This window comes from Conger conger, chromosome 1 (genome assembly GCF_963514075.1).
Source record: "Conger conger chromosome 1, fConCon1.1, whole genome shotgun sequence".
Classification (NCBI taxonomy): Eukaryota; Metazoa; Chordata; class Actinopteri; order Anguilliformes; family Congridae; genus Conger; species Conger conger.
Window position 1 is genome coordinate 70,520,090 of NC_083760.1, and position 112,764 is coordinate 70,632,853.

Sequence of the window (112,764 nt, forward strand, 5' to 3'; positions counted from 1 at the left end):
CAGGTTTACAGGTAGATTGTGATGAGATGGTGACTTGTAGGTAAACATTGAGCCCATTGTTAGGATTTACTTTCTGTAAGATTGCCAACGTTGACATTTTTTGCCGTTGTGGTGTGTTGGGACTATTCCCCAATAGAAGAAATTATTTTAAAATACTGAAGAGCACACATTCTGACAGCTTGTCTCCGGAGGATCCACTGTATCTCTTCCGCTGTATGACAGACGGTATGTCAGAAAGTCTGCATTTGAGTGGCACATGATATTTTGTGTGATTTTCTTTTTCTCTCCTTTCAAAGTGCCTGTGCCTGCTCTCCCTGCAGCTAGAAGAGGTGTCATAACACTTTGTTTGAAAGAGTTGATTTAGCAGTTTATTAGCAGTTCTTTCACTTTGTATTCATCTATGCTACACAGATACATGAAGTCACAGTACAGGCACTGCATACAGACACTGGCTGACTAGTCCTGGCCTGTAAATTAAGATGTGTTCGCTGCAGTATGTAACAGTATGTTACCATAAGTCCCTGAAAACAAGCTAACTTTGTAGTAGAAATAAAACATTAGATAAAGTCTCATGAAACATGAAATCAGTTACATAACTACATGAAATACTCAAAAATGTTAATACACATGCCACCATTTTATCTACATTGAAAGACCCACACATCTTAGTATAAAGGTATAAATAAGGTAGGTAAATAAATAGTGTACATTTATTTGCTTTAATTTTATTTATTTGTTTCAGTTTTATAACTCATTAAGAATGCTATATGTTTATATGTACTACCTTGAAACCATATCATATTGATTTGCAACATTATTTGTTGTGAAAATAATTTATTGGCCAATTTGCATCTGTTCATTCGTGCAAAATTGCTTGGCTAGGGCTATAAAAACAACCAATAGCTCACTTCATTATTTTCATCAAATGACTTGTTTTGTGTTTGACTCTGCTGTCAGGTCCTATGTCCTTAGCCAGTTCCCAACACAGCTGTTTTCTGCACAGAAAATGACATTGCTGCATGTAAATGTTTGCCCAATTGCCCTGCAGTCATGAGGTTATACTGGTTGACAAGTTTGCTCTGCAAAAGCCTTTCAGTACGAGCTAAATTAAGTCTTCTTCTGGGTCATGTAATTATCAATGTTCATTGAGTCTGTTTTTCTCAGACTGATGAGAGCTCTCATTATTTAAACCCAAAACTTCATTCAAAATGTAAAGGAAGATTAGCTGTCCCCAGATTAGTACAGCATTCCAATTATATTGTGAAATATTCAGGGCCTAGTTTAAGTTGGTTTATATATTCATTACTCCGAGGAGTGCTTCTGTGGCTGTTCATTTCAGAGGGCTCGATCTAATAAAAATGTTATTTGTGACAGATAATTACTTTCATCAATAAAATTGAGCATGTCATCCTCCGGCTGAACCAAAATCATAAAAGTATTTTATGTGGGTTTTGTTATTGACAGTACTGATGATGTACAAAACATCCAAGTTGTTTTAATTAAGACAAAAGAATGGCCATAGGGGATAACAGGCTGCAAACTCGCTGTGGATAGGATTGAATAGGAAATACAGTATACAGTATAAATATATAAGAAGGAATACTTATTCATGTAGATTGTATGAACTAAAATGTAAAAAAATGGAAAATGATTAATTCCAACTTTTTAAAATTAAAAAGAATAAAGTATTTTAAAATTACACCTTTGGATGAACGCAAGGTTTTAATGTAAACCCATTACATCTTTGGACCTGTTGGATGGTTGAGCTGGATTTGGAAAGATCAGTCCACAGGTGCAGAACTACGTCCCCTTTATGGCTGTTCGGGGACCGTTAAGATGGCCGACTCAGTTCTCCAGACCTGGACAACTCCAACAACAGCCAGGCTTACACGGCCCATTAGCCCGTTCGGAGACGGTGGCTGTCAGTGAAACAGTGTAGCTGCCGATTGCCACTGAGCTCATTCTGAGTGATTTAAGCACGGCTATAATGTGTGTTTCACTTAACCGAAGGTAATATTTAGTGCTATTTCTCCCCATCTAGTGCTCTCCAGAGAGCGAAAATAGATCCTCTCTACGACGCCCTCACTGTCTGCAGCGAAGGAATTTATTCCGTGGAGTGGCAATCCATTTGTGAGAGGCTGCAGTCCGTATGAGCGCCTCTCAGCGCAGATTAAAAGCCACCGCCTGTCATACAGGCCCCTTTTCTCAATCGCTCTTACACTACAGTCAAAAATATGTGATGTAAACTTGATGTTTATGCTATCTGTGAAAATGAAAAAGAGATATTGTCAGTTGTATGCAGTTAGCATATAGGCTAGCAGTAATAATTTCTCTGAGAGGATCCTATTTATCAGATAATGACACTGAATTTAGAGCATGTACCTCAAATGGGTGATGTAGTCTGTTTCATGTTGTTAATCTGTAGTATTGGCCATTTATTAGCTTCCATTTTGAAATGACTGGTGTTTGGAGATATCTGAAAACATTGTTTGAAGTCTGGTCATTCTTCTTTTTACGCACGTATCCACGCATGCATGCACTCATTCGGGTCACCCCTTTAGGCAGGCCTAAAGTGTATAATCACTGTCTAAGTAATGCTGTACTCGATGTAAGTTAGCCCCGAGCGTGGCAGGGCTAAAGTGTATGCTCAGTATACTCACCGTAAGTTAGCCGCGAGCGAGTGACATCACTTCCTGGTGTGCTAACTAAGCTGTGCCACTGCACAAGTTCAATGAGCCAGAACATATCGGCTGTTTGGGGTAAATGCTCAAAAAACAAACAAATAAACACTCAATCCGATATTTTACAGACCAGACGTTTTCCACTCGCGATGGGCGCTGCTTGTTGTGTAACCTAGCCTCTAACCAGATTCACCAAGCTGCACTCCCTCACTCTCTCTTTCGCTCGCTCATTCTCCCCCATCTGTCCGTCTCTGCAAACCCATCCTGACGCGTTAGAATAAAGACGTGTAGTGTGTTTCTGCTGAGCCCTGAGCCCCAGTGCTCAATCTCAGTTTCTCATCAAAGGCGAAGCACTGATGGATGCCTAGTAGCACTGTGGAGGATGACAAAAAATAGATGAGCAAATTAAATCTCTGCACTTTTTTTCCCCACTTAAAAAAAAAAAAAAAGAATGAAGTTATCTGCATTTCATCCGTCCCTCGCCACTGTTTTTGAGACTGCTCGATAAGCAGGGAAGGGGAAGATGCCTAGAATGGCAGGATTTAGACAGGGTCTTCGGAAACGTCAGAGTAATGTCAAAACCATGCTGCTGTTTGCCAGCGAGCCTCTTTCAGACCAAGCTCACAGTTCATTAACTAAGCAATTAACTCTGTTGACTTAAGCGATTAGCAGAGGCGAGATGAAGTGATGTTTACACACCTCCCATTCGTGGGCTAATCTATTATTCATGGAGGGCCGGGTGCAGAAAGTGCCTCTTCCTCTTCCTTTTTAAAAGTGCCCTTTCGCTTCCTCTTCATTTCACTCCTCTCACTGTCCCCTTTTCTTCCGCCACTTTCTCTCCCAGCTGCTTTGCTTTCTCTCTTTCTCCATCTCCCTTTCATCTTTCCCAGTTCCCCCATTCTCCTAATTTCTATCCCAGTTCCTCTCTGTCTCAGTCGCTCCCTCTCTCCCTCTCTCACTTCCCTGTGTGAGTGTAGGGCTCTTGTTGTGGGACTTGAAGGAAGGCCCCTGGGATGTCCTCCATTTGTTAATGGGCTGACATCAAAGTCCACCTCCCTGCCTCTCCTGGCTTTGCCATTGATTTACACCGTTGCCCACTGTCACTTCAAAGATCTTACTAGTAACCTCCCAGCTTTGTTTCCGTCTGTGAATCACAGTGATTCATTCCACTGCCTGGATCCAGTCTGGTGAGAAGAAAATAACATGCGTACTGTACATCTTTGTAGCTTTGTTTTGTCAGAAAATGTGATGAACATCTTTGTGTTTTCTATTCTATTATTTATTAAGCTTTATTTTGTATGTTGGGAAAATGTGATTTAAGTCATAGTGCCTAGTGTTACACACAGCATTTAACAAAGTACTGATCTGAAGAAGTGGTAGCAGACTGCATGGGATTTGAATGTAATTACCGAGGGTATGGAGAGCTCAAAGCAGAACTCACCCCCTGCTGTTCTCTTCATTGATTCATACAGCCGTCACCGCCCGGGGGAGGGTGGGCTCTGGAAAACCAAGCAAACCGCTCGGAGTGCACTCTAAGTGCACTTGGAATTCAAAGGATATTTGAATTTTATTTTAAAATAACAATTTTAGGTTTTGTTGAGCTACAGTTTTACGAAATGCCATAATATTTACTTGATTGCCTTCCCAATAAAACTGTCACCAAATTTATTTGTGACCGTAGAACACTGGCAGACTCTAAAATGAGCAGGTCTATTATCTGATGCAGAATCCTAACTGTGTCTTATTTACCCTGGTGGTGTGCTGGGGAATATTGGGGGAAACTATTGGATGTCTGTGAGCAAGTAAAATGTTTGCTCAGTGACTGTGTCTGCGTGTCTCACGCTCTCCTCTCTCACTCTCACTCTCTGTCTCACTCTTTCTCACTCTCTCACTCTCTCTTTCTCTCTCTCTCTCCAGAACTCCAGCGCAGACCACCGCATACGACTGGACCTCGGCCTGTGGGACAAATTCAGTGAACTGGCCACCAAGTGCATTATCAAAATTGTGGAATTTGCTAAGAGAGTGCCTGGCTTCACTGGGCTGACCATTGCTGACCAAATCACGCTCCTCAAGGCTGCCTGTTTGGACATTCTGGTAGGTGCTGTTTCTGGTGTTGACGTTCACATGCATGAGACGCACGTGCATTTGCACACGTGACTGCGTGGGTGCACTTGCGCGTATGGGCATGACCATATGTATGTGCATTCCTCTGATGTCCTTGAAAGCAAGACCTCCCACAGAAATGACACCTCTTCTGGTTGAGTCCGTATTGAGCAGCGCTACAGAGTTATTTCTCACGTGTACATCAGGGTTCTTCTGCAACCCTTTTCCCCAGAGACACAGTTTTTTTCCAGTGTCAATTGGTCTTAATTAAAGTTCTTCATCTTTCATTGAAATTGAGATTTTTGTTTAATTAAGACTTTGAGAAGGATGAGAAGATATGAAGAGGCAGAGACGGACAGACGGAAGCAGGGCGTGATCTCTGAGCACAGTTTACTGGGGATGCAGCTGGAGAGGCTGTGATTTGATTAACGGGGGCTTGGGGGGTGGCGGCAGATTTCTGAGCTGTGAAATCGGCAACCATCTTCAGCTATCAGGGCTTTGCAGAGCTTTCATATCAGGTGAATTAATAACTAATGACTGTACAATATTTTTGTCACAGTTTATCATGTTTTCCTTGACCTAAATCTCTGTTCATAGACAGAGGCAGTAGACGTAGAAATGTGTGTGGTGTGATAATAAAAATAAGCACAAGTGTAACAGAGCTTGTTGAATGTCCTTGCATTCTGTGGTGATAGTTTGGACATGGATATCTTTGAAAGAGCTACTTTCTGGCTTCAGAAAATGGACTGGCCATGGGCTTGGGTGTGAGCCCAGGCTATGTCATTAGCCAGCTAAGAGAGTGAGACAATCACAGCTGGACACAGTTGACTTGGATCCACCACAGGAAAGCTGGGTTCAAATCAGAGTTGTGCTACAGCAGCACTATATCCCAGTTGCCCACAAGCTGCTGGTTATTGCTGCTCAGAGATAAGGCTGTAATTAGAGCTCGTGTGGAAGATAGTCACTGGCTAGAGGGTGCATGCTTTGCCTCAGAAGCCTGAACAAGTGCTCCTTCACAAAGTTACACTTTGCTGAAGACGAGGAGTTCTGTATGCGTATGTGTCACTTGCCATTGAACAGTCATGACTCATGAGAATGGGTTCATGTAGTGTCTCCAAGTAATTTATCCTAAGCCTTGGCCTGACTCTTGGGTAGACATTAGTCCTTAGTCTCAATTCCTTTAAATGCAGTCATCATGGTTTTTTCCCCATTTATTTACAAACAAATCAGTCTGCAGTGAAAGATTATCATCTGCATGTGGCTCTTGTACTTCAGTACTTTTAACATTTGGCCATTGCTCGTAAGCATTTCTTTTGCATTATTTGTATTAATCTACTGCAGACATTCCTGAGTTTAATATTATTTGAATGCTAATGAAACAGTTATAACAGAGGTCAGTTGTTACACCTTGAGTTTCACATAGCCTGCTTCTCTGGAGAAAACATGCTACTGCTGGAGTTCCTGCTACAACTTGCCCATTATTTTCACAGGTCATTATTTTATGCCTGTACTATGAGTATTATTTTGATTTAAAGTTTTAAGAAGGATAAAAGTTTCAACGGAATAGTGTCCTGTCCTGTAATGCATAATTGAAAAAATATATTAAAATTCAAACTGCGCTCCAGAAAGGTTGCCTGCTGTCTGAACAGGAAGTTTAGGCGAGGCTTTGATGATCTCTTCTGTTCTTCAAGGACAAGGTGAAAAGTAAATCAGTCTAGACACACTTCATCTTTAAACTTCTTTACAGCAGTATACTGGGAAGGTACACTGGCAAACTCATCTCTGCCTCCTCTTCTGCAGTTTTTACTCATCCTTGTTCATTTTCAGTTCATTTTTGCAATCAAGTAACCCTTTGGAAAGGCTCAGATAATTTAATACAAGGTCCATTGGAAAAATTAACATGCTTCACATTTTTTCATTTTCAGTGTGTCCTTAAATGTAATTTTGTGACCAGTATTCATGTGTGTATAAAAAATTCAAGCTCTTTTACACATGCAGAAGGTTGGTCTATTTCCAATGCATGCCCAATGACTAGTTTCACCATAATTTTTCCACACACATTATTGGCTACCTGGCTTAGTATTACAGGTATGGGTGGTGATTGGGTAATAGAGCATGTTGGAAGATCAGAACAGGGGGCACACTGTAAAAGACCGCAACTGCATTACAGGTTCTATTGCTACTGGTTTGCTGCAAATGACCGTATCTGTATCTGCCCATCCTCACGCTTAACCAGTTAAGCGCAGGAGGTGAACAGCACATGACCCTGGAGTTCCAGCTCAGAGAATGCTCCAACCTTCCTGGAGAAGGCAGATATCTCATTCCTTTTTCAAAAAAACAAAAAAAAAAAGTCTTTTTTGACAATTGACTGGCGCTCCTCCTGCATTGTCCTTTTGAACATCCGTCTGAGGCCTGAAAGGAGGCATCAAACAGGCAGTCTTTGTGGGCCTGGCCTGTGTGAGTCACAGCCAGCATGTTTTATTCCGTTTCATCCTGCTGTCGCTGCTGCCATTCAGTGTCAACAGCGTCCTCCCCAATCCCCATCAAAGCCTGCCTTCTCAGCACTCCCACTGCAGTCTGTTCAAAGCCGTCCCAGGGTGTGGTGTGTGTTGTACACACACCTATTAAAAAAAGAAAACAATATATATTGTTGTATTATAAAAATATGTAATATACATACATATTTTTTTCTCTATTTCTTTTTAAAACTGTGAAGTATTTTCCCCAGCCCCGTGTGTATGCATGTTTAATTTTGAATCTGAGTTGTGAAGGGGAGTGAGAATTGAGCTGTCTGCTGCAGTAGATTAGTGCGTGACATGCTGCCAGGCCAGACTGGCTGTTGGGAGCCCCTGCTGCACCAATGCAGTGCTGCTGGGACCAGCGTTTGACCCTGAAAGGCGTGTGACATTGGGCCCTCTGCGACACTGTTCAAACACAGAAAGAGACATCTCACCAGCAGCCTGGTTACTGCACCGTGACGCGGGGGAAACCGAGCCGTGTGGGTCAGAACCTCACAGCCTCAGACTGGGAGTGTGGATCAGAACCTCTCAGCAGGATTCAGACTGGGAGTGTGGGTCAGAACCTCTCAGCCTCAGACAGCGAGTGTGGGTCAGAACCTCTCAGCAGGGTTCAGACTGTGAGTGTGGGTCAGAACCTCTCAGCCTCAGACTGTGAGTGTGTGTCAGAACCTCAGCCTCAGACTGCGAGTGTGGGTCAGAACCTCTCAGCAGGGTTCAGACTGCGAGTGTGGATCAGAACCTCTCAGCCTCAGACAGCGAGTGTGGATCAGAACCTCTCAGCAGGGTTCAGACTGTGAGTGTGGGTCAGAACCTCACAGCAGGGTTCAGACTGTGAGTGTGGATCAGAACCTCTCAGCAGGGTTCAGACTGTGAGTGTGGATCAGAACCTCTCAGCAGGGTTCAGACTGTGAGTGTGGATCAGAACCTCTCAGCAGGGTTCAGACTGCGAGTGTGGATCAGAACCTCTCAGCAGGGTTCAGACTGCGAGTGTGGGTCAGAACCTCTCAGCAGGGTTCAGACTGTGAATGTGGGTCAGAACCTCTCAGCAGGGTTCAGACTGGGAGTGTGGGTCAGAACCTCTCAGCAGGGTTCAGACTGTGAGTGTGGGTCAGAACCTCTCAGCAGGGTTCAGACTGTGAGTGTGGGTCAGAACCTCTCAGCCTCAGGCAGCGAGTGTGGGTCAGAACCTCTCACCAGGGTTCAGACTGTGAGTGTGGATCAGAACCTCTCAGCAGGGTTCAGACTGCGAGTGTGGATCAGAACCTCTCAGCAGGGTTCAGACTGCGAGTGTGGATCAGAACCTCTCAGCCTCAGACAGCGAGTGTGGGTCAGAACCTCTCAGCAGGGTTCAGACTGAGTGTGGATCAGAACCTCACAGCAGGGTTCAGACTGTGAGTGTGGATCAGAACCTCTCAGCAGGGTTCAGGGTCCACATGGTGAATGAGGCTCTAGACACCCTGCTCAGCACTCTGTTCTACTGTGTGTGTCTCCAGAGAATTAGTACTATTCACACTGATTCAGCATGTGACCCAATGTCTCCGCATCACCTCAGCTGTTCTTTTTGTGTCATTAACATGTAATGGCTCGTTAATAATGCATGCTCAAATTGAATACACATATTCATTGTGAAAGTCTAAATCCATGAGAAGTGGAGGAAGCTCACTGGTTATGCTCTCTGCGGAATGGGGCGTATGTGGGGTTTCCCCCTCCAGTCTGGGAGTTTAGTTCATATTCATGAAAATATGTTTTCTGATCTTTTAATGACAGTGGTTATTATGAGGAATGAATATTTGGGACAACACGGTTTGTATTCAGTGCACGCATTTGGTAGTTTGTTAGTGAGAGTGCCAAAAGAGAATTTGGAAGTGCTCGCAGGACATGAACTGGGCTGTTCCACTGCCAGCGTCTAGAGAGGAGCAGAGCCCTTTCATTATTTCTGCGGGAAACTGGCAGGGTCAGGGTTTCTCTCAATTGACAGCTGTCCACCATTTTAATGAATTGTTGAAGCTTGGTTGGAAAATAAAATTGTATGGAAAATATGTTGGATGCAATTTATCATTCCAATGAAAGTCAAGGGGTTACGGAGTTCCTACAGCAGACCTAGGTTTGGGGAATGCTGTTGCCCTTTGATTGTGTCTCGTGGGGAAATGTTACTGTACTTCCAGGTTAGAATAGAAAACCAAAATGAGTCTACTGAACAAAAAGAACAATAACACCAATTTAAACTGTTACATTTGTATATAAAAAAAGTTGTACTATAATTACTAAAATTTCTGAAAAAGATAGCACATTGTGCCTTTAAAGACTTGGGCCCCTTGATCATTGTCTAACTCAAATATTTTACATTTCTAAACGTATTCCTTTTTGGTGCTTTAACTTGGTTGTGTCCCATATTGTGATAATTAAGCAAAAAGTGCCCTCTGCCATTTGCAGGTATGTGGTGGTGTTTCTGAGAACTTCTAAGAATAATATAGATGCAATTAGACACCATAAGTGCATCATTTTTCAAAAATACTGCACATTGTGTGCGTTACTTTGAAATACATTTTCCATATTAAAAAAGGATGCAAAGTAAGAATGGCAGATAACTGGAAACCATTTTGTTCACAGGAACTGCTTACATTCTCATATATAAATGTTGGTTTGCTAGAATATTTGTTAAATGATGTGATATTGTCTCCTCCCTTATTTATGTGTTGCTAATCCTGCAGTGCTATGGTATGCCCAGCACTGCAATTCAGAATAAACTATCTCTATATTTTCCCTCAACATTTTATTGTTAAAGAATAATCCGGATTATCCTGAGCATTCAAAATGGGTTCAATAAATACTGTATATTTGAAACCATTATTTAATCCTTTTTGTCAGATTATACCAACTGCATGCATATTCATAGCCCTTTGTATTGAGATCGCATGGGCAAAAACTGCAAGGTATGCAGTCTGTATTTAATGGATGTAAGCAAATTCACAGCAGAAGTTCTGGTCTGTGTTTTTTGATTGGCGGACACTTTGAAGACTTTGGATCCCCCTTGTCTGTGTAGATTCTGCGGATCTGTACCAGGTACACCCCTGACCAGGACACCATGACCTTCTCCGACGGCCTGACCCTCAACCGCACGCAGATGCACAACGCCGGCTTCGGACCGCTCACCGACCTGGTCTTCACCTTCGCCAATCAGCTGCTCCCGCTGGAGATGGACGACACGGAGAGTGGCCTCCTCAGCGCCATCTGCCTCATTTCAGGAGGTAGTGCACCCTCCTGCGTTAGCCGTTAGCCCGCGGCGCATTTCCACTGTCATCCAGCCAGGACCAGCCTCCAGGATGTTCCTGTCTGAAGCCTGGTGCCACAGACTCATTAGGAGAAAGAATCGCAATTATCACTGTAGGTCACTATGTAAAGGCACTGGACCCAAAGATGTGTGCAAATGTATCATTCCCTGCTAGATTAATCCAGAGAAATATCAGTGGTTAATATGCTACGAAAATAAAGTTTTCATTAGCTGGAGTGAGATTCCTTCAAATGGTAGGATCATGTTGATTATGTGTGCACACACTGCCATCATCTGGCCATGTAGGTTATGACAGTCCCAAATCCATGGAAAAAAATCTTCTATCATATCTATACTGATTCATTGCATACTGGAACACAATGAATTCAGAAAGTACCCTGTATTTAGTGATGTTTTAGGTGTTTATGTTTTTCTTTATAGTCTGTGTTGCAAAGCAACCTCAATTTTGTGTGTCTCTACCTGCAACCTGGTTAAAAAGATATAGGTTCCATATGGCTCTTATTCAGCAGTAGTGTTTCCTGTGGGAGGGAGCTCTTTAGCTGGGTTTTCCTCTCCTGCTCTCAGATCGACAGGACCTGGAGGAGGCCTCGAAGGTGGACAAGCTGCAGGAGCCCCTACTGGAGGCTCTGAAGATCTACATACGTAAGCGCCGGCCCAGCAAGCCACACATGTTCCCCAAAATCCTCATGAAGATCACAGACCTGCGCAGCATCAGCGCTAAAGGTGAGCGCTCTCCTGTTCATCTGCACGGCTCACCAAACACCATGAGCCAGAGAATAAAGAAACATCAGATTGTTTGTCATTGACTCACTTATTTTATTATATCCAGCTGTGGAAGTCTATGGCGTTAGTTGTGGTTTTTATTATTTGGTGGTTATGGGTTTTTTTGGGTTGGTAGGTAGTGTTTTTTTAGTTTGTGGTTACGGTTTTTAGTTGGTAGTTTGGGATTTTGTTGTTGGTAGGTTGTCTTTTTAGTTGGTTTTTTGGTTTGTAGTTATGACGTTTGGAGTTTTTCAGGTGGTTGCTAGGGTTTTTTTTACTGGTTCCCCAGCCCACATTGCTGAGCCAAGTGTGAGCTACAACAGCTGGGAAGGCTCTTGGAAGCAGTGACAGCTGTGATCAATAAGTATACTATAAGTATAGTCTATTTAAAGCTGTAAATACCTGCAGTGGCCTGAAATACTGATGAACGCAGTTGATTACCCAATAGGTGCATTTTATTATACCATCTTGGTGAGTTTGAGGGATATTGGGGTAAGCTTCATATGCCTCTCTTTGGCTGTCCATGTAGCGACTGCTATGAGAGGATAATGAAGGCACATTTCTGAGGAGTGTGTCTGAAGTCTTGCAGTGCAATAATAATTCAGACTAAATTTAAGTTCTGAACCTTCATACTTTATCACTTTTACCCTCTCATAAGCTTCTTCAAGACTGCATCTACTTTTCAACAGGAACTTTCAGAACCTGGAGTCTCTGCTTTTATGTAGTGAAAGAACAGGCTTTCAGTAGGATTTCTTCCTGTAATACTGACGCCTTGAAGTTTCCAGTAGTAAAATAAAAGAACTCCCTTGGAGATCATTCCAGAGTTAACTATCTGGCAATATCCAGTTTTTCCCACAGTAGTTTGGCAGACATTAGAGCTTTTATTGTTAAATATTCTCTGAATTATTAGCCTCTCTTTGTTGATTACCTATTGATGGGAAAAAAAGTTTTTAATCAACGTATTGCTTTAGTGCTTCAACATCACTGCTGTAGTCTCATGGACCTGTGTGAACCAGGCAGCGGTAGGCGGTTAGGATCTAGACCAGGGCTGTTCACACAGAGGTCCATAAGACACACGACCAGGCCGCGGTAGGCGGTTAGGATCTAGACCAGGGCTGTTCACACAGAGGCCCATGAGACATGCCCAGGCAGCGGTAGGCGGTTAGGATCTAGACCAGGGCTGTTCACACAGAGGTCCATGAGACCCACGACCAGGCAGCAGTAGGCGGTTAGGATCTAGACCAGGGCTGTTCACACAGAGGTCCATAAGACACACGACCAGGCTGCGGTAGGTGGTTAGGATCTAGACCAGGGCTGTTCACACAGAGGTCCATAAGACACACGACCAGGCCGCGGTAGGCGGTTAGGATCTAGACCAGGGCTGTTCACACAGAGGCCCATGAGACATGCCCAGACAGCGGTAGGCGGTTAGGATCTAGACCAGGGCTGTTCACACAGAGGTCCATGAGACCCACGACCAGGCAGCAGTAGGCGGTTAGGATCTAGACCAGGGCTGTTCACACAGAGGTCCATAAGACACACGAACAGGCCGCGGTAGGCGGTTAGGATCTAGACCAGGGCTGTTCACACAGAGGTCCATGAGACCCACGACCAGGCAGCGGTAGGCGGTTAGGATCTAGACCAGGGCTGTTCACACAGAGGTCCATAAGACATGCCCAGGCAGCGGTAGGCGGTTAGGATCTAGACCAGGGCTGTTCACACAGAGGTCCATAAGACACATGACCAGGCCACGGTAGGTGGTTAAGATCTAGACCAGGCCTGTTCACACAGAGGTCCATGAGACCCACGACCAGGCAGCAGTAGGCGGTGTGTGACAGTGTGTGGTGTTACCCCCCAGGTGCGGAGCGTGTCATCACGTTAAAGCTGGAGATCCCGGGCTCCATGCCACCGCTGATCCAGGAGATGCTGGAGAACTCAGAGGGGCAGGAGGGCCAGGAGGAGGGGCAGGAGGGCCAGGGGTCGGAGGCAGGCAGCCCGAAGAAGGCCAGCAGCAGCAAAGCCCCCAAACCCTCGCCCTCGTCCCCCGAGTCCACAGACACCACCGCCCCACCCGCCGAGGAGCCGTAGGGCCGGCCAGTCCGCCCCCGCAGAACCCAGACATTCCTTTGCACAATACAGGGGGAGGGCAGGGCAGCGAGCGCGCTCTCTCTCTTTCTCTCTCTCTCTCTCGCGCTCTCTCTCTTTTTTAATGACACTAAGGCCTAAAAGGACCAGTGCTTTGTGTATAACTGTTATTGAGCTCTTAATGTTACCGTCTCCAGCTGGAGGGTGTGTGCGTGATAAATCAGGACACCCCATCCAGCCGTGCGTCTACACGAAGCCGAACTCCTTCAGGTCTCCATTGTGTACATTTCTTACATGCATGATGGGCAGAGCTTGGTAAGTGGATCAGTGCCCTCTCTCATCAGCATACATTGTACATACCATTGTATGGTTAAACTTCTGTTTCTATGATGTATGTTGTGGTGCTTTTTTCGTCGTCTTAAATATGATCCCGTTTAAGGCAATACTTCAAGGTAAAACTGGCTTATCAAAAGTCTTTAAAATGGATATATGGAATGTTCTTGCATATAGTTAGTGAGGAAGTCTATTTTATATTTGTTGCTATATTTAAAGTTGTGGTTTTTTTTATTTTTAAAGTCGGCATTCCCATACTGCTACGCCCTGAAGTGGGACCGCTTTTGGCTTTGGCGATATCCGCCAGCTCTGTTTCCGCCTTAACATCGACAGTTCTTCTGACCGAAGACTCTCGCTCATCTCCAGTCGGGCCGGTGAATTGCATACATTTGGGGGTCATGTTCAAAAGTGCTGCATGGCCGCCGTCACATTTCCTGTGTGGAAAGTGTAAGTGTAATCTGACAGTGAGATTAGGACCACTGCAGTACAAAATGCACCATGAACATACAGAACCAACCACAATGCGGATCACCAAGTGATTATCAGTGACTATCCAGCTTTAAATATACAGGTTTTATTTGTTTAATCGGGCTCATAATGATTATTAAAGATGAAAATAGAGATAAAATAAGGGCAGAGATACACTGACGGTTTGGTTGATTGATCAGCATGTCGATTAATTCATCCTGTGGTCACCTCTCTAAAGCACACAGACTATTTACTGCCATTGGGGTCACTACAGATTGTTATTATAAGGTATTATTATAAGGTATCAAAGCACTTATTGAACCCCGATGTATTAGTCATTATTGTACTTTGAAGTTTTGGAAGAACTCAGTGTTACAGCTGGACTAATCACTAGGTTCACTTTACTAAAACATGGTCAAAGTTTTACAGGATCAGTTGGTTTTGTATGTCATGAGCAGTAAGGCTCAGGCGGTCGCTAGTCTAGTGTTTCAGGTCATGTAGGTAATCGTGGACTTACAGGACAACTAAGCAATAGCTGATATGCATGGGGTCCATGTTGGACATTAGACATTATTTCAAAAAAAAAAACAAAAAAAAATACATCCGATTGTCATTAAATGTGAAAAAATAATATTGTTCAGAGATTGCGTTAAGATGTTTATTTCTTCTTCAGAACAGTGAAATTGTAAATATCCTACAAATATATAGACATATTTTTCCATCAAAACAATGCTGTTAAGCCACAAGGCTCTAGATAACAAGGTATCGCCTGAAAAGGTTGTCATACACAATTTGTTGTCTCATTGTCCTGAAAACATTGCACTTTCATTTCCTGTCAGACGAGCTCCAGAATACCTCAGTAACCATGTAATGGACAAGAATGGAGGAAAACAATTAGATTTCAAATTTCAATATTTGAATTAATGTAGTATTGAGAATGTAAAGGAAGAAAAGGACAACACACAGCTTTAATGTCTTCTTTTGAAACTGTGTTTCACACATACTGTAATGTTGCAGTCTCAAAAAAGCGGGATTAGTATCCAGTTAGGAGAGACTAAAGGAAAGAATGTCTACACTATGTTGTGTAAGTGAAGAAAAAGGAAAGTTGGAAAAGCTGAAGACTTAAACACTTGATGAATGTCATTTCATTACTGTAACTTTGCTACTAGAAAATAATGCAATTGTCTCATCATACTGTTTATTCCCAAATTTCCAGAATCCCTTGTTCAGACAAGTTCAATCACCAGCTGTTGGTGCGAATCACACACCATTGTGTCAGTTGGCGTTTTCACATAGTCCAACCGCACCTCACAGTGTTTGACTACTGTGTCTGCCAGATAGGAAATATGTACAGGAGACAAAATCAGTAGCAACCATATTGTTGTAGCACTGCTAATAGATTGTACATTTGAAGTCATTATCATAAGTTACAGCAAGTCTAGAATAAAGAAAATAAGAAAAAAAAGCAAAAGATATCTACTGCAAAAGATTTTTAACTCATAATCCCATTGCTTTCTTGGTGACTAAGCTTGTTTCCATGGGAACTTGGCTGTAATCTAACGTTCTACTATCCGTTCTCTATTTTCATTGGGTCTTGTCTGTTCAAGAACAATCTTTTCTTACATGTTCATATATTGTTTACCTTTACCATTGAATCCCCTGGAAAAATAATAAAATATATTTATTTTAAAATAAACATGTAGAGTTATTTGAAATTCATGATGTGAATAAAGTGTTTGTGTGTTCATATTGTTTCTGTCTACAGCTAGTCAAAATGAGCAGGTAAGAGCCCATCACCTCAATAATGTTGCTGCTATTGCTATTGCTGCTAGTACACTGAATAACCCAGGAGATTAATTTCTTATGAAAAATCACTGAAGTGCTACAATTTACGAGGATGTTGCCACAGTAGGGAAAGACACAGTGTGTAAGGTGTATCTCTGAAGAACATGTATTGTAGCAACGGAAGCTGACATATGCAGTGTATGCGTGGTAACTGTTTCCTTGTTCCAGAAAAGGGTTGATGTTTTTCAAGCTTCCTTTTTCTATAATGATATCATACACTTATACACTTGTGAATTCATGTGAAGTCTATTCATATTGCAGTTGACCACTAGATGGCAGTGGTTCACAGGGAAATTAGCGTTAGCGTTGGTATTCACATACTGTAGCTTAACCCTTTAAGATGTACAATCACAAAGGTGGTTTGATTGTTATTAACTGAACATTTTAATACTGATGCAACAATCACGACTAGGTCATTGAAAGCACTGGAGGGCTAGGACACAATGTTGAAAAAAACATTCCAAAAAACTATATATGATCATTTAAAAAGTAAATATATGATCATTTAAAAAGTCCAGACAGAAATACGGAATATATGTGACTCTTGATCTCTTCGCAAATCACGGTCCGGATTAAGCAGAATTAATCGACCGTTCTGATTACTCTACGTTTGCTTAATACGGATATTCTTTTTTTAAATGACTTAACAGACAGTGACATCTGAAGCTTCATGTCCATTAAATCCCCAGGACACCGCCGACTGAATTTTGACCATTAATGTTTTATCGTAGTCGCAGATACCAAACTCTTTATTTTCCATGCATTGAGCAGCACATTGATGTATGTCTCTATTTGTGTGCACAATAGAACATCATACGCCAGTTCAGTCAGGCATTCAATTGACATGCTGTGGGAGAAAATTGTAAGAACTATATTGTGCCCATGAAGCTACACCCATTATCTACAATGACCATTTCCATGTCGGTTGTGTCTCTCATTGAGAGGTTGGGTGTATTTGCTGAGGCGTTTACATAGATGGAAAAAGCAGAGAAGAGGGAAGAGCAAGACCTTGAAAGAGGGGATTGCCATTGATGGCATCTTGAAAAGGCTTCAAGAATATCGGCACACAGCTGAATTAAATCTAGTCATTACATCCACTGATGAGCTTTACCTGCCTCACTGATTCAGAGGAGTCTGGGGAACTGAAATGTGGATCCCTAACCGACTGGACAGCACAATCCCAAACCCTGGATGATGAAATAGCCATTTCTGCATCGCCCTATGGATCTACCGGCCACAGTCAGCCCTGGCATGGTCGAGATTTGATCCCAGACAGTGGGGCTCATTCATGCGCCACACCATGGTGCCATAACTGAATGAGCCACCTGCAGTAATAGCCCACTTATATAGACTTGTCAATGAAAGGCAAGGCCACGGTGTTTCTGGCCTCATGCTGAGATTGCTGCTATTGTGATACTCCCGTTTCAGGTTCGTGGCATTACATACCATTGCACATTATTCTGTACTTTCAGCGGGAAAAATATTTTGCCACCTTTTGGGGACAATGTTGAAACACAAAGAATATCCTGTGAGTATCCAGAATACATGTGATAATGTCAAACATCCAGAATATCCTCTACCTTAGAGACAGCACAGTTCCTTCGAATAGAATAACAATGTGAATGCTAACAGCCTGACTTCCTGCCCATGGGCTGTGGGTAATTGGTGCTATAAAGCTTTCGGGTGCATTACTTCTGTAAGCCGCTGCCTGTTTTTGGTCCAGGAGAACTTGACATTTGCGAACAGAAATTATGGGAGCCACGAACACAAAATTGAAAAGGTTTAAGTGGGGACAATCTGCTCTTGAAATGACAGGCAGTAATTGGAGCAACAACATCCTGAGAGTGTACAAGAGGTTTCACCTTCACCCCCTATCATAACATCATTTACCTACTCAGAACATTATCTTGGCAACATGCATCATTTACAATACATCTTAATATCCATATCACTGGATATTTATTAAGGAAATCCCACTGTGTCTTGATTCAACACTGTTAAACACTTGGCCATGGCAATGAACTTCTGAAAAGTACATAGAAGGACCAATTTTATTGAACCAAAAATACATTCACAACGACAACAAAAAAACACAATACAGGAGCATGCTGAACAGCACTAACCAGCAATTAAAATTAATTGAAAAACCAATTTGTCTCAATGAAGTAGTATTCACATCAAGTCCGTATCATCAGTTTGCTGGAGTGGCACTAATTGAGGAAATAACTTCACTTTCATTTACATTTTCATTTTAAATGTCTTTTCACAGATATTTGTGATTTGTTTTTGAGCTCAGTTGGATGGGAAGATGAAACAAAGCACCCTGGTTTTCTAGTGCCAGGTTTGGGAAACAGTTTTGTGTTGCTAAATGAAAATATATAATTAGTCCCCCCTCCCCATCCTTCAGCCCACATGAAATAGCACTGGAGAAAATCTTCTGGAAAAAAATCCAATCCATACAAAGTGTTTAGTAAGCATTTGCAAACCATTATTTGTAAAGGTCTTCATTTATTTTAATTACATTTATCAGTGCTTGAGCTTGAGTCAAAATTATTTCCCTTGGATCTAATGCTGACTCAACTCCTCTATAAATAAAACAAATTAAAAGTGCTTACTGACATGTAATTGTAAAATCGTATAGTTTTATATGATATTTATCGGAGAAATGTTCCGTTATGCAGTAAATTCTTATGAGTAAAACCAAAGATCTATTAATTATAACAAAATGGTAAGCTAACAAAGCATTATCGTTTAATGGCCAACCCTTTAGGACAGCACTACTGAACTTCACGTCCTGCGGGCTGCAGTGTCTGCAGGTACACCACCTGATTTCAGTAATTATTTTACCAGCTTGGTTCAGATGAGCTAATTCCTGAAATCAGGTGGTGTAGTGCACAGTTGAAGCAAATACCTGCAGACACTGTGGCCCACAGTGGCCCAAGACATGGAGTTCAGTAGCACTGCATTAGGAGTGTAATGTTTCTGTATTTGTTCTGTATGTTTTCATGTTTATTCTTGTTTATGATTCATTTCCCATAGTACCTGGTTTATGTTTTCCCATTACAGTTCTCTATTGTCCTCCCCTGTTATGTCTACGTCTGAATGTTTATCAGTCTAGTCACTCCCCTGTCTGCGTGCCCCACTATTTGGGTGGTTACGGTAGTTTTTCGGGGTTCAACATTTTTTCTAAAACTCGCGATTCTTACTTCCTGCTTTTTCTTCATAGTTAAATGTTGTAAAGCACGATTCTTACTAACTACTACTAATCTAGGTTTTGTACAGTACTAATCCGATTAATACACTTACTGTCTGTCTAACTAACTAACTAACAATCACTTTTATTGGGTAGTTTAGAAATATTCACGAAACTAACTCACTAACGCTATCTCTTAGTATTTCTGCACTGTTCTATAACTCCGCCTCCCTATGCTATCCCTGATTACTCGTTTAACTTCAGCGAAGTGTTCGCACCTGTCTCTAACTATCACTACGTCTTCTAACTATGCAAATGTCTACTCCCTAATCCGGAGCTGTATGTTTAGCATGTTTTGTTTCGTGCATCCAGTCCGCGTTTTCGTCTCCCTCCCGTTATTATGTTATTACCCTATTGTGTTTCCCCACCTGTTGTCCATTTGTTTAGCCCACCTTTTCCTCTGCCCCTCCTAGATTGTCACCTTCCCTCTTGTATTTAAACCTCAGTCTCAGTATGCTTCGTTGTCAGAACGTTGATCTTGATAAGTGCCGATTGTTTGTAAGCCTTGTTATAGTGATTCTTGAAAGACACCCCTTTGCCTTGACTTCGACTTTGCTTTTGCCCTACTGTACCTTCGCCCTGTGATTTTCTGGATTTTGACCTCTCGCTTGTTTTTTTGACTATTCTTTTGCTTTTCGTTTTTGGCTGTGTTTGGATCTCTTGGCTTGTGACTACTGGACATTAAAACTACTCTTTTGGATTATCCTGTGGTCTGCGTCTGGGTTCCCTGTATCGGACATAACAGTACGTTCTGACCACGATGAACCCAGCAGACCAGTCCCAGCTGCAGTCCGTGCTGGGGAACCACGGAGCTGCATTGGGACACCAGCAGCAGCAGTTGGACTCGTTTGCCCAACAGCTGCGGGCAGTATCTGACTGTTTGGCTAACCTGACCGTGGCCCTCCAGACTGCCAAACCCAATTTCGGCACTCCACCCCTCAGCGCTGCGGCTGCTCCCACTGCACCACCTGCTCCAGTGCGTGAACCTCGGCTTCCACCTCCCGAGAAGTACGCCGGAGAACCGGGAGAATGCCGGGCTTTCATCACACAGTGTCAGCTCATCTTCCAGCTGCAGCCGTCTACTTTCCCCTCTGAGCAATCCCGAGTGGCCTACATCATCACGCAACTCACGGGACGCGCCAAGAAGTGGGGAACGTCTGCCTGGGAGGCTGGATTACCCTGCGCCCAGACCTCAGGGCTATTCATGGAGGAGATGAAGCGGATTTTCGACCGGTCAAGGCATGGTCGCGAAACAGCGCGCGAGATTCTGCACATGCGTCAGGGAGAACGCAGTGTGTCGGATTTTGCCATTGATTTTCAGACCATGGCGACATCTTGTGGCTGGGCTAGCCAAGCCCTGTATGACACCTTCCTGAACGGCCAGGCTGAATGAGTCAAGGATGAATTGCTGACCCGGGAACTACCTGGCGATTTGGAGGGGCTCATCGCGTTGGCCATCAGGGTGGACTCTCGCCTACGCGATCGCCGCCGTTTCCAGAGTCCAGTCCGTCCTGTCCGGTCTCGAGGGGAGATTCCCAGAGCCTAGTCTGTTCCCTCACCCCGGGTGGAACGCCCTACCAACACCGCCGAGACTGAACCCATGAGGGTGGATCGTGCCAGACTGCCCCGTGAGGAGAAGGAACGGAGGATGAGGGGTCGGTTATGCCTCTACTGCGGCCAGGAGGGACACTTCGTCTCAACCTGCCCGGGAAAAGCCAACGCCCACTAGTCACTGGAGGAGCACTAGTGGGCGTAACTGCTGTTGAAGTCTCCTCCAAGAACCGCACCTGTTTTCCTGTCACCATCTCCTGGGAGGGGCAGACGAGGAAGATCTCCGCCCTCATTGACTCCGGAGCCGAAGCTAGTTTTCTGGACCGCGGGGTGGCCACCAGGTGGGGCATTCCACTTACCCAGATGCCACAGTCCCTGGTAGCCAACTCACTCAGCGGCCAGAGACTGGCCAGCATCACCCACAAGAGTATTCCCCTTAAGATGCTGATCTCCGGCAACCATCAAGAGGAGCTGGTGCTCCACATCATAGATTCCCCACATTCCCCCATCGTCCTGGGCCATCCCTGGCTCGGGAAACACAACCCTGAGGTGGACTGGGAGAGGCATGAGATTTTGGGCTGGAGCCCATTCTGTTCTGCTCATTGCCTTCGCCAGGCCCACACCCCTGTCTCGAGAAGGGTTCCTGAGAAGGTTCCGGATCTGGAAGGGATCCCAACCGAGTACCTGGACCTTGGAGAGGTCTTCTGTAAGTCCCGAGCCACATCGCTACCTCCGCACCGACCCTATGATTGTGCCATCAACCTTCTGCCAGGAACCACCCCGTCCAGAGGACGGCTGTTCTCCTTGTCCCGCCCTGAGACTGAGACCATGGAGAAATACCTCAGGGAGTCTCTAGCTGCAGGCATCATTCGCCCGTCATCATCTCCTGCTGGAGCAGGATTCTTCTTTGTGGGCAAGAAGGATGGATCCTTACGCCCATGCATTGACTATCGAGCCTTGAACGACATCACTGTCAAGAATCGCTACCCTCTCCCCCTCATGGCCTCAGCATTCGAACAGCTACAGGAGGCTACCATCTTCACCAAGCTGGACCTACGCAATGCTTACCATCTGGTGCGTATCCGTGAGGGGGATGAGTGGAAGACAGCCTTTAACACCCCTACAGGCCATTGGGAGTATTTGGTGATGCCGTTCGGTCTTACTAATGCGCCTGCCGTCTTCCAGAACCTGATCAACGATGTGCTGGGAGACATGATTAACAAGTTTGTTTTTGTTTACCTAGATGACATCCTGATTCACTCCAAGTCCAGGGAGGAACACATCCAACACGTTCGTCAGGTTCTCCAGCGCCTGCTAGAGAACCGTCTGTTTGTTAAACCGGAGAAATGCGTCTTCCACGTCTCCACCACCTCGTTCCTGGGATACATCATTTCGACCAGCAACATCCGCATGGACCCCAAGAAGGTCACAGCAGTGGTCGAGTGGCCTCAACCCACTGGTCGCAAGGACCTGCAACGCTTCCTGGGGTTTGCTAACTTTTACCGCCGATTTATCCGGAACTACAGCACCACTGCTGCTCCTCTTACTGCCCTCACGTCCAGCAGGTGTATTTTCCAGTGGAACGAGAAGGCCAATCAGGCGTTTAAGAGTCTGAAGGACCGATTCACCACAGCCCCTATCCTGATCCATCCTGACCCAACCAGGCAATTCATCGTTGAGGTGGATGCCTTGAATATCGGGGTAGGGGCGGTCCTGTCACAACGTTCCAGCAAGGACAACAAGGTTCACCCCTGTGCGTTCTTCTCTCGCCGCCTATCTACCACTGAGGAGAACTACGACATCGGCAACCGTGAACTCCTGGCGGTGAAACTAGCCTTGGAGGAGTGGAGGCACTGGCTGGAGGGAGCTCAGGTCCCCTTCTTGGTATGGACCGACCACAAGAACCTGGAATACCTGCAAACTGCCAAGAGGCTCAACTCTCGCCAGGCCCGATGGGCATTATTCTTCTCAAGGTTTAATTTCACCCTTGCCTACCGTCCAGGATCTAAAAACGTCAAGCCCGATGTCCTATCCAGACGATTCAAACCCTCCAGCAAGGAGGAGAGGCCGGACACCATCCTTCCCACGAACTGCTTCATCAACGCGGTACAGTTAGAGATCGAGGACATTGTCCGCACGGCCCAGAATGGTGAAGCAGGCCCGAGTAACTGTCCGGTTGACCGCCTATATGTTCCTCCGGCAGCCAGGATGCAGGTGTTACAATGGGGACACTCCTCTCTCCTCTCATGCCACCCTGGGATCTCATGTACCACTACTTTCATCCAAAGAAGATTCTGGTGGTCAGGCCTCAAGAAGGATGTGCTGGAATTTGTTTCTGCCTGCTCGGTCTGTGCCCGAGGTAAACCATCTCACTCACCCCCATCAGGTCTGTTACAACCCCTTCCCATTCCTCACCGCCCTTGGTCTCACATAGCACTATATTTTGTCACTGGGTTGCCCCCCTCCAACACTTTCACCACCATACTCACTATAGTAGATAGGTTCTCCAAAGCTGTGCATTTTGTTCCCCTCACTAAACTCCCCTCAGCCAAAGAGACAGCCAACTTACTTACCCAACATGTCATCCGTCTTCACGGCATTCCCTCCAACATTGTCACCGATAGAGGTCCCCAATTCACGGCACGTTTTTGGAAAGCTTTCTGTACACTCATTGGTTCTTCATCCAGTTTATCTTCAGGTTTTCACCCTCAGACCAACGGTCAGACCGAGCGGGCCAACCAGGTGATCGAGACGGTGCTTAGGTGCCTTTGTGAGCGTAACGCTGCCTCGTGGAGTGAGATGCTGCCCTGGGCCGAATACGCCATTAACTCCCACACCTCCTCTGCTTCTAAGTTTTCTCCTTTTCAGTGCTGCCTAGGTTATCAACCCCCGTTGTTCCCTGCCCAAGAGGAGGAGGTGGGAGTCCCGTCGGCTGAAGCCTTCATCCGGCGCTGCATCAGGACCTGGAAAGCTACCCGCATCAACCTGCAGCGCGCCAGTACCCGGATGAAGGCAACAGCCGACCGGCATCGGTCCAAGGCACCCACCTACCGTATTGGACAAAAGGTTTTCCTGACCACCAGAGACATCCCTCTACGCGTCGAGACACGTAAGCTGGCGCCCAGATACATTGGTCCCTTTCCCATCACCAAGATCCTCAGTCCCACAGCAGTGCGACTCAGACTTCCATCCACCATGCGCCGGATTCACCCTACATTCCACGTTTCCAGAATCAAGCCGGCTGTTACCCATCCTCTCTGTCCCACCCCTGAACCCCCCCCTCCCCCCCGACTCATCGATGGAGGCAAAGCCTACACCGTTCAGCGACTCATGGACGTTCGCCGTCGGGGTAGGGGCCTTCAGTACCTGGTCGACTGGGAGGGCTATGGCCCCGAGGACAGAAGCTGGATTCCATCCAGATTTATTCTGGACAAGGACTTATTGAGAGACTTTCACCGCACTCACCCGGTGCCACCTGTTAAAACGCCAAGAGGCGTTTCTTAGGGGGGGGGGGGGGGGGGGGTACTGTAATGTTTCTGTATTTGTTCTGTATGTTTTCATGTTTATTCTTGTTTATGATTCATTTCCCATAGTGCCTGGTTTATGTTTTCCCATTACAGTTCTCTATTGTCCTCCCCTGTTATGTCTACGTCTGAATGTTTATCAGTCGAGTCACTCCCCTGTCTGCGTGCCCCACTATTCGGGTGGTTACGGTAGTTTTTCGGGGTTCAACATTTTTTCTAAAACTCGCGATTCTTACTTCCTGCTTTTTCTTGATAGTTAAATGTTGTAAAGCACGATTCTTACTAACTACTACTAATCTAGGTTTTGTACAGTACTAATCCGATTAATACACTTACTGTCTGTCTAACTAACTAACTAACAATCACTTTTATTGGGTAGTTTAGAAATATTCACGAAACTAACTCACTAACGCTATCTCTTAGTATTTCTGCACTGTTCTATAACTCCGCCTCCCTATGCTATCCCTGATTACTCGTTTAACTTCAGCGAAGTGTTCGCACCTGTCTCTAACTATCACTACGTCTTCTAACTATGCAAATGTCTACTCCCTAATCCGGAGCCGTATGTTTTGCATGTTTTGTTTCATGCATCCAGTCCGCGTTTTCGTCTCCCTCCCGTTATTATGTTATTACCCTATTGTGTTTCCCCACCTGTTGTCCATTTGTTTAGCCCACCTTTTCCTCTGCCCCGCCTAGATTGTCACCTTCCCTCTTGTATTTAAACCTCAGTCTCAGTATGCTTCGTTGTCAGAACGTTGATCTTGATAAGTGCCGATTGTTTGTAAGCCTTGTTATAGTGATTCTTGAAAGACACCCCTTTGCCTTGACTTCGACTTTGCTTTTGCCCTACTGTACCTTCGCCCTGTGATTTTCTGGATTTTGACCTCTCGCTTGTTTTTTCGACTATTCTTTTGCTTTTCGTTTTTGGCTGTGTTTGGATCTCTTGGCTTGTGACTACTGGACATTAAAACTACTATTTTGGATTATCCTGTGGTCTGCGTCTGGGTTCCCTGGATCGGACATAACAAGGAGGACCTTAAAAGTCCACTGATCTTCCTACAGGATCCCACAGACTACTGTACCTGGATCATCACCTACAGGATCCCACAGACTACTGTACCTGGATCATCACCTACAGGATCCCACAGACTACTGTACCTGGATCATCACCTACAGGATCCCACAGACCACTGTACCTGGATCATCACCTACAGGATCCCACAGACCACTGTACCTGGATCATCACCTACAGGATCCCACAGCCTACTGTACCTGGATCATCACCTACAGGATCCCACAGACTACTGTACCTGGATCATCACCTACAGACTACCCAGAGTACAGTCTGAAAAGGTGTGCTCCCCAAAAAATAGGGAGGGATTCTGCTGTTCTGCCAGTGGTAGACAAGTCATTCCACCACTGAGGAATCAGAACCGAGAGCCGGCGTGAACGCATAGCTCGACGACCTACTGCTCATAATTAGGAGACCACAAGATGACCAGAGCTGGCAGACCAGTAAGAGTGGCCTTACTGGGGTGTAGGGAGCAATTAAAGTGTGCATATACACTGGGGCAGTTCCCTCAGCAGCCTGGAATGCCTTGAAGTGGATGTATGCAGCAATAGGCAGCCAGTGGAGGGAGATGAAAAGCAGGGTGACATGAGCCGACCTGGGTTTACTGGTGGTCAGGCGGGTTGCAGCATTCTTGGCACAAGCTGGGAGCAAACCATTCGGGAGATGTCGAATGCCTGGTCTAGGAGCTGGGTGGCTTTCTCACCCAGGAGATGATGGATACAGTATATATTATGGAGGAAGAACCTTCAGGTTCTGGCAGTAGGTATATGAGGAGTAGGGGTGAAATAGTAATCAATGGTCACCCCAAAATCCTTAGCTGTGTGGGAGGAGGATCCTACAAAGTCCTCAACAGTCAGTGAGTGGTCAATAGTCAGCGAAGACTTAGTAGGCAAGCCAAGGACTGGGGTAGGAGGCGTGAGCTTGGGACACAGTCAAAATAAGATGAGAGAGAAGACAAAGGTAGTGAAGGTAGTGGCAGCATTATTGACAGAAACACTCAACAGATGGTAGGGAGAAGAGGATAACGGAGGACAGGATGGAAGTAGACAGGTGGTGTAGGTTGCACAGACAGGTGATGGAGGGAAAAGACATTGAGGGAAATTGACAGCAATAAGGAAAAGTTATTGGGGAAACATGGGGAAACTTTCTACTTTCTATTCTATGGCATATATTGCAACCAAAACTCAGAGGTTGTAGATTCAATTCTGTGTGGTGGGGGTGGAGTGTACTGTCATTTTTCCCTTGAGCAAGGTAAATATTCAGATCCAGCTGTATAAATTGAGTATATGTAAAAGTGGAATGTGACCTGTGAGAATATGAGTAAATCTTATAAAAAAGATTTAAGGTCAAACTCTTTCAAAGGCCAAGGGGAGACAAGGTATTTAGCCTGTCAATCCAAAAGGGTTCTCTTTGCAATAGTCTCTTTTCTATGTCCCCCCTGAGAAGCATGTTGACCTTCTCATGTTGACATTCTCAATGCCAATGTAAAGAGCTAATGGAATGTCCACCTTTGGCAAGGTGAGCAGCTACAGGGTTTTTTTTAGCTCACCTGTCCTGATATTCCTCTGATACTCACAAATTATTCTCCTGCCCATCTTCACATAGTTTTAATGAGTCGTTTGGTACTTTTCAGGGAACTTGTATCTCCTTTGTCTCAGGAATCATCCCTGGAAACAAGCAAACTGGAGAAAACACCTCGACTGTATTTCTCTCATAGGTAAAGCACTGTTTATCCTGTAAATGAAATTATTTATTGTGCTTACCAAAGTCACAGAGTACCTATAACCCAATATATGCTCTGGACATATTATGAGAACATACAAATGAAAGACTGTTGGACAGATAAAGGCTTTTACAAGTAACTTACTGTACATGCAGAATTTTGAACTTCTATAAACAGCATGTTCAATGTCAAACTCTTTATTTTGGATTATTGATAGATCTAGCCAAATAATTGATCATGGGCACATGATCTCCAGCTTTATCAATTGTTCCAGTGAGTGTTGATAGTTGACAGTGACAGTGATGAGAGCAGATACAGAATGAGGAACATGTATAATACATGAAGGCTTCATAAATCACAAAGACAAGTCTAGATCTAATTCCTGACAAGATTGCATTTGCTTCATATACTACATGTATTTACTTGTGCACCTCTTCTTGTTCCCATCTTTTTTTAGATAGCGTTTTTTAATATTCACTTTGAATGTGCTTTTTTTTTTGCTATCTCAGCAACGTCCTGATGTGTAATAATGCTTAGCTTGCAGGATTTGGTCAAGTAGAATTTCTTGCTTGAACAATCAAAAGAAAGCCTTTGAGAATTGTTTTCATCTTCTGCAGTGTCAAGACCTCCTATCTCTGAAATTTGAGAAATATGATATCATCCTTTTCACACTCTTCACTCTTATCACAGCAGCGTCAAGATTTTTATGAATGAATGTCACAATTATCATTATAATATTATGAGAATTAACATCATAATTCAATTGATTGTTAGAATTATACATTGCATTTAATGATTTTTATGTCTACATACAGTAAAAACATTGATTTCATATTATGAAGCCTATGTCAGTTCCTCATCATTAAACTAAGAAGACATTTTCTATACTTAGTAACTCAAGTCTAAGACATTTGTTTCCAGAAATGTCCTGTTGAACTGTTAATTTAGTCATTTATCGGCCTCATAATTGTGCTGTGGCTATTCATTTACTCATTCAATTTATTAAAGGGGCAGTTAGCACAAAAATAAAATGAAGGTATGTTTCTGTAATAGATTTCTTGAGACGGGTGCGTGGGGGTTGGACCCAAAATGCACGACTCAGAAACAATAGTAATATAAAGACCCCTCAGGGCTTTATTCGGGACGAATCCCAGGAGAGTAGTCAACACAAGCAAAGTCCATACACGTAGATCCAGCCAAACAAAACGTAAACAAACAAAAAGCACGGTGCCGAGGGAAGAGGCAAACTCGTAGTCGGTAAACGTGCAGGGAGGTCCGGTAGCAGGAGAGCTGTCAGCGGGGCTGAAGTACAGGCGGACGGCAGGCAGAGGCGTAGTCGTGGGCGAAGCGGAAGTCGAAACCATGAAACAATCAGCGGGGCAAAAGTACAAAAACGGTAGGCGGGGACGTAGTCGAGAAACAAAACGAAGGTCACAAAACAGAAATCAATAGTCGATGGTCAGTAAACAGGCGTGGATCGTAACGTGTAATCAAACAGTAAATAATGCTCAAGAGTTGCGTGAAAAAACAGAGGCAGACAATTTCGCAGTGAACAGTTGCGCGACTGGGCTATAAATGCAGGTGTAGACAGGTGTAGACAATTAGTTAGAGCGTAGCAAGGAAATGGAAAACAGGTGCGATGGATGACAAGTTTAACAAGGAGATTAGTAATCGTTAGTAATAAACCTATCCTGCCCTAGCATTAGTAAATTAGTAAATGACATGCACGAGAAACGTAAGGTAACATGAACACATGATTAGTCTTGTTAGTTTCTACCCAATCCTGATCTAGCGTTAGTAGTTTTAGTAAATAGACAAATAGAACATTAGGGGAGTGAAGGACAGAACGAGAGAGAGAGAGAGAGAGAGAGAGAGAGAGAGAGAGAGAGAGAGAGAGAGAGAGAGAGAGAGAGAGAGAGAGAGAGAGAGAGAGAGAGAGAGAGAGAGAGAGAGAGAGAGAGAGAAAAGGCGGAACGCAAGGTTTGCGGAAAAACATGTAAAAGTGTATGCATGACAACGACCAGTTAACGTAACAATAAACATGCATCGAAACATAACACAAAGCGAAACTAAGACGATAATCACTCAACATAACCAGGTAATAAAATCGTACGATAACATAACTAGACATGACAAGAAAATAAATCGTAACGAGACATAACTAAACATGACAAGAAAATAAATCGTAACGAAACATAACTAAACAACATGACGAACCTAGACAACATAATACATGATAAAACACTACGTGACTAAGACAACATGAATAAACATAAATCAACATAAAACATGGTGAGACAGACCTGAAACGTGACATTTCTGCCCATCCACGTATTTGCTGTAGTTGACCTAGGTAAAGTGCACCATACGGGTCCTTCATCCTGTGGTTTCAAAGCGGCAAAATGTACTCAGACAATTCAACTGTCAGGTCTCTTTCCAAATATAATCCAACGGTTAAGCATCTACAGAGGGTATTTTCTACAAGATTCCACCGAACTAGTTTACTTCTACTGACCTAGTTTACTTTTAAGCGTGGAGCAGGTAGACTAGTATGAAACTTGTGTCGTGCTAACAGGACGTGTGACATTTTGTCGTTTTAATATAACAACTTGTTTGTTATATTGAACTTTCCATATTCAATGGTTAATATCCCAACCATGAACTTAACAATAATTCAATAATATTAATGGGTGAAATTTATATCATAGAAATTACACCAGTTAATACCCCAACCATGAAATTCAAAGCTTCTATACTTCAATAAAGTATATTGCAAAAACAAAGGAGCTGTGCTACCCAAGGTCTAACATTCCTCATACTCTTACTTCACATCAACACAATGTGAACACTCAGTTCTGTCCAACAAATGCTCCCCATTCTCACCCAGAATGTTCCCTCGCTCCCTTTTTTGTTACTATTTTTAAGCCACCTAAATATTATATGAATGAAACCAGTCCATAAATCACTCATTTAATATAAATAATGTATACAACAGAGTGACAATGCTACTATAATCAGCAGAGCAGATTTTATGAAATGTCCTTTAACAGTGATATACACATTTATAGCTCCCCCCCCTCCCCCCCCCTTAGTCATTTATTGAAATTGGGGTGGGTGAAATGTAAAAATAAAGGCAGTCACATACAATTGAATCTTAAGAAATTCAACTGACTGTATGCAAAATTCCCTTTCCTATCATGTGTTTTGTTCACTCATGAGATGACTGAGTTCAACCATAATGAAATTCCTCTGGCTCTGGCAGTGTGCCCGCCATTCATTTCCTTAACCTTCTCTGTCCCAGATTTCTGCTCCCATAAGTGTCCGGACTGATGAAACCAGCATCTCTGAGACATGGTGAGTAGCTCTGAATTTTCCGCTTGCAAAATTAATTCCCATCATTCTGCTTTCAAACCATGCAATGGAACAGAATCCATCCTGAGTTTGAAGGTACAAACTCAATTAGGAAACAGAAAGGCAACAAATTAAAACATATTTTTCTCATATCCAAAGATAGATATTACCCAGGTTTGCTCTTTCTGCATTCAGCAAAATCTGCAGGTACAAAATAAGAAAATAAAGCTGAACAGCAGCCATTTTAAATGCTTTGTGTTTAACTGATTACATGCATACAATACCTAAGTTTTTAACATTTCCAATATATATCTTCTGTGAATCTTGAATTTCTAATAATAAGAATAAGAATAAGATTATTATTATTATAATTTTAACCAACTCTGTTGTTTTCTCTGCTAGACCCCCACCAGTCCAGCTTTAGACCTGGTCACTCAAGGGATACTGCACTCCTCTCCATCAGTCATGTCAGCCTCCCTCTCTAGACCTCTCTGCTGCCTTAACCACTGGATCACTCCATCCTCCTGTCCTCCCTGTCAGCAGCAGGGATCTGCGGCACAGCCCTAAACTGCATTGAGTCAAATGGTAAATGAATGGTTGGCATTTATATAGCGCCTTTATCCAAAGCGCTGTACAATTGATGCTTCTCATTCACCCTTTCATACACACACTCACACACCGACGGCGATTGGCTGCCATGCGAGGCGCCGACCAGCTCGTCAGGAGCATTTGGGGGTTAGGTGTCTTGCTCAGGGACACTTCGACACAGCCCGGGTGGGGGATCGAACCGGCAACCCTCCGACTGCCAGACGACTGCTCTTACTGCCATGTCACCCCTTGTCCTACCTATTTGGTTGCTCCTTCTGGGTTGCCTGGGCTGGTACAGTGGTACAGAGGGATCAGTCATTAGTCCCCTTCTTTTCCCTCTTCACACTAAATCCCTTGGCCCTGTTATTACTGCTCATAGTTTGTCTTATCACTGCTATGTTGATGACACCCAACTCTTTTTCTCTTTCTCACCATCTGACGTGCAGGTTTCAGCCCACATTTCCGCTTTCCCGAGTGAGCTGGATGGACAACCACCAACTAAAGTGCAACCCAGGTAAAACAGAAATAATCTTAATTTCAGCTCTAACCTCTCCCCTTCTTGATTTCTTTATTCTCCTTGGGGACACCTTGGTGATGCCAACCTCCTGTGCAAGGAATCACGGAGTGGGGATGGATAACAGACTGTCCCTCTCTGAAAGAATTGCGATGGTGACCTGGACAGGTAGATTCTTCTTGTACAACATCCTGAGAATCCGCCCCTCTTTAATCACCTACTCGACTCAGCTCCTGGTCCAAGCAATGTTACTGTCCTGCCTGGACTACTGCAACTCTCTTCTGGCTGGCCTTCTGGCATCTAAAATCTACAATCAGACTTTCCACCGCTGAAAAGTTGTGAAATTCAAATCAGGATATTTTATCAATCAAAGAAGTGCTATTACTGAGGATTTCACTCAGATTTCACTCAAGCAGAAGGAAACCAACAAAAAGATGAAATTATGTCTGCAATATTTACGTATATAACGTATAGACAACACTCCTGAACTAACACTAATCTGACAATCTGGCGCCCACTGAATAGAACTAAAGAACCAGGAAGGGTTGGGCAATTTGAGATCTTGAGAATTGGACACTGTTCTGGAAAAATGTAATTGACTTTATTGTGCTTTTATCATTCATAGTTTTTAAGTGTGTGCTGCATACTATGAACATATCAATTCATATCACATTCAACTCACTGTGATGTAGTTAAATATATCAATAAACTAACAAATATCAAAGTTCGACAGACGTACACCAAACAGAGCATATAGTGCTATGGGCTTTGCCCACCTTCAGTAACAAAATGAAGTACATTTTAAAACTGACTGAGAATTCCCATTTGTTGATTTGAGTTATAGACAAGCTAGTGATGCTGAATGCAATGCTTGGTTAAATAAATAAATTATAATGTAAGGACAGGATAGATCTTTGATTTAAAGACTCCTCATAGCTACTACAGTGGGAACCAGACTTTACATATAGACTGCCAGCAAGCAACCGACCATGCCTCCAAACCCCATGCCATGAAACTGGTCGTCATTGCTGCTTGTGTCACATTTATACCACATTTTGGCTCTGAAGTTGAAACGGCAGCATGTGAGTCTGCCTGAGCATTGGCTGGGGCAGTATTGACAGGCTCAGTAGAATTGTTCCCATGACATCGTTCAGTCCCAACAGCAGTGAGAATGGGGGATTTTTGTCATTGTGAATGTCTGAATACTGGACCTGGCTGACAGCTGTTATTATGCTACCAAGAAGTTACTGCCAGTGTTTTGCACCGGAGGCAGTCTATAACTGCTTGTCAGGACTCCCTGTTCTCCAAGCACCATATTTGAAAGTTGAGTCGATATGTTAAATATAGCCTAAGCAGGCCATATTTTCAGTGATGAACCGCCCTCACCAGTAGGACCATCTGATCATAACACTTGGGTGGCATGTTAGGCAGCCATCTAATAAAATATTGAATGCTTAACATTTCACAGAGTCACATATTTTGGCAGATTATATTTTCCCATTGTGCTATCATTATTTCACCATTTTCCATATATTAATTTTATATCAGAACACACATGCCAATTATGGATAAGTTGTGTCAGGAAAAATAGCCATTTATGAAACGTTATTACTGCTATTCTGCTGCCGTTTTGACAATTTAATTTTCTCCTAATGGTCCTGAAATACTACTGCTTTTTTTTTAAATGTCTTTATTTATTTGGCAAATGCTAATCAAGCATGACTTATAATTTCATTATGGCTAGATACATTAAAGTCAGTGTACAAATCCAAAACCAAAAATGCACAGAGCAAGTCAGTTGTTTTATTTAAAGATCTTCAGTGGTTTACTCAACATTTGGATGAAAGGAGTGAAGCTAAAACTCTTTCTCAATGAACATTTCTAACTAAGTGTACTTCATAACATTTTGGGGATTTTTTAAAAAGTTATTGTACATTGTTTATTTTGTCCATTAATTGCTTTGTATTTGTGTTGCAAATTACAAAAGTTCTGTACAGCATACATACACCCAGGAAGCAATTTATTAGGTTGACCTGTACACCAGCTTGTTAATGCAAATATTGAATCAGCCAATCATGTGGCAGCATCTAAATGCATAAAAGCATGCAGACGTGGTCAAGAGGTTCAGATATTGTTCAGACCAAATGATAGAATGGGTAAGGAATGTAATCTAAGTCACTTTGACTGTGGAATGACTGTTGGTGCCAGAGAGGGTGGTTTGAGTATCTCAGAAACTGCTGATCTCTTGTGATTTTCACGCTCAACAGTCTCCAGTGAAAAACTAAAAACATCCAGTGAGCAGCAGTTCTGTGTGCAAAAACACGCTGTTAATGAGAGAGGTCAGAGGAGAATGGCCAGACTGGTTGAAGCTGACAGGAAGGTGACAGCAATGCAAATAACCATGCATTACAACAGTGGTATGCAGAAGAAAGTTTCTGAACACACAACACAAACATGAAACATGAAACATCTAAGTAGATAGGCTACAGCAGCAGAATAAGTAAAAATAAATAACTATAATAAATACCCGATAAAGTGCTCAAAACACCTCTACCCTTACTGGAACTTACTTTACAGACAGAACTTTCTGGAAGTCTGCTGATCTGGCCTGTGGTCAGTCGAGCCACAGACCTAGTACAGTAAATACAACCAATATGGCACAACAATGTGGACACCGCACACAGGAAGTAAGAAAGGAGCATTATGACAGAGCGAACAGGACGAAGAGTCATATCTAGGCCCAGTCAGAACAGAACCTTTTTTTTCCCAGGAGGACCGTCTATGCATAATGGCCTTTAAAATAGTCTGAATCATCAAGCACAGAAACACATGATGTTCAGATATCTTTTATCGCTACAGAAACACACTTTTGATATTATGGTTGAAAAGGTCATAAAAGTATTTACCGCAAGTTTGTTTTCACACAAGCTTCATACAGTCATAAACCTCCCCTCATATATGTGATTAGAGTGTGTACATAAAAATTCAAATTTAAAACCCAGCCTGAACAATAAAATATTCCTCCAGGATCAATATAGAGCTCTGCATTTTCTGAGATTAAAGACGTGAGCTGTTCTGGGAAGATGCATTAAAACCATATTGCCACTTAGTATTTAGCCAGTATGAATAAACTGGTAATATTGTTAGTGTGAGTGATGTCAGTGCCTTGGATGAGGACATAAACCAAGCAAATAAATAATAATGGTTATGAATCATGGCAATCAGGGTGACAGGAGACTAATGATAGCTGAGTCAGGTAAATTAATGACAGTCGTATGCAAAGATTTGGGCAGCCCTGGTTTAAAAGCCTGTTACAATTAATATCTTGGTGAACAGAAGCAAACCTGTTCTCCATATGGTAAAAGTAAAACACGACTCATTTCTTCAAATTTGAAAGCAAGATTACTTTTTATTTACATTTTTTGCAGTTTCAAAAGTTTGGAACCCTATCAGGCAGTACTTTGTATCGGGCCATTCCAAAACCTTCATCCGTCTTTGACTTCAACTTTTCCATTTATCTTCCATTTTCTAATAATGTTTCTGACAGTGGAAATAGGGAGTTTGAAACATTGAGAGAGTTTTTTGTAGCCTTCTCCTTCTTGGTGGAAATGAACCATCTTCATTCTGAAATCCTTGGACAACTGTTTAGAGGAACCCATGGTTGTTAACACCAGACAGAATAGTCACTGCAGTTGGATACTTTAAAAGGCATGGAGTTACTTCAGAATAAAAAGTTCAGCCCTGGAATTATATTCACCTCACTTATCGAAGACATAAGGAGTAAATCACCTGGGTCTGGGCCTTTTAAAAAAAAGTAACACATAGAATATTTAGAATACTCCAAAAGGGTTCCTAAACTAAAATAAATAAAATAAAATGCCTTTAAAAGGTCTCATCTTTAACATCTCAGGTTTCTGTTCACTAAGATTTTAATTGTAAGAGGCTTTTTGACCAGGGGCGGCCAAATTTTAGAATACGTCAAATCTTCCCTTGTGGATGTTGAATTAGTGTAGTATTTTGCTTTCATTTAAAAACCACTTCAAAACTTGCTATAAATCTGGGGATTACTGTCAGTTTTAAATCGGAGGCCTTTGTAAAGGAAACCGCTTTTCAGGTTCATTCGTTTCCATGTTAGATCATATTGATTGCTTCAGTCATGCTGGGTCTTCAACCATTGTGGTGTTCCCCAATCAATAGTCATTATGTCTGGAATAAAAGTGCCCTTTTCAAAGCTCTCTGCTTGCATAAACATATCATACAGCTCTCACTGTGACAGCCTTTTAACTCTGCATGAGCTTTGTCTATAGATAACAACATCATCAGGCCTGAAGAGTGGTGTCTAGTCATTAGAACATTAGAACAAACAGTGCACACATACATTACTAATCAATAAACTATACATTTTTAAAGATGAGCTATTTTACCAATATAAGAGAGATATTCAACATGCTAATTACAGCACAGTAAATGAAAAGAGGAACACTCTTTTCATCATCAAATGCTACATCACACACTGAAGACATATCTGATCATGAAATTCAGTGGCTGGACAGCAAAGCCATTGACTGTATTCAGTTACATACATACATGTCTTGGACCATACATATCTTATTCCTTTAAATTCAAGCGTCTTTGATTTTTTGTTTCATCATTGGGAGGGGGGGATTTCTCAGTGGAGTTGAGGAAGAGTGCCATTACATGACTCCCCAAGAATCCCCACTCACTCTGAACACAGATTAATCTTGTCTGGCCTGTCTGGGCAGAATTCCCTACAGCACTTGATGAATGGTGTTTATATAAGGCATTCCCTATAGTCTGTTGTTGTGCTTTAATTAAGAGAAAAACATACACAGTTCTCCAACACCATGCAAGCCTCTGCTGTACCAATAATAGCAACCATTCCATGGGATTTCCTTCCGCAACAGAGAGCTCTCTCTAGTGATGAAAGGCTTTTAACCGATTAGCTGGTGGGTCTGCCTTTACCTCTATAAATCACTGATTTAGTTACTCATTTTTTAAAGCCCTGTATCTAGACTGACATGCTTATATTTTACAGACAAATGACTATGTATATTTCAATTAAGATACTATGCTTAAGTGCTGAAAAAGGCATGTGATAGCATTGCTAACAAATAATTACCCCCCCCCCCAAACACCCTTGCATAGAGCTGATTTCTAGAGAGACGGTGGACTTTTTGTTTTTCAGAACAAATTATCACTTTAGAATCTTTCAACAAATATGTGAGTCGAATGCTCTTAACATTATACTGGTGATGGAACAATCACTACTGGTAATTGAAAGCAATAGAGTTATAGAACACTGAATTTAAAAAAATAAAAACACATACCATTTACATGGGTTAAAGATTATTTTTAGGTGTACAGGAAGAAAGTATAATCATCATTAATAATCTTTATCCAAGAATTGGACCTCAAGATTCTGTGCAAATAACTGTTTTTGTTCTATTGTAATGAACATTAAACAAAAGGACTTGATTAACTGAATGCATAACTGAACTGTGTTCTGCTTCTATTATTTCCCCAGTGCTAAAGCTTCGTAATCCTGTATCCTGTTACACTCAGTGTACACATAATTGGTATCCAATGTGTACATTGTATCTCCAATTAGCCTAGGCTTTCCAAATGTATCTTAAAGATTCAGCATGAAGTCTCATCCCAGCAATCCTGAGTTTTTGATTTGTTAGCTTGATGTAGTTAGAAGCCTTATTGGAAAGATTGTGACATGCAGTAGCACTTGGTGAGCTGAAAAGGCAGAAATGCCGGAAAACCTCCCTTAAAACTGGTCATTATTTTCAATTAATTCACAAAAAGTAAATGCCATCAGATATAGCAATGGTTCTGAAATATGTTGCAGTGGGTAGCACCATTTCCTCACAGCAGGAAGGTTGTGGGTTCGAGCCCCGTCCGGGCCTTTCTGTGTGGAGTTAACATGTTCTACCTGTGTCCAAGTGGGTTTCCTTCCACAGTTCAAAGACATGCAGGTTAGGTTAATTGGAGAGTCTAATTTGCCCCTTGGTGTACTCCTGCCGTTACCCTTGACCAGGGCACTGGCCTCAGAACTGGAGTTGGTCCCTGGGTGCTGTTAATTTGATCAGTTAACACATTATTATCTCTCTTTGTGTCATTGTTTGCAATATAGCACATCAACAGTCAAAATTAAGACATATAACTAAAAACAGTTTGAGAAGTCTTGATCTAAATGTACAGTACTATCAGAAGAAGTTTACCAAGCATATTTATTATTGAAATTAATGAATAAAGGCTCATCTCAATCCTGCACAGGTGCACATTTTTATTTTCTTTCAAAATGCTTGCTGCTCAAAGCCAGTCACTGAATATACACTTTTCACTCAGCTGATCTCCAAGTACTCCCAGGAAATACCACAAACTGTTCAAATATCACAAACAAACTATTTTGTCTATACTTTTGCTCTTTCCTTCCAATAGTCTGACGTCTTATTTTCCTTTTATACGGGTACCAAGAGCATATATATTATTGTAATTCCAACAGGCTCTCCTATGACTAATGAATAAACTGAATGGAATTATTCATGGATTGACTCACTGAATCTTTACAATATGTAGTCAATGATGAACGTACAGTATGTATATTTGCCCTGTACATACAGTGAGAGAGCAGTAGTCTCTATATTTTAGTTGCCATGATGAGTGAGATTTACCACATTTCTGCTCTACATGCTTTGGAATTTGCCAAAGTCAATATAGCACAATAGGTTACCATGAATCCTTTGAGAATGGGATGTCCATATGCATTCCCCAAGGGCAAAAATATCTGAAGCAATAATTGATTCATTATTCATGTTATATGAGCACTTGCAGATAGAAATGAGGGAGCCAGTGAACAACGAAGAGCAGCTACCCATTACCATCTCCTTTATCCATTTTCATCCTGCATGTAGCCTATGTGTTTCACATTACACTGCTGTGCAAAGTCTAACTGAGAATGCTAGTCTTTGTGCAGTTATCTTCAGAATGGAGGTATCATGGCCATAGTCTGCTGCTAGATCACAAGATCAGTTTCTCATTAATACTACTTCATATATTTCTATTTTCTATTTTGTCAGAGGTTTGACATAGTGGTTTGCACACTATGCACCACCAATGAGCTATCCAAAGTTGCTTTCAGTCACGATCAATATGCCTGCTCGGACAAGGATGTGAAAGAAATAAAACATACACAATAACATAAATTACATTAAATCTGAATAAACAATATTAACAATTGCATTACAGAAGAGAAAACAAATGATAGAATTACACTGAACAGACAAACTGATTAATTACAAATGGTGCCACGACAAAATGGCAAAAGAGAAAACGGTAATAATGAAAACGAATAACAGAAAGGATAATAACGTAAACATGAAGAAATTGCAATAAAATGCTTTTCAATTAACGTAAAAACAGGAAAAATATATTGAAATGAATGACCAAAATGACAAGATAATGTTCAACAGCAACAACAATCATCATCATCATCATGTTGTGGAATTAGGTAGCTTGATTAACCAGTCTTATGAATGAACATTACATTTCCAAAGTGCCAGATGCCACAAAAATAAAGCAGCCTGAAAATATGATGAGTATGGAGATCATGGAGCAGAGCTGTCAGAATGTACTGTCCCTCACGGGACACCAGAACAATTGGGAAATATCCACGGCTCCGGGCTAAGTACTTCATACCATACTGTGGTTCTCTTTCTTCAGAGATAGTTTGTTATTATCGCGAAATAGACATAATTAAATCGCATTATTAAATACACGCCCTATTAAGGACTATTTGAACCACCGCGTATTATTCTGGAAAGCATGGGGCATTGCAATCCGCATTGCCGAAGGAAGCTGTCCATGCCATTCCTTTTTTTACTGTACACAAGGAAGGGGGCGATGTGTGTTAGTGTGTGATGTGACAACAGCGGAGCCTACATTAGGTCCAACTCCTGCAGGACTGTAAAGTAGTCACATCATTTAGACGCCCGCCGTCGAGGATACATCCAAGACGAGACTACGGACTCCTCCCTCGCTTTTCTTATAACAGCTGGAGGATCTGCAGATCGGTTGCTGTAAAAATCAGTGGCCGGGAGAATATCATCTCAACACGACTGATTCTGAATAAATTCGTTTACGATGACAACATTGGTTAAAGAACGTTCAGAGACTGGTTTTATTGCTGGTAAGTGAACTTATCGCCTGTTGCTCACTTGTTGGTTTTAATCTAATGTGTTGATAAAGTCGTTAGGTAGAGTCGTTATGAAAGTCTCAAAACGATGTTCTGCATGAAACAGTTTTCCAGTTGTTTCTGTTAATGTTAATACTGAAACAAACTGCAGTATTTCACAAATACGAATGATTATGAAAGACACGCAGACTAATTACATTCAGCGTTTTAACATGCTTTACGTTGTAACATGCTTAGATTCGAAATGCTCAGCATTAATGAACATCGTTTTCTTTGCATCCCCAGCACGCGCTGTTTTATGAAGTAGGCCATTATTATTAATATTATTATTATCATGATTAATATTAGCAGTGGTAGTAGTAGCAGCAGCAGTAGTAGGCTAGTAGTAGTCGCCTAGTATATTTCACATGCAGTTTACATGACGTTGGTGAAATGGGAAAACTATGCAAAAGATTTCTCTAGTGTCACACAAGCTGCCATGAAATAATTCGGGGATGATAATCTGTCCCTTCTTCAATGAATAACAACAGCTGCTCTGGTTAGGAAACACCAGAGCGCAGAGAGCAGCGAATAGCAAGAGAAAACAGCGCGGTCTTCGGGTCCTTCTTATTTGTTTTTTGTCATTTGGTGAAAAAAAGAAAATAAAAAAGAATCAACACAAATCTGAATTATAATTGGGATTTTGAAGTTTTCTTGGTGTGGTTATCACATCATCTTGAAACCCGCAACGTATATAAATCCTATAAAATGCAGAGGATGCATTTTTCAGTGTATTAATGATCGGCTACAAGTACTGTACCCAACAACCTGAGAGCGTTTTAGATTGTATTAAAAAAAAACTTTAAGGTTAGTGGAATGTGAAATGGGCGGTGTATTTGTATCCTGAAATGAGCAACCTGCCTTGCATATATTTACAAGGCTGCTGTCATGTCAACAAAAACATTTTCAGGGAGCACCCTCATTAGGGTATAAGAATTACAAGACACCTTTCAGAGATGTCACGTGGTTGAAAAAGACAATTGTACAAAATGATCTTTTTGGGCATTTTTGACATGCTATATTTTCATCATTGTACAGTTTTTTACCTCTTACTATAATTTCCTGTAAGGCTTGCTGTATACCATGGAATTACAGCTTGCTAGTTAAGCACTATATTAATTCCATTCAAAAGAGCAATACGGTTGCCTTGAAATTATTCACAATTCCTAATTATTATACTGTACATGGCCTGAATTGTACTATTTCAGATAAAAAATGAACTGAAAGGTTTTGGAGTAAAATATTTGTTTTTCTCAGGAGAAAAGATTACCAGTGTATAAAAGGGGCAAGGACAGCAAATACATGCATTTTAAAGTAAATATGAAGTCCTGTTCCTATGTTATTGATGGAATTTTTTATGTTTTCATAAGCTTACATGAGTACATAATGTAAGCTTATGTATTCTTAAGCAGAGAATGCAGATTCGGTTTGGTGTCATCACATTAGAAATTGTGATGTTTGCCTCATGCTGTTAGGGGGCTGTGTGTGGATAGGCCCCAGGATATGCGCAGCAGCGACCCCTCTGGTCAATCGGCCACCCACAGTGTGCCTGCACAGGCTACACAGCAACGGTGCTCTTCTCAGATCAGATGTTGCTGCATTATGGCGATCCCCTGCTGCGTGTTTTTATTTTTTTGGCAACCCAATTTTACAATTAGCACACTCTCACGCTATGAAAGCAGTGTCATTAAATGCAGTTATACTAGATGCAAATAACTTGTATGCAAAGCAAAACATTTGGTCGCATTTGTCTGAATATTCGAGCCGCTGTTTAGCTTCAGGAAATTGATACCAGCCAGCTTGGAATGAGCGTCCATCTGTAACTTTGGGTTGGCTGAGGCCTTTCTAGCAATACGAAGCAACAGACCAGTCAGTGTATTCACTCACCCCCTTTGCTTTCATTATCTTCAGCCGTTTCCACTACCTCATCACAATTATCCTGGTGGCTAGCATCGCCATCATCCTGGTAGCTAGCATCACCATCATCCTGGTAGCTAGCATCACCATCATCCTGGTAGCTAGCAGAAGCATCAGTTGGGGGATTTGTTTCCAAAATGACTTCAAACAATGTAGCTAGCAATTTCTACTTCAACAAAAAAAAGTGTAGCACTCGTCCTGATATTGCAGCTGCTGCAGACCCGCAAACCTGTCCTGATGCATTATGGAACATGCAGTTTTAATACAGTTGGAGCATACAACTGTAGACTACTAATGCCTGCAGTTGCTTTATTTTATTTTTAGTTGTACTAATTTGTGTAGTTAATTAATTATGGCAAATTGCCATTTGTGAAAAAGCTTTCTTCTTCTTTTTTTTCCACTGATGGGGTGGCAGGCACCCCTCCCCACCACAATGAGCGCACAGCCCTGCATATTGGCCTTTCCAGATTGAGAGAAAATAGTCATTTAGTTTTTGTAATTGTTTTTCTCTAAATTCAGAATGCTCAATTATGCTCACCCTGCAATTGCAACCCCCGTCGTCAATTTGGGAGAATGCAGACAAGCATGTGCCCTCTTTTGAAGTAGAGGATGTCAGGTGCTGCTACTTTTAACACTGCAGTTCACAAGTCATGTTGGGCCAGACATGATTGAAAGGAAGACATGCTGCTCAACAGGCAAACCTGCGGGCACCTAATTGAACAGCAGTGAGTCATACACACTTTCATTTTTGCCAGGCCAATAAGTGCTTTGACTGCAAGAGTGGCCACTGCAAGATGGGTTTTAGATGATAAAACTGCAGTTAAATCACATAATCTTTTAGAGGAATACAGAGAGCATCTGAATAATAACAGTCCTGCAATGTTTTTGAAGCAGAATGTGGAATAATTGTATCAGTACACAAAATTCGCCTTTGTGTTTCAAGGCCTAATTTCCTTCAGCCAGGACCTAGGCTCCAGTTATGTAATGGTTTGCACTAGCACATATTCTTACCACAGTGCAGCTTTTTGTTGGTATTACATATCAACTGACAACTGCATGTTTTTCTTTCTGTAAAACATGCTCCATTGGTATGCATCTGGTTGAACAAAGCCAGGGGCTATGAGCAGATAAAAGTATCAGTGGCTGCTTTCCTTTCTGAAATGAAAAGAACAACAAATGGATTCTCATCAGTCCCTGGGCATCAGTGCTCAGCCAGCAGACATCAGCCAGCCATGTGGCCGGTCATTCCACCCTGCAGAAAGGGTGCCTCCCCAGCAGAAGACCAGCTGGCCCCTCTACAGTCTCCAGCATCCAAACAGACAAACATAACAACTTTAAATCATAAATATGATAAGCAAATATCAGATAATCTTTGTGTTTCCGCAAACTACATACTGCATCTTTTCTAATATTCTTCTATGTCTATTTAGATAATTAGTAAATAAATGTTACAAATTGTGATGTATTAAGTTTTTTGGTGATTTCAAAAATTGTTATTCACTGTTAATTTAGTATTTGGTGCTTTGAGGAAACCCCTGATGGCCTGATCCATCACTGAGGTACTAGCTGGGCACAGGGAGATAGAGAAATTCTGGATTGCACTGGCACTTATTTATATGCGGAGCAGGGAAGGGAGTGAGAGAGCCAATCGTGATGAATAAACAAAAAGTCTTCGGCCGTCACCCTCACAGAATCAGGTCTAAAAATAAAAAGCGAAAATAAGAAAGGCAAAAAAAAAAAAAAAAAAAAAAACTTCAGCTTTTCAGCTCTCTCTCACTTGTCTCTCTGTTCCCTTGCGGTTTCCCTGTCTCAGCCACCTACTGCGGAAAAGAGCACACATTTTAACAGCCTGGACTAATTCAAAATGTCATCCAGGGGTGTGCCAGTAGGCATGGTCCTCGGATTTCCCGGCTTCCTTCCCGCAAACCGCGCCCTTGCCACAATAATATTTATATAGCCACACCTACTATAATGTGTAATGTTTTTTCAAATGGAAATTGTGCCCTATTGACTCGTTTTATCTTAGTTTTTGCAGATCACAGTGCAGTTGCCAAAGCATGAAATATTAGCTATTGTGTTTAGCACTACTTACTCATCATAAGTCAGCATTTATTCACATATAGCTAGTCCTCTGGCAAGGAAATGCCCCAGACTCTCTCAGTTTCCCAATCCTGGGGACTTTATGTCTTGCAGCATCACTTTAGCCTTTTCCGAACAAACTAATTTGTATGTATCAGACAAAACCAAGCTCATTTGCATATAATACATCTAGTGCATAACAGTAATGAATGTAGATCAAGCTCATTTTCAATGAGACAGTTGATAGGCTGCCAACTAAAATCTAGCCAATGTTATAAAGTGCTGGCTGTACCATCAATGATTATTTCATTGGCATTTCAATTGGTCCCACTCACCTTGGCTCGGTGATTAAATTACAATGGTATGTTCGTTTGGAGACTGAAAGACAAGTTATCAAAGAAAAATAGGTGAAGAATAATCTCAAAGGAATGAGTTGGAAGTGCTGAACAACATTTGCATTCTATCCATCCTTGTGCTGTTTAAATTCCTTGCTTGGCGGTATAACGGCAGTGTGTTGCCACAAACTCTTATTTGTTTTTTTCCCCATTATCAACCATTGCCCATGTATGAGTGTTAGGATTAACTAGTTAATGTTTTAAGTGCTTGACCCCATGAGGTATGATGTGCCTTGGAACCATGAAAACCAGTTGTATAATGCAGAGTGGACTCAATCAAAATTTATGAAAAGCCACATTGCATCACAGGAAGCTATCTGAATTGTTTTTTTTTGCCAAGGGCAGTTGCTATTCTGGGACATTGTAAAATTGCATTTCTTGTCAAAGTCCATTGTGAAATTTGTTGAAATTAAATTTGCCTGCCTAATGACACAATCCTCAGAAGAGTCGTATTAAGGAAACTGATTTTGTTTTATTTTTGTTCAGCTATGATTGTACAACACACAGAGAGGTACAGCATTAGTATCTGTATTTTTTGCAGTATCTGTTTCTTCTACCTTAAAGTCCAATTGGCCACACTATAGGCAGCTTGTACAGACAATTCAATTATGTTTCAGTCTTGGATTAGTTAAGATGACTTCTTAAATTTGGCCTATGCTGATGCCTTTTACACATATTAGCTCTTCAGAGATGGTACAGTGTGCATTAGGTCTCAAATGCATTAGGCAGATGGCAGCACTGATTTCTGAGCAGTGATTATCTATTTTGAAGAAGGCTGTGGGTCTGAGAGTAGCCCTTCACTCAGGAACTTGTTATTGACTGACGGCAGAGGGGTTATCAGCTGGTGGTGTGTGAACACCTTAAACCAGGGTACCCATAGTTCTTGAAAATGTGGGGAACTTACCCAAAAAAATAATAATACTTTTAACATAAAATAAATATTTTGCATAGCTTTATTCTTGATCTTCATCTTTACAGCTTCACATCAGCTGTCTACTAGTTTTCTCGACCAACAGCAATTACTGTATATCCTATGGTGGCTGGTTCATGTTCTCAAAACACTGCATATAGATCAAGTTACATATACGCATGTCTGTGTATAGATGGCATGTATTCTGTTCCTGGATTCCCCAAATCATGAAGTAGCATTTCTGGGTTCTTCCCTGTTCCTAAGGACAGCAGCAGCTCCATTCTCCCTAGGTCCTGCTGGAAGGTCATGTAGGCGCCACTAGAGGGGAATCTTACCAATATTATTATGTTTAATATGTTGTCCTTCATCATCATTTCAGTATAAATGAAATTGTATTATCATTTATAATATCATTATCATTTATATCCTCATATTATCATAAAGTCAAAAGGAATAAGAAGACATTTCAGTCTGCAACTTCCTGTTCAGCTTACTGGAGCTAATTGCATTTATTTCTCCTGCTCAATCACGCAAAACCATGCCCTGCAGTCTGGGAAAATAAGGCAGAATAATGGATGCAGTCCATCTTATGTAAAATGTTACAAAGCATTACTGTTTACCAGGTTTTGTATTTGAGACAGCGACCCACAGGGTATTTGTTATGGCTTTTTTTTTCATGGTCTATTTTTATGCTTTTTAAAATTTTTGTTATTTATTTAAGCTGGTAATACTTCATTGTAATACTACAGTTCCCATAATGCACTGAATAGCCCTTATTGCTGGAGAGGATATGCAACACTGGTTGGGGGAGTGTAAGGCAATAAAGCAAATAATATAGCAATTTACAGTCACGATGAACACATGATTTCATGACACATACTCTATTGAGAAGTGCAATGGGATGTTTTAATGAGCACGGTGAGTCAGGACACCAGTTTAATGTCCCATCCAAAGGACAGCACGTTTTACGACACAGTGCTCCTACGGGCCCTCCCACACATCATTCAGCAAAAACTTTTCTGCTTTTTCAGGTCTCTCATGTAAGAATGAACCAAGCCCACATCTGCTTAGCTTCAGCAGCTTTCCATGAGATAGGAACAGGGTGGTATTGTTGCTGCTCATTGCAGTGCTCATTGTTTGTGCATCCAGGACAACTACACACATCCAATCAGACTGCATTGCACCAAGTTTCTCTGGATTAGTGAAACAGCTTCAGAGCACACTATCATGAAAAATGCATACAGTGATAATGGAATTAGTAATAGCCTACTCTCAGACATAGTATGACTTCCTGGTGTGTCCAGTTCTCTAATGATTCCACAGTAGTCAATTCAAAGTGCATAGTCGTGACTAGAGTGAGGGCTACCTACTGTACACTTACTCTCCTTCCGAAAAACAAAACAGGTTCTTGGATTAATCTTATAATTCTGGGCTGCCATTGACATTACCTTCAAATCATTGATATACAATAATTATATAAGCAATAATTATTTGATCCCTTGCTGATTTTGTAGGTTTGCCCACTTACAAAGAATGGAACTGTGTAGAATTTTAATCATAGGTACATTTTAACATTGAGAGACAGAATATCACAAAATAATCCACAATAATAACATCATATAAATTTTATAAATTTATTATTGTATTTTTGCATGAAATAAGTATTTGATCCCCTACCAATCAGCAATAATTCTGGCTCCCACAGACTAGTTAGTCTTCCATTAAGATGCACTCCTAATCTCAACTCATTACCCAAAACACCTGTGTCAACTTGTTACATCGTTATGTAGCTGTATAAAAGACACCTGTCCACGCAATCAATCAGATTCCAACGTTTCCACCATGGCCAAGACAAAGGAGCTGTCTAAGGACATCAGGGACAAAATTGTAGACCTGCACAAGGCTGGGATGGGCTACAAGAAAATAAGCAAGCAGCTTGGTGAGAAGTTAACAACTGTTGGAGCAATTATTAGAAAATGGAAGAAACACAAAGTCACCGCCAATCTCCCTCGGTCTGGGGCTCCACGCAAGATCTCGCCTCGTGGGATATCAATGATCATGAGAATGGTCAGGGATCAGCCCAGTACTACACAGGAGGAGCTTGTTAATGACCTGAAGGCAGTTGGGACCACAGTCACGAAGAGAACCATCAGTAACACACTACACCGTGAAGGATTAAAATCCTGCTGCGCGTGTAAGGTTCCTCTGCTGGAGAAGGCACATGTACAGGCCCATCTGAAGTTTGCCAAAGAACACCTGGATGATCCAGAGGAGGCTTGGGAGAAGGTGATGTGGTCAGATGAGACCAAAATAGAGCTATTTGGCATCAACTCGACTCACCGTGTTTGGAGGAAGAGAAATGCTGAGAACACCTTCCCCACTGTGAAGCATGGAGGTGGAAACCTTATGCATTGGGGGTGTTTCTCAGCTAAGGGGACAGGACGACTTCACTGTATCAAGGGTGAATGGGGCGATGTACCAGGAAATTTTGGGCGACAACCTCCTTCCCTCAGTGAGAGCACTGAAAATGGGTTGTGGATGGGTCTTCCAACATGACAATGACCTAAAACATATGGCTAAGGCAACAAAGGAGTGGCTCAGAAATAAGCATATTAAGGTCCTGGAGTGGCCTAGACAGTCTCCAGACCTAAATCCCATCGAAAATCTGTGGAGGAAGCTGAAGCTTCGAGTTGCCAAGTGACAGCCTCGGAACCTTAAGGATTTGGAGAGGATCTGCAAAGAGGAGTGGAACAAAATCCCTCCCAAGATCTGTGCAAACCTGGTGAAAAACTACAACAAACGTCTGACCTCTGTGCTTGCCAACAAAGGTTTCTCCACCAAGTATTAAGTCCTATTGTTCTATGGATCAAATACTTATTTCATGTGAAAATATGATATTAAATTTATACAATTTATATGATGTTATTGTGGATTATTTTGTGATATTCTGTCTCTCAATGTTAAAATGTACCTATGATTAAAATTCTACACAGTTCCATTCTTTGTAAGTGGGCAAACCTACAAAATCAGCAAGGGATCAAATAATTATTGCTCCCACTGTAATTGCAAAAATTCAAATTCCAACCTGAAAATTACTGTTTCAATGGAACAACACAATAACAAAAATCAAACATTCATTTAATAAAAAATCATGGTAATGGCAATAATGGTTCCATAATTATTGGCACCCCTGGGTTTAGTACTTGGTGCTTCCACCTCTGGCATTAATAACAATATGGAGTATTTTCCTGTTAAGGAACACATTTGGAGGGATTTTGGACCATTCCTCTATGCAGATCCTTGCAAGATCCTTTCTTGAGTCAAAATGGATGTCTTGGTCAGATACAGCATCGGCATTTTTGCATTGAAACAGAGATGAATAAAAGGAGAGGCATTCAATTTAGTGGTGGGTCAGTTATATTTTGGGGCATTGGTTAGAATCTGTGGTATAATGAATTCCACCAAGTGTCAGGAAATTTTGCCTGGCAATCTGGTTGCCTCTACCACAAGGCTGAGACTTGGCTGTAGGTTGACTTCAGCAAGACAATGACCCAAAGCATACCTAAAAATCTACATATAAATGATACTATGACAACAAAATCTATGTTCTGCAGGCGTTGGACCTGAATCAAATCAAAAACCTGTGGGCTGAACTGAAGAGGGCAGCTCATATGTGCAAACACAAGAATGTGAAGGATCTTACAAGGATCTGTATAGAGGAATGGTCAAAAATCCCTATAAATGTGTCACTTAACCTTTCAAGCATGAGTGCAAACGTTTTAGGCAGGTGTGAAAAAATGCTGTAAAATAAGAATGCTTTCAAAAAGAGAAATGTTAATATTTAATATTTTTATCAATTAACAAAATGCATGAACAGACGAGGTTAATGAACAGAAGAAAAATGTAAACAAAACTTGCCTAAAAATCAGCCTAAAACTTTTCCACAGTACTGTATGGAAAGGTTCTGTACTGTATATATATATATATATATAAACAGTCAGGGGTGCCAATAATTCTGGAGCCCACTGTATGCTCTGTAAGTCTTAAACCCTATTTTTCACTGCGTATTGTGCAATGCATTTCATTACCTGTGAAAGCCTTTGAAGGAGATGGAAACCTTTCAGCTCATTTTACCTCTGTTGGAAATTTCTATTGCAGCAAAAAATGAAAGAACAGATGGCAATGCCTCAAATACCTCAATCTTTAGTAACATTTGCTTTGTACTGAGGTAAAATGGATCCCATTATTTTCTACCGATTCATATGTTGAGCCAAAACAACAGAAATCACGTCACTGTCCACATTCCTGACGCCTGCACTTTAGTAGAGCCTATTCACAACAAAAGCATTTCAGGGTAAGAGCCTAAGAAAACCTGCAACACTGCAAGCCAAACAGACAAAGTAAAACATGAAATAGAATTTCCGTTCTTTTCCCCTTTCGTCTGTTGCTTTTCATTCACATGGTGAACAGCAGCTAAGCATGTGCTAGTGTTGTGCACACTTTACAGCACAGTTAAGTGTTTATGTCAATGCAATACAGAGCAGAGCAGATTTTGCAGGGAATTTTGCATTTTGATTATATATACATTTATTTTTTATTTTATTAAACTTGCATTTACAGTATAAGGCTATTAATCAATGTTTTAAGTGAAATGTTTGGATTTGCTGAAAGCCTCAAAAGACGGAATTAAATTGATCAGCCCTAACGCTAACATCAGCTTGCTCTCCATCAAGGTATCAGCACAGGTCTCTGACAACATGCTACAGCCCTGTATAATGCACTGTATGTCAAGCATGTGCTCACCACTGGGCAGATTGAGGTTTGATTCTTAACCAATCTTAGAGTAGTGCATTTTAAAGTGTATTGGCATATTAAAGTGAGAGGCAATATACTTAATTTGCACTTTTCTGAAGCATGCTTTATTTCCAACATGGCCATGTGCCATATTTAATACCACATACCATTCTTTCAACATAGCTTGTTATTTAAATGTATTATTTAAGTTACTGCAAAAAAGGTAATAATGTTTTATGCAAATTTTTTAAAGGTATCCATAACACAGAAATAGCGCAAAATAGTTGGCGGGCCTGTTGCCATTGTCATAGACCTGTGAAATGGCATTGAGATTGGTTTTGAAACAGGTGAGATATTGAGCTTCAGAATGTGCTAACCGTGCTCACTATAATATATTTCTCAAAGGTAGTCTCATATCCAGAATTTGAATTGTAACATTCCCAATCCCATTTGGAATGAATGTGCACTGAGTGTGTTTTACTGTGTTCCAGGCAGTGTGGAGGCCTACTTGATGAGTGTATTTGAGCTGAAACCCGGATCGACTGGCCCGCAGCATGGGGAGTGAGTGAGTGCCGGGGCGTCTCGGGTGGGTCTCGAGACGGCCGCTGGCGGGATTATGCTGACCGGGCAGTATGACTGTGCTGGACCTGTGGCTGACCCGCTCTGTCCCCATGTGCCTGCTGCTCCAAAGCCTGGTCCTCATGGCCGTGTGCTTTCACCCCGCCAGCATGTGCCCCAAGGGCTGCACCTGCGTCCACGGCGACGGCCTCAACGTCACCTGCGGCCACGCCCAGCTGAAAGAGATCCCGCTGGACCTGCCCCCGGACACCGCCCTGCTCTGGCTCGACCACAACCAGATCACCTCCATCCCCGACCAGGTCTTCAAGGAGCTGCACCTCCTGCGGGAGCTCAACCTGTCCCACAACGCCATCGGGACTCTGGGCGAAAACGCTTTCAGGGGCCTGGAGAGCAACCTGCTTGTGCTGGACCTGTCGTACAACAGGATCACCACCGTGCAGAAGGACGTGTTCGCGCTGCTCAAGGCCCACGTCAACATGGACAACAACCCGTGGCACTGTGACTGCACTCTGCAGCAGGTGCTCAAGGGCATGGCCTACAACCACGAGTCCGCCAGCCGGCTGCTGTGCAAGAGCTCCGAGCTGCACGAGCACGGTCCGCCCCGGCCTTTCCTCGCCATCGACGCCGACCTCTGCAACCTGGCCAAGCGCACCACCGACTACGCCATGCTGGTCACCATGTTCGGCTGGTTCACCATGGTCATCTCCTACGTGGTGTACTACGTGCGGCAGAACCAGGAGGACGCTCGCAGGCACCTGGAGTACCTGAAATCCCTCCCCAGTAAACAGAAGAAGCCAGATGAGGGGGATGACATCAGTACTGTGGTATGACATGGACTAAGGGATAGAAGAATGCCTCGTGACGATTGGTATGATGTCTCATATCCGTCCTTTCCCATAGGATCATGTGACTTCATAGGCTGAGGCTAGATTCATAAAAATTTAGTCTTTAAGTAGACTCAATTAAGTGCAAGAGCGAGTTTCTATCTTCGCTAACAGTTCAGTGAACTCAAAAATGCAATGCTTGAAGTTAAAGTCAAATATTGATATATTTCAGGCTTAAGGTTCAGGACACAAATGTTTTCCCAAATCCAAATAACTCATACTTTCAAGTTTATTGTGCCATCTGACAAGTTCTTGTAAAATTCTGGTAAAGAATATGTCATTTGTTAAAGGATTATATCGAGCTCCACTACTATCACTTAAAGGCACAGGGATAACTAAAGCTCTAATGCTTCGAATTCAGTTTCAGAGAAATGAAAATAAACCTTAAAAAATCATATTTGACTTCCTTTAAATGACTTTCCTTTAAAAAAATAACATAAAGAATATTAGGCAAGTTATGGCTTATTTTAGAAAGGCATGGTGTTCTGGGCATTGAGCAGATTGCTGTCCATTCATGAACTCATCTCTTCAGATCAAGGGTAGAGAAGGGAAATGCAACCAAAGGCCAGCATTTCCGCCCACTTAAATCAGTGTTGTCCATTCTTGGATGTCAACTATCTTAACCTTCTTCAAATGTCTTTATGTAAAATAGCAGAAAGCAAATAGAAACCTAGTGGCAGAGCAGTTGTATGTATGCTACATGGGAAATAAGGCTTTTATCTGTAAAAATTGTCACCAAATGAATGAATGCGATGCTTTTATTAGCTACATCTGCATTTACAAAAACAATTTAGTTTTAGACTTGAGCAAATATTCACACTAACAATACTATCTTTTATAAACCTAACCATATCAATTATTTGAAAAAGAATTCTCCATAATGTAGAATAGCCAACTGTGCCTCTCACGTTGCCCCTGTGCTAGGTGCACCCTGCACAAGGAAGTCGCAGCTACAGCGTGAACACTCGCCCACAACCCGTGACTACTTTCCACACTGCAGGCCATGAAGTGAACACATGCTCTAGTGGCAAGGTCTTTATTGGTCACTGTCCTTCATAATCTGGTACATACACAGTTTATAGTCTTTCTCTCTCTCACACACACACACACACACGCACACACATACCCCAGGCCGGATCAGTGGGTGCATTGAGCTCTGCTGGGAGGAACTACAGCGGTAGCCCGAGCAGTCTTGGCTGACGTAAACCCACCCTACCCCTGTGTTTCTGCGGCTGACTCACAGTCATAGATGGCCAGTATAAAATGTCCCAGCTGTTTCAGCTTGTGGCAAGTGCCTTCACAGACAGAGCCACTCAGGACCCCTACATAGTACACCTTATTGTCACTATGTCCTCTGTAATCATTCATTACAAAATGAATAGTCACTAAATACCATGGTATCTTATACCATATTAGTACAATTACGGTATAGCATGTAGCATGTGTACACTACATTCTCAGCCTGCCCCACCTAGCAAATATGCAATGCCCATTAAGTGCCCTTCAGTATTTAGCAAGTCGGCAATACAGTCATCCACTAGCAGACTGTTAAAACAGGAGAGGATCAGTTGTTAAAAGAATACAAAAAAGGTAAATGGTCCTCCTGCTTGCAGACTGTTGTAGGGCCTATTTGCATCATGCTGATCCACTGACAGTGCTGATGGTTGTCTGGGGCACCAGGGGCAGATGGCTCTCTTTCTGATATGAAAGCTGGAATGGGAAAAGCTCAAATAATTCTGTAGAACTGGAATAGAATAAATAAATAAATAAATACTGCAGAGAAGTAGAGAAGAGACTTTGCAGTATGTTCTCCTGCACTCCTGCAGGGACCATCACGATATGGTGTACAGAACCGAGACAGACACATGGGCTGTGTCTGAAACTGCTTACTTGCCTACTGGTACAAGTTGTATACAGTACAACTCATACTCAATAGTAAGCTAGTAAGTGTTTCATATACAGCCAATACATAGCTTAATGCTGTATATTATTGTCATCAGTTCAGTTATCTAATGTTAAACATCTTCCACAAAGGAGCAAATATAACAATATAAAAACATTACTGGAACTAATAAAATGTCAATTCGATGTGATTCTTGCCAGCTATGAGTAACTGAAATGTAAGTAAGGCAAAAAACAAAACGAAAAAAAAACAACATTAAATGCATTAAATATGTACAGTAATAATTATTTAATCATTAGTTCTCATCTGTAGCTGCCACCCACACGGAACATATGAGGCTGCTGTGTGAAATCAGGCCTCAGCTGTTCCAGCAGAAACTCACCCGTATTATACATTTTTAATGGCCGAGAACAATGGCATGTTCGCTGGAATATAGACATCAAAAACATAATACTAGCTTTGCACACTCAGTTTATGTTTTCATATTTTCAACCCCTGCTCAAGACTAAACAGAGAAACTCAGGTTTAGGTTTTATGTGATATTTCCTCCTGTCTATCTGGTAATAGTTTTGTGTCATCCATCATACTTTGTGAGATGCGTGACGGTCAGAAACGGAAAAAACCTCGTAACTGTCTTTCCTATGTCAATGAAATGGGCAGCGTGCCCATTGTACCATGGATCGTTTGTTTGATGTTGTTCAAATCATTTGAGTTGTCATTAAATAGCGTGGCCACAATTATAGACCCTGCAGGCAGAGATGTCAGAAATTAGCCAAACATAGAAGAATCCCGAAGAAGCCAGCCAAGATTACAAACTCAAACCTTAACAACGGATAGTTTCAGCTAATTTCGGTGAGCGAAAGCTTATTAAATTCGACACGGTTGTTTCAGTCTTTAAATGTACAAAGTGTTAATATGGGAGCTATTGTTCTTAAAAAGAAAATGAGGTGCATGCCCTGGTGAGAAGTTATAGATTTTAACTGTGACCTTGCTGTAAAAACAGCAGTTTCTCTCGGCAGTAACACATAACACAAGCGGCTGGTCAATTCCAGTAGCTTTTCCAGTAGCGCAAGATGCTCCTTCTCTGTGTGCAATATGAAAAAGTGATAGAGACCATTTAATTAATTTATCTAAAATTTTACATTATTCACTCCCAAAAGCATGAATGAAGACCACAAAATGCAATTATTAAGCAAGTCTGTGATAAAAGGTTACTTTGAATCCATTAATATCCTACCATTTATCAGATTGAGAAATATAGCTGATGTATTTGAAATGGATATGTAAATAAGAAGGCAGTTGTACAATACCTGATATTTAAATGCCCTTTAAAACTCTGCATTTGGATGTACAACTATAGGTCCTCTCTCTGTTGCGTTTTCATTTTCATATAGTCATGAAGTAATCAAACTCTCTTTTCAATGCATGAACCACAAAAGAAGCACAATGTAGCCAAGAGCTGTGGTCCAAGTGCCTGAAAACTGGCCTTTCACATGAACCTAGTGTCTTTGGTTTGACAGCTGTCAATTCATAGCCTCATGAATTCAATATTTTATTTTCACTTGGAATGAATGTTTTCGGTTTCCTGCTTGGTTAGTGTGTATGTATCACCAGAACAATAATTTCTACAGTGCTTTAGGGAAATAGTAGCCCATACCGTGATACAGAAATAATCACTTCACAACGAGGGATCAGAACTGATGAAGAAATTCATTTTGCTGAATCCAATAATTCAGTTGAATGGGGGCATTCATTGCATTGTGGATGAATCTGCCCACAGTTCAGCCTGAGTGTAATGTACTGTGGACATGCCCATCTGGCTGTTGTTCAGCCAGGAGTGTCAGGGGCAGGGGTAAACACAGGGAAGAAATGTGGCTGTTCATATCTCTTCCCGTGCTCTTCTTTTCACTGTAATTAATACATCTGTGTTAATTTTTCATTTTATTTTATATTTAGGAAACATTTATTTCTTTAAGACCCCAACACTGATTAAATACAGTAGGCATGTTGCGAAGCAAAGAAAATAAAGAGAAACCTCTTTTACTTTGAGTGTCTGATCCTTATTTAATGCAAATGTAATAGTCAATTATTGGACACAACCACAATGCAAATTCCCATGTAAGGCTGCATGAATGTTTCAACATCACAAGGTTATTGTAATTTATAAGATACATGGATAGGGCTAATGTAGTATGTTGAAATACCCAACTGAAAAGAGCTATGCATTGTTCTGAAAATGTTATAGATCATTTTGCTTTCTGCTGTTAAGATATACAGCAGGGGTTTGATAAAAGCACTAATGCTGTCACACATGAGTGGTCCTGTCTGTCTTAGAGCAATTACCTTCATTTTTACTCCACAGCGTTTATTCAGCTGCTGCCGCATTCCGTCTGAATCAAGATCGAAAGATCAAATGTCTGTTATGATTTTTGCATTTGAATTATGCATATAACCAGAAGACTAAATTAGATCTCAAATTGAATCTATTTAAAGCCAGCTCAGGTACTGGTCCTACTAAATGATCCGTCCATTGTTCAAAGTAAGCTATATATAGTTGTGCTGAGAATAGGAAGACCATTTAAAGAAACTTTGTTGGAATGGAGTGATAAACCTCCATGACAGTGGGTATTTTGCTGAGGTTAATGGCTTTATGATAAAGGAGACCGTGGCAGCAAAGGCGTTTTGTCACAGTTGGAGCTCCTGACTGTGAGGTATTTCACTGTGGAACTGGAAGGGAAAAAACCCCCACATTTTTACATTGTTGCTAAAAATGTACACCATTCAACATCTGAGAGACCAGGGAATTCTATTAAATGAAACAGGAAATTGATCATTTGCAAGGTTTGGAAGCAGGGAAGAGTATGAAATGCTGATGAGCCCAGAACAATTATTCCCTTTACTGAAAGCTGTGGCACATACAGTAGTAATTAAAACTTGAATTGACAATTATTACTAAAGAAGGAGTTTTATTTCAATTTACCCTCGAATAAAAGAGGATCATTTTTTTTCATCAAGTAAGGATTTGCTAATAGTGAGGCTCTCTCGTATGATGCTGACGATGAAAATCTAATGAGTTAATGAGGCAAAGAACAGAAGACTCTCTTGGTTGATCTGTAATTATTTAGTCTCAATATTAACTTAGTGGAGGCACGGATGGTGCAGTGGGTAGCACTGCTACCCCACAGCAAGGAGGTCCTGGGTTCGAATCCCCGTCGGCCGGGGCCTCTCTGTGCGGAGTTTGCATGTTCTCCGCGTGTCTGCGTGGGTTTCCTCCGGGTACTCCGGTTTCCTCCCACAGTCCAAAGACATGCAGGTTAGGCTGATTGGAGAGTCTAAATTGTCCGTAGGTATGAGTGTGTGTGCCCTGCGATGGACTGGCGACCTGCCCAGGGTGTATTCCTGCCTTTCGCTCAATGTATGCTGGGATAGGCTCCAGCCCCCCTGCGACCCTGTTCAGGATAAGCGGGTTAGGATAGTGAATCAATTAATATTAACTTAATGACAGAGGTGCTAGGGCAAGTCTACATGGCATTAGACTTTGATTAAAAAGGGGCACGTGGTTATACCATGAACTGCACAGATAAATAGAATATATGTACACCTACCAATGTCAAATATACCCATGGCATTACCCAGTGGTAGTTATTGGGTGGCTTGGGAAGATGTAGATCCCTGCATCTCAAAATAGTCTTACTTCCTTCTGTTTAAAGAAAGTGAGAGAACTAACAAGAGCTTATGATCGAAATGAATTAAATGCAGGGAGTGCAGGTATAGCATTATGTAGAACCTCTGCCCATTTTATGTTTTACCTTTCGTGAAGGTCAGTCTAAAAATTTAAACAATGTTGTACAATGTCCATAGAAAATAAATAATATGGTTTTATTCAATATTTTCCCCCCATTATGCAATGTGAAAATGGAGATTATAGTATACAACACCGAGACCTCAAATTATGCTTGGTGTGATTTGTTTATTTTAAATATTTAAAATGAGCAAAATTCATCACATATCTCAGCCATCTCTGTAAGAGTTCAGAGTAGAATTGACAGACAGGGTTGCCCTGGAATGCTTGACATGCTTGAGCGGAAATTGAGGTGAAAAATGTAACAGTAGTAAATTAGTTGGCTTGCCGCTCCAATGACAGTCATTTCCACAGAAATAATGGAATACTAAATATGAAATGAAAGGTATAACTGCAGAGATATGAAGTTAAATGAAGTGAGATGAGGAGATGTTCTTTAACCCTTGGCCTACTAAGGGGAAGCATGGTTAAAGATGTCTATTACATTTACTGTATCTTTGGTGATCTCTGTAAATATTTCTTCTTTAGCTGCCTGCATTCACAAGCTTATATGGCTCTTTATTTGGTTGGATAGAAATTATAGTCTCAGCCAGTATCGGTGTATAAGATAGACTCCCTTAGCTTCCTTATATTTCACTGACCTTAACATTGGCTCAGTCTTTCCCCGTGCTACTGCTTCTCAGGTGATCTATTGCGCTGCTGTCTCTGCTCATTATTGAATTGAATATTAATAAAAGATGATAGAGATTAATATTGAATAGAGCAAAATGCACCGCAGTCATGACAAATAATGAATTCACCAGCAGACCTGAATCTGAGTCAGATATTCTAAAGCTTTTAATTATGAAATAGCTATCGATTCTATGGCTATTTATGTTGAAATCAAAATATTTTAATATTTCTGTATTGCAAGATATATCAGGCTTCAAAACACCTTGAAATGCTTCTGAGTACAGTATTACATAATAGCTGTAAATAGTAAAATAAACCATTTGAGAAATGATTTGAGGATGAACAGAAGTAATTTTCATAATTACTAATAATCTCATGTGGATGTTCACTCTTTAGTGATTAAGCAAAATTATTTTATGGACAACCTTGAACTCGAAATTACCAAGTAACATGAAATGTGTGAATAATTAGTCATGATTAATTAATGCCAACATATAAGAAGATTGAATATGTTATACATGTGTTGAAATTATAATAATAATTATACTTCACAACAGTGTATTTAAATGATATACTTAAACATAATTAAAAGAAAGAAGAATTTGCACTTTAAAATATGTGAAATGTTATGACTGCACGTATTGTGAAGTGCAAATTCTTCTAACTTCTATATTGTCAGCATATTCAACATCCATAGGGAACAGTGACACTACATTTTAAATATTGCTTTGAAAAGTTATAAACTGAAGGTGAAAACTGAAACTCCAGAAGGTGTAATAAAAAACGACTAATGACACAGCAAATTATCATGCGCTCTCACCTTGATATACAGCATGCATGTCTTATACTACAAACTACCAGCTTGTAATACCCAGTAATATTAATCATTAATGGATATCTGGGACACTTGAAGAAAACATACTTTCATTTAGTGGAAAAAGCCCCTGAAATAGACTGCCAGTAAAAGCTGTGGTCTAAGGTGCTGGCATATCTCCACCAGGCAGCTGGAGGAAGCTCAGCGGCGGTGGTTAAGGAAAGCATCACAGAGACCAGCTCCCATTTGAAGAAAGGCCACTCTGTTAATTACATTCGCACTAGCATTTGACAGTACAGCCCTCTGAACACGGATAATTGGACTGCTTGCATCTTCTGTAGGCTTCATAATTTCTCTTTGGTTTAGTGTATCAAGCCAATTTTATGCACATTCAAATTCTGTGATGAATTGCAGCCCTCTAAAGTAACAGGTCAGTTTAAAATTCTCTAGCTCAATCATCTTAATTAGAAATACATGTTTTTAATTGATACTTCAACACATCATTCACTGATACTTGAATAGATGAGTGGTAGTTCCAGGGGCAAAACAAAAAACACTGTAAAACACTGTAAAACAACTACTGCTTTAAGAGGTTTCTCAGTTATAAATATTTATTGCATCACCAAATGTGGAGTGTTGAATGGAAGCAGCTTATTCATAACTCATAAGCAAATTCATTTCTGACTAATTTTTTCTCTGACCCAAACAAAATGATAAAAAGAAAAGCTGTATACAAGGTACAGTTCAGTTCCAGTCATGGATATTGTACATATCCATATGTACTGTATATAATACATAAAAGTAGCTTACTTTGTGCAACACAGCATAAAACACAAACACTATAATTTCATATAAATACATCTCAGCAAGGAAGCAATAAATCACTATAAAGTGCTGAAAGGTTATCCTGAGATTTCTGTACATGCTTTCTCCATCACCCAGAAAAAGCTGGTCTTAGGTCCAGGAGTTCAGGACATTGCAGATCCCATGGCAAAACGGGCAAAAGACAACAATAGCCAACTCTACCAAGGACAAACCTCAATACTACAGAACCCAGCAGCATACTGTATGTGCACACCAGCAGTAAGATAACTGAACACATAAGAGAGAAGAAACACACATGACTTGAGTCTCTTGAGTATTTGATACAGGTAGCTTAGTGGCCAGGCTGAGCAGACTGCAGGATGGCTATAAAATAAAACAGAAACAAATGAGCAAAATAATTGAAAATATGATAATGTCATTTAACAGTATGTTTTTGTTAAAGCATGGAGTACACACACCATGAGCCAAGGCCAGGCACACACAGCAGCCCCTGCAGACAGGCGGTGCTGTGAGAGTAATCGTCCACAGCATCTGAGTAAGACCACCACAGTCTGCGGAAATACCACTTCACAAGCTGTGCGCTGCTTTCATTACACTGCCCTGACCTTAAAAGCTCATTTTCCATTGTCAAAAAGGCAAAGTAATGAACTTTTAATAGATAATTACCAGATTTAAATTCACTCTCAGAGTCAGGCCAATTTCTGTGGGGGAAAGCATTTTATTCAAGACCAAAAGCTGGAGGTCAACTTTAGCTTCTCCGCCAATTTAATTAGATGTGATGAGTTGGAGATATCAAAGTTGGGTAAAATTTTACCCAGAATATGGCTGATATGTTCCTGTGTCCAGCCCTGGATCTGTTGGCCACGTGTCTCACCACACAGAAAGGATAAAGTGCACTGATTATAGTACCTTCCTGGTACCTGATGTAGATAAGGACCTAATTAAGCTCAGGGTGGTGTAGTGGAGGTACCCAGAAGACATCCCTTAGGCATCACGGCTCTGGAGTTAGACCCAGTCTGAAATGGGTCAGCGTTGGAGGCCTCGTGTTCTCAGGGAAGCTGAGAGTCAGTTGAACCACCACACCCACCACCTAGATAGTGAATTCCTATAATCAAATGCAAAGCTGTAATTAGCCTCCATATTATATTATACATGTAGCTACAACTATATAAAGGGGAATTTTACTAATATCCAACATCAATGAGGTCCTTTGTGCCTATTCGGCATTATTCTATTTTGCAGAATTATTATGAAGAAGCTGAAATGAAGAAATTTCTCTATGCATCTTCCTCTTCAGTTTACAGAAACTATGAGCTCCCAAAATTGCAGCCAGCGAGATCGTGATGAAAAGAAAATAACAGATTGCATACACTTTATGCAAAGTTGAAATATATGCTGTTACTACAATACGAAGAATGTGTTAATGTGTCAAGCTCAATAACACATGTCGAGGCCATGACTCACCCTCTGAACCTGCTACAGAGCACGATGTCCATTTAGAACAACCCTTAAATGACTCATCATCTAGGTGCCATGAAAGATGGAGGTGATGTACTGTGTAATGTGTAATGTTTGATAGCCTCTGTATATTTACCAGAGTTTGAAAAAAAAAAAAAGGATTTTCAGGTAGAATTATCCTTCAGAAGAATAAAGACTCGACTACACCTAAAGAGGATCTTAAAAGAGCCTGAGTGTGTGCACCTGGGAGAGGGGGAATGAAACATAATTTTGCTGTTTTTCACGCACCAGGGCACCACAAGCAAGAGCTCTTTACCTCTGAGTTATCTTTGGTGACAAGTGTTACATGACTTACTGGCATCAGGTTTCAAAATATTTTCCTTAGCACAGTAAATGACTTACAAGCTTAATGCTGTGTTGTACTGTAGTATCCACTTTCTTCTAGGACCTCTTCAATAATGGTCTGTAACACATGAGCAGATATTTCTTAGCACAGTCAAATGACACATTAAATAATTAATGTGACAAATATTATACAAACAGCAATGTTGGTGCTACCTTTTAACAAACATTTTTTGAGCATTTCAATCACCTTAGAATCATGTTATTGTATTACTTTATCATGAAAATGCAGCAATAGGTTACTATTACAACAAACAGTAAACGTACCTGCATTTGTTCATATGTGACTCCATCTTGATGGCACATACGGCTCATACTACCTGTGAACATGGCCCATCTGTTAGAGAGGAATTTACCCACTGCTGGGAGACAGAGCCAGAGATACCTCTCCCACTGTGCTAAGAATCAGCCTCGTTCATTAGCACAGGGGGAATTAACAACTATCTATTTTAAGAAAGGTACGGGAATGTTACCATGTATGGAAGAATTAAAGGCTGGAGAATTCATTAGTATTATTCAACTGAAGCTACTCTGAATCAAAATGTCACCCCATCAATGATCAAAGCTGATAAATCCATTGTTAATATTGGGCTCAGATCATACTGTAATATAATTTGCAGCCCTCTACTGAGGGAAATAAAGTATTTGGAACATTAACTGAATCCAATTAAATATCTAATATCTTCTGGTTTTTAGACAAAACTGTACCTTGATCCTCAGTGCCAAGTTGTTTCCCACCAAAAGACTGGACCAGGGGAAACCAATCTGTACTACTGGAGCCTGGTTCAATCACTTCTGGAGAGCCCTGCAAGAGCTTCACATACAGAAGGACATTCTTCACCTTCATGGTTGAACCAGTACATCCATACACCTCCGTAACAGAGCCACTGAAGGTCTCATTATCTCTTTTTCACCTTCTGCACCAGATTTACATATTGGATACTGGACACAGTGCTTTCAGAACACAGAGAGGCCATGTTCTCTAACAAACATAGGCAGACCTTTTCTAGCTGGCTGTCTTGAATATGGCAGGTGGAGCAGCGCCTTTATCCCTCCTTAATGAGGAGGATGAAACGGTCTGTGTTCATTCGTGCAGTTACACAGTAATAGACAGAGAGGCACACAAGTCCACTGACTTGCTTTTCAGGAAGAAGGGACATACATAATTCACTCCAATTTTTATACCACTACTGAACCTCTGGAGATTCATAAAAACAGGATGTATATTATCAATGCTTAAGCTATTGGAAATGATAAATTACTCTACCTTCTACACGTAGACAAATGCAACCACCCTTTTCCTCCAAATGAGCATAGTTTCGTTTTTTATAACCAGACATGCATGCATTCGGTCTCATAAGGCTTATTTCTAGTAATCATTATTTGAAATGGATATTTCCTCCCACATTAACCTACCTTCTTGAGCTCTTCCTTCAGGTTGTAGGGACTGCTCCGGTAGTGGAACAGTGATTTCTTGAATCTCTCGACGGCCCGCCGTTTGAAGTTGTGCTGAAGAGCAGGAGGAAGCTAAAGAAATGCCCATAATTGTTAAGCACAAATGTACAGCATGGACAATTAGCACGGTATTAAAATATTCATAAACATAAAGTAGTCCTTGTGTGTAAAATATTTGTACAATAATCAAGACTGTTCTCCAAAGGTGGTGTGCAGGAATTGAAGCACTTCAGGAGTAGTTGTGAACTCTAACAGCTCAATAAGGTGTCATTTGAAATGCATTAAGAGCCATTAAATGCAGCCATTCACTAGGAGGAATAGACATCGCCTGACCTGACTGATGAAAATGATTTTGTGCAGCAGAACTAGCAGTCTCTGGATGGGGTCGTCAATTTGACGGACTTTCCTCTGAGACACACAGATTCCTGCTGATGCTGTTGAGAAAAACAGTGAACCATGCAAATAATATGTTCTCCACCCATCTTACAGTCCAAGCCGTTCAATTGCTAAGCATGTCTGGACAGATGAAGGCATTTGGATCACAAATTGCTTGCCTCTAGTATAAAGGCACCCTGATGCTGCTTGTACTTAAAGGAATACACCAACATTTCGGGAAATATAATTTTTTTACCGACTTGCCCTGACTTAGACGGGATGTTCGATTTCATTTTGTGCATTCACTGGCTCAGTTTCTATGTTAGCATAACGTGTAAGCTAAGCATGAAGACTTGAAGCTTATAGGAGTCAATAGCCTACCTCCTTCAAGGTGAAGAAATACACCTTACAGCAACTCTGAAGTCTTATTTACCCAATGTATCAAGTGTATTTGAAATACATGTGCAGGAAAAACATTGTAAAAATGAGAGACGTTGTTAGACGGTTGGAAGTATAACCGCTGAACACACATGTATCCTTCAGTCTTCCGCTGGTTGAGCACAGTGGTCCGCAGACCTACTCAAGGTAGAGCTAGATCCAGCACTCGGTGAATGTTAAAAATGTAGCATGTTTAGAGATTTGTACAGGGATTTCTATGTATTTTTTTCCTGAACGTGTATTTCAAATACACATGATACCTCATGGAAATAAGACCGCTTCGGAGTTGCTGTAAGGTGTATTTATTCACTTTGAAGGAGGTAGGCTACTGACTCCAATAGGCTTGATGTCTTTATGCTAAGCTAACACGTTATGCTAATATGGCAACCGAGCCAGTGAATGCAAAAAAATCTCAATGAAATCGAACATCCCGTCTAAGCCTGGGCAAGTTGGGGAAAAAGCTATATTTCCCAAAATGTTGGTGTATTCCTTTAAGCCCTATATCCTCCATAGGAGATCTGAAAAAGTATTAATATCATTAAAGAGTCAATAGCCTTTCCCCATTGCTTGAAGAGCAATAGAGTAATCAACACAAGTCTGGTCTGGTCTTCAAGGCTGAGCACTATAATAGGTGCTGCTAACACAGTCCCCTGGTTACTATGGCTGTAATAATACAGAAATGACCTCTCACTGTCTGCCAGCTGTCTCCTGAGCTCACTGCCTTACTGTTTGGGGAGAGGAGCTGGACTAAAGAGAGGAGAAACACTAGTTAATATTACCAGGACTCCAGGCCAAAGAGTAAAATTAAATGTTCAGAATGATATGATTTACCTGGTCGAGGTTTCAGTTTTGGGGCAGCAAATTCTCCACTGAAACACAGAAGTTATTTATACATATAGGATACACTAATCACTGCAACTTACACAAGAACACATTATGAACACACTTGAACTCACCTAGCAAGGTTTGGTTCCTCGGTTACGGAAGCACTGACGCTGCGCTTTATAGACCCTTTGAAGAGCAAAACATAGAACCAGTAAGATTTACTTCTAAATGAGAAGTAAAAACAGAAAACAGATCCTGTACAGACTTACGTGTAACAAATATAGTGGTTGGTACAACCAAAAGGAATGATATTTCACAGTAATACTTAATCTTCCTTAGTCTTCATGAAAATGCTGACCTTCGGGACCAAATCCAACCAGTAGAAAATACTATATGATGAAATATTCTAGTACATTTCATATTTTTAATCTATTTCAAGAAGTAATGAAAAACAATATATATTAATTTATTTCTGGTTTAAGGTATTAGTTCTGTAAAACCATATTGCTGCACTAACAGAAATGACATAAAATACATTGAGACTGAAACTTTAATACCAGCGATGATTCATTGACACTTTGAGAAGTCATTTTAAGACAATAATGTAAGAGTGGTAAGGAAGGCTGGAGGGGCCTTCTCGTCTAGCATAGGGCCTGTAGCTCACAAGTAAACCATAAACCATCTGCAGCCAGCACTCACAACCTCTTTATTACTGCTATTTTAACCACAGAGACATTCCACCATTACATCACCTCATGAATCCTGACCTCATGCCCTCCATTTCAGTAACCCAACATGGTTCATGTTTCAACCATTAATCCCAGAGACTCTTTGTGTTTGTACAGTACCACGGGTTCTCTCCCGATGAGCTTGTGGAGGATGAATTTGATACTGGGTAGAGGCGTCTGGTTGTGGTGAAGATGCTAGACTAATAACAACAGTGTGGGGCACTGCCTAGCTCTCAGCATGGTACTTCATATCAGCTGCTGCACAAGCCTATTCAGTTTTATATAAATAGATGCTACAAACGCAGAGTGAAATAATTCATTAAGTACTTATTAAGCCCTATGTTTGGGAACAAGATTTAATATGTGATACAAATGCTTTAAAAGTCATTTTTAAAACTATTCTGAGTTGAAAGCATCCTCATTAATATGGAAATCCTGAGGCTACATTGTGTAGGAGGATGTCAAGATAATATTTTTGGCAATATTTTGCATAATGAAATTAGTCTGCCCAAATAAAACGTGTTTGCACTATTCTGAGTAACAGGGAATAATTAATGTCCAATTAAAGACCCTGAGTGGGTGTGTGTGTGTCTGGATGTTGCTCTAGCTGTGAATCACATTCACCTCGTGACACGGGGGAAGGCTGAGGGAACCTCGAGATCACAGCTCCTCTCCTCCGCCAAGGATACCCCACCCAGCTCCCACTGACAGGCTTTCACACAACATGCCCATTTCACATGATTCAACTCAAATCTAATTCCTCCTCTGCACTGAAGAGCCTGCTGAGAGCCCAGTCTTTTCTTCCTGCAGCCCAGCTATTGAGACACCCTCCCCTCTGTGCTGCAACCTAGCCTGACTTCACAAAGCCTGCTGGCCTTAAATTACCCCCGCCATTACAGTACATCAGGAGAGATGTATGCACAGGACAGGCGGAAAATTATTTTTCAAGAGCATTTGAAGGTTCAGCTCAGTACAGCAGCAGCACTGGTTCTGCCCCATTGTCATTTTTCTTCCTAATATCAGTGCTGTGCAAGTCTGACTGTGCAAGTCAAGGGCACTGCAATGAGGAGAATAGAGGGATAACTGGATGGATGGATAACTGGGTGGATGGGTAGATGAATGGATAAATGGGTGGATGGGTGGACGGATGGATAACTGGGTGGATGGACACATGGATGGATAACTGGGTGGATGGGTGGGTAACTGGGTGGATGGATAGATGGATGAGTTCACTAATAAACTCCCGAAATGCAAATATAAAGATTTGGTTAAGAACACTTACTAACAGATACGTTGTTACAAGGACTGGAGGTAGAGGTTTTATCAGAGGCATCCTGCTCTTCCTCAGAACCAATTTCTATGAGAAGAAACAGAGGGGTTACTACACAGATACACTCAAATAAACAAATGATGAAAACAGGGTAGGCTGGGTTTAATCAACTGTTCTCCAGTTTGACAGCTAATGACAGATAATGACAGCACACAAAACAGAATATTTTCATTTAATTCCATTTTTAAACTCTTTCATAGGAGTTATTTGTTCCAAGACTAGAAGGGGAACAAAATCAGATTTTAGTTCAGCTTGTAACGCAGACAGCCGTATCTGGTAAGTAACCCATTTTCCCTGGAAACTTGCCTCAATTCCAAACTTAACTCATTTGAATATGTTTTTCATGAAATCACTGACAGACTTTGGAGCTGTTAAGGATGGAAGAATATAAATAAACAAAAGGCACATTGTTCTTTCGAAATCGTTCTTTACTTTTATGTTCAGTTTGGGCAGCTTGTTAGTGGCGAACTGTCATTTTGCAAGGCGAGATGGCTGTCATCACAGGGACCAAAAAGAAAAACAGACTGAGGTGTCATTTTGGCGCAGCAGCAACACAGTAATTCGCTCCAGGCAAAAATTCACACCGATTTTAATTCCTGCTTTTATCTTCGTTTACCTCCAGATCCCAGCCTGCAGCAGTCTCTCTATAATAACAGAAAGCTTCTCAAAGAAGAATTTTAATTAGTGCCACACTGGCTGCCAGCTCCGCACAGAAAGGGAAGATCCATGCATTCTGTTTTTCATTTAAGAAAAGAGCCGTGTAGAAAATACTTGAAGAGGTATTACAGGGAAAAGCAAAGAAAACATAAAAAAACATTGATTTGGTTGCATCGCTGTCTGAGATGTGTAACATATCAAGTGTATGGCCACTTTAACTACTCCAACAGCTTGGAGTTGTGTCATATCTTACTTGACCCCTGCAAAAATGGCAGGAAGTGTCACTCCTAATGCACTCAACTCTGAGCAATAAAATCACAACACAATATACATTGAGATGAGCAAGTCCAAGTTCCCACTTGGTAGGGAAGACTTCCTAAGGGCAGGAGCTACCATGTTCTGACAATCTCGGTTCTGTTTAAGAACAAATGAATTGGACTTATAAGAACACACTGGCAGCAACAGACTATTCAGCCAATCTAGACTCATTATATGAACAACCAATGACTTGGCTCCGCATTAGCCCTGCGGAAAGTGCCGGAGAAGAGCCCCTACCTTGGCTGGGGCCGTGCTCCCCTGTGGCAGCAGTATTAGGCAGGGAGGGGCTGCCGGAGGTGCTAATGGAGCCCCTCTTCACTGCCGCTGCTTCACCGCTGCTCAAACTGTGATCGTTCATGCAAAAGGCCTGCGGAACAAGCAGGTATTTCTGTAAGTGTGTACGCACCTTCAAAATAATTTAAGCCTCTTACAGAAAGATTAGTTTACTATTCAGGGGGTAATATCTCACTTTTTGGAACTACTGAAGCAAAATTTATTCGAATGCCTTTAGGTAAACACATTAGACCAGCATGTGAGAATCAGTGAATCAGTTAAAAAACGGTGATGCCTATTTTTCACAGGGGGTGAATGAAACAGTCAAAAGTGTCACAGAGCAGCTGATGGGAGGTCGAGAGCTATTGTAAAAGCTTTGGATCTTTATGGGATACTACTCTCTCTGCACTGAATCCTGCTGTGGTTACTGGTTTAATTGCTATTAGAGCTATTATCACTTACATACACTCAGTGATCACTTCATTAGGTAGACCTGTACACCAGCTTGTTAATAAAAATATTGAATCAGCCAATCTGTGGCCGCAACTAAATGCATAAAAGCATGCAGACATGGTCAAGACGTTCAGCTGTTTTTCAGACCAAATGTAAGAATGGGTAAGAAATGTGATCCAAACTTTGACCGTGGAATGAATGTTGGTGCCAGACAGGGTGAATATCTCAGGAACTGCTAATCTCCTGGGATTTTTACACACACCAGTCTCTAGAGTTTGCAAAGAATGGTGTGGAAAATGATGAGAGAGGTCAGTGGAGAAGGGCCTGAGAAGACTGGTTGAGGCTGACAGGAAGGTGACAGTAATGCAAATAACCACACATAAAGCCTCTTAAGTGGATAGGCTACAGCAGCAGAAGACAAATGAGTCGAAGAAATAAGTCAAATAAATACCTAATATAGTGCTCACTGAGTGCACATGGCAGAGACTCTTATACAGAATAATTTATAATGGAGATATGACGTAATATTTTAAATTGACCGACTAGACTGCCACATATACTGCTGCTTTATCAAATTTTTAGTTCACTCACCTGTGAGTGCGATGACTGGCAGTGGGCCTGTGCACCTCTGTTGGTTTCCAGGAAATACTTCTGCGCCCGCTTCCTGTCTCTCTCCAGCTTCCTCTCCAGAGCATGCTGGGAAGCACACAGAGCGTCCATGAACTTCATCATGATGTCAGAGATCCTGGCGCTGACCTCCACGATATCAGGGCGTGCGTCCGAGTCAGGGGTCAAGCACCTGCAACAGCCCCAAGGGAAAAAAACCAGCTTACATCTCATCCTGCAAACATTGGGAAAAGAATTACACAGCCTTGATACTGTCAATGCCTCCAGTGTGAGGTTGTTTCAGAACAGGCTGAATTCACATGTAATCTCGGTGTCTCAAAAGAACCTCCTGAAAAGCACAATGAAAGTGGCGACTTTGAATGCTTATTTAAAGCCGGGAACTTCTAGAGTTTGTAGCGTTTGTCTACTGATCTAGTGGAGCATGAAATGGAAACGGGGAGAAGTGTCTTCACACTCTCGCAGAGAGGGATTTAGCCATCTGTGTCAGGCAACGCAGCGTGCGCTAACATATTCATGCTACACTGACGTCTCTCAGCTCTGAATATAAATAAAGACCAATGGTGAAAAAAAAAATGCAGGAAAACTGCATCACAAGGCATTTCCAGCTCCGTGGCAGAGACATGTTTCTGGCTTTTCATTATCTTGGACAAACATTGTCAGATGTTCGGCGTGAACCGAATGCATAGCTGATGCGTGCATGATCCGTGAGCGGTATATTTAAACAAATCCGCTTGTTCGACCTCTTAGGCGCGGCTCTACAGAGGCGCATATTGAGAAATGAAGGGAGGCGCACTGAATGCATTACCATTTAATGATGCCCGTCACTCTCTCGGAGAAGAGCGCTGGAGCCACTGGCTCATAGACACCCTCCACAATCTAGCAGAGAGAGGCAAACAGAGATATTTCCACATAAACAGCACACTGTACATTCTGCTTTCCACCACCTCACGGATAATGTGATATAATACAAGGACCTCCAGGCCCCAGTGGCAGAGCATTGCTAGGCAGCGGGTGGACAGTAATGTGGACTGAGACATATTAGGGCAATTATGGTTTTTTAGCCAAGCCTGTGGGCTCAAATGCTTTCCAGTAATGTCTGGAGGAAAGTATATAATTGCAGTGAAATCCGAAGGTTACTGCAAAAGAAGAATTATGTAATATGTCTCTCAGCTGGCGAAAGAGACAGTAGAGAGAGAGTGTCTGTGTTTGTGTGTGTGTGTGTGTGTGTGTTCCTGTGTGTATGCGAGAGAGAGAAAGAAGGTTTGAATGCACACCATGCTTCTGACATTAATGGTATTGTATGTGTGCGTCTCTGTAAAAGAGCCAGCATGCATTTGCTGGAGTGTGCGTTTGTGTGTGTGTGTGTGTGTATGTCAGTAAAAGACTTGGTAATACAAGCCTTTGTGCATTTGTTTGAGTGTGCTTTGTGTGTGTGTGTATGTCGGTAAAAGATTTGGTAATACAAGCCTTTGTGCGTTTGTTTGAGTGTGCGTTTGTGCATGTGTGTGTGTATGTCGGTAAAAGATTTGGTAATACAAGCCTTTGTGCGTTTGTTTGAGTGTGCGTTTGTGTGTGTGTATGTCGGTAAAAGATTTGGTAATACAAGCCTTTGTGCGTTTGTTTGAGCGTGCGTTTGTGTGGCTGACCTTGGTAGCCAGGGACAGCATGTTGCCGCTGTAGAAGGGGGGGCGGAGAGCGGCCATCTGATAGAGGATGCACCCTGCGGCCCACACATCAGCCTTCTCCCCGTACGGCTCGCTCTTCACTATTTCTGGGCTAAGACAGAGAGCACAGGGACACCGAGTTAACGCCCGCTCACCTCAGACCCCAACGCCCCTCTCTGTTTCAAACCGCTCGCCCCGTTTCTGGTCTCACTGACCGCCGTTGTGAAATAGCGTCTCGGAGCGTATCTTGTGCTTGCTACATACTGCATGTCACACCAACCTTACTGTGATGTGCACAGTAAACAAACAATGACGACATGATGAATTAACCAAATGTAATAGTAACATAATAATACATAGCAGGTGTGTACGAACGCAGCACACGACAAGTCATGCTGAATGTTTTTGAATGACAAACACAACAGGATATAACCAGGCTAAAGACCACTTTGCAGTCATTGGCTACATGGCTACATTTTAAAAACATTTATGTGCAGTATGAGATATTAACACATTAAAAAGGACAGTGCAGTTTATGATGTTAGTATGTTTAAAAGGACAGTGCAGTTTATGATGTTAGTATGTTTAAAAGGACAGTGCAGTTTATGATGTTGGCATGTTTAAAAGTACCTGCTGCAGATACAGAATAATAGTTATTACCACTGTCTTTAATAAACCAGAGCCTGCATCCCCCAGCTTTCATTGCAGTGCTATAATACTGTGTGAATGTGTGGGTCCTCTTCACTCCTCAGGTCTGCAGGAGCCCTGCTGGTAACCCAGCCTACAGGTACTATACAAGACCATCTGGAGCACAGCCAAGTAAATGCCCAGGTTCAGCTCACCCAACATGGCCGTTTGTACCGCTTACATGAAAGAGTAGCCGATTTAAATGTAGGAAGACAAACATGACAAAAAATCCTGCATACAAACAGAAGCAAATTAACAAGAAAGGCTACACATGCTAATCCTTTGAAATGAACTACAAAGCAGTCCCACGGGCACTGGCGGTATTGACAACAACTGCCAGCGGTAAATTACTCTGCACAAACATACTTATTTCAAATGGGACAGCACATCTGGAGAAACTGGGGAGTTCCCACAATCCTCTCTGTTCCACTCAATTCTGTGTCTCTGAGGATGGGAGCAGCAGATATAGGAAGCAGATGGCTAGTATAGCATACTGATTGCCTGAATGCCAGTCTGACTGAAAGTGAATAAAATTTAATAAAAAGAGTAAATATTGACTGATTTTGGATGCATTTGCATCCACATGAATGGAAAGGCGCAATACAGATCTGTACATTCCACCAGCAGGTGCATTCAGCCTGCTCCTCTAGGTTAGAGGCTTTTACTCCCTTTCACTGCGTGAACCTATTTAAACCCTCATGCAAGGTCAGGAGCAAAGATCATGCTCAATACCTTTTCACTGGTGGAATATACTAGATCTCAACAGTTCACAAAGTCTATAAAGCAGGTGAATAAGCTACAACCGTACACCAAGCAATAATTTCATTACCTTGGCCCTGGGAAAAAGAATAGGTGGTGAGTGGTGGTTAGTGGTTACACAGAGTTAATGAACTCTACTGCAGGCTTATTACTGAGGAGAAGCACATGGGTTTCCTCTTTATGGTCTGTACTTTAAAACAGAGGAGAGGAGGGTGAGTGAAGACTCCAGCCATCAGTAGTGTGGTGTGGCTAATGTAAAAATCCTCTTTGAAGTGCGTTCTGTCAAGCGACAGCCCTTTTCTCTTTGATAATAAGCTCTTCTCAAGTGGACCTGGATATGAAACACGTCTCTGCATGCATGCATGCAAACAGACACACACACACAAAGCACAGGAAAAATACTGGTAACATTCCACTGAATTGTTTTAAGCGACCTAGTGAAAAGTAATATGCAGGAATATCAGGTTTTTCAGGTGTATGTCAGTTGAGGACGGGTAGTCGGGTTTACAGCCCGTTAAAGTCATAATAATAAATAGTGGGAAACGGGAATACATTGTTTGACATGTTTTATGATATGCAGAAAGATCATTGTGCAGAGAGTACTGATGGTGCACTCGGCACTAAAGCATGTCACACTCACATGGCATAACTCATCCAGCAGCAGCTGTAATGGCTGCCTGTATGACACTGCTGCTGTAATGAATTGTATTACAGGCCACCATGTCAAATTGAGAGCGAATGCAAACAAGCCTGTTTAGAATGTGTCACAAAAGCAATGAACATCCTTCAGAGAGCGACTGCCTTACTTCAGGTACCCAGAAATCTCATAATTCACTACATTCCTATGTGAATTACCTTGGTTCATATACAAAACTATCCTTTTTAACATTTATTTATTTATTTGAGTGTTCTTAGATTGTTCTTTTGCGAAAACCAATGAGCCAGTCTCTAAGCAATTCACTCAATAAAAAATAAAAAAAAAGATACATATAAAATATGTAAAGAAAAGATCACTCAAAATCACATACAGCAATATGTAAACTATTAAAAAGAACACCTAGGATACTTTAATGCAGCATCAAATGCAGACAGCCAGTCATTGTACATTGTTGGCAGACTTTAATAGCTGCAAATCGTTTAGCACATGAAAAGCTTGTGGTAAAACAACTCTACAGAACTGTGGTTCAGTGTTATCAAAGGGCTTCCAGGGCATTCAGTCCACCCTACCATAAGACCAGAGCCTATTTGCATAGACTACACTGAAATTACAAATGAAAACCTTGTCTTCAGCTAAGAGATAAGCCTGGATTTCCAAATATGTGCAAGTGAAACACACAAAGCACATTCCCACTGCCAACCCAATGATAAATATCTTCACCACATCTCCGTCTCTGTGGATCCTACATTACTGGTCTAATGCCTTGTGAACACTACACGACTTACAACAGAGTGCATCACACTTTTAATGTCTCTATTAAAAATTGCTGGCATTTCCATCCGAAGAACACTCACACTGCACTGCAGGTGTCGTCACAGGCTACGGACAGAGGGCCAGACACTCCACAAGCCATGCCTAAAGGCTTGTGATGAATTCAAATTAGCTTGATATTCTCCCAAGAGTCCCAGACTAGCTGAAGACAGGACTGGGAAAGCTGTGATAGACTCTTGGCGTGTGTGCAGCAGTGGGGGCTTCCTTCAGACTTCCACAGGCTCTTAAAAACTGCAAATTTGTGACAAAAAATAATTCAGTGTATGCTAGGGATAGTTAACTAACTAACAAACTGACTGATCCCGTTGTAGATCAATATTTGTGCACTTAACTGAGATAGGTATACATAGACTGCCACTAACTGTGAAAATGAGAGCTGCTTTAACTCATTTGTATCTTGTATCTTTTTGTTTTGCACATGAAATAACTGAAAGTTGAATAGTCTTTGTGAACCGTTGAGATACAGTATTTCCTAATAGTTCACCAAGGCGTTGACAATGAGCAGACTATGATACCACCACTTCACCATACACCCACCTGGAGCAGACTGTAGTGCACTTCACCATACACCCACCTGGAGCAGACTGTAGTGCACTTCACCATACACCCACCTGAAGCAGACTGTAGTGCACTTCACCATACACCCACCTGGAGCACACTGTAGTGCCCCTCACTTCACCATACACCCACCTGGAGCAGACTGTAGTGCACTTCACCATACACCCACCTGGAGCAGACTGTAGTGCACTTCACCATACACCCACCTGGAGCAGACTGTAGTGCACTTCACCATACACCAGCCTGGAGCACACTGTAGTGCCCCTCACTTCACCATACACCCACCTGGAGCAGACTGTAGTGCACTTCACCATACACCCACCTGGAGCAGACTGTAGTGCACTTCACCATACACCCACCTGGAGCAGACTGTAGTGCACTTCACCATACACCCACCTGGAGCAGACTGTAGTGCCCCTCACTTCACCATACACCCACCTGGAGCACACTGTAGTGCCCCTCACTTCACCATACACCCACCTGGAGCAGACTGTAGTGCACTTCACCATACACCCACCTGGAGCAGACTGTAGTGCACTTCACCATACACCCACCTGGAGCAGACTGTAGTGCCCCTCACTTCACCATAGCACTCACCATGAGTAGGCTCTGGTGCTCACAAATTTACCAGGACACTCACCAGGAGTAGAGTATGGTGCCCACTACTGATGTCAGCTTGCTGTTCTCCTGTTTCTGCTTTGCCAAGCCAAAGTCCGCTGGAAAGAGACAACGCATTTAAACCTATCCAATATCACAATTCTGTCTGGAGAAAAAGCATGAGATGGTTTAAGTGATAATTTATTTTTAAAAATGCTCATTGGTGTGTGGCAAGACTACTCCCTCAGTCAGACGCTCCGGCATTTAGGCTTGTACTGGGGATAGCAAACGCACAGAAAATAGTTTCATTTGATGAAGAAAACATTCATAAACTGACTGAGGGGTGCTTGGCATATCCAGCTGAGCACTTTCCCCGGGGTTCATTTTCATCCAAAAATCCAGAGAAACTCATTTCAAGCACCAATGAGATGTGCCTATTAAATGATACGGTATGCTAACCATCATTTTAACAGGTAACGCTAACACAGTATGCACAAAAGGCCATTTTGCTTTGCACAGCTAGCCTCTCCTATCAAAACAATTCTAGATTTTATGCTTTAAAAGCCAGTTCCACAAGGAAAGTTTTGATTCATGTGTTGTTACACAGAAGATGATCGTGCCAGTAAAAGGCATGTTAATCCATTTTAGAATCCTGATATACAAGTGGGGCTAGAATAGTAACACTGTTAACATATTCTCATTAATATTGTTTATATTTTATTGATAACATTTTTATTTCATAAGTGCTTGACAAATAAGTGTTTGACTATGAGCCAACAGTGCCACCTAGTGAATGTTTTCAATCACATTGCCTTCATTCTCAGCTGATATCACACAATTCCTGTTTCAGTTTCTACACCAGTCAATCATTCATTTAGAGACACAAACGCACATGCAAGCACACACTTCTTGTCTTGCGTGCGTGCACACACAGACACACACACACAGAAACACACACACACAGACACACACACACACACACACACTCACTGATAGTGACTTTGTCTCTCTCTCCCAGCATGACGTTATTGGGGGTGAGGTCTCGGTGGACAATTCTCTTCTCCTTGTGCAGATAGCGCAGTGCGAGGCACATCTGAGGAGTTCGCAGAAGGAAGAGCAGTTATGAGAGTGGAGCTTGGTTTGCAATGACAAATGTCTGAATCCTGTGAGGAATGCAGCTATTTTAAGCTTGTGTGCGCAGGTACACACGCAGTGTGCTTTGAAAAATAACTTCTGTAAGAAATTGAATGAGGGTATCTCCCAAGGAAATTTTGCTTGATTCACTTATCAACTATTGAAGCTGAAGGAAATACTGCTTAGCACCCAGCTCCCATTCTCCAGTGCTCTACAGTTACAGGTAACTGCATCTTTTCTTACCTGAATAAATATGTTCCAGATTCTCTCCTCAGTGAACTGCTGTCCTTTCTCCTTCAGGGAGGTGAAGTGCTCAGCCAGGGGAATTCCCTCTATCAGCTCCATAATGATGTACAATCTGTCATCTGGAACAAAACTGACCTGCACCATACAACTTATGCAACAAAACCTCTCCATAGTACTGACCTGCACCACACAACTTATGCAACAAAACCTCTCCATAGTACTGACCTGCACCACACAACTTATGCAACAAAACCTCTCTTTACAGTACTGACCTGCACCACACAACTTATGCAACAAAACCTATCCATAGTACTGACCTGCACCACACAACTTATGCAACAAAACCTCTCCATAGTACTGACCTGCACCACACAACTTATGCAACAAAACCTCTCCATAGTACTGACCTGCACCACACAACTTATGCAACAAAACCTCTCCATAGTACTGACCTGCACCACACAACTTATGCAACAAAACCTCTCTTTACAGTACTGACCTGCACCACACAACTTATGCAACAAAACCTCTCCATAGTACTGACCTGCATCATACAACTTATGCAACAAAACCTCTCCATAGTACTGATCTGCACCACACAACTTATGCAACAAAACCTCTCCATAGTACTGACCTGCACCACACAACTTATGCAACAAAACCTCTCCATAGTACTGATCTTCTTACTGAATTTGAAAATATTTCAAAGCTTACTTTCCAAGAAGGTCTTGTAGTATCTGACAATGTTTGGATGAGTCATCTGTCATGAACAGAGGGTAAAACAAATATCATAACTATCTCTAACAGATTATTTAAAAACTCAGGCAAATGATAAAATTACCTGCCAATATAGCAGCAGGAGTGTTTTTAGAGTGCTGTACAAAGGAGCGTGTTTCGGAGCATTGCCACTTATAATGGACTTGGGCAATGTTCCTATTTATAAGTAATAAAGTAAAAACAAAAAATGTGAATTGTGAAATATATTATATCCCAATAAAAACGCATAGTTTTGGCATCCATAATGGTATTTCTATCTAAGTCTACAGGTTACCCACAAACACAGTTAAAGGCTACAGGTTACCCTCAAACACAGTTAAAGGTTACAGTTTACCCTCAAACACAGTTAAAGTCTACAGGTTACCCTCAAACACAGTTAAAGTCTACAGGTTACCCTCAAACACAGTTAAAGGTTACAGGTTACCCTCAAACACAGTTAAAGTCTACAGTTTACCCTCAAACACAGTTAAAGTCTACAGTTTACCCTCAAACACAGTTAAAGTCTACAGGTTACCCTCAAACACAGTTAAAGTCTACAGGTTACCCTCAAACACAGTTAAAGGTTACAGGTTACCCTCAAACACAGTTAAAGGCTACAGGTTCCCAACATGATAAAAGACAGGCATCACAGTAAACTTCAATCTACACAGTTAACTATAGATAATGAATGATATCATCATCATAAGAAAATAATGGTATAGAGACGCTAGCTTACCTGTTCTTTTATGATGGTGAGCTCAGACACAATCTTCTCCACACTGCTGTCTCGGTCGTTCTTGTCTTTTCCAAAGGCCGGGTTGTGTAGGTTCACTTCCTTCAAAGCCAGGAGGTTCTGTCCACTCTGCTTCCGCACCTTTTCCCATGTCCCAGAAAGGAAGGGTGAAACAAACTGTGCAGGGTCAAGGGCCAAGGGGCCCTGGGGCACTACGCACATCAGCCAAGTTCCCTAGCAGCCCAATCCCCATGCCTGTTTCACAAAACTACCTCAGTGCTGCGACTATGAACACAACATCTGTGAGCACTTGGCAGGGCCATTTTGCCAGATGTCTTCGGAAAACTGCACCACCAAACACTGTAAAGCTCATTTGGCAGCTATGAATGAAGGCTCATGGTTTATAGCTGGGAGAACTACATTCATCAACAGTGTCTTGTTTGTGTTCATAGCTGAATGCAATTTCTTTCAGATTCCACTGTGCCAGGAGAAAATGATGTATGATAAGGTGTTGTGGAAACATTTTTGTTGCAGCATAATTGAATCCTAAGCAAAATATGGCAATTCAGCAGTGCAACAATTAAACACAAAACTGTTTTTTCTGTATCTAACTTAGCAAAGCATTTCCATTACAGCCACATCACTGAACATGCTCCAGGTAAGAAGACCCATGTCTCAAACCCACATCATTCAGGCTATAAGTTCAGTTCGCAAAAGCACAGCTCTGCACTGTAACCTCAGGAGCATGTAATAGAATATGCTAATACAAAGCCTAGCTTAGCCACTGACTAATGGGTGGGTGAGAGTTTCCATTATGGAAAGTTTCTATGAGGAACACTGTCATTTTCTGTGGTCTACAGGCCCCACCTTGAACACACTACCGAAGGCCCCACTGCCCAGATGGTCCAGAATGGCATAGCCGTTGATCACTTTCAGAGGAGTCCGGTTCTGGTTCACGGTCTCAATTCCTTCTTTGAGACTGCTTAATTCCTCCTCCTATAGACAACATACACATCACTGAAAATGCCTTATTTCAGACTGCTTAATTCCTCCTCCTATAGACAAACATGGCTGTTCTATAGTACAGCCATGTAAAATGTATAGTACGTTTATTTAGGATCTTTCATGAAATTATTTTTGAAAGAATCTTATCTGTACAGAATGTTATGTAGGTGCCTAAGACTTTAGCACAGTACTGTACACTCCTAATAGGCACAACATTTGACAAATATTGTGCTGGAGAAAAGATAAGGGTGCTCACAGGGAGAAGAGAAACTTTCTTTTGAAGAGTTTCATAGGCAGCGATGTCCCGAACATAATGTCCAACGTCAATAAACATCTCAAACAGGTTTGGAGAGAAGAGCCTGAAAGCACAAAGCATTTCTATAGCCGAGCGACCGCGTGTGGTTTGAGCCTCACACTGAGCTGTGATTACACATGTATATCTCTGACATTCAGAAGTACCTTTTAAATAGATGTCTGCTTCGCTCCCTGCTGAAGAGGAATCTTAAGGCTCTAAAGGCATAGCACTGTCAACAATAAGCAAACATTTTTACATTAAAAAAACATTACCTGAGATGACACCTTTATATCATTGCCTTATGTTATATTATTTATACCATGTATTGTATTATATACTATATCTTATAATATTAATCTAATATTATGTAATTCTGAAGAACAAGTAAAATATATATATTATACTGTATATTATGTCAATTGTAAAAAGTGCTTTGGAAAAAAAGTCAATTTACCATTTACCATATATTTCAAAGATTCTTTAAAAAGTGACTATGAGACAGTATACATTTGTTAAAAATGTGTTAGATCAAAACTACAAAGAATTACTTCATAGTAATTTATAGTACCTGAACAGATTTTGCTTTTGGTCCAGTTTGTGAGTCATGTGGCAGAATTAATTTTCCTATTATATACACTCCATTCTCCTGAAAAAGCACACATACAGTACGGCATTGGAGAATGCATAAGACTGCATAAATATTACAGGTTCATTTGCAGTTAGTTGTTTGTAAGGATGGCATGCACACAGTTTGATTAAAAACTGCAGCACACAGAAGGCTAAGCATGCAGCTCCACCCATTCACTGAATGCAGACAGGGAAGTGTTGCGCAATGATTGCGACAAGGCCAGCGGCCAGGTAAGGCTTCCTGCAGACGGAAGAACTGCCGGAAGGTTCCGTACCTCAACCACATGATGTGCTGTGGTGTCATCCAGGACCAGCTCCGTCAGGGCTGCACAGCATGCTGAAGAGGGAAGACCGGTGAGACAGCAGGATGCCCGGGGGACAACAGTCATTTTTTAAGGTATCAATATTGTGTGATATGGCAAAGACCTCGTTGTAGCAGAAGATGGAGAAGAGACAGAGAAAATCGAAAGTGTGTGTGTGTGTGTGTCTGTGGGTGTGTGTGTGCGTGTGTGTCTGCGTGTGTGCGTATGTGTCTGTGCGTGTGTGTGTATGCATGACACTCACCTGCCTGCAAAGACAGTGTGCTCTCCAGTGTTTCCTGTGGGCTCAGCTCCTCTGAGATATGCTGTTGCTGAATTCGGCCTGCGACGTTAGCACTGGACAGCGTCTCCACAGAGGAGCGGTCAGAGACATACACCCTGTCGCTGAGCAGAAGAGAGGCACTGGACATTACACGACAGTCATATGAAAGCTTCCAGCAAGTTTTCCACTTTCAGGTATAGTTCAGAAACAGCAAGCTAAGCTCAGAAACTGTCAGATACAAATCAAATACAGAAGAATCCTGTAATTCTGTAATGAATGCTAAATCAGCAAGAACACAGAGCACCTAGCCAATGTGAATCACTGTTCATGACCTACAAGTGCAGCGATTTAAGGAACTCAAACCATGGCCACTATATATTCCATTCCAAGTCCTATCTTTCTCTAATGAAAAATACATGGGGCAGGCTGAAGTGCCATTGGGGCCAGGAGCTGTGTCATCACACGGGCCCCTCACCAGTCCAGGATGCGCAGCAGCTGCTGCACCCCGCCCCACGCCCGGACCTCAGCGCTGGTGTCTGGGTCCTCACACAGCTGGACCAGCACCCACACCACGCTCCACAGCAGCTTCAGGTGCTCCGAGTGCAGCAGGCTGAGCAGCACCGGCACGCCCTCGTACACCTTCAGCTGCTCCCTCACCTGCCGGTCCGGACACAGGAGCCTGAGCAGCTCTGCAGCGATCCTGGGGGAGAGACACAGGCACAGGCAGCAATGAGCTCTACCAATGTCTGCGTATGCCCACATTAGCACACACAACACTGAGCTCTACCACTGTCTGCGCATGCATTAGCACACAAAACACTGAGCTCTACCACTGTCTGCACATACATTAGCACACACAACACTGAGCTCTGTCACTGTCTGCGCATACATTAGCACACACAACACTGAGCTCTACCACTGTCTGCGCAACATTAGCACACACAACACTGAGCTCTATTACTGTCTGCGCATACATTAGCACACACAACACTGAGCTCTACCACTGTCTGCGCATACATTAGCACACACAACACTGAGCTCTACCACTGTCTGCGCATACATTAGCACACACAACACTGAGCTCTATCACTGTCTGCGCATACATTAGCACACACAACACTGAGCTCTATCACTGTCTGCGCATCCATTAGCACACACAACACTGAGCTCTATCACTGTCTGCGCATACATTAGCACACACAACACTGAGCTCTACCACTGTCTGCGCACATTAGCACACGCAACACTGAGCTCTACTGCTGTCTGCGCATACATTAGCACACACAACACTGCTGAGAAGGATATCTCCTCAAGGAAGTATGGCAGCATGTACATTCTGGATGTCATTTCATCAAACTAAATATACCTTTTTGATAGTAGGTCATACTCTTGCAGTATAATGAGGAGATTTTCCACAATCAAAAGCTCTCCGATCTTTCCTTTGTAGTCTGGACTGGAATAAAGAAGCAAAGACAGTGCATTTATTTGAATAACAGTTTATGAATAATAAAAATACTATAACCACAATCATACGTATAAGAAGCAATGCACAGACAGATGAGCTCATTAAAATGCTGGGCATAGTCTAACCCTCATTTTTGCACACTTCACTGGAATGAAAAATTCTGTAGCAGTAAGATTGTGAATGCCGCAAAAGGTACCTCTCAGCCAGGCTGGTGAGGGCCAGGAGAGACCCTAGCAGTACGCTGCTGTCACGCGTTGCCAGCAGCTTTGCCAGGGTCTGAATTTAAAGAGTAAAAATGTTCCTCCATTTCGTCACCGATTTCTACTTCCACACAACAAGGTTACCTTCCATAAGAATTCACACAGCACAGCCCTGGCACATGGATAGGTCTACACCACAAAGGTCACGGCAAATGAAATGTGTGCCATACTGTCTGAGTGTCTTCTGCTAACTCAGCTACCATGTTGCACTATCTCCGTCATACATTCAGCTTGCATAAGCAACAATAGCATTCAGGTGCTTGATAAACAACATGAACACAACACAGTCCTTATCCAGGAAAAACTGGGTCTAATTAATGTCTGATTTTGTCTGACAGTGTTTCTGGTAAGTGTGAGGCTGCTTTGAGTTTAGACAATATTAAATCAGTTTGACTAAGGAATAGTAAAATCATTTTATTTACTTATTCAGTTATTTGTTTGTTTAATCAATAATATTTATAGGAGCAATGCATACAAATAAACATCTGCAGAAATGTGTCTATTTAGAGTACCACATTTAGCTAAAAACCCATCTTTCCTGAAGACAATGAACAGGTGAAAATGAGTTGAAGGGAAAGTGCCAGGATAATGTGGACTACCTTGTGAGCTCCACACTCAATGACCCATTTCCTCTGTTCTTCTACCACAGAAACTTTCTGAAACATATCTAAACAGAATAGGAGACATTACAAATGAGAGGTTCATAATTGAAGAAGCATTTTGTAAATGTTTCTCTTCTTTTTGAAAAGTGATACAAGAGATCTCACATGTCATGTTGACCAGCTGTTCCATTGCAAATATTTGCTCTTCACAATCCAGATAGCTCCTGGAAACTGACTCCATGTGCTGCAGCAAAACATACATACTTTCAGACACAAAGACACATACTGTACATAGACAAACATACTCTAAATTTAATTAGTTAACCTTTACCTGAGCAAGGCAACTAACCCCTTGGAGTTGATAGAAAACTTTCTGCAAATGAAAAGAATATAAATATGAATGAACATATGAAGTGTTGATCAAAATATTCCAAAGAGGGATTTTATTGAGTTATTGGGTGCTTAAACATAATTGGAATTACATGGATTTTATGAGCCAAAGTAGCAGATCTGGTACCTTTATCAATTGTATAAACGCAAAAACAAATCTCTACCTGGTAAAGTGGTTCTCTCATTAACAGTCGCAAACAGATCAATATACTTAGGAGGTGTCCAGGACTGGCTTGAGCAATCCAGGCACTGCAGGCAGGGAAGATACCGGATATTAATTACTATTAGGCTAAATGGTGCAACGATGCGATGTTACACACACACAAAAAAAAAAAAACACTTCAAAAGGCTGAAAAACTTATGAATTAGCCATCACATATTCTCATTCATTTGAAAAAACAGTTTTTACCTGCACAGGAGCCTGTTTTTGACCAAACAGGTAAAGATGTCCAAAAACAGCTTGTTCTGGGGGTGACTGCTAAAGCTCCTGTGATTTCTGTAGGTCACGCTTCATGGAAAAAAATGGATTAGGAACAGAACAACAACAACAACAACAACAACAACAACAACAACAACAACAACAACAATAATAATCTATTATGATTACTATTATTATTTTACTATTTTACTCAGTACCTGAAGTGTTCCAGTCCTGAGGCCTCAGCAGTTGGTGACAGTGCAGTTTTGCTCTTGCTGTCATTGTTCTGCTGGGCAGGGGGCTGGGATTTGCTGAAAGTAGTGTTTCGTGTTTTGGAGGAACTCCCTGTAGGTACCTGAGAGGCAGAGAAAACACATACATCAGTGTACAAATTAACAAATGTTACAGCAGATCTTCTTCCTAAAACCACTGTTTCGCAATGACAAGACACACATGTAAATAAGCTGCCTGTTACAATGTTGCCCTTAACAAACTGCATTGATATAGACCGCATTACACTGTATTTTGAATGAATATGAAACCTGATTTTACCTGAGGTTTGAATGGAGAAACAGTGAGATGGGACAACAGTTTTCTGAGATCAAATATTTCCCTGAAAAATAAAAGAAACATTGTTGGAAAGCCAAAATAATTGTACAGGCGGTTAAATGTCATAGAGAAAAAGAGGCTCTTACCTGTCTCCAGCTTTATTTGACTTTGGATGTAACTTTTCTGCTTGTTTCCCTTTTGTCTGTGTTGTTTCCCGTCTGTCTGTATTGGGCATTTTCAAATCTGTGTTCTATTCATATCATTCCTACAGGAGACAGTAACGGCCAGTATTATTAATAGCGTGTCAGGCAATTTACGGGTCCACAATACAGAATTCCATACTAACCACTACATTTGTCACAGGTTATCATTTCATCATTTCAATTAAGACTGAATCAATAGACGTAGATACATACTTGCCCCTCTTCACAAATAATACAGTCAAAAACGAATACAATTTGCATTGAATTTAGTCTCATGAACGGCCATTGGTTCATCGTGGCAGCAGTCTGCGCATATCACGAAAGCAAAATTAACTAAAGTGCAATAGCAACAATATTTACCACGCACAAACAAATTCTAAACGCTATCTAGCTTTAAAAACAAGTCAAATAACGTGTTTTACCGCTTACATAAAAAAGGCACATATTGTAAACAGATGCGACTCGTTGTCATTGTAACGTTAATAAACATTAGCAACAATAGTTTAAATCCTTAAAAATAAAAATGATAAAAACTGCAGTTGGTCGTCAGTCCTTCCGACTTGATAGGTAGCCTAGCTGAAGTATATGGGATCCGAAAATGTAAACGTGCAAATAAGTCCCAACTAGTTATCAACATCTTACTAGTTCAAATGTGTCTTGGTTCATGTCTGTGTGTTGCTATATTAGTAACTAGCTAGACAATTGTGTTTTCGTTTCTTATTAGCTTCCTAACGTAAACTAGCTATAGGCTATCTATGAAATGATGATAGCACTTCAGCAATGGTAGCAAACTAGCAAGAAAGCTACAGTGTGCGTCAGAATTCAAAATAAGCTTAACTATTTGTGTAGGTAAAAGCCTATTTAGCCATGTAGCAAGCAACTCTCATTAATTTTGACAGTTGCTGAATGCTGTCCGTCATTTACCTGCCATTGCAAACATTTACATTTTCATAATCCAAATGATCTGTCAATGATTCAGTTTAATTTTGTAATCAAGCAGTACAAAACATTAAATTGACATGCCCAAATCAGAAACTCTCATCTTTAGACATCGACCCAAATCCGACCAATAGGCTGGAGCAATCTTGTTAAGTGTACATTACCATGGCTACTATTGACGCTGTTTTATATTTGCTGTCACCATGGAATTTTGACCGCATTTAAAGCAGGCTATATTCGTTTCCCAAAGTGCCCACGAGCTTGCAGTCGAATAATGGAAACATATCTAACAAAATGTGGCTTTTTACATGTTTTGTGTTAGTAAAAACAGAAAGGTCGCTCCCATGGATACCCTTGTTGTAACCGTTATTTAATTCCAACACGTGGGAAGAAGACACAGCTATTTTCACATTTGTTAAAAGCTTTGAGAGGGAGAAGTGTCCTTACCTAAAAGCGACAGTAACCTGCCATGGAGTTTAAACCATGTCGGTACTATATATCAGTAGCTGGGCAATGGCACAGTGGAAATTATGCTTAGCCACCAGTAGATGGCACAGTCAGCTAAAGTTAAGTAAACGGACAAGAAATTAGCTAAATATAATTAATATCATGACATATGGACTTTTTGGGCAACATCCACAACTGACTCCACTTTCACTACGAAAGTTAACTTAACGTTACATAATAATAACACATTACATTATCCACATTAACAAATACTCTACAACTACGTGATTACCAATTGTCACGCATCTGACTTACTCGGTTTTCAGCCTTAATCAATTATTCTCTCGCGCTCTCTCAAGAAATCGCCAGAGTTAAGATATTTGAAAAATAAATCGGTTCATTGATCCTTGAGATCACTTCAGTCACAAATGTATCTCTGCTCTTTGATTTGACTAACATACGTGATGTCAACACAGAGATTATTGTTTATTCGATATGTATTGTCTATCAACAAATTCACAAAAAATAAAATTATTATTTAAAAGGAAGCAAAAGATGTGCGCAATTCATAAGCGCGTGCATGCTTGCTCGCGCGACAGCCTCATATCACTGCAGCCAGTTGACCAAAGTTGGCGTCCCTGATAACAAAACAAGTTAATACAAAATCAATAGGCACATGTTTATGGCTCTACAGGTGGAGGCATTAAGCACGTTATCAAACTTAATTTAATCTAAGATAACAACTAGGCATCAAATGCTGCCCTGTCACGTCCTCGGTCCCCCTTTGCCAGAAAAAAAAGAATCTTTTGGTGTGGCTGAATAAAATCTCGCGAGATGATATTGGTATTCACCAAAAGCTAAATACGTATTCTAACTGAGCACGTTGATGATCAATGGTGCAGTGTATGCAATACGTAAGAAAAGTTACGTAGGTGTGTGCAGAATTGTGAGGACCGCCGTGAGTCTGAGAAGGGGTATGTCGGTCTGTGAAGGATCGGTTACAGAGGCGGCTGGGAAAGTCAACATCATGGGTGAGTCTGCTGCAAGACTTTTCAATGATCAAACTGATATAAAGTCCAGTTATGTTTTACCTATTTATGTAGCTTGATATCTTATAATCAGACTACCGATGTCGAACAGATGTTTCATATCACATTTATTCACGAATCGAGCGCGAGTTAGGCATTTCCTGTGTGTGTGGATTTTTTCCCTTCATTAACGTTAGCACTAGCTAGCTAGCTACTTCTTGACAATACAAAGCTAGCTACTGAACGCATTCTTTACCTTTCCCCAAAAACGCAAACATTAAATCATTCATATTAGCTACCCAGCTTGCTAGTTTACTCACACTTAACTAAATCTGGTAGTATACCTGACATCCTATAACCACAATTACTAAGTTACCCGTTGGCTGGCTCGATATGTGCTAAGTTTTCTAGCTACCGTTCAAGTTAACTACTTAGCTAGCAATTTAGCTGGTTGAATACTTGTAGCTAGCTAATGCTTTTAGCTAAAATAAGTTATTTAACTGGTGATAGTTCATTTGAACCTCGTGTCTGCCAACATACACGATGCGATGTAAAGATGACGTTAGCTAACGAACTCTGCTGATTTAGTTGGCCATCTACGTAGGTTGGCAATGTTATTAACTAGCCAACGAAAGTTACAGATTGACAGTAGCTGTCTTGGTAGCTAGCTAGCCTAACGCTGGCTATCTAACAGTTATGTATTGCTTATGGCGAATCAAATTCATTACTAGCTATAATTATAGCTATTGTACATCGATTACTTGACTGAAGCTGGTCAATATTCGTTTGATGGACTGAATATTGCGTTATAAGTTACCAAATCGAAGCTAACAGAAGTTGTTTAACTTTCCTGAAGAATGTTGTATTTCGTCTTCGCAGCTAGCTGCTAGTGGTGGCTAGTACGAACGGAGCTCACTAACGTTAACGAGCAAAGTTACAGTAGAAACGGAAAATATAGCTAAAGCGTTAGCTAGCTAGCTAATCTCGTTTAGGTATCTTAGTTAAACCAGGTTGAGGGTGGTTAATATTCTCATAGCTTCAGTAATATTAGCCAACTGTAACGTTATGTTCTTTATTAATAAGTTAATCTTAGAACCTCGGAACCTCTTGCTATTTTGAAAGCCACACGAACGAGTTCGGACAGTAAAGGATAATGAATTTTCCTAACGTTAAGTTACCCTACTCAACTTCCCCTGAATGCAATGAAGTTATGACTAAATGGCAACTTGCAGGTGATGTTAGCTAGCTGGTGAAGGAGATAAACTGGTTAGCTTGAGGTGAAGGTATCTGGCGCCCATTTCACGCCCAGCACAAGGTGGAGTGCAGCGGTTTGGTATTTCGGGTGGGGAAAAAAATATGTCTAGCTACACAGAGCTACATGTATGTATAGCTACACTAGAGAATTACATTTCATTAAAATGACAAAATAAGTGACACGATGATGGTTCAGTTTGTAATTTTGGCTCAAATTGTGAAGATGACAAGTGGGGAAAGTGGATTACGGTGAAATTATAACACCTGCATATAACGAAGGAAAGTCTGATCTTTGGAAGTGCAGTTGAATAATCTGGAACAGGAAAATGTACGTGTAAATTGTGTTACGTTAGTTATTTCTTTAGTTTATTTTTAACCGTTTCAGCAAAACATTTGTGAGAATCTCAGACATAGACAGAAATGGGCATAACTCATTGTATGAACTGTACTTAACTGCTTGTGCTCTAGAAAGTGTTTCTATTTTGTGGAAATTAGTCTGGCAATCCTTTAATTGCATGCCAGGTCATTGGAATAGCAATGTTTGTCCCTTTTTCGTAAAATCCCCACAAAGTATACAACATATTCCTTACAGTAACCCTTTGTCCTCATGAGAAGGCCTTTACACCAAGTTTTTGAATGTTTGAGATGATGCTGTAGAAATGTGTTGTCAATATATGTGAGGAGAAAGTTTCTATGTTTCCCTCCAGAAGTTTCTCTTCTGCTGAGAGAAGTTGCTGGAGGCTTCTCAGGTTTTGCTGGTTTTCTGTGTTTCCTGTATTTGTGGGAAGTGGCTCTGGCCAGCTTGGTCGAGTTTGTTTGTGGAGCTTCAGAGCGGGAGGTGAAAGAATGGCAGCACATGGGCGCCGAGCGGGGGAGGAAGTAGCACAACAGCGTACCGTGGGAAGGTGTCGGCAGAGAAGAGCGGCAGCTCCGAGTACCTGGGCCACACTTTCAGTTCACTTCAGAGCACGGTGACACTGCAGAGATCAGCTCTTCAGCATATCTACAAAGGCCCTTTGGTCTCTCTCCCAAGGTGTTTTTCATACAGGCCGTGCATTTCCCCGCCCTCCTCCAATAGCAGCAGACGAGCCCGGGAGAGCAGCAAAAGCAGACGGTGTCACACCGCAGCACTTCCTGTCGTTTACTCACAGATTACACTGAACTTCAGCAGTTGGCTTCCTGACTCTATTTTCTGAGTCAGTGAGGAAATTTGTCACTGCGTGCAAGTTTCCTCAGTGACCTCGAGAGCTCTTTGGCCTGAGTGGTAGGCCTACATTTCATGTGGCCTGTTTCATCCATACCTGTTTTTCTGCCAGTGAATTGAAGGCTGGGTGTGATGTAACTGCATGCTACAGAAAATACTTTATTTTTTGCTATTCATGCATAACTGTGGTGGGTTTGGTGTTGCATATGCTGTGAGACTGGTGATTCATCTGGTACAGGAATGGACATTAGTAATGGTGGGTGTGAAGCTGCAGTGTAGTGAGTTTGCTTAATCATATGGCTTCACCTGATCCAGCTTTGCTATCCATTTGTAGTTCTGTGTTTGTACTGTTAGTTAATGTTTGTGCCTTTTATTTTATTTTTTCATATAAAGCTTTATACATTTTTGAAGTCATACAACGTTTCAAATGTTTTGCCTAAAACCACAATGGTCTACTTTACTGTTGTTTTGAGGCATTCTAGGAATGAGCAGCGCAAGACAGGGTCTGTCGAGTTTAAAGCCTCTTCCCTACCTACAGCACAAATTCCCTTAACCATACAAGTGTGGCGTCATGTTGTTGCGATGGCTGCTGTTTGTAGTTGCGTTGCTAGTGCTGAGGACTGCAACAGGCTTTTCGTGGGGACTGGAGCGGGGCAGCTCCGCTCCTGTGCTGCAGCACAGGTCCCCCAGAGGAGCCGTGCAGTGAGGTAAGGGAAGCGATGCTAAACGCTTATTCATTCCTGCTGCCGCTCTCGGTGACAGTCGGGTAGAGCTGCTGTTATGAGTGCTTCCTTCGTAAGGAGCTAACATGCTGGCTGGAGAGCCGCAGTGTACCAATTTAACAGGGAGACTCTGTGGCTTCACACTGGGCTGGGACTGAGGCTGATCCTGCCAGCGGAAGGGGACGGCGTATTGGAGGGGCCCTGTCCTTAGAGAGAGTCTCTCTGTCACTATCCTCTCTAATAGACACATTCAACAGAGCCCCGCTGCTCTGACACTGTGGTGGTGAATTCCGTCCAGTGCATATTTTTAAAGATTCCTTCCCCCATTTAGCCGCAGATCATAGCTGGAGCCTGTGACTGTCAGATGTACAGGCCTTTGGTATACAGTCTGCAGAAAGCAGGATGGCTGTTCGCTGAGAATGCAGAATCTACAAACCACATTTTGCCATGTTTTCTTGTTTGTGGTGTTTTGTATGAAATGTTAGATTTTTGATCTGCCAGCAGGCATCTAGGTCTGTATTTTTTTAGGAACACAAATGTTTGTACATTTTTGATGTGTGTGAAAGATTTAGAATGTAAATTGAAAAATGTAGTAGTTTAGTTATTCATCAGGAAATGGATTACAAAACAGTGTCTGGTTGCTTAGAAATGGATTGAATTCCAAACCATAGGCCTGTTTGATGCTGAAGTAACTTCAAACAAAACACTGAAAGTAACAGGTTTCCTTTGATTTTCATATTTAAAGGAAAATGCAGTTATATCTAGAGATGAGTTGTATTTTTTGAAGTAATCGTGCACGTGTATAACATGTTAAACTACTTCCTGTCGAGTTCTGAACCTGACCCCCTCCCCCACTCTGTGATGCAAGCTGGCTTTACAGCTACCTGCCAGTTTTATATTTGACTGAAAGGAGGAATACAAAGGCAACTAAAAACTGTTGCTTCATATTCTGACAGTGTCCCTATCAGTAACATGAGAATCATTTTTAGTGTTGTCCTGATTGTAGTAAGCTTGTCAATGTGCGGTTTTTACATGATAGTTTTATTTAGGGTCTGTGTGAAAATGAAGCCTTGGCAGTTGCAGCTAGTAGGATTAAGTCTCCACTCCAGTGGGAACATTATCTGCTGTTCAGCTTTGTAGATGTACATTTTCAGAGCGGTTAGCTGGCTTTATTGATTGTTTTGGCTGTGAAGTGTAATTGAATAGTTCAGGCTCTATTAGCGGTTGTGTTTCCAAATTGCCAACTTCATATCCATCAAAGTTTCCAACAAGTTAGTCTTAAGACTACGGGTGATCCTTAAATGTCTAAATTGTTGCACCACTCCAATTTAAGGATTATTCTGGGATCGTGCTCTAACTGGGACTAAGTGGTGAGATTGCATTCATAGCCCAAGGTGGTTCGCCTGGGCACAGTTACTACTGTACAATATATGGTCGCTTGATATAATGCTTTTCTTGGCTGATAGCAGTTGTCCACCACTCCGGTTTACTGCTGGTTTCATGCAGGGAACATGGAGGATCTTTGACCTCTGTGGATGTTCTACATGGAGAAGGAAGGAAGTGTTTCAAAGTCCTTTATGCATTGACATCCATAGGGAGTAACCTTAAGAATGTGGAGCACATCACTTAGCATTGTTTACTCAGCATTGCCTTATTTTCCAGATGATAATCAAGTTGGCCTCAGCTTGGGATATGGATAATCGATTAAGAAGAATGAGGTTCTTTTTTGGAGAAATGAATGCTGCTCTTGATTTGGTGAATTGAAGCTAATTTGGTGGTTGCCTGATTTGCGATAAGCACTTCTGTATTATCCAGGGGGAAATGCATTCGAGAAAGGAAATGCTTCACGTTGTGTGTTTGCTGGGAGAGCTCCAAGTTTGTAGTCATGTGTAGCTTGTATGCATCCACATGGCCGTTCTCAGGGCTTTGTATTTTGTCTCTCAGACTAATTTTTTCATTTTAAAGGTTTATGGTTTACTTTGACTGATTTGTCCTCTCTGTTTGTCTTTGTGCTCTCTGTACTGATGACTCTGCCATCTGGGACTTCCAATCCTCATCTCTGCATTCCCTTCTTCACATAATCGACGGCTTCTGGAACTATACATGAACTCTCATTACATCAACAGCTGTAAGTATTGACTCATTGAAAATGATTCTAATTATTTTTTCCACAGCTCATCTGCTTTTCTACCTGGATTACATTTTGAAATTATTTAATAGAACATTCTGGAGAAAATAACTTCTGTCAGCATGTGTGATAGGCTAGTATCTTGGTATTTGATGTACCAAAAATGGCTGTATCTCTGGTTAAACTTGTTTTAATGAACAATTTGCTATTATACAGAATGTAGGATGCATGAGCCAAAATTAAATCTTCAAGTCACTCTTTGCCATTCCCATAATATGTAAATGATGGTAATTCGACTTTGGAAAATTAGTTGGACGGGATAACTGGTTCAGGCCGGTTGCCGGCACTCAGGAGTAACTACTCAGCAGCTGGACATTGGATACCCTGCCTGAGGCCATCCCCTCTGGGCAGTGATGGGATCAATTGACATATCCACTGGGACCACGCTTTAACCAATCAGAGCATATTAAATCCACATGTATTTTACACTTGCTCAGACACAACAACCTGGGATGTTTGTGTAAATGTGTTGAGTTCAGGAGTCTACTGTCTTCTCACAAACCCTTGATCTGGTTTTCATTGCTTTTTCAGCAACAGAACCTGGAGGGATACGTTGGCTTTGCAAATCTTCCCAATCAAGTGTACAGGAAGTCTGTGAAGAGGGGTTTTGAGTTCACTCTCATGGTAGTGGGTGAGTACAGAGAATCCGACTGCCAGTGATTGATGAACAAAACCTGAAATCTTGTGAGTAAAGATGTTCATTAGGCTATGTAGCGACAATGTCATTTCTACTTTGCAGTCACCTTGCATACCTAAGGAAACGTTAATTGCGCTGAACATTTCCTTTGTACTTCAGTTTATGACTACCCCTTTGCTTCAGTGTTGGGTTATTTGCTCTCATCTGGTGCCCTTTGTTTTTAAAATTTTACAAGAAATCTGAACCAATGTTGCTTGTTCAAGAGTCATACATGACTGTTCTACACTGTAATACATTACTTGTTACTCTATGTTCGAGTACCCTAGCATTTGTATTGAGTATCTTTATATAATATATGAAGAGACAGTTTGATTCATAATTTGATACTGAGTTTATGCTCTCTGGAATCGTGGCTTTTTTTCCTGCCCTGGTCTGATGTGTGCTCCTCTTGACTTCGGGTGGGAGGTTTCCTGTAGTTCCGTACAGACTATCAAGGCTTAAAGCCAACCTGGCTGACAGACGCACACTGTCACTCCCCTCATTGAAACTGCCTTGAAGGCACAGGAAGACTGTTTTAATGGCGGATGATGTCACTTCCTGTCCGGATCCATTCAGCCGCTGCTCATGCCTGTTTTCAGAAGAAAATGTCAGGCGTTCTCTCTCAAATGTGAGCTCAGTATTCATGTGGGGACACTGGAATTCCCTCTCTCAGGAATGCAGGAAACGGGCCCCACTGCATGACACTTCACTCAGTGTGCATTCTTTCTAAGGTAATTCTCAAAGTTCTGGATGTGTTCTGTGAGTAAATTCACTGCCTTCGGTTTTTCCATATGCGATGGTGTTTATTCTCCTGGGAGCCACCATTTGCATTGTGATAGACTTGTGATTAAAACATCTTGATTTTGCCCTGAAAACATAGCATGATTTAAAAAAATAATTTTTCTTAAAATAAATTAAACTCTTTTCAAAAGCAAAACTTGTGATACGTTGACACAGGTAGCCCACACATGTACTGGTGTTTGATATACAGGTACAGGTGTATATCTCTACATTGTTCCATCTGTCTTTATTTTTTGAGTACAGCAGTTTCGATTTTCAATCATTTTTTTTCTGAACATTGTGTTAAATACAAACTATATAAACCTGTGTTTGAAGAACTGAAACCACACAGGAACTGACTTATACATCTGTCTGTTGTCTGATCTGCACTCATCATGATGGAAAATATGGCCATGAAGATTAAGTTAGTCTAGACTAGGCATGTATAACAATGAAAATTCCACCACCCTTGTGTCGACCAACCTGTATAGTAAGTCCGCTGCTTACTCATTGCTCAAGATTGGCAAGGTATGCAATGGAATTGAATTGGATTACATTTTTAAGGCTTTGTTTGAAGTCTTTTCCAGTTTGGAAGTCTGAGCAAACGCAATGACTGTTCCAGGCATCCTAACTACCTATTTGACTCCCAATCAAGGATGTTTCATTGAATCTCTCCGTAATAAAATGTCTAAAGTAAAATTTGTGATATATTGCTTTGCATTTATTATATAAAGGAGAGGAATGTGAATGTGGTCTTATATTTCACAGCCTGGAAGCAGACTTTCGCTTGAATAAAAAAAGAAATCTTTTTGTCGGAGAGCCCTGATTTCCCCGTCTGATTGAGAATTCTGTGATTGCTAGCAGATGAACTCAGCCCAAAGACGCTTGGTCCAGGAATCACAATTTGTCACGCTCAGTGAAAAGTTTGCACAGTTGGGCCACATCTCCGTTTGAGTGGAAGCGACCCCCCCCTCCCCTTGCTGCTTTTGGAGGAGTACCAGTTGAACAAACGGGGAGAGAAACTCCCACTCCCTCGTCTCTGCTGTCGCCCAAGAATTACGGGACTGCCACAGCAGCGGTTTGTCTGCTTCCTTACCGTGGCATTCCATCACATGAATTAGGGTAAACCCCTCTGTGCAATTCAAGATGTCCTGCCTCTCCCCACTCCAGATTCCCCGCATTCAAAGGGGCCTCATGGCTCATCGTTTATAAAGCTACATAAAATTTCCTTTAAAGGAAATGTGTTGGCCGCTGACCAAGTCATCTGGCTCGGCCCCACTTCACCGTGAATCCCTCCTGGTGGCTGCTGCTGTTGTAGAGCTCCCTCGCCATGGCGTTATGCCCGCCATTTTAGCACTGGTCGTATTTCCACTGTATTATTTTGCCTCCGTTTCTCATGTCCTTTGTGGGCTGTCTACCAAAATCACATGTTTTGCAGATTTCTTCTTGCAGAATTGTGTTTCTTGGATACTGGGAATAGCGAGAATGGCTGCTTTGATGACACATTGCACAAATTGGCCAGTGTTTTGAATTTAGCTGAGCCACTGTTCCTTTGTGTGAGGCCCTACTTCTAATTTTCAGATTGAGCCTCAGTTTGTGTAATCCTACAGTGTCTGCCGTGTGTGCAATCTGTTCCACTACAGTTTTCAGGAAATTTGTGTCGCCTCTTACTCACTAAGTTTCATGCCTGGGGTTCATGGAATGTGCTTCCTGTAATGGGACATTAACCTGAATATTCACAAGCTATGTGCCTCAAGTTGCAAAGCAGCATGGGACTGCTACCCACAGGGTTTGTCACAGGGCTTCTGTTAGTTCACCAGACCCAACCCCACCGGATATGGCTGGACTCCGACGATTGAGCTTTTTGGTCTTGGGCGGAGGCCGCAGTATTCAGGGAAAAATCTGTGCACACGTGCTTAAAGCAAATGGGCAAATTGCTATACTTTGTTGCTGGAAGCACTTGAAGGGGGAGTTTGGCATGTTAGAGACTTGTTGGGGGAAAATTAAAGCTGACTAAATGAAAAGAACTATTATGAGGAGAATGTGTTGCTGTAGTAAATAACTCAAAGGCACAAGCTGAGGTATGGAGAACTTCAGTCTGATGCTTACCAGTAATGACTTGCCCCTGTGTATTTATTTCAGGCTAAGTGCCTAAAATTCTTCGCAACTGGGAACATACAAAGTCTCAATTCTTTCCTGTAGTGACGTACTGGAGGTGGTTTTAAGCCTTCAAAGTTTTACGCGTGAACACAATTATATGCAGTTTAATTTGACAGTTGTGTCAGGGTATAACTACGGGTAGGGGATATCACTGGAATGTGCATTGTGGTATGTTTTGGCACAGAATGCAGCCTAGCACGATTCATTTGGTTACTCAGGCTAAATGTAATTAATTTTGAATCCATTAGCCATGTAGGCAGACATTGAGTAATGTAAGCCCATGACTGTGGTCCTGTATTAATGTTTTGGGCGGATGGGCGTGGCTTCATGCTCATATTATCCCGGAAAAAGCTGGGTATATTAACTGGCCATGTCCTTTGCCAAGAATAAAAGTGAAATGTAATTCAGTCATCCTACATTCCATTCCGTTTTGCCCATTCTGTATTTGTCTCAATTACTGTAAGCTTGGGGGGGTGCTTGTTTATTGTTCTTTACTGTCATTATCTGTGTCAAGGTTGGATAAACTCAAGTCACTGGGTTCAAGTTTGTTTAGGGTTAAATCTCAGCCCCAATCAGATCTCAACCTGGTGCCTGGAAGCGATCTATTTTTTGGGCTTGGGTCCGAAAACACGGCGGTCTGAGCGTAACCCGTTGTGACGTGTTAATTAGGCCATGCTCCTGCTGTCGGTGGCGGCCGAGGAGGACGGCTTTGGCTCCGCTCCACGCGTTTTCCATCTTGTGCCAGCATAGGTCGGAATGGAGTTCCTCTCTGCTAAAGGTCATGCAGCACGCCGCGCTGGGTCGAGCAGGACGCCGCGCTGGGTCGAGCAGGTCGGCACACTGGGTCACGCAGGACGGCGCGTGTGAAACGCTCAACCCTGTCCTGTCCTGCTCGCTGTGTGAAACACTGGACCCTGTCCTGCTCGCTGTGTGAAACACTGGACCCTGTCCTGCTCGCTGTGTGAAACACTGGACCCTGTCCTGTCCTGTCCTGCTCGCCTTGTGAAACACTGGACCCTGTCCTGCTCGCTGTGTGAAACACTGGACCCTGTCCTGTCCTGTCCTGCTCGCCTTGTGAAACACTGGACCCTGTCCTGCTCGCTGTGTGAAACACTGGACCCTGTCCTGTCCTGTCCTGCTCGCCTTGTGAAACACTGAACCCTGTCCTGCTCGCTGTGTGAAACACTGGACCCTGCCCTGTCCTGCTCGCCTTGTGAAACACTGGACCCTGTCCTGTCCTGCTCGCCTTGTGAAACACTGGACCCTGTCCTGTCCTGTCCTGCTCGCCTTGTGAAACACTGGACCCTGTCCTGTCCTGCTCGCCTTGTGAAACACTGGACCCTGTCCTGTCCTGCTCACCTTGTGAAACACTGGACCCTGTCCTGTCCTGTCCTGTCCTGCTCGCCTTGTGAAACACTGGACCCTGTCCTGTCCTGCCCTGCCCTGCTCACCTTGTGAAACACTGGACCCTGTCCTGTCCTGTCCTGTCCTGTCCTGTCCTGTCCTGTCCTGTCCTGTCCTGCTCGCCTTGTGAAACACTGGACCCTGTCCTGTCCTGCTCGTCTTGTGAAACACTGGACCCTGTCCTGTCCTGTCCTGCTCGTCTTGTGAAACACTGGACCCTGTCCTGTCCTGCTCGCCTTGTGAAACACTGGACCCTGTCCTGGCCCCCTCGCCTTGTGAAACACTGGACCCTGGGCTCTCTAGCTCTGAGAGAGAAAGCGGTTGTCTCTGGCCTGCACAACGTCTCTCCAGCACAGCGCTCAGTGGATGTGTCCCACACCTCCTTCTATTTTTCCCTAAATTAAACCGACATCTTTATTGCTGGCGTGTTTTAATCTGCTCTTTATACGAGACCGCAATACCCAGTCCAGGAGTTGAGCGGATAGGCCTCAGATCTCACCAGAGACTTTTACATTCTAGTAGAGACCATTAAATATGTCCGTTATGTTTGTGAGGTCAGCATGGCTCACGTTGTGGAAACTATTTTGGTTGAAGAGGCTCTTTTGTGGAGGGCATGCTTCTTGGCACCGTAGCCTTTCCACCACCCCTCTGCCCCCCACAGACACACACATGTACACGAAGAAGCTTGCGCATGCACACATGCACACACATGCACTCGCACGCACGCACACATGCACATACACGCACGCACACATGCACGCACACACACAGACACACACACACACACACACACACACACACACAGATCCCTGCTGGATGTTTGTGCTCGTTAAAGGTCAGTGCTCTTGGTGCCAGTATTCGCTCACACTGCCTCCATTGTTTGAGTCAGGATGGGCATGGAAATGAAGCACTCAAAGGTAATCGGCATTGGACCAATCCAATCACAACAGGCCCTGCACAAGGGCTGCATTAACAGTCTGTGCTCTGTCACTTTAACACTGTTGAAGCTTTTTCTCACTACGCTTCAGGAACTGATATGGTCTCATAGGCTTTTATTGTCTAAGCTTATGTTATCACTTAAAGAATTTAACTAATTTATGAACTTGTCATTTAAAATGGCTCTCACTACTGATAGGGCGCAGATAACTATGGAGTCCATATTTCATGTAACCATACTTCAAGTAAATGCTATCTTTGTGTTTTCTCCCCATATATTATCCATTTTAGCAACCTGCTCAAATCATTTTAAGTGCAAATGTTGTAGTCTGGAGTTCTCCTAACTGACCCCACCATAATGTATTCATAGTAGTGTGGGTAGGTTTGCTTTTCAGATTTTCTGAAGATGTGTCATGGGTGTTGATTGGGTCTGCTGTATGCGGTGATGGGAGCATTGCAGTGGAGCCCTGTCCTTTCTCACTGCGGTTCTGTGTATTCATGTGTCACTCTTCCTTTCCTCTGCTTCATAGGGGAATCTGGGCTGGGGAAGTCAACGTTGATCAACTCCCTGTTCCTGACAGACCTGTATTCTCCAGAATACCCTGGACCTTCACATAGAATCAAGAAGACTGTACAGGTGATCATTTCCAGCTTTTTCTCCATCTCTTTCTCTCTCTCCTTATTCTGTTCAGGTTCTTTATCAACTTACAAAACTTGTTGTCAAGTACAGCTTGAACATACATATTTATGTATAGTGGGTTATAAGGCATCTTGTCTTCAGATCGTGAACCTCAATTCATGCTGCCACAAACATCATCAAGAATGCTTTTCTTTCCTTCAGATTTTATCTTAAGAAATACAAATCACAGAGTAGTTCACTGGGTTTTTAGCTCGTTATCAAATGGCTGCTGAACTTGAAGTGAACTCATGTTTGTCACTTAGATCTACTTGTCTGAGGCAGTTCTTGCATGTGAAGAGTTAGATTAGATTTACAAAATTGAATATTCCTGTCCTGGTTGACTTTGGTCAGCGTAACCTCCATGCTGCTTTGAGTGGGATGAGGTTGTGATGGGAGGGTGGTTTCATCAGTCAAATAATACATCGAGTAAACCAGTCAAAATACTAGGTTCCCTGTTGCAGAACCTTTCCCATAACTTCTGATAATCAAGTTGGGAACTCCAGCAATTCCCCTACTGCTGTTGCAGAGACCAGCTGCTCATTGAAGCACGTGTGATCACAGCAAGCTCACGTTGGCCCTGTTTATCTGTAAAAAAAGTCTTAGCTTAATTACACCTCACAGTAAGCCAGAGGCCTACTCTTTGTGAGGTTGTTTTTTCATGCTGACAGAAGACTTACCAACTCGGTTAAACATGTCGTGTACAACCATGAATTACTAGCGTTGCAAATAGCAAATGGGAGGCTTGCGCTTAAGCTCAAACTTCCTGTTGCAATCCACTTCCTGTGGTAACCGAATGCAGGGTTGTTATTGGCTGGGCTGAGGTACACGGCTCAATCGGTTTGGAATTATATATGTCAGCCAGATAGGCTGATGCACTCTTTATCCTTTATGTCAATGATTGTAATGTTTGTAAAGTGCATAATATCCATTAAGGCAGATGGATATCTACTGGTTCAGTTTAGGTTAAGCATCTTGATGGAGCACTGTTCCATGGAGCCAAACCGTAGAGCTCCTGGTCAGAAGCCCAGTTCTTGTTTCTCATTAGCCCTGAATGTCCAGGGGGACAGGAGCGGAAGAGCTGCTCGGCGTGTGGAACCAGAACGGTTTCAAGTGCGTAGCTCTCCGCATCGAGAAATTCAGGTTCAGAATTCGGTCGGGTCATGAAAGATGACACGTCACTGCCTTTTGCCAGTAATCACACATTGTGAGCCAGAACCTCAGTTCAGCATATCATTGTTAAAAAGTATAGAATTTCATCCTGCTGTATGCTGTAATTTTTTATTGTTATGTGGAATGGTAAAACTGTCACTCTGAAGCGTCTGTGTAGCTGCGGGGTTTTGGCGGGGGTTGGGGAGAGGCCTCTCTCGGAGCCGAGCAGCACCGGACACGCTCGGTGTAGCAGGCGGGGGATAATCGGGTGCGGTGCCAGGGTCTTCCCCCTGGCGAGCCCACATACCTGCTCCACACACACAGACCAGAAGCATTTCCTCCCGCGGCCTCCCGGCCCAGCGCTGCTATATGGGTCTGTTTTCTCAGCCCCGCACGCCGCGGCCCAGGCGCCGAACGCAGGCTGCGCTCGCCCTCAGTCTGGCGGAACCAGGAAGCCCAGGAATGCAGCGCTCTGTATTTACGTACATCATCATCAGGGCTCGGCAAGTGAGGGTTAGCCTCCTTCTGCGGTAGACCTCCTCTCCACAGAAATGCCAGCCCTGCGCCAGACTTGCGTAGCCGGCTGTAGCCGGCCGCGCGTTTTTCCGCTGCGCCGAGCAGCTGCACCCCTCTGTGTTTCTGGTTGGGCAGCATAGCTGGCTAATGGAGCCGCGTTACGGCTGCATGTCGGCACACGCAGGCCCAGCCAACGTCACCGCCTCATCCCGGCATGCACGGTTCAGCAGACCCGCTCCGCCCGTACCGCGCTAGGGCATCGCTAACGCTGCGTGGGGAACTTCTGTTTTTCCCACACGTGTGTTTTTACACCGTCTTTGCACTTCAGAGGTATGTTACTTCCTGTGTTTGCATAACTCTTTGAGCAGGTCCAGTGTTCGCACACAAGTCCTACTTGCTAAACGTATTCGACCAGCCCAGATGGTTTTAAAGCCGTTATCTATGCTCCATTATTAGCGTTTAGATGACCTCGTGGAAAGTACTGTTCTGAATCAGTTTCAGATCAAGTGCTGCTCTAGCTAGCTCTCTGTGCTGACTTAATGTTTCCTCCCTCACCCACAGTTCAGTCACGTCTCTCAACGCTGAAATCCCCCTAAGCCTTTAAGTGGCCAGCAGGGGTCCGCTTACAGTCTACACTAATTTGTTTCAGGGATTTAAAAAAAATCTCTGGTGCTTTCTGTGTGTTTTGCATACCCATCCATTCGTGTCGCCTGAGCTCATAAGTGGGTGTGTATTAGTATCTGTTGATGGTACAGGTCTCTGCTGTGTGGGGCTCATTCATGTTACTGCAAGCAGGGAAGTTTTAAGCGTTTGGTCGTAATAAACAATCTTTCTGTCCTGTTTCAGGAGGCGTTTACACTGAAATTGCTGAGACGGTGTCTGACCTTTCAGACACCACTCTTTGCGTTCCTCTGTTCAGCGTTTAGGAACAGCAGGAGGAGGAGAGGACAGGGCACATTGCTGTAGGCTACAACATGAACATACCGCAGGTGTCTGGTGTTCTGGGCCCTGTCTGTAGGAAACTGCAGTGCACTTTTCCTGTTGCACAGACCTGACCAGTGATGCTCAGTGCGCATGATGGAGGTAGCCTGTTTAACGCTGGGGCTCAGTGAACAGCCCTTCCCGCTCTGAAGCTCCTCCATGTTCATCTAACCTTGACTCCTGTCTCTCTTTGAGGCGGAGAGCCGCTCATCCATCATGTCTAGCCTCTGACACATTCATGCCGGTGGTGAAGTGTTGGTTACGCGGTTGACCATAGCTGACCTTGGCCAAACAGCTGTTTCTCTCATGGGGTAAAAATCTAATCTGGAGTTTTATTGGTAAGGGCATTTGCAGTAAAAAAATAAAATAAATTCTTTATGAAGTTATTTATGGATACATGTGGCGTTTATCACTCAGTAACGTTTCCGACTGATCATATTACTGGATCTCCTACATCAAGTTGCATAACATAATTCTGGGTTAATTCTTTTTACACCTATTTGAAGCTTGACTATTTTTGAAAAAAATTTTTTTTTATTATTATTATTTTTTCCCCACTTTCCATTTTCCTCATGAAAGTGGAATAGCTGTCTATGTTTTTGGGTCTTTGTGGAGAAGCTGTGCTTAGTGCTGTCTGTGAGCTGAAGTGCTTACTGGCAGCAGAGGTGAAAAGGTCAGCCTGGAGACAGGATGAGGATTTACGCCGTTCACTTTGAAGGGTTCCCGCGTGTGCGGTAAGTGGGTCACGCACCCGGCTGTGCGGACGGTAAAAGCTGAAGAATCTGCTCAGAGGAGCTCCAGGTGTTGGGGAACATGTGTCGTCACGTACTGCCTGTGAGGAGTCTGTACATTCCAGCACCGCGGACCGCCCTCGTATCGGCGTTCACAGACCCAAGATTTACATCACTTTTGTTTACGTGCTTTAATTCATTTTAGTGTGCATTTATAAGTAAATGTAATTATATAATTATAATGTATAAGTAAATGTTGAGTGCTCACAGTGAAATGCCTGTAGTGGCAATTTTCTTTTGATTCCATACCTATTCAGCAGTTTTGACTGGGATTTTACCATAGCCGCAGGATTCAGCCATCAAGGCTGAAGAATCAGCCTTTCAGCCCATTCAGCCATGAAGGCAACTATAATAGAATTCCTTTTATCTGGTGCATGGTTTGGCTCATGGAGAAATGAAACCACTGGCTTCATAAAAACGCATAGTGAATGGCTCTCCAGGGATAAGATATTAAATGTTTGCTTTTGAGTTTTTGGTATACAGTTTCAAGGTCCTTTAAATCTGCTGAAAATTGGTAGTGATTCTGACATTTATTCACACATTTGTTAAAATACAGAACCATTTTAAGGCCCATTCTTTACAGCTGTCTGACATGCAGCTAATGGTTTCAGTTACCTTGCATGAGTAGTCATCTCTGTCTGTGCCGTTGGTTTGCCCTGCGGGTTTCAGTATACAAGGGAAGCTCTGTATCCAAAACCTTCTCTTGGCAGTAATGGTCATAATCTATTATCACTCACACAGTGATAATCTTTCACTTAAGCTTTTTTGTGCTCTTCTGACACCAGTTGTCACAGGAGTAACATTTATTTCAGTAGTTCAAGTCTGTTAGCCTTATGACAATGAGGCATGCTCTCATTCCCCCCCAAAATGTGGATTTAATCTGTAACAGTTGTGCTATTGCTGCTACATAATTTACACCCATTACATTTGTGTGGAGCCCCGGCTGAATTCAAAGAAGGGCTTCATTTTTCCGGTCTTTTCTATCCAAACTACCCAACCCTTCCCAGGTGGAGCAGTCCAAGGTGTTGGTAAAGGAAGGTGGAGTCCAGCTTTTCCTCACAATAGTGGACACCCCAGGGTTCGGCGATGCTGTGGACAACAGTAACTGGTGAGTCCTGTCCTCTGTTCTTTTCCCTGGACTGGGTGCCTTGTGGTGCCATTCTGTAAGTCCTTGTTTATCCTGTTCGGCAGCTGGCAGCCAGTCATCGATCACATCGACAGCAAGTTTGAGGATTACCTCAACTCCGAGTCCCGCGTGAACAGACGACAGATGCCCGATAACAGAGTGCATTGCTGCCTGTACTTCATCGCCCCCTCAGGACATGGGTATGTACTGCAATAGTGCCGTCATCGCCTCTGTATCGCTGCTTAACGAGCCGGTGCAGGGCAAAATGGCAAGGTGTTAGTTCGGTACTAGATAATAACTTTGACACATTTATATTGCGGAACTCGGGATTCCCAGGAAATCACTTGATATTTAAAATAAATACAACTGTTTTTGTGTAGGTAATCAGATTTGTTATTTAGTTTTATGAAATCAAATTCTGCTGAAGGTACAGAAGGTGATTCAGAAGATAATCACTGTTGCAAATATCTTACAGTCTCACATGAGCTTTAAGGGGCAGTGTGAAATATCTGCTATGTAATGTGCTCCTCCAAATACTCATAAATAAAATGTTCACATTTGAAACTACAAATAATTGTACAACTTTGTTAATATCCCCTTCCACTTGCTGTTGGTTTCTCTCTGTATTTTTGGCTCATTCGGGTCTGTCCCACGATTAGAGTCAACTGCTGCCCGTCTACTTGTACCCAGGCCATTTTAGTCAGAACAACAAAGGTTCCTGGAGCTCTTGGCTCTATGTCAGGGGACGCTACAGCGCGGTGCACGCCAGCCGTGCCGTTGCCCGGGGGACGACACGCCCGCTCTGTGGGATATTGTGTGGGGGACAATCGGCCCCTCAGAGGGCCAGCTGTCCGTCACCGCCGCGGACAGCCCGTGGCGTATGTCACCCTGACGCTGCCCAGCACCTCTCTGCTCTGAGCGGAGCGGAGGAATGGCTACTGCCCTTCCAGTCAAATCGCTCACGGCTCCGTATGCTCTGTTCTTTCAGACAGGGCCAGTTTGGTCCAGTGCTCATTAATGGCCCTGAGCTTCTAAAAACACTCTTCTGACTTTAACTCTCTGTTTCTGAGGCTGGCTAAAATGAATGGGGTAGTTTATGTTTGGGAAACGGGTCTCTGAAATGAAACCCCTTAAACGTCCTGTGTGTAAGCAGAACTTCCTGGGCTTTGTTTTGTGCGGGCAGAACCACCCTCGGTTCCCTTTCTGAAGGGAGGCAGAGGTGGGAAGTGTGGAGAACCGGTCTTTCATGGGCCTGCATTGCTTTCATTCTTCAGTCATGCTGTAGCAGAAAGTAGCGATGAAGGAAGTGGCCCAACTGGTGTGTTTAGATCGCTTGGGTTACATAAATACTCCTGCCTGAGTGACTTCTTATTAAACCCAATTACAAGCTTGTATAAGTCTGGGATCGGTCTGCTCAATTGGATTTATTGCACATTGTAAATACTCTGAATAAAGAGATGCTACAATGCTGCTTTGAAAATGAGCTTGAAGTGGGAAAGGGCAACCATAGATTTAGGCTTGTGCTGATATTCAAGAAAAAGCCTGCCCTTTAGATACTCATAATAATATTCCACAACATTGCTCATAACTTCCGGAGCACTTTGTACGATACTTCATTTTGTCTAAATGTGTAATGTTTACTTGAGATTTAGTAGTTTACGAAGTACTGTCGGTTTTCATTAGTTATTATTCAATGTCATTGAACAATGGGCCAGTGCTTGCATTTGGTATTACATGTAATCCGTTTGAAAAACGTGGAAGTCCCTGTGCCAAAGCAGGTTAGATAGATTTTGTCTTAAGTGTTTTCATTCATTTATTTCCATTTTTCCCTGATCCCCCCCAGACTGAAGCCGCTTGACATCGAGTTCATGAAACGGTTACATGAGAAAGTGAACATCATCCCGCTCATTGCCAAAGCCGACACTCTGACTCCCGAGGAGTGCCAACAGTTCAAGAAGCAGGTCAGTGAGTGCGTCTGTACCAGGTTGCCAAGGCAACCCGCGCACTGGATCTCACGGAGTCAGTGTGCATGCATTACCAGCTGTCCCGGGGTATTCATGTGTAGCTAGCTGTGAGCCGTGCCGGGTAGCTTACATGCGGAAAGTGAGGCTTTGGTATGTACTATGGGTGGTGCTATAAACATAAAATTGATGGCAAGGGCTTACCATATATGAAATTGTGTTGAATAGAATGTATGGAAATGTTTTTAATGTATAACATTGAATTGAACACGGAATGTATGAAGGCGTTTAGACGTCATCGAATTTCCGTTCATGAGTGGTTTTATACGGTGCTTGCTCAAACCCGTGTAAGCCAACATACTGAGCTTGCTTTTTATTGAAAACGTATTTTGAAAGCGGAAGAAACTCTGCTCTCTCAGTTGAAAGCCCCCTGAATTCCACCAGTTCTGTACCTAATAACGCTAGTTGTCCGTTGTTGGCTGTGAGCTCCTCAGACGCAGGCTGTTGTGAAGGTGTCTGGCTTGTGGTGCTACCCTATGTGACATGACACCATTAGGTAGTTACATTCGGGCTATGTGCAGCCTCCCTCTCCCGTTGCGCTGCAGTGAGTGTGATACCTCTTATGGACCCACCGCATTCCTTTCAGTCTGAGAATGGAGGCTCGCAGCAAGCGAATGTTTCTGCGTCTGCCATACCAAACGTTATCTCCACAGAAGGGGAGAAGGAAGGTCCAAGACCTCTTATTCCTCCCAGGCAGAAGACTGTCTCCTCCGAAAGATTATGTTCTTAACAAGTCACAACGGATCTTCCGTGTAACTGGTGTAAAAGATGAGGTGAATGGTGGGCTAGTCCTCTGTGTGCAGTAACGTATGGCATGTGCTAGATTTCATTTGACCTGCTCAATATATTGAGTTGGTAGTAGTAGCGCCCTCATTTATGACTTCAGACTTAAATGTGTCCAGTCACGCCAGGCACACGGACGGGGTTCCTGAACGCAAGTGATAAAACGTTGGTGATGAAAGTTTTGAGCAGTGAATGGGATACTTTAATAAAGCCAGCAAGCTGCAGAAAGTGCAAAGCCCTGTGAATGTTTATTTATCGTGTTTGTCGGTGTAAAAGGGCGAAGTAACCATTAAAGGCAGAGGCTCCCGTGTGCTGGTTTTTGGGCTCGGTGTGTCACAGGGCAGTGCTGAATCTGTGTTCTCTCCTCTCCCGCAGATCATGAGGGAGATCCAGGAGCACCAGATCCAGATCTACGAGTTCCCCGAGACCAACGACGAGGAAGATAACAAGATGGTCACCAAGATAAAGGTGCGGACGCGGAAACGATAGGAAGCTCTCGCACACACGCTCCCGTCTGTAAAAGAGCGCGGTCTTGCCCGGTCAGTAAGACCAGAGCCAACGCTCGGCGTGTCAGTGACCCTGAGCCGACCGCTTCCCAGCGGAGGCCCCCAGGGCCCCACTTCCTGTGTCACTGTAAGCCCCGGGGGGGGGGCCGCGTGATGCCATTGGTCTGACTGACAGTGGGTCAGGGGCGGTGGGTTAGTGTGCACTCCAGGTCACCCTCAGGGAGCCCCTCAGTAATGAAGCAGGAGCTCAAACACCCAGCTGTGCTGTAATAGGCCGCGTCTCTCCCCACGCAGGGCCGGCTGCCCATGGCCGTGGTCGGCAGCAACACCATCATCGAGGTGAACGGGAAGAGGGTTCGAGGGAGGCAGTACCCGTGGGGCGTGGCTGAAGGTAAGGCCCGTGTTCCTGGCAGGGGGGTCCGCGTTTGTGCCCGGAGCTCTGCGGTGTCTGCGGACGCCTCCCGGCTTCTGAACGCACCGTCAGCACGTGCCCAGAGGCCCTGGCTCGCAGTATCCATATGGTTGGCGTTACGCCGGCGTGATTCCTTCCTGTTTGCCCCGTCTGGTTCCTAATTCGCCTGACTCCGGGCCCCATCTCCCTGGCTCAATTAAAATTCCTGCCTACTGAAGAGACCTCCATCACAGAGGGAGATAAAGGCCCAAACTCTGCATTAGCTGCAGCCCCGCTGACAGGACCCAGAGTCGGAGGAGTTTGTTTGAAGTGCAGGATTAGATAAAGGATGCTCTGTTTTGGATTGTTTGGAGTTTAGAGTGCAGACTTTGCGTTGTGGTTCTTGTTATCTGGTTAATGGTTAAGGTATTTATCACCCGCAAAGACAGCATGTATAGTAACACCTACATCACAGAGGTGACGTAGGTGTTATCATACAACTGAGACCAGCTCCAGAGTATGCAAGTATGTATCTCTCAACATAAAGGCCACATCATGTGTGGCTAAACTCAGGTCATAGAAACGGGCAACAGAATGTTGGCAGCCACATGCCTCCAGCTGTCTAGCATGAAATGCATAGACTCCGCTCCTGTATTCATTTTCCATGAGCAGCAGGAGGGATACTGCTCATATTCAGGGAAAGTCTTTAGGGAACGCATTACACAAGTGGTTGCATCATTACAATGCCCTCTGGTGGATGCACGGTGGTACTGCAGTGCCCGTAAGGCCAATGACCATCAGAATAGTTTGAGAAATTGTTTAAAGGTAAGTTGGAAATGTGTTGTACGTTTAAAATAAAATAATAAGTTTGCTCACTTCAATGTTCCAATACAATAATTTTTATTTAACAAAGTTTCTGCCTTCATCAGGGCTTTCACAGCAATGTTTGCACATGAATGAAAAAAAAAAAAGATAGACAATGAGGTAATATGTTGCACCTGAGACCGATCAGCAACAACACAGATATCAAAAGACAAGTTCAACAATCAAAACGGGATACAAATGATTTTTAGAATGTATTGTTTCAAGAATACATATGCTCCATAGGATATGAGTTGATCGTAACGTTATTGACTGCCGAGAGTCTCCACAGTCTCCTACTGGTTGCGTAATTGCTGATTAGAGTCAGTATCTCGCTACCTGCTTTGTTGATGCTTCTGCTGCTTATCAGATCCAGAGACATGTTATAATAATAGTGTTGCTCCAGTCAGGGCACTGATTGTTGCTTGTGTTCCAGTCAGGGCACTGATTGTTGCTTGTGTTACAATCGGAGCACTGATTGTTGTTTGTGTTCCAGTCAGGATTGTTGATTTGTTGTGATGAATTTGTGCCTTGACATCAAAAGAGCTTTATGGAATGTCTGAACATAATTACAAAGCTAGTTTATTATATTTGGCCGATTGCTTGTCGTGGTGTTCAGATAAACCTCTGGTACAAGGTGCATGAGCCTAGATGGTGTAGTTATTGCCACATTGCCAATGCTGGTATTGCAGTTTCAGTATTGACAACATTGACCATCAGATATAGGCAGTTAATTTTATGCTTAGTAAGAAAAATAGCGTTAGCATTTTTTTTGGGGGGGGAGGGGGGCGCCTGTAGCCTACTGGTTAAGGTACGTGACTGGGACCCGCCACGATAAGATCCGCACAGCTGTTGGGCCCTTGAGCAAGGCCCTTAACCCTGCATTGCTCAAGTTGGTTTTGTCCCCTGCTTAGACTAATCAACTGTAAGTCTCTTTGCATAAAAGTCTCAGCTAAATGACATGTAATGTCATTTTTAATTGCATGACAGAATTGTGCTTCTTTTATTCTAATTTAAAATTGTGGATACATGTACTCGTTTGTTCTCCCCACTCGCACTTGGCGAATGTTTATGGCGGAGATGTGCAGTTTCTTATTTTCTCTCTCTCTCTCTCTCTCTCTCTCTCTCTCTCTCTCTCTCTCTCTCTCTCTCTCTCTTCTTCCTGTACAGTGGAGAATGGAGAGCACTGTGACTTCACCATCCTCAGAAACATGCTTGTCAGGTACAAACCACTAATTATCACTGCTTATCCTCTCACTGAAACCACAGGCAAAGCTAGCTGTACCGTCCTGACTGTAGAATAAGCTTAGTGTAGCATGGTTAGCTAGTTCGCTAGTAAGCCCGGATGGTGCAGTGAAAGCGAAGGCTGGTAGCAGGTTATCGCGACAACACTCCCCGATGACGTAACCCTCAAATTCAAAAGAACGTTGTTGCCCTTGGCTAGAGGCGAGTTTGTCTTTAGCTGACTGGCAATTTCTCACCTGTTACATTAGCATCGGAAGTCCTTTGCTTAGGATGCAGTCCAGGAGCATGACGAATGACTCCATACCTCACTGAAGCGCTTTTAAAGCACAGTACTCCGTAAGACGATGCACATTGGTAATTACGGACTGGTTGCTTTTCCCCCAGGACCCACATGCAGGACCTGAAGGATGTGACCAATAACGTCCACTATGAGAATTACAGGAGCAGGAAGCTGGCCGCTGTCACTTATAACGGAGTCGACAACAACAAGAGCAAGGGCCAGCTGACCAAGTGAGTCCCACAGGGCCTGAGTGTTAGCCTGCAGGCTTGCGTCCTTTAAGCCTGTACCTCCAGTGTCTGCAGATTTTAAACTCGTGTGAAACCTGTGTGTGATGTTTGTTGTTGGTATGTCGTTTCCCTGAAAATAATGTTTGTACGTGTAGAAGAGGCACTGTTAACCCTGTTCCTCAGTGCCTGTAAGCCAATTGGTCAGAAGAGAGAGTGGAGGTTAAAAGCCCACCTGTAGCTCACTGCATAGCAGACTGAACACATGGCCAAGCTGCTTAACCTTCATGTCTTAAGTAGAGCCCCAGACTGATCCTAACATGGCAGCCCTCCGGCATACCAGTCTGGAGCCTGAGCCTGCACACAGTGCTTTTAACTCACTCATCTGTGTGTTCATTTCATTTTCAGCAGCACCTGATAAATGCTCATACATCCTCTGTGTGCTTTTGCAGCAAAGTGTACCATCCAGTTTGTCACCCCCCTCACTTTTAATAACGTGTGTTGAATGAATGTTTGCTTTTTAGTGCATGGTCTAATTACAGCATGTTAAGTTTGTGTTTCTGTTTTTTTAGATTTGACACAGTTGAAGGCATGTAAGTGGTCTTTTATGTTCTTCCCAAACCCGACGTTGCTTTCTGTCCTTGCGGTTGGATCGAGCGTGCTCCAGGTGGTGTGCATGCTCTCCTGTCTGCTCTCTCAGATTCACGAGAGGGCCTCCCACACGGTTCTCGTTCCTCTCATTTCTCTGGTTTAAATGTGTCTCTGGTATCTTCACTCGAAATCTAGTTCCTTAAATTATGAGTCTGTATCATGTTTCCTTCTTGAGCAGGTTCCGTTTCTGGCTTCTAACGATAGTTGGAAGCCGTATTGATTGTGCTGATTCTGGGTTCACTAACACTATAAAGCTGGACTTTCTAACACCTCTGACTTGCTTTACTGTAGACTGAGGGTTGGAGGGTAAGGCCTTCCCTCTTTCCTCTCTCCCCCGGTCGATAGACTCCCGTCACAACAGTGCTGGGGTTTCTGCCCTGACCACATCTTATCCCGTGTAGAGGGAGGGGAGGGGGGTGGAGGGGGGGTACTGTGTAGCGCGGCAGGGATGAGATGCGACAGGCCAGAGATGGCTTCACTGAGCAGGGCTGGGGTGCAGCGACACTAAGGCTCTGGGGCTCACCAGCGCTGCTCTGTGTGACCCCCCCCCCCTGCAGGAGCCCCCTGGCACAGATGGAGGAGGAGAGGCGAGAACACGTGGCCAAGATGAAGAAGATGGAGATGGAGATGGAGCAGGTGTTCGAGATGAAAGTCAAGGAGAAGATCCAGAAGCTGAAGGACTCTGAGGCTGAGGTACTTTCCCAGAACGTCCTAAGTGCCTAAGGGCTATTGGGGTCGTAGGCTGTAGCATTGTCGCGTGCGTGAAATATGTTTGCGTGCCGGTCAGTCGTGGCTCCCCCTAGCAGTCGGCGTGACTGACCCCTGTCTGTGCCCTGCGGTACTGCAGCTGCAGAGGCGCCATGAGCAGATGAAGAAGAACCTGGAGGCCCAGCACAAGGAGCTGGAGGAGAAGAGGCGCCAGTTCGAGGACGAGCGGGCTGGCTGGGAGGCACAGCAGCGTCTGCTGGAGCAGCAGAAACTGGACGCCTCCAGGTAAGGAGCTCCGCCAAACAGCAGCTAGGGCTACGCCAGGCCCGATCACGGCTTTTTAAACCACCGCCTCGGGGCGTATAGGCTCCCTCCATCTGACCTGATGTAGTGAACAACCAAACCTATGAGGCCATGTGTGAAACTTCTGGGGGGACAAAAACATCTGATGTCTGCTTGATGATGGGTGCTTATTTTTAATACCTCTGTACCCATTTATTTATCCGTTTGAATTTATTATGTGTGTTGCACTAAGGTGTATGAAATGTGCTATTTAAATAAAGGATTATTTATTGTTTGATTGAAGACAGCCAATCTGCAGCAAGGCATTCAGCTTCTGTGTGATTGAAAAAAGAGAAGAATAGCACATAGAAGCTGTAGGACCTTGCTGCTCTTATTAACACCCAGTCAATATCAGTGATGTTTTTCCACAGAAGCATTTCCTGTGGCCTCTATTTACTACCACAAAGATTGCGCCCCATGGTAGTGGTTATTCTTATTATACTTTAAAATAATCACTATTTGATATACCGTGCAGCCTTAACTGCAACAAACCAGGATACAGCAGCCACTGCACAGATGCTAGCTCTGTCTGTGAATCATTTTGTCTGTGTTTAATTTCAAAAACAGCTGCTCATGAGGTGGAAATCTAGGGGATGTAAAAATGTTCTCTCTCTCTCTCTCTCTCTCTCACTCCCTCTCCCTCCCTCTCTCCCCTTCGTTTAGGACCTTGGAGAAGAACAAAAAGAAAGGGAAGATATTTTAAAGTGTCCGAGGAGCACCGCTTTGTATTTGCCAATTGGCCAGCCTGGACGCCTGTGTTTCTGTCACTGGGCAGCGCACAGATTCAGCTCAATATCATCTGCATGAGGGAGGGCCAGAACGCCACCGTCTGTGGCCTTGGGGAGGGGGGGGGGAGGGGGGTTAACCGCCATAAAACTTACCATCCTGCACACGCTGAACCCAGAAATGCTCAGTTCCGTCTTACAGTTTTTATTTTTCAAAAAAAAAAGTACCGTTTATGCAGAGCAAATGCCTAACTGTTGTACAATCATGTTTTGGTGGTTGATTGTTTACACAAAAAAATCCTGTTCTTCCGTGACGTCCCAAAACACGGCGATTCTGAGCAAAATGTTCTAAACGTTCTTCTATTCTCTGCTTCTTTGTGAAATATGCATAACACAGGAGACCATGTCCTGAGCAGCACCCTATACAGAGAGCCTAATGCAAAATGACCAAAAGAGGAGTCCATGCTCACTGTAACCATGCTGACGGCCACCATTAAGACAACCTTAAAGGATCAATTACACCTCAGGCTATTTTTATATAACATTGGTTTTTGCTTTATCTTTCCCAAAAATAATGCTTCTTTTATTTCATGTAATTTAAATTATCTAGCCTTGGACAGCCATGTATAACATCATTAAAGTAATATTTCATTTAGTTTTTTGTTTTTGTTTCATAATCTTTTTTTTTTTTTTTTTTTTGTAAGTTGGAGAAATCTTGGGAGGATTATCCAGTTTGTTGACTGGTTTTCAGCTAGCTACAGCCGGCAGCTCAATGCGTAAAGAGCTGAAAAGGCCGACTGTACGCTACTTTAATGAGTGTCCTCACGCCAGCATTGGGTTTTCCCTGACAGTGAGAGGTCATCGCCACACTTAGGTTTGTTCATGTACTGCATCTCTGTATTTTTAATTTTATTTTTCATTTGTATTGTACAAAGTCACGTAATAAACTTGTGATGATACAGGTTGGCTTATTTGCATTGCTTTTGTTGCGACAAATTCATGAGCAGGTTATTTTGGTTGTATTCTAATATAGTATTGATTTGATGATCGTGTAATATTTTAGTTCGGATCATCAGTTTTTCTTTGATATGAAACATCAAAACATTTCCAACGTAATCACTATTTTGACCACCAGGGGGCATCATGAAGAATCTGAGGGGTATTGGGTCTAGCGGAATCGCATATAGTTGG

At 42.5% G+C, this 112,764-nt stretch overlaps 4 protein-coding genes across 8 annotated transcripts in view; 3 read left to right on the forward strand and 1 right to left on the reverse strand.

Annotated features, from left to right (window-relative positions):
- The window catches only part of LOC133137386 (retinoic acid receptor beta-like), a 125,672-nt gene extending 109,774 nt beyond the window's left edge, over positions 1-15,898 (forward strand). For all 5 annotated transcript variants that reach the window (XM_061255633.1, XM_061255642.1, XM_061255670.1 and 2 more), the window contains 4 exons: positions 4,599-4,775; positions 10,347-10,551; positions 11,160-11,318; positions 13,216-15,898. In XM_061255633.1, the coding sequence (XP_061111617.1) occupies positions 4,599-4,775; positions 10,347-10,551; positions 11,160-11,318; positions 13,216-13,445 (771 nt within the window). In that variant the 3' untranslated portion in view covers positions 13,446-15,898. The remainder of the gene's footprint in view (positions 1-4,598; positions 4,776-10,346; positions 10,552-11,159; positions 11,319-13,215) is intronic.
- Positions 15,899-50,651: 34,753 nt separating this feature from the next.
- LOC133109219 (leucine-rich repeat-containing protein 3B-like) lies at positions 50,652-51,450 on the forward strand. Its single transcript, XM_061218541.1, has one exon. The coding sequence runs from the start codon at positions 50,652-50,654 to the stop codon at positions 51,426-51,428; it is 777 nt and encodes a 258-aa protein (XP_061074525.1). The 3' UTR covers positions 51,429-51,450.
- Positions 51,451-60,270: 8,820 nt separating this feature from the next.
- Positions 60,271-83,888, reverse strand: nek10 (NIMA-related kinase 10). Its single transcript, XM_061245260.1, has 35 exons — positions 83,800-83,888; positions 83,657-83,717; positions 83,323-83,459; positions 83,096-83,194; positions 82,851-82,935; positions 82,628-82,669; positions 82,462-82,540; positions 82,294-82,361; positions 81,631-81,710; positions 81,336-81,422; positions 80,445-80,669; positions 79,952-80,091; positions 79,663-79,724; positions 79,329-79,406; positions 78,925-78,989; positions 78,722-78,824; positions 78,328-78,456; positions 77,464-77,601; positions 76,686-76,731; positions 75,969-76,090; positions 75,582-75,684; positions 74,635-74,710; positions 70,484-70,613; positions 69,643-69,713; positions 68,802-69,009; positions 67,722-67,851; positions 66,462-66,536; positions 64,583-64,637; positions 64,458-64,495; positions 63,147-63,247; positions 62,775-62,885; positions 62,067-62,172; positions 61,626-61,678; positions 61,359-61,419; positions 60,271-60,603 (listed from the first exon to the last, which is right to left on the reverse strand). Exons 1-34 carry the CDS (start codon positions 83,886-83,888, stop codon positions 61,363-61,365), a joined length of 3,249 nt encoding a protein of 1,082 aa, XP_061101244.1. The 3' UTR covers positions 60,271-60,603; positions 61,359-61,362.
- Positions 83,889-86,218: 2,330 nt separating this feature from the next.
- septin7b (septin 7b) lies at positions 86,219-112,532 on the forward strand. Its single transcript, XM_061245390.1, has 16 exons — positions 86,219-86,273; positions 88,313-88,403; positions 89,328-89,435; positions 92,118-92,269; positions 98,125-98,231; positions 102,718-102,818; positions 102,902-103,036; positions 104,680-104,797; positions 106,016-106,108; positions 106,441-106,537; positions 108,569-108,620; positions 109,028-109,153; positions 109,720-109,740; positions 110,356-110,491; positions 110,646-110,791; positions 111,512-112,532. The coding sequence occupies exons 1-16, from the start codon at positions 86,219-86,221 to the stop codon at positions 111,549-111,551; spliced, it is 1,578 nt and encodes a 525-aa protein (XP_061101374.1). The 3' UTR covers positions 111,552-112,532.
- The last annotated feature ends 232 nt before the right edge of the window (positions 112,533-112,764 follow it).

Excerpts from the sequence above, each read along its gene's own strand:
- LOC133109219 (XM_061218541.1), top strand. The coding sequence starts at position 50,652 with ATGACTGTGCTGGACCTGTGGCTGACCCGCTCTGTCCCCATGTGCCTG.
- nek10 (XM_061245260.1), bottom strand. The coding sequence starts at position 83,888 with ATGCCCAATACAGACAGACGGGAAACAACACAGACAAAAGGGAAACAA. Across the intron at positions 70,614-74,634 it reads GGCACCATACTCTACTCCTG|CCCAGAAATAGTGAAGAGCG; the intron begins GTGAGTGTCCTG and ends TCTCTGTCTTAG. Across the intron at positions 67,852-68,801 it reads GCCAGTCATCGCACTCACAG|GCCTTTTGCATGAACGATCA; the intron begins GTGAGTGAACTA and ends CTTGTTCCGCAG.
- septin7b (XM_061245390.1), top strand. The coding sequence starts at position 86,219 with ATGTCGGTCTGTGAAGGATCGGTTACAGAGGCGGCTGGGAAAGTCAAC. Across the intron at positions 102,819-102,901 it reads GCTGTGGACAACAGTAACTG|CTGGCAGCCAGTCATCGATC; the intron begins GTGAGTCCTGTC and ends CCTGTTCGGCAG. Across the intron at positions 106,109-106,440 it reads AGATGGTCACCAAGATAAAG|GGCCGGCTGCCCATGGCCGT; the intron begins GTGCGGACGCGG and ends CTCCCCACGCAG.